General features: G+C 38.7%; 3 protein-coding genes, 1 long non-coding RNA gene and 1 pseudogene across 12 annotated transcripts; all 5 read right to left on the reverse strand.

Annotated features, from left to right (window-relative positions):
• Positions 1-4,542: 4,542 nt before the first annotated feature.
• Positions 4,543-6,523, reverse strand: LOC140802382 (uncharacterized). Its single transcript, XR_012111645.1, has 2 exons — positions 5,352-6,523; positions 4,543-5,161 (listed from the first exon to the last, which is right to left on the reverse strand). It is a non-coding gene; the product is annotated as an uncharacterized lncRNA (long non-coding RNA).
• Positions 6,524-7,136: 613 nt separating this feature from the next.
• On the reverse strand, positions 7,137-8,095 carry LOC140802380 (uncharacterized). Its single transcript, XM_073157889.1, has 3 exons — positions 7,942-8,095; positions 7,562-7,661; positions 7,137-7,445 (listed from the first exon to the last, which is right to left on the reverse strand). The coding sequence occupies exons 1-3, from the start codon at positions 7,946-7,948 to the stop codon at positions 7,346-7,348; spliced, it is 207 nt and encodes a 68-aa protein (XP_073013990.1). The 5' UTR covers positions 7,949-8,095; the 3' UTR covers positions 7,137-7,345.
• Positions 8,096-31,644: 23,549 nt separating this feature from the next.
• On the reverse strand, positions 31,645-33,900 carry LOC140802164 (uncharacterized; annotated as a pseudogene).
• A 3,943-nt stretch (positions 33,901-37,843) lies between these two features.
• On the reverse strand, positions 37,844-42,779 carry LOC140802348 (uncharacterized). Of its 2 annotated transcripts, none has more exons than XM_073157847.1 (3): positions 39,553-42,779; positions 38,565-38,672; positions 37,844-38,326 (listed from the first exon to the last, which is right to left on the reverse strand). In XM_073157847.1, exon 1 carries the CDS (start codon positions 42,748-42,750, stop codon positions 39,643-39,645), a length of 3,108 nt encoding a protein of 1,035 aa, XP_073013948.1. In that variant the 5' UTR covers positions 42,751-42,779; the 3' UTR covers positions 37,844-38,326; positions 38,565-38,672; positions 39,553-39,642. The 2 variants fall into 2 exon arrangements, with proteins under 2 accessions (XP_073013948.1, XP_073013949.1); XM_073157848.1 differs by having other exon boundaries at positions 38,565-38,680.
• Positions 42,780-48,188: 5,409 nt separating this feature from the next.
• On the reverse strand, positions 48,189-82,655 carry LOC140801818 (protein PHR1-LIKE 2). 8 transcript variants are annotated; one of them, XM_073157129.1, is made up of 7 exons: positions 82,499-82,655; positions 82,173-82,375; positions 79,612-79,688; positions 77,802-77,856; positions 76,407-76,467; positions 76,270-76,333; positions 48,189-48,842 (listed from the first exon to the last, which is right to left on the reverse strand). In XM_073157129.1, the coding sequence occupies exons 2-7, from the start codon at positions 82,333-82,335 to the stop codon at positions 48,537-48,539; spliced, it is 726 nt and encodes a 241-aa protein (XP_073013230.1). In that variant the 5' UTR covers positions 82,336-82,375; positions 82,499-82,655; the 3' UTR covers positions 48,189-48,536. The 8 variants fall into 8 exon arrangements, with proteins under 8 accessions (XP_073013230.1, XP_073013227.1, XP_073013228.1 ...); XM_073157126.1 differs by having other exon boundaries at positions 76,407-76,482; XM_073157127.1 differs by having other exon boundaries at positions 76,407-76,482; positions 82,470-82,636.
• Positions 82,656-121,859: the final 39,204 nt, after the last annotated feature.

A 121,859-nucleotide genomic window follows, 5' to 3' on the forward strand; every position in this document is an offset into this window, starting at 1 on the left:
TACCAGCCACTGCTGGACAGCCAGTGACCAACCTCTTACTAGCGGCTCATCCCAAGGGTAGGAAAGAGAGAGAGAGAGAGAGAGAGAGAGAAGAAATAAGAGAAGAGGTGGGGGCTCTCATCAGCAGCGATGGTGGCAGTAGGCCGGTGTTGGCAAGTGGGAGAGAAAAGAGAGCACGAGAGGGAGAAAAGAGAGAGAAAGAAGAAGAGAGAGGAGAAAAGAGAGGAGGAGGGAGGAGACTCACAAGCGCTGCTCGACGGTGGAGGCGATAGGGGTGGTTCGAGGTGGCCAGTGTCGGCATGTCGAGAGGGAGAGAAAGATGGATAGAGAGAGAGAGGCGATAGCAGAAATGGGCGGTGGCGAGGGCTCGCTCCGACCAGCTGGCCCGATTCAGTTGGCCAAGTAGGTGGTGAGGGGCGCATGGCACCCTCACCATGCGCCCAAGACTTGCACGGCACGAGATTGTGACTAAATGTTTTTTTCTAGTCTTTCTTAGTGTCTCTCCTATTTATTTTATTTTATTTATATATTATTATTATTATTATTATTAACTATCAATTACTATTATTATTTATTTATATATTATTATTTTTAGATCAAGGTTATTACATTTTCCTTCCCCCTTATAAAAATTTCAAGTCCGAAATTAAGAGCATACTAAAATTATAAAATCAACATTACTAGTCTCATAACCTTGTCACCGAATCAAGAAATGCCTAATGTATACTCCGATTCCAGATATGTTTAAACTATCATCCCTCAACACTATCACTAATATTGGGTAGAACGGTAAATATATATTATACCATAGAACAATCAGAATACTAAATTTTAATTTCTTTTCCTAAATGCATTTTTCACTAATCCCAATTTTCACTCATAACTACTCTGCTATTATCATATACTTAGAAATTATTCTAATCCTAGACATAAGTAGAAATTCTCTTATCCAAAGATACACTACTCCTTTACTTAAACCATTATGCAATTTACTAAACAAATCAGTATAAGAGATCACACCTATCCATATAAGACTACTAAATCATAGTTTATATTCATAATACATTCTTCAAAATAGCGTACAATTCATCAGATCCAACCTATCAATGTTAATCATATTGCAACATCAAATAAAAATTATACAACCTTCTAATTTCCTATATTATCTTCACTCTTAACCGGGATTATTTGAATGGTTAAATTCAGACTACATCTACCAATATACCTAATAGAATTTCTAATGATTTTCGACCGATAGTTCCTCTCCTTTGTACCCAAACTATTTATCCCCCGATTAACATAATTCTAATCTAATCATGCTCAACTCAATCACTATTTCTACTAGAATATCCACTAAAATCTTTATTTAATGATATTCAAATGCAATGATTATTTAGTAAATTCTGCTAAGTAATCTAACAATCTTTTTAATAACTCGATAATATAATATTCAATCCATAATACCAATCCATAATCAATAACCATTAATATATACTCAATAACATCAACATAGCATTATGTAACTAATAAAGTTAACCATATATACTTAATCCATAACGTTAATCATATATACTCAATTCATTGAGAATTTTATTTTGAACTAGTAAGTTCTACAAAAATAGAAAAAAAAATATTAATTACGCACACTTTTCCCACAATGCAGGCTTATAACTTTGCAATAGACCATAGTGCAAGTTTATAATATCGCATTACACTGCAGTGCAGGCTTATAACCCTGTATTAACACTTGTGGTTACTCCCGATGTCGATGAGGATTCTCACTGTTTGATTATTCATGGTGCCGTCAACCCGAAGCATCCTTGGTGCATTGGCACCGGCGTAGGCAAGCATGAAGATCTCGACGTGGACCTCCTCGCTACTCTCCCAAGGCCTCCTAGTCTTCCATCAAGTCCTCTAATTCATCTTCCACACTTCATCTTTCTCTACATCGTCGATCAGGCACATTTGTGCCCGAGAGGAAATCAATCATCACAATAAAAGCATAGCCCTTTTGCTCTTCTTTCTTCAACTTGGGCTGGGGTAAGTCTTCTCAATGTAGCTCGGGGAGGTCACCTCACCTCTATTTTGGTTGTGAGAGCAATCTTGCACCTGTTGTCCTCGATGGAGCTGCCGGCACATGATGTGTGGCTGTAGTTTGTCGAGACACTCCTCTAAACTCCATGGTGCTCCAGCCCCCTTTTGCTGCCAACCAAAGCTCTCAAAGCTTCTCTTCCATCAATTGAGCTGTGACAAAAGCCTCAAGTAATGTGGTTGATTGAGCATCCTTCACTTCAGCTTGAATGTCCCACCTAACGCAACTGATGAACATGCTTTTGAGTTGGAAATTCAACCAGCCCCGCACTTGATTGCTAACACGCTCGAACTCCTCTTGATATGCTCTCACTGTAGTCCTTTCGGATAGGTTGGTGAGAACAGCTTAGAAATCGTCATAACTGGAGGGTCCAAACTAGAAGCAAATATCATAAACGGACTCCTCCCACGCTCGATAGGGCTAAGCTCGATTTGTGGCTTGGTACCATCGAGTGGCGGTGTCCTTGAGATGGAAAGATGCTAGCAACACTTTTTGTGCATTAGGTGTTTGCATGATAAACCTAATCGAGCGGATCTCCTCCGTTGAAGGGTGAAAAGTTGAGGCGAATAGTCCCTGCATGGATGCCATGTTTTTCTTCTTTATGTTAGTTGGGCCTTCTTTCTCTTGGGTTTAATCTAGCATCCCTAGGATGATATCGAGGGGTCGTTGATTCTTCATAATCCGCCCACTTGTCATTGTCATCGTGATGAGGTGGATCTGATGCTCGGTTACGGTGAAAAGCCGAGTATGTTGTGCCTTTCAGGTGGCGTAGGCAGCAATAGCCCCCTAGCGTGGCCACCCATGAGGTCTTTATGATCTTCCTCTGGTTTGGCACGGAATGGTGGAGGCGGTGTCCCTTGATGAAAAGGTGGTTCCATCGATGGTGTAGTCTGGGCATGAGTGGGATCAGTTGCCACCAAACTCCTTGGCACGTCATCACTTCCACCGACGCTTGCATGCTCGTTGCGTCTCCATCATGTCCGTGAACATTTTGATCAGATTTGAGTTGATTAAAGAAGTCGTTGGAGAAGTCTCGACCAGTGAGTTTGGGGTTACCTTTGATCTGATAATACCCATAGCCTCTCCCTCAATAGAGGTGCCTTCATTGGGTCTCAATGCGACGGATCTAATTGTTGGCATGGTGTTCGAGGAATGGTGGCTCTACTACCACTTGATATGAACCGAGGGTCCGTTACCTAATCAAGCTCGGATGTAGGGAAGTAATCCGCATAGTCGGAGGAGAATATCAAAATATTCTCCCGTAGTCAGAAAATTATGAAACTAGTGGGGCTTATTCCATATCTTCCTGATCTACGTTAACGATATTAGATTCTGACTGCACTTAGGATGAAAAAAAGCAATATTGCGATGGAGGTGGAGATGGCGGGTGATGGTGATGAGGGTGGTAATAATAGTGATGGATTTGGTGGCACGAGGTGCTAAAAGGATAAGGATGATGGGGGAGAAGATGGTTGAGATCCCAAGGAGGAGAGAGAACCTGACAGTCGAGGGGGATTATGGGTAATTGGTGTCGAGATGACACACAGCTAGGGCTTGAGCGAGGAGGGAGAAGAGCCACGATAGAGGTAGAAGGGAAGAAAACTCAATATTTATTAATTATCCCCAAATAGGTTGTCATCTACAAATTAAGAGGCTAACCTAACAAGCCAAACTAATAAATGATAAACCTAAAAATAATGCATTCTCACCGATCGCGTTCGAACCGAGTCGAATGCATTCGAACGCATTCTTCTTTTAAATATTAGTCATCTCACCTACAGTTGAAATTTTATTTTTTTCCAAACTAGTAAATGCTACAAAATAGAAATAAAAAAATATTAAGCCCTCACTATTTTCCCACTATGCGGGCTTATAACCTCGCAATACATCGCAGTGTAGTTTATAACACTATATTACACCGCAGCGTGAGCTTATAACCCTATAGTAACCCACAGTGCTTATTTAATTTTTCTAGTGTATGGTTATTTTACATTAAGTGCAAGCTTATAACTTCGAATTATACCATAATGTGAGCTTATAATCTTGCATTACATCGTAGTGTGAACTTATAACATTGTATTTACTCATAGTGCCTCTTTATCTAGTATATTGTTATTTTAAATAAAAAGTGCAAAGTTATTTTCTCATTATAACCCTACATTATCTTGTAGTGCATACTTATTAGGTATATAGAGTATTTTAAATCTACAGTTTTAATAAAAATAATATTATTTAAAAATAGTACTATTTACTACTATTTTAAATCCACAGTTTCCTTCATTACCTCGTCAGTAGGTGACGCTTCTAACTGAGAGGCCAAATAATCTAACGGAGCAGAAGGGCCAGGAGGCGAACGAAGCTTCATAGCTTAAGGAGGTCTCGTAGGACTACAAAGAGAGATTTTAGCAGGTGCGCCGATGATGAAAGCAGAGTAGAGGAAGATAATCATAGGCAAAGGAAATAAAATATTTATTGTGAGATGGCCCCATTTGAATACCTATTTTTGTAGGTTTGGTAAGATCCAAATTATTGCACACCCAATAATGGCGATCTCTGGCCCACAAGGACGTGGTATCATCCACCCTTAGCGTCTTACCACCGTTTGAATGAGAATGAGCAACTTCTATTATTCCAACAGGAGATTATAAATTTGCACCCAAGTTGGAGCAGTTCTCCTCACCTCCTCCTCTGCGTGAAAGTCGGACCTCCATTTAAAAAGGTTCAAAATTAGTCCCCTATAAAGGGCAAGTCCTTCAGTAAGGCCTCTGAGCACGTCAGCTTCAGTAGCAAATCTAAAGAGGAAGAAGCCATTCGGAAGACAAATAGTACGAAAAGGAGTTGTAACTAGCCAAGATTTTTGCCAACATATACCCAAGTGGCTCAAAAAGGATGACTCTTCCCATGGTCTTGCCAAATAAGGCAAATTTCCAGAGTTGATTTCAAGCCACTCTGAAGTGGGCTCTTAACAAATTTTTCGGAGGAGTTGCTGGACATGTGAGCCTCGCACGGGAGTTGCGGCCATCATACTTCACAACTGGTGAGCCAACCGAAGTCGGCTGCTCTTCACAACTGGAAAGAGCAAAGAAAGTGGTAATCTTAGGAGTCTCCCGATTTTGGTAAAATGGTGGGGAGCGGGGGCGACCAGCCGCACCACATTTCCACCAACAATATTTACTAGGGACAGCTAGATGCCGGAGTTATGCTGTCGATTCTTTAAAAACCAACCTGTTTTAAGATTTAAATAGATATTACATTATACCTGGGACCACCCCAAACCTGCATGCTACCCTTCACGTCGAATCAGAGTGCTCGTGTTGCTGAAGCTTGAACCAAGATGTTAATACATAGAGCAAAAGAAGAGGAACCCGAGATGGTGGAAAAGTAAAAGTGAAAGAGAGCAAGAGAGACGGCGTACATTGCTTGCAAGAGCGAGGAAATCTCAAACTACTTCGATAAACATACTTGCCATGTCAAATAAGCCATCCAAATTTCAATTCCCCAAATAATGGATAATAAATAATTCCTAATCAACTTTGCTATCTGGCTAATTAGCAAAATTTAGTAAAAGTGAACTTGCTCACATACTATCTAGACAACATACATCAGAGTAATCAACTTAAAAAAAGAAAGTTCTGACAGGCATTATATAGGAAGATCGATCCAAAGGGACTGGAAGGTTGTGTGCATATGTAAACGAGAGGTAGAAAACATTGCATCTAGAGATACTTCTTCATACTCATTAACAAAAACACATGCAATATGAAACAATACAATAAAGAATGCAAGATAACATTTTGTGTTAATGAACTGCACAGGTAGGGAAAATACTGAACAATTAATAGCTAAACAAGTCCCAAATCCTTGCTACTTCAGTAGAACTAAGATATGAGTATGGCAGAACAAATTATAAACTTATGAAGTAAATCCAAAAAAGTAGTCTCAAAAACAAACACAACACTTATACCATAAATTCCAATACAAAACAATGAATTTCAGTAAAATCAAAAGATAGTATCTTGAAGGAAGCTAAAGTATCACTAGTCGATTAAAAACACACGTCTGGCCAGATCATAAGAGTATGAAGAACATCAGAGAATCATTATACAAGTATACCACTAACAAAATTAAACATAAGAAAAAATATAAAAACCACACATAAGAGGCAATAGATACTGAAAATCAACATATAAACATAGCTTAGTGGTAACTTGTATCATCCGCATCACAGAGAAGAACAGGTCATAAAATCCAAAGGATTCATATTTGACATAATATAAAGAAGATCCCAGATTCATTATATTAGATAACATGTAATCCATTCAACATAGAATGGAGATGTACTTATGGATCAACAGCAATGTTCCCACCATTAAATGCATAGCACAAACTTTGTACGAACCACCAAATTATATTAAACTTCCTCCAATATCCAAGAAGGAGGAATGAACAAGGATAAGCAAAATAGAAACTGGCATGTCAAAATTAGATTGAATAACAGAAGTGTATATCAAAATGATTGTTTACTGTTTATGTACAACTTTGATTGTTTCAAATTACATAATATTACAAAGTAAACTTTGATAATTCCAAATTACAATATATCACAAGGTGGGCTTAATTTTTCTAGTACTCCTTATTCATTGAAGGATTGTTGGCAAGTGAGAAGCCAATTCTGTTGGAATGACTATTTGAATTGGGATGACCACTTTCAAAATATTTTAGCGTTTCTTAACACTACAATAGGATTCTGGCACCCACCAAAAAACAGCTTTCTTACTCCTTACAATTCTAACACAATCAAGAGGCATCAACACAATAAAATTCAGATCTATCATCTATCAAATCCCTAGAAGCTCATTATACATCAGTTCTTCCCACTTATGACATTCTAACCAAGTTCTTGTAATTTAAATTTCATATTGCCATCACAAAAAATAAAATACCTTAAAATAAACCATCTGGTAGAAGAGTTTCAGGTGCCTCTATGTATCCTATAGTTAGCTACGCTGAATAAAGAATGACAAAAATAAAATGAAGCCAGGGATAATCTACCAAAAGTGGTTACACAAATAAAGTCTCAAACAATGGATACCAATTTGAGAATCCAAAGTCACAGATCAGAGAGACCATCTAAAGCCCACAACTTTGTGAGACATCAGGAGACGAGCACCACAAAAGAAAAAGAAAAGAAGAAAGAAAAGATAGAATACACCATGACACTCAACTAAAGATGTCTCCATTGCACGGCTACGGCTACTTCTTGCTGGTACCTTTATTCTTGGAGTCCGCTGCAGCTCCACTGGAACCCTGCGCTGCCTTCTTCGCCGCCTTCTCTTGGAGCGCTTTCGCATCCCTTACATCATATAAAATATTGAAAAAAACAATCAGTTTTTCCACATAATTCATGACTTGAAGATAAAAATACAAATTTTTACAACAAAAAAAAAGAAAAGATTTTAATAGATTTACCTCTCTCGGCGCTGCTCTGGCGTTAGGCCGTCGTCTTTTACCTTCCCCTGATTTTTACGGGCCTGAGCCCTCTCACGATCGCGATCCCTCTGGTTACCGCGTGAAAAATAGAGTTAAGGAACATCGTATCAGATCGTATAAATCTATGATATCGAAAAATCGAATCTTTGTTACCCTTCACGAATACTCATCAAAACACCAAAGATTTATCTTGAAAAGTGATTATCGTTGTTCTTTCAAAAACAAATCAATAAATCAGAAAACCCAAGAACAGATCCACATTAAATCAGCAAAAGAATTCCACAAAATCTAATTTTTTAAAAAAAATATTTAGAGGAATAGATAGAAAATAGAGAATAAGAAAGATTATAGAAGGATATGAGTCATCTCTAGAGCTTCAGGCAAGAAAATTTTGGCTGTCGAAGGGGATTTGCAAAGAGGAAAACCAATTAATAGTTGAGAAATAAGAAGAGGAAAGGGGGAATATATATAAGGCTTGTTCTGACCAGGATAAAAGAAAGGGAATAAGGTAATATAATATTATAATGGATCTGGAAACTTCTCAAGCCAAAATAATATAATAAAATCCGACATAGAAGCTAACTTAAGTTCGCTCTTCCGAGGGCGAGTTCGACTCCGATTAGGTAGAAGGATAATTCTAATTTAAGGAAGATGCGAGATTGTGAGTTCGGATTAGGTGGAACGAGATACCAATCTAAGGTCGGAGTGGGAAACGAATCGCGTGGAGATAACGCGGTCTTGTGGATCAAAGGTTTTTTTAAATAAAGGAGAGCTGATATATCAGCTATTATTTATCAAGCCTGCGGGCAATTTTTACACCTGCCAAAAAAATACATTCTAACTAAGGGAGGAAGAGTGAGGATGTTCCCCCAAGTCCAAACATTGCATAAACCTACCAAAATGTGGCCACTCTGTTACATTCTCTGTATGAATGAACAAAAATACATAAAGTGAGAGGATAACAAAGTAGAAAAGTTATAATTGATTTTATGAATGCTTTAGGAATGTCGCTTGCTCCGGTGACGGTGGATATAACTTTGGAGGAGTCCCCTTCAATGATGATCATCTTAAATTGAGATGAGGCTGCTAAAGAGAGACTATGCTCGAGGGCTAGGACTTTAGTTTCTAACGAGGTGCAAGAAGTGATAGCTCTGGCATTGACGAAAAGGGAGTTGACTATTAGTTAGACTTGATCAAACTGCGCAGCTTGCTCGTGCCCGGCCCAGTTTGGACTGGGCTAAGCCCGGCCCGAGCCCGGGCTAGCCCTTTGCCCACCCGACCCGGCCCGGAACCCTGCCTGTTTAGCCCGCAACTAGGCCCGCCCGTTTTGCTATAGTAAAAATATTTTGGTACTGTACCGTTTTACATTATTTTAAGAACACCTTTAAAAAATTTTAATTAATTTTAATTCTTTTTTAAATAGAGGAACATAAATATTTTTTAAAAAAATAAGCTAATAGTAAAAAAAATTCTAAAAATAGCTAAAATGTGGGTTGGGCCGAGTGATTGGTGGGTCGGGCCAACCCGGCCCGACTGGCTAGCCCGATCTGAACTATCATGGGCCGACGGCTCTAAATCGGGTGGCCAGACTATTCTAGCTCTCTCTCTCGATCTCTCTCTCTCTCATTGTTACTCTCTCTCCGAGCTCTCTCTCTCTCTCTCCGCTCTCTCTCTCTCTGAAATTCTCTCTCTCTCTCTCTCTCTCTCTCTCTCTCTCTCTCTCTCTCTCTCGGGTTCATCGAAACCAAGCCACCGGCGAGAGGCCAACAACTGGCTGGCCCGGTCCCCTCCTCTCTTTCTATTTTTCTTCTCTTCTTCTTCTTCTTCTTCTTCTTCTTTCTTCTTTCTTCTTCCTTTCTTCTTCTTCTTCCTCAGTTGCTAGTACTAGGCTCAACCCAGCACTAGTGCCAGTACTCCTTATTTTTATTTTATTATTTATTTATTTAGGTATTTCTTTCTTAATTAATAAAAATAGATTTAGACATTAATTATTTTAATAATAATATATATTCATCAATATGATTATTACTAATTATAATTAATTAATGATTAATAAGGTTATAAACTATCACACATAAATCTAGGTAATACTTATATTTAATTATTTATTTACTTATATGTCTATTAGATTAATAGATAGATTTGTAAATTATAATTATTAGATTTATATACTAATATTCGTATGATATACATTTTAAGTAATTCTATTAATTTATTATATATTATTATTCTGCAACAAATAAAATACTAGGCTCATTTAGTTATTTATTTATTATTTTATCGAGTAAAAATTACATAGTCTCTAATTAATCAAGATAGAGTATGAATTATAAAATTAATTATAATTAGACCTTGTCTATACTTATAGTTATTTAGCCTTTTATTACATACCTCTTCTTTATATTATAATTAGCATTTTATAATAATAGTATAATTATAGTATTTAAATCGTATCTATAATATAGATCTAGTTATGTAATCAAAAATAAAAAGAAGTGATTCTAAACCTAATAAACATTTATATTTTACTTAAATTAATTATAATTAGATAAATGACTAACTTTATGCTACTTAAATATTTTCAGATCTGAAACCCCCTTATTTGAGACCCCGTGGACCCTGTCGATGAGTTGACGTTGGATTAACAGATGTGACGGATACGTGGTTTGGGTCTTCTAATCAGATGTGAATAATCTTATCTTCTAGACATCTTTCTCAAATTAGGTTATATTATATACTATATACAAGCATGTTTTGGCCTCCGGCATGATTATATAACTTTATCTAGAGATGATTACAATCAAGTATATTTTAGCATTCATGTAATTAGGCTAATCTTAGATATGAGTATGATGATGATAAATAGAGATGATTAGATATGACTATACTATTATAATTTTATGTCTAGTTGATTTGCAGCATTGGTATGCATATGATATATTAGCATAGATATGCATGTATTAACTACATGGTTGAAGACTATATTGCATCATTTTCTTTTGATTCCTATCCCACCTAATTTCTTGTTATGCATTGACTTATTATCGTACTAGATATATACATATGATCTATCATTTAGAAGGAAAGCATAAAATGTGATTGATATGATAGTTGATAGAAAGCTTAAGGATACCCGAGTGGGCGTGAGAGTTAGGATGCGCTTGGTGGATGATTGATTGCTTGACATAGTCGCGATCCTATGGCCTTACGTCCGAGGTTGTTAGTCTATTTGCAAAGCAGACATTCAAACACATATCGTTCGCTAGGGCATATGTGGTGAGTTATCCTTACGAGAGAGAGTGATCAATATACATTATATATGGTTGCATTTGATATCATAGCATGGTCATAATCGGCATGTATCATGTATCATATTTGAGAGAGAGTTATGATGATAGTATGACATGGAGATTTATTTATACATTATCGAGAATTATATAACTTTAATTAGTTATGGCATGATATTTATTATATATTTATATATTGTTGATGATACATTCATATACTCATTCATAACATAATATTCCTATGTAATTCATATTATTCAGTACATGATTTACTCTCTATTTGGCATCACTAATTCGGGGTAAGGTCTATTCACTGAGCCTTTTGCTCATAACTCTCTTTATTTCTTTTCTAACCCCCTTAGATATGTGGTACGTGATAGTGACTTAAGATATCTTGATAAGATATTTTAGAGCGATGATAGGGTGAGTTATAGATGATAGTTTATACAAAAATTGAGTTGTACTAGTATTTGATATTTATACTCATTTGTATTAGACGATAGTTTATATAATACAGGTCGAATCATAGTGTACTCTTGTATTAGTTATTTTAGTTGTATATTGATGGTTTATCGTGGCCTGTGTGGGCTCTGCCATGTTATGTAGTTATCTAGTATAGTTGTTGTGGACTTAGACATTCATATGTTAATAGGTTTATTTGGTTAGTAGTATGATTTATTTAGTGATGGATTATGTGAGCATTGATATGTTAGCAGGTTTTATTTGATGACATCATAATTATATGTGCATAAGAGTATATTTGTGTGTGACGGGTCTCGCCCAACCTATCGCGTGCGTCGTGCATGCCATGTGGGAGCGTGGGCATACATATGCCTATGTCGAGAGGGGGCACTACAATTCAAGTGGTATCAGAGCTTAGGTTTAATGATGATCTGACAAACCATCAAGTGCACTAGTTGCCGATTTTGTTTAGGGTTGTGCTAGTAGTTGATCTCGATGAGTTTGATATTAATTGATTAAGATAGATGCCTGAGTTATAATGTTCATGTTATTAAGTTTGATACTTGACGATATTGATAGAAATAATTTTAGATATTGGTGTGTTGAGGATTTATCTATGCTACTAATAAAGAGGAAGAAATGTTATAAACCATATATTGATGTTACTAATGCTGAGGTGTTATAGTTTGTGGAGTATAATATCAGAGATATAGATATGTTCATATGATGTAATAAAGTGTAAAATTTTAGTAAACATGTGGAGATATGTATTTTGTGCAGAAGGATTATTATCAGTAGATTTGAGGTTATTTTGAACAGATATTACATATTTTGGATTTTGATTCTTTTATGGATACACTTGGGATTAGGAGATGATGCACAAAGGTATAGGTATACGATATGATATAATTGGGGATTGTAAAATTTTAGGATGATTGATATGATAGATTGTCTTTGCAAGATGCTTGTATTAGTAGTTATAAAAGTTTTGATTGTACTAGCAAATAGATGTTTATGGTCTCTATTACATTATTAACTTGATGATTACAAGGAGGATAACAAAGATAGGAAATATAACATGAACTAAGATTACTGATTAGGAATGTGATAGGTTATAGAATGATTCCTTCAAGATCTGTGGGAAGCAGTCCTCGTAACCAAGGGAAAATATTCACAAAATATTCTCCCGTAGTCCGAAAATTATGAAACCAAGTGATATCGATTCGTAACCCTTTGCAGATTCAAGCTGAAACTGGGACGAAAATACGATATAGTGCAGATGATGGTGATGGTGATGAGTGGAGTGGATGTTAGGGTTATGAATGATAATGGAGATGATGGTGGATGGTTGATACAAAGCCTCAGTATGATTGTTTTGGGAGACCATATATTAGTAAGAGAAAAAAAAGGTCTGTAAGCAAAGGATTAAAGTTGATGTGTTTGATCCTCTAAAGTCATTTCCTTCTACAAATTGTCAAACAAAACCAAAGACCTGTAAAATGTCGAAATATAACGTCTTAAAAAAGGTGATGCTATATGAAAAGATACAAGATATATTGATCAAGTGTCTAAAGATCTCTGAACCAGAAAACTATATGTTCCAAATAATAATGTCAAATGGGAAGACTACTTTTACCATGCTATAAGAGTTTCTGAAGAAGATGATGGTTCTCTCTATTTTCCAAAAGAAGAGCCAACTGAAGTTTACGAGATCATCACTCATTCTAGACGTCGACTTCTTGACTCTCGTCCTCCACCGCTAAAGAAAAATGACCAAGTTCCACAAGCAATGTCAAATGTAAACTCTAATGAGCATGTTAAATATAAGGTAATTGCTATTTTTAAAGAAAATACTAGCACTAGCCAGTGTGTATATGCTTTTTGTTTCTTTTGATCTTTGCTAATCTCTTATTATAGCTTTATCCTTTCCCAATGACAATAGAACGGAAGTATCTCAGATTGAGACTCATATAGCTAAAAATATTTAATAAAGAAATTCACAAATGATGATCTATTACTAAGGTCAAAGTTACATAACAAACATTTACTAGTAACAGGAGAAAGTGAGGATATGCCTATAATCGAGATAAGATTTATTTGTATATAAAACTCTTTGGAGTTGTTGTGTTTGTTTTTCTGACTTGATTTAAGAAGAAGGTAGAAAAAATTTCGTAGTTTGTGAGAGAGATTGGGTAGATCTCTTGGATGAAGTCGGTGAATTTTTTGACTCAAAACAAAGACTATTTTGAGAGAAGAGATTTTGGTGGATAAATCTCTTGTGTAAATGTTGCTAGTACCTTAATAAGCTGTGTATGCTTTTTAGTACATAGTGAATTCTCAAGGAAGAAATCTTAGACGTAAGTATTGGCCGAACCACTATATATCTATGTTATATTCTCTCTCTCTCTCTCTCTCTCTCTCTGCTTATTTTATTTAAGTTTTTATAGCATAGACATATACATAAGCATAAGGTTATTTGTATGAAACTTTGAATTTCTCATTATCATTATAATTTGAGCTTATACTTTCTTACTTGACTTTTATCTCATTATTTAGTTTATAAACTCAATTCACCCCTCAAGATTGCCTAGTCGGGGCAATAGGCGTAGTGCTCGAACATTGGCTTGAATGTCCTCCCGCAAGCCAACGATAAACATTAATTTGAGATGTAGGTTTGACCACGGAGGAGCACATAGCCTGGATACCTGCTCAAGTTCTTCTTGATATGCTCTCGCTATTGTTTTCTGGATCGTCTTCATCAAACTGGGCGCTTATACTTGCTTACTTGGTTTTTATCTTACTATTTAGTTTGTAAATCGAATTCACCCTTCTAGATTGCATAGTTGGGCCAACAAGCCATAGTGCGTGAACAATGGCTTGAATGTCCTCTTGCAAGCCAGCGATAAACATTGATTTTAGATGTAGTCCAACCACGAAGGAGTACATAGGCTGGACACGTGCTTAAATTCTTCTTGATAAGCTCTCACTGTCATCTTCTGGACTGTCTTCATCAAAATGGCATGAAAGTCTTCATAGCTCAATGATCCAAACTGTTTATAGACCAAAAGGTGAAACTCCCCCCATTCTTCGCTTGGTCTATGAGTGATTGCCTATCGAAACCATCGTAACTGAATAGTGTGCCCGCGAATGTTGGTATTGTAGTTGGGTTCAAATCTTGCTCTAGCCCTAATCGGAGGTGGATGCTCCTCTAGCCATACATGATTCCTCCTACATTCTCTTTCAACTCCTTGGCCTTTCTCATCATCCATCTCAGTCTAGGGATCGACATCATCATCATCTTCAAACCAGACTCGTCAATGGCGCCCATCTAGCATCATCTCAAGTGAGCTCTCCCTCTCATGCCTTTGATCGACAATTGAGACCATCATTTGGGGGATCAGGGTACCTCTTGTTTTCTAATCGGCCCGTCTTGGATTGCTCGCAATAACTCGATGTTTTGATGCGCGATCATTTGACTCAAGGTTCTAATAGTTTGGGCAAGGATGGTGGAGAAAGTATGTGCCAAAGCATCAATGGACCTTGATAGCATCTCCATGTTTTGGTCCCTAAGAAAGGATGGAGGAGGCAGCGTTGTGTGTGTGTGGTCCTCTTGCCCTTAGGTGCCAGCGAGTGAAGGTGTAGAGTTTGTCTTCTCCACACACGTGGTCTCCCATTCTTCTTCTCTCTTTTGTGTTGCCATGGATCTAATGGTTGGTGTCATCACGAAGGCGTTCCAAGAAAGGCTGGCTATGGTACCAACTTGTCATAATCACCTTAGAGAAGATAATTTTAATTAGTGATGCAAGTCAGGACAAACATGGAGCTTTTGAAGGCAAGATGGATCAATCTAATAGTTTAAATGACCTAAAATTTGCATATTTTTGTTCCTTTGGAAGTCAAAAATATAACACATCTAGAATCTCATCGATTGGATAGGTAGGTCAAAAAATATGGTGAAAATACTGATCAAATATTGAGAGGCAGCAAGATGAACATGGATGACAGAAAATGACGATATTGTTAGGGATAAGGTTATGGAAGTGGAAAATAATTGCAGTGGATAGGACAGTACCTTAGCAAGTCGAGGGGCGCAAAGGAGGCTTCTAGGTGGAACTGGTCATCAGACTAAAAAGGGAGAAACGGCAAAGGTGTATCCTCGGTCATGGGTTGAATCTTGGAGTGGGTGCCGAGAGGGAGAGAAGAGGAGGGAGAAGGTGGCTCAAGCTTAGATATGAAACAACTACCTAAATATTCAATAATCGCAAAGTGGCTCCCATTGCACACATTTGGAGGCTAGCCAAATGTCCAAAATTAGTTAAATAAACCCTAATATGAAATATCCTAGCCATATAGCATTCAAACAGCCTCTCGAGGTCGTTTGAACAGCCAAAATGAAACATTTAATTAGGGTCTTTTTATTGCATTAGTTATTTATTTTTATTAAAATAAATTTTCTGTATGTCACGTTTGAACGCAGTTGGGGGGGGCATTCGAATGCATTTGTGAATGCCTGCATTAGGTTCGCAAATACAGAGAACGTGAAATGCACGTTCAAATACGATCGGGCACATTCGAACGCGACGTTCGAACGCCTGCATCGCGTTCGCATCGACAGAGAACGCATTTTGTGCATTCGAACACGATTAAGCGCGTTTGAATGCGATTGGCGGGAATCTTCTAGAATTAGGATTAATTATTATTATTAGAATTTATTGGCTAGCCTCTGTAAAAGTGTGGATGGCAGCCAAAATCATTATGCTATAGAAATATTGGTTTCTTGCCTCTCTATTTTCTCTCTAGTCTCTCTACCCTAATCTCCCTCCTTCCTCTTCACCAACCTACCACCTCTACCGTTGGCAAGGTCTCTCCTAACTTCTAATCTCCCTCGTCGGTCGTAAAATGTAACACCCGCAACCCTAAACATGTGCATGGCACGAGCCCACATGGCACCTGATTATTTTGTTAAGTACTAACAATCAAATAAACATGTATAAACATCATAATTTATCCACAAATCTAAACTAAAAAAAACACAAGTCTAACTGCCAACAGTACACAGATAACCCTACTTGGGCCCCACACAAGCCACAACACATCATTAAGAGCTTTTCACCATAACATATACACAATGGTGGTACATATATAATTATACAAATACAAAGTCATATGCTAAAGTATAAGTTAAGGATAAAGACACACTTTGGAGGATGTCTACTAATACATCAAATAAGATAACACATCTAACGCATAACACTAACTACACACTACTCTTCACCTGGGTTTTAGGAAAGGAGAAAACAAAGAGAGTCATGAGCTAAAGGCTCAGTGAATAGACCTTACTTCGAATTAGTGAAGCCAAACAAAGAGTAAATCATGTACTGGATAATATGAATCAGAAAGAGCATCATATTATGAATGAGAGTATGAATGCAACCTCAATAATATATAATTGAAATGTAGATAACATGTCATAACTGATAAAAGCATATAATCATCAACAATAAGTAAATAAATCTCCATGTCATAGTATCATCATGACTTTCTCAAATATGACACATGATGTATGCCATCTATGACCATGTTATGATATCAAATGCAACATATATGATGTAAATTAACCACTTGATAATCATGTATTTAGATGAGAATAAAATTATATGCAGTTCTCAACATCTTAGTCATCAATATCAACTCTATATGTCATCATCATACTAGACCACTGTGCACAACATCCATCCAGACTGGGCACCCTTCTAGCTGATAGAAATCTCGTGAGGATAACTCGCCACATATGCCCTAGCGAATGGCATGTGTCCGAACGTCTGCTGCGCATACAGACTAATGACCTCGGACGTAAGGCCAACAGGATCGCGACTATGTCGAGCGATCAATCATCCACCAAGCGCGTCCTAACCCTCGCGCCCACTCGGGTATCCTCATGCTTTCCATCAACTATCCTATCAATCACATTTAATGCTTTCCATCTAAATGACAAATCATATGCATATATCCAGTATGATAACAAGTTAATGTATAATAGGAATTTAGGTGGAGTAGGAATCAAGAGAAAAATAATGCAATGTAGACTCCAACCATGTATCTAACACATGCATACTCCTGCTAGTCTATCACATGCACACTCATACTAGAAATCACTCTGACACAAAGTCATAACAGTATAATTATCTCTATTTATCATCAATGTACTCATATCTCAGATCAGCCTAATTAGATGCATGATAAAATATGCTAGATTGTAATCATCTCTAGATAAAGTCATATAATCTTGTTGGAGGCCAAAACATGCATGTGCATAATATATAATATAACCTAATTTCAGAAAGGCGTCTAGGGGATAAGACTACTCACCAACACTGCAAATACCAAACAACCACTCGTTCACGTTGCTACAAAAATTATCAAGCCTCGATAGCTAAGTCCACGGGGTCTTGAACAGGGGGGTCGGAATCTGAAATTATTTAAGTAGTATGATGTTAGTCATTTATCTAATTAAAATCCGTTCATGTAATATATGATGATTTAGAAGGTTTTAGAATTTCTACTTTTTAGAACTACCTAGATTTTTAATTATAGATAAAAATATAAATATAAATATAGATGAAAACCTAACTATAATTATATCTTGATTAATTAGAGATTACTTTATAAAATAATAAATAAATACATAAGCCTAGTATTTTATTTGTTACAAAAATAACAATATATAATAAATTAATAGAATTACTTAAAATGTATATCATAAGAATATTAGAATATAAATCTAATAATTATAATTTACAAATCTATCTATTAATCTAATATACATATAAGTAAATAAATAAATAAATAAATAAATATAAGTATTACCTATATTTATGTGTAATAATTTATAACCTAATTAATAATCAATAAATTTTAATTAACAATAATCATAATGATGAATATGTATTATTATTAAAATAAATAATGTCTAAATCTATTTGTATTAATTAAGACAGAAATACCTAAATAAATAAATAATAAAATTAAAAAGGATAATGGATCTCTAGTACTAGTGCTGGGCTTGGCCCAGCACTTGCCTGCTACAGTGTTGGGCTCGAGCCCAGCACTAGCCTGCTATAGTGCTAGGTCAAGCCCAGCACTGTTACAGAAAATAAGAAGAGAAGAACCAACTGAGGAAGAAGAAGAAGAAAGGAAGAAGGAAGAAGAAGGAAGAAGAAGAAGAGAAGAGAAGAAGGGAAGGAAGAGGAGGGAGGTGCAGACCCGGGCCAGCGGGGAGGGCACCGGCCATTGCTGCTCAGCTCAGCTCCGACGAGCCCGAGCTCGGGGCAAGGAAGAGAGAAGGGGAGAGAGAGAGAGAGAGAGAGAGAGAGAGAGAGAGAGAGAGAGAGAGGAAGGAAAGGAGAGAGAGAGGGAGTGAGAGGTCTCACCGACGGCGGCGGCTCTAGGGAAGGTGTCGGCAATGGAGAGAAAGGAGTGCGAGAGAGAATAGAGAGAGAGTAGAGAGAGAGTAGAGAGAGAGAGAGAGAGAACGACGGTGGAGGGGAAAAAGGGTGGCGGTGCCGGGGCCTACCACGGCTAGCTGGCCACGGCCGGTTGGCTGCGGCCGTGGTGGTGGCATGTGGCACCTCACTATGCAAGCTGCTGGGTACGAGGCCACTGCCCTTTATTTTTTTTAAATCCCTACTTGGGTTATTACATGTCGAGTCCTCCCTCTTCTTTGGGATCTCGACCACTTCTTCCCTTTCGTCTTTATCCCTTAACAACATCCACCATGCTCTATCCACCCACATCTCCATTATCATCCATTACCCTAACATCCACTCCACCTATTATCACCACCATCATTCGCACTAAATCGTAATTTTGTCATTGTTGAAGTTCGAATCTACAACGGGCATAAATACAAAAAACGTAGATCAGGAAGTTACAGATCGATTCCAGTTGGTTTCGTAATTTTTTATTACAGAAGAATATTTGGTAAATAATTTTCCTTGGTTGCGCAGACTACTTCTTACAATAAATTCAGATCTTGAAGGAATCGTTGCATGACTTATCATTGGTATCAGAACCAGGCGAACCTTAGACCTCTATTAATAGTTGAAACAAGAAAGATGACATCGACAAGGAAACCAATAGAGAGCAGACCAACAAGGGAAGACTCAACCCACGATAATCCTAACTGTGAGGTCGATTCCTTTGGAGCGACCACGGTAGGACCGAGTCAACCAACGTCTATGGGTGTGAATATGGGCTTGGCGAATGAACTTAGTGGCATGTTCCAAGCATTGCTGCATAGAGTTGACGCGATGCAGATGATCATAATGCTTTAAAGGAATATGTCATGAATCGATCGACTTCGTCATCTCCTCGACGAAGATTGGTGCCTCAAGAAGGACCAGCGGTGGGACCACATTGAACCGATACCCCACAGGTCCAAGTGCGACATATTAATGTCAATAATCCTCTTTTACCTATTCCTACACATCATCCCCCACCTTTGTTACGAAACCCAAGACCGGTGGTGGTGGAAACCGAGAGGCGAGCGACACTAGTGCGCTTCGTTGATGAGGAGGATGGGCACTTTGAGGATGAGGTTGATCCCTTCCGAGATGGTGATAGACGTGCTCAAGAATTTAGAGAAGGAGATCAACATGCACAAAGGTTCAGATCTGAACCAAGGATTTTTTGCGAACCCGACAATGCTATTCGGGGAGAACCGCACGCTTGGACTTTCCAAAATTCCAAGGCGGTGATCCAATGGATTGGGTGTTTTAAGCGGAGCAATACTTTGATTGTCAAGGGATAGCGAAAGACACAAGGGTCCAGATGGCACGCTTTCACCTCCAAGGAGCGGCATTGCATTAGTATCGATCGATTATTCGTGGTGGAGGATTTACCACTTGGGCTGACTTTTGTAGGAGGATTACACGTAGATTTAGAACAGTGACATATGAATATTTGTTGCCACATTAAGCAAGATGGTTCAGAGGATTACTGTATTGGCGTACCAAGCTGAATTTGAAAGAGTTACTAGCCGTTGTGAGCCACCTTGGCCCGAACCGGCATTGATGAGAACATTCATTTTAAGGCTACGGGATGAGATACAGGTGGATGTTCGTGCTCTTTGTCCTACCACTCTTGAGGAGGCCTTTGAGAAGGCCGTGAGGATGGAGCAAAAGCATAAGGCTATTAAGATGGTAGCGAAAACAAGTTGAGGCAACCGAGATGGGTGGTTTGCGCCTAGAACGCCAGCCAGAAATTCTACAAGTTCAAAGACAGCGATTGTTAGTACTAGACCACGACCACCTTTAAGACCTTCTTCCGATGTTAGAGGAGGCACAAGACCCCCTGTTCGAACTCTCATACTGCCTAGGTGGAGGAGCGAAGAGCAAAGGGCCTTTGCTTTCGATGCGATGAACGTTTCACCCTCGATCATCGGTGTTCCAAATCGATCGAGAGTGTGATGGTCATCGATGGTCTCGAGGAGGACGATAAGGTCGTTGGTGATGGAGAGTGTACAGAGGAGATTCATGAGGAGGCCATTGAGGAGGGCGAGGAGGAAGATATCCAAGCTGAAATATCGATGCATGCATATTCAAGTACTTCCGCACCGAGGACGTTATGGGTAGATGGACTCATTAGAAAGCATTGTGTGCACATCCTCATCGATTTTAAGAGTACACACAACTTTCTAAAGAGGTTAGTGAGGAGATTGGACTTGGATGCTGAATCGACCATGGGGTTTGACGTTGCTATTAGAGACGGCACGAAGCTTAAGGCGGAGAGCTTGTGTCATCGGGTCGATATACGGGTGCAAGGACGCGACATCATTATGGACTTTTATCCGTTCGCGCTACGAGGAGCGGACATTGTTCTTGGCACTCAGTGGTTATAAAGCTTGGGACCCGTCACTTTTGATTTTCAGAGCATGTGGATGAAATTTAAGCAAGAAAAAAAGATGTGCGACTTGATGCCATTCGATCTCCGCCGATTCCTGTGATGCAGCCGATGGTGGGGCTGCAATGTATGAGTGATTTGACCTTTCTTCTTCAATTAGGACTAACAGGAGACGAGCCTCAAATGAGTCTAGATACTACTATCGAGTTATCTAATTTATTAGACAAATTTGTTGGACTGTCCGAAGAACCAAAGGAGTTACCACCAAGGAGTACGGCAGACCATCGCATAGAGATTATGCTCAGGATTGCACCAGCGAATGTGAGACTATATTAGTATCCGCATATGCAAAAAGAAGTTATCTCTAAGATGGTAGCTGAGATATTGGAGCAAGACCTCATTCAACTCTATTATGAAGATATATTTTGGTATTCTTTGACAATATTTTGGTGTATAGTAGGACTGAATTGGAGCATTGATGGCATTTGAATGATGTGTTGAATTTATTTATTAAAGCAAAACTAGCTAAAGATTAAGAAGTCCAAGTGCCTATGGAGAGTATCACAAGTGGAGTATTTAGGCCACATCATCTCAGTAGAAAGTGTAGTGGCAGATCCTCAAAAGGTAGCACGCATGATCGCTTGGCTAATTCCTACTACTACAATAGGATTGCGAGGATTCTTGGGGCTGACCGGATATTATTCCCGGTTCATTGCCGGGTATGATAAGATCGCTGCTCCTCTCACTTTTTTGTTGAAGAAAGACTCTTTTAGATGGACGGATGAAGCTACAAAAACCTTTGAAAAATTAAAAACAGCAATGACGACGGCTCCCATTCTAGCGCTACCGGACTTCACCAAAGAGTTCATTGTGGAATGTGATGCGTCGGGAGTTGGCATAGGAGTTAATGCAAGGAGGACATTCCATAGCCTTTCTTAGTAAGGCTTTATCACAAAAATCTCAGCAATTATTGATTTACGAGAGAGAGATGTTGGCAATTCTACATACGGTGACAAAGTGGAGGTCTTATTTGATCGGTAGGTGATTCATTATCCGAACCGATTAAAGGAGTCTTTCATACTTTATGGGATAGCGTATTCACACTCTGACACAGCAGAGATGGGTCACAAAATTTCTGGGGTATGATAGTGAAATTTAATACAAGAAAGGAATGAAAAATAGAGCGGCGGATGCACTATCACGCCAACCCGATACCGCCGAGCTTGCAGCCTATTCTTCTCCCACTTTTCCTTTTGTTGATGAGATGAGGTATGCATGTACATCTAACCCAAATATTTTGAGATTGTTACGGGAGATGATGGATGATTCGGATCGCCATCCAAAATTGAAGAATCGAGGCAGTTTGCTTGCTGACTACGATACATTCGGGTGCCCACAAATGATGGATTACGGCAGAAATTGTTGGAGCACTTCCACCAAACTCTAGAGGCTGGTCATGAGGGTGTCTTGAGGACTTATAGAAGGATATCTCAGAGTTGCATGTGGCCAGGATTGAGGCGGGATGTGAGGAGTTTTGTCCGTGCTTGCGAAGTCTATCAAGGGCTAAGGCACCACATTGAAGACGGCCGAATTAATACAGCCTTTACCTATACCTAATCGTGTTTGCGAAGACATTTCTATGGATTTCATAGATGGTATGATATGATCTCCCCTTTAGGCTAAGGTTTGATCTCTTCCGATTTTTAGATCTGGAGTAGATATGGCACGGAACTTTATAAACCGATCCCGAAATATTCTGTCGTCAGATCGATGTGACATTTTTATATGTTGTAGCCTCGGAAAAGAGCTTTCCAACAAATTAAGTTTCAGGCAAATCAGATGTAGAGGTCTCGAGATATCATCCAATTAGTGGACAAACATCAGGGGGTCTAATCAGGATCCGTGGATGGAGGCACGAGATCCTATATGATGGTGGTTGGTGGTGGACCGGCGTTATTGCGGTGGCACCGATGAAAAGTGGTGGTGGAAGGGTTAGGGTTGATGGAAGGGTTAGGGCAAGTGTTGGATAGATTGGAAGAAGGGGAGAGAGGGCCACCCCTAAGGGACTAGGGTGATTGGCCGGTCGAGGGAGGTTAGAAGCGGCATTGCCGGGGATCGAGAGAATGGGAGCGAAGAAGACGAAGGAGGCAAGGCAAACTCAATTCATCAATAATGACTCCATGGTTGCCATCCACACCTTGGCTAACCAACAATTCAAAATTAACCCTAAACAATGCATTTTCGCAGACCGCATTCGAACGCGCCCGATCGCGTTCGAATGCACTTATTTCTCACTTCTCTGGATTTGCGAACGAGATGCAGGCATTCGCAAGCGCGTTCGAATGCACAATTCGCACACTCTGGATCTGCGAATGTGATGCAAGCGTTCAAAACCGCGTTCGAACGCACTCCACCTGCGTTCAAACGCGACATACAGAAAACTTATTATTTTAAAAATTAAACACTAAAACAAGAGACAAAGATACCCCTAAAGTGTATCCATGCTTGAGACGACATCGGTGAAATCCGAATCGTATTAGGGTCTTTCACTGGTACGTGGTTATTCAGTTATTTTTGTGGCCGTTGATAGGTTGAGCAAGTATGCGCACTTTTCGGCATTGCCACATTCATTTTCAGCCAAGTTAGTGGCTAAAATTTTTGTGAGAGATGTTGCTCGGTTACATGGCATGCTACGCATGATTGTCTTAGATCATGATCGTGTATTTATGAGCAACTTTGGATGGAGTTTTTCAAATTGTAGGGGACTCGATTGAACTTTAGTTCGGCCTACCATCCACTATCGGACATCCAAACCGAGGTGGTCAATCGAGACATTGAGCAGTACTTGAGATGCTTTATTGGAGAGATATCAAAACGATGGTTAGAGTTCTTACCGTGGGCGAGGTGGTCTTACAACACCGCCTACCACAGTGGCATTGGCATGACTCTGTTCGAGGTGGTGTATGGGCGAAGGTATTCGACATTGGATGACCTAGTGGCATCTGCAGATCAGACGAAGGTAGACTTAGCTTTGATGGATAGAGACGCCACATTAAGGAGGTTGCGTGCCCATCTTAAACTTGCTCAAAACCACATGAAGTAAGTTTATGATCGCAGTCATAGGGAGCAGAAATTCGACATTGGCAGTTTGGTGTTTGTGAGGGTGCAATCATATCGATAGGTGATATTGTGTCTGATGCGAAACCAGAAGTTAGAACATTGCTACTTCGGTCATTTTCGGGTGTTAGAGCATATTAGTCCAGTTGCATATCATTTGGAGTTGTTGGAGGGGTCGTGAGTGTATACTGTCTTTTATGTTTCATTGCTGAGGGAGCGGATTGGAGATTATAAGGTCGTTGGATCAGTTCTATCGGAGCCATTGGAGGAGACAGAGATCGTAGAGCCAATTCGTGTACTTGCTAGGCGTCGACGACGACACAGTACTAGATTCTAGTCGAGTATCTTGGCAAGCCATCCGATGAGGCGACATGAGAGTTGGAGACTAATATTTTAAAGTGTTTCCCTGACTTTTCACCTTGAGGACAAGGTGGGGGATGCGTGGTGGGCTAATATATTTAGTTAGAGTCTTTTCTTATTGCATTAGTTATTTGTTTTCATTAAAATAAATTTTCTTGAGGTCACGTTCGAACGCGGTTGGGGCCGCGTTCGAACGCATTTGTGAACGCCTACATCAAGTTTGTAAATACAAAGAACACAAAATACATGTTCAAATGTCTGCATCACGTTCGCATCGACAGATAATGCATTTTGTACGTTCGAACGCGATCGAGCGCGTTCGAATGCGATCAGCGAGAATCTTCTAGAATTAGTGTTAATTATTGTTATTAGGGCTTGTTGATTTGATGATACCCGGCCGTCAAGTCAAGCTTGTTGAATATGGTTGCCCTAGCAAGGTCGTCCAGCACCTCTATGATCGGAATGGGATGTCGGTCCTTAACGGTGATAGCATTTAGTGCCTAGTAATCGACACAAAAATACCATGTCATGTCCTTCTTTCGCACCAATAGCACGAGCGATGAGTAAGAGCTATGACTTGATTGTATGAGGCCTTGCTCCAACATCTCGGCTACCATCTTGGAGATTACTTCCTTTTGCACATGTGGATACACTACTCGACAGACGAGAGAGATTAGAAGTTAGAAGAGACCTTGCCAACAATAGAGGTAGTAGGTTGGTGAAGAGGGAGGAGGGAGATAGGGTAGAGAGACTAGAGAAAGATAGAGAGGCAAGAAACTAATATTCCAATAGTATTATAATTTTAGCTACCAATCACACCTTTATAGAGGCTAGTCAATAAGCCAAAATAACAATTATTAATCCTAATTCTAATGGACTCCCGCCAATCGCGTTCGAACATGCCCAATCGCGTTCGAACACACAAAAGGTGTTCTCTATCGATGCGAACCTGATGCAGACATTCGAACGCGCATTTCGTATTCTCTATTTTTGCGAACCTGATGCAGGTGTTCGCAAAGGCGTTCGAACACACCCTAACCGCGTTCAAACGCAACTTACAGAAAATTTATTTTAATGAAAATAAATAACTAATGTAATAAGAAAATACTCTAACTAAGTGTATCAAATTTATATTATCCAATATATAATTTACTCTCTGTTTGGTATCACTGATTTAGGGTAAAGTCTCTTCACGGAGCCTTTTACTCATGACTCTTTTTATTTCTTTTCTAACCCCTCAGATATGTGGTACGTGATAGCAACTTGAGATATCCTGAAAATATATTTTAGGATAATAATGTGAGCTATAGGTGCGAGACGGTATAGATGATATTTATATAAAAATTGAGTTGTATCGTTGTTTGTTATATTTATACTTTATTGTATCAGATGATGATTTGTATAATACATGTCAGATTATAGTTTACTAATGTATCAGTTGTTTTAGTTATATCTTGATGGTTTGTCGTGGCCTATGTGGATCCTACTAGATTATGTAGTGGTCTAGTGTATATTATTGTGGATTTAGATATTCATATGTTAACAAGTTTATTTAATTAATAGTATGATTTATTTGGTGATGGATTAATGTAAACATGGATATGTTAGAATGTTTTATTTAATTATGTCATGATTATATGTGCATAGGAATGTATCTGTGTGTGACAGATCTTGCCCAACATGTCGTGGGCACCACGCGTGCCCGTGCCGGGCAGGGGCGTTATAAGTCAGGCCTCAATAGACAGGAAGGACTAGCTCCACTGGACAGTCACAGACAATGACATTTTCAACGATAAATCATCATTGCGTATGCTGCTCTTACTAATGAGAACTAGGAAGCGTTGACATCTACCATGAGCATTGTAGGCATTTGGAGGAAAGTGTGGAAAGGCTCTAAGACCATCCCTAGAGTCAAAATGTTCATTTGGCACACTTTAATAGGTGCAATTCTTGTTTGAGAGACTCTTAATAGAAGACGGTAAAATACCCAGAGACGTATTTGCAAAAAGATCATATTATGTTTAGAGAAATTAACCAAATAAAGTGACTATAATCATCAATAAGAACAACATAATAAGAGAATTGCTATGTGACGAATGGGAGCAAGATCCCATACATCGCAATGATTCTCAAGCAATCCAAACTGTTTATCAAAAGACAATAGAAAAGGAAGTCTTGCCAATTTTATAGCTATCACAAAAGATATTGTTTCCAATAATTTTTATTAATCCCATGGACTTCAAAAGTTCAATAGAAGTGGATTGCGGATGTCCAAGTTCAAATACCATACATCAGAGTCAACAACTTGATAGCGATCTGAGAAGAGAGCTTTGTGATGCGTTCAAATTGTATATAATTTACCCTTCTTGTGGCTCTTCAAAAGAACTTTGTTTGTCGCTCAATCCTTGATAGTAAACCCAAAACCAAAGAAGCCACATCTAACTTAAGAATCAGATGTTAATTGACCAATAGATAGTAAATTCTCTTAAAGATTAGGCACAAGTAAGACATTTTTTAAAGGAACAATTAGAGGATCATCGCCAATAAGGCATCACCAATATGAGTAATTGGTATCAAGGCCCCATTGCCTAACCATCACTTGGTCATTACTAGTATGTGGATGAATATTATGTAGAATACCTAGGTTCGATGTCATGTGTGCTGAGGCTCCTGTATCCATTTATTGTCATCACCGGTGTTAAGAGTGAGTGCCACAAAAGCTTCGGGTATATCATTGTCTTGGTAGGACTTGTCAAATCGATGCCAACATTTAAGGGCATCAGTCCATATTTGTGATAGATCTAGCATCTCAGAATATTTGCATCTTTGTTGTTGTTCCTATTTGGAAGAGACGGGAGAGGAGAATTGCGCAGGGACTGTCATGTAGGAGTACAAGCATTTTGATGATAGAAACCCTTACTCTTTCAAGGAAAAAATGTGTTGATTGTTCTTGCCTCCACCTTTGCTATTGTTGGTATAGAGAGCTTTATGTTTATTGCTTAAGCAACATGGTTGTTTAGCTCAACCGTATGAACATTGTGACGAATTTAAAATCCGTGAAAAAAGGAACAACTTCACTATACGATGGCATAGGTGGTTTAAGCATTGTAGTAATAAAACTTTTAATATTGTGCACCAAGTCCATTGAATAAGAAGAAACTTTTTTCTTTAGGGTTAAATGCATTTTACCCTTTCTATACTTATACCTAAAATCATTTTACCTCACTGTACTTTAAAAAGTTTCAAATCAGTCTCGTGCTTATGACTAAAGTGAGAATATTAATTTTTCTATTAAATATAATCAAGTACCATAGCAATTTTGATAATTTTGCTATATTATATTAAAATCTACATGTCTTCTCTAACAAACATAATAGGAGCATTTTGGTCATTTTGACATTATTCAGTTAAGTTTAACAAAAGAAACTAACAGTTTTATTTTAGTAATAAGTATAGGACTGGTTTGAGTCTTTTTTAAGTATAGGAAAGTAAAGTGATTTTAAACATAAGTATAGAAAGTAAAATATATGTAACCCTTTTTTTTATTATCATGGTTTCAAATTCTAGCCAAACTATCACAAGTACCTTTAAATTTCAAGTATTCATCTAGAGACAGTTAAGAAGTCTTATGCATGTAGTCTAATTCTTGGCAAAGTTGGAACTCTCTTTTTTGAGAAGATTGGGTGTAGGATTCTTAAAGCGTTACCAAATCTTTGATGTTGTGTCAACACCACCACAAGGCCAAGTGTACTTCAGTGAGGGTTCCAAGTATCCGTCCAAAAGGCACTATTGTTTTGTCGCCAAGTAGTAAAATCAGGATTTCCATCATGAGAGGCTTTAAGACTAAAACTAATGAACTCATTAGGAGCACTTGTGATCCAGTGAGAATTCCCACAAGGTCATGGCTCTGAGCCAAAAAAGAACTTTCTCTTTCCACAAATGATAGTTATCATGATTCAATCATAGGGTAACAAAATTTCCCACGTTAAATACAGTCAACATTATTGATTGAGGATTATTTTGAACAGAGAAAAAAAATAGAAGAAAAGAAGATGGATAAGAATGATGTTAGCATTTGACTCTATAAATAGATACATGAAGATCACAATTACTGAAATAATAAAGATAAGGAATAAAAAAATAAATAGAAAATGTTTAATCTATTGTAGTATATTTGGAATGGGATTAATAAGTTTCTTTGTAAGAGTAATTTTGTCTTTTTCTATAATTGAGGCAATGGTCATAGAGATTTTCGATGGTTGTGATTGCTTGTGATAAAATCTTTGCTGGAATGGAAGTTGTCGAGCCGCAAAACCTTTGCAGGATGATTGATCCTTGTCGTCAATGACTTCGCCATAATCAATCTTCGTCGTGAAGAATAATATGGTTATTACACTCTCGATGGAGGATTGTAATGAGGGGAACTCTCAATCGAACTACCAGCCTTGTTAATAGTCTCATTTTCATATCCGATAGCCAGAGAAGAATTAACATAAGCCAATAATGCGACCTCAGAAAGTGGTATAGGCATGACGTCTATCAGAAGAACAAGAGGGGTGAAATCTCACCTTGTACAGTTAAGGGAGGAAGAAGTGCCAGAGTTGAAGAACCCCCCATCGCCAAATCGTCTCCTCACCATTCTTTCATAGCTCCTAGACATCCAATTTGTATTGCTTTCTTACACACTTATTTGACTGACAATATTTTACCTCCAAATAGAGACCTATGGATTCTCGATTTTTTGTAAACAAGCTCCAAATTCAATAAGGAAATCTTGAAGATTCACAGAAATGATCTTATTAGAATTGACATCTAGTCTTCAGAATATTCTATTGTGTTACTTTTCATGCGCTGTAGCAAATTACTGGAAAAATGGTGTCATGGACAATATGCTATATTTATCATAAACGAGGTTTTGAATCTTTCTTCAGATTTTCTCACTTCAAACTTTTTTTTTGGGTCAGAACTTAAGGTAGCCAATGAAAACGGTGCACTTCGAATTTCAACCAAAAACAACTATACAACATAAGCCCCTTTTAACCAATGGAGCATTATCCATTAGCCTCTCAATTCATCCTTGTACAAACTGAAAGAATCTAGTTCTACAAGATCATTCTCAACAGTATCCAACAAGTGAATTTTCTCCATCCTCTTCTTCCAGAACTTGCAATTACTGATTAATAGAAAACAAAGAGTGAAAGATTTGGATACATCATTTGTTGTTGCAACACTACCAAGCATTCAATCGAATTGCTAAGCGAATAACTTATTCCCCCACTTGTTGCTACAATAGTGGCATGCATTGCCACATGAGCCCCTCCAGCTTTGCTTATTTTTTCAACCACGGGCATAAAATGTTAGCTCAGGTACCACAACTATTATTTTCCTACAAGAAACTAGAAACTAAGCAAAAAGATGTCATGAAAATTTATAAGACTAGTCACCAAAAAAGATAACACCAGTCCAGTATATTACTTTGCACACTATATATGGATGGACTAGAAGGTATTTTAATGACTCAATTAGAATAACTTTCTTTAAAACGCAGAGATACCCATGACCAACTATGCAAAGAAGTGAACAAAACCACTTGAAGAGCTTCTAATGGTAGATGATAGTGAATTGAACATACCTTAGTTGCCACACAGAAATAATATCATGGTAGCTCAGGATTTCCCAGCTGTAGTGAATGGAGATCCTCTCCAGCAATGCAGATAAGGCTTCATACTACACCTGTACTTCTCCATGAAACCTTTGATGCATGGAAATGTATTTAGTAGAGGATCTCTACAAGCTAAAGAACCACATAGAACAGAGACATTGGATATTAAGTAGTAGATTCTGCCATGGAAGTGTGGAACAAAAATCAGAAATTAGAGAATACATAATCCAGTATCACAAAACAGATATGTCAGCCAAATGCTGCTTTCAGAATGAATACCTGCTCAAACACTTTTTTTCGAGAACAAAAAAAAACCTCCAGGACCATTTGCTCTATTTTACAAGATCATCATCATAATGTTGTTATGATCCGATCACGTGGGTTAGGCTAGTCGAATCAACTTGAGTTAGTTAGTTAGCTTTATCTTCTTGTTTTGAATTTTAAATAAATTAGATAATCCGCATATTAATCCGATTCGCTACGAATTTTTACTCCTATAAATAGGAGTGGACATATGTTGATAATTATCCATCAAAGAATTTGAGTTTAACCAAATCATTATTTTCGTCTTTATCTTTTACCGTAGCTGTTAGATTACTTTTATTTTTCTAGAAGTAAATTATAGCCGTAGAAGAATCCCGATCTTCTAAACCCTAGCTATATTCCTACACTAGCAGCCACCCTACTTCACGACCATCTACCACCACTCTTGATTGTCTGCCACCCTCCGACAACCGCCACAACATTGGTTATTTACCGTTCTGCCCTATTTGACCTTGCTCCGCTATTTTATTAATACTCACGAGACAACCACCACAATCACAATCTTCTTACGACCTATGAAGCACGGATACGGATACGGGATACGGATACGATACGATACGGATACGGGGATATGGCAAATTCTCAAAATACAGGATACGATACGTCTAGGATACGGCAATTAAAAAATTATATAAAAAAATTATATTCTAATGACAACATATACATAATATTGCATTCAATATTTTAATACATCTATTATCTACATAAGCATTTAATAGCAAAAATGAGAGTAATAGATATCAAAGACAATTAGACAAAGAATACATCAACGTTCAACAAATAATGCACCAAAATGAGAATAGTAGTATCATTGCATTCCATATGAGTAACTCATAGACTCATAGGTCATAGCACTAAAGTTTATAAAGTATCCACCAACATTTCACAATTTGTATGACACCAAAATGAGAGTAATAATAAGTCAGTAGTGTAATTGGCAATGACATTAATTATTCATTTCCATTTAAGTCAGTCTCCTCATTGCCTTCATCAGTGAATACAATAGCCTCCAAATCAGGTTCATCAAGTGAGAGGTCAGCAACTTCAAGAATACCCGCTCCATCAAATGAATCAAATGAATCTCCTCCAACATCCCACATTTTGGTCTCCCCTTCCATATACTCAGTCGATCTTCTAGAGAGAAGACGAAGATTGTTATGGATAAAAACTAGATCCTCTGCTCGTTGTGGAGTGATCTTGTTTCTTTTCATTGAGTGAATAAATGAATATGTGCTCCAATTCCTCTCACAACATGAAGATGAACATGGTTGCCCGAGTAATTTAAGTGCTAAATTCTGATGGTTAGGTGCAAAAGCACCATGAATGACCCACCACTTCTTTGGATCAAGAATATCTCTATCTTCAATAGAGTCATAGTTATCAAAACCCTCTGTTGCAGTTGAGAAATTGGCATACTCATTATTTAAAATTCTCCTCTCTTCTCCGTTTGCAAAGAACCTCTTTAAACATTTGTTTCTCATACGAGAAATTTCTAGATCTTTGTGTGAAGGAGTGCGGTTTGGATCCTCACTAATCCAAGTATTGGTATAATACCTAGTAAGAAGAGCACAAAAGTTAAATTAACAAAACTATAAACCAAAAGAAACAACTATGTAATAAATTTTTAAGCATTGACTTTACCTTGGATTCAATGAGTGTGCTAAACAATGAAGAGGAGTATTGCTTCTATCCTATCTATCAACAAGAATTTTATGCACAACTAAGTAAAAAGCTGACTCTTCATCTTCTTTTTTTGCCTCATGTCTGTATATAGCTGTTTTCACTCTTTCAATCATATCATCCCACATTTCATAAATCAAATGGAGGCAAGGTTTGTCAAGATCGGCCAATCTCGAATTGAATAAATAGGCTCAAGAAAAGATAATATATATTCAATTTTGTCCCACCATATATCATCAAGAACCTTCTCTTTCACAAATTGTGCTTTAGCTACATCATCCTCTCTATAAGAATTCCATTTATCACTAATAACCATCGTTTGTAGCCCACATTTGATAGTTTTGAATCTCCTCTGCATCATAATAGTTGAGGCAAAACGTGTATCAGCAACAGCAATCAACTTCAAATTTACAAATTCATTGAAAATGGTAAGTCGCATAGAGTGTTGCATGATAAAATTTTTGATGCACATCACATCCCCTGCCACAATGGATATCCAACTGCATTCATCAAAAACAAGCTCATTCCCCTCAGTGTTTTTTGATGCACATATATTTTTTAATGCAAGGTTGAGGGTATAGACAACACATGGAGTCCAAAAAATATTTGAATATTGAGCCTCTATAAGCATTCCCAGCTGACTTACAAACAGGGGCATTATCAGTAATGACTTGCACCACATTTTGTGCTCCAACCTCTTCAATTACTTTACTGATCAAGCTAGATATAAAGAATTTATCTTTGTATTCCCCTTCACAGTTTACAGCTCTAAAAAATATGGGACCATTCTCAGTCACTGCCAAAAAATTGATAAGAGGTCTTCTTTGTGCATCTGTTCAGCCATCACACATAATGCTAACCCCTTTTTCCTTCCATGTGCCCTTAATGGGTTCCAATAACCTTTCAATGTTTGCCCTTTCTTGTTGCAGAAGTGTGGTTCTCAACATATTATATCCAGGAGGCAAATAACCTGCTATTTGATTGTTAGTTGCAAAAGTATAAGACTTAATATAATATGGGTTCCTAGCAAGATGAAAAGGTAATCCAGCAGAGTAAAACATTCTAGCAATTTGACTGTGTAATTGATTACGAGAAGCCATATTAAATGACTTCTCAAGAGCTGTTTCTCCAGACCTTCTCTTCTTTGATCCATAGGGCATGTTAGAAGAAGAAGTTGCAAGGGGCATACTAGAAGTTCCATGTTGAGTTGACATTGGCAATGGTACTGACTTTGGCATAGAGTTCTTTATTTTTAACTCAGCCTGCTCCATTATCCTTTTCATTTCCACAATATGCTGACTATTTACTTTAGGGCATGGTTTGATTCCACATCCACTAATTCTCATCACATGAGCCTTTACTCTATAATAAGATCCTTTGTATATTTGCTGACAATAATTGCACTGAAATCTCATATTCCCTCCTCCTTCTCCCATCTTTTCTAATTTGGTTACATATTTCCAAAGCGGAGCACTCTCATCTACCGCCACACTATTAGTACTAGAACTAATACTTTCAGTAGTCATTTATCTGTGATAAAAATAAAACAGAGAAATTTTAATTTCTTACACTGTACTAATCTAACTATTAGTATTAGTTCTAACTAGTATACTAATATTTAAGAAGATGAATTCATGATTTCATGTCATTCAAATTAAATATAACCAGCTAATCTAGGAATCTAATAATGGAATAAATCTGAAAATTCAGAATTATAATACTTAAGCAACTAGAGAAGGTTTAAAGCAATAAAAATTCAGACATGCAATACTTAAGTGATCATACAGTTAAACTGTAAATAAGGCAAAGTAGAAAAGGAAAAAAAATCAGAGAAGAAATCTGCACAATCGAAGAAGAAAAAAATTCAAACATGCAATACTTAAGTGATCATACAGAATTAATTAAACTGTAAATAAGGCAAAGTAGAAAAGGAAAAAAAAAATCAGAAAAGAAATTTGCACAATCAAAGAAGAAAAAAAATTCAGACATGCAGTACTTAAGTGATCATACAGAATTAATTAAACTGTAAATAAGGCAAAGTAGAAAAGGAAAAAAAAATCAGAGAAGAAATCTGCACAATCGAAGAAGAAAAAATTCAGAGAAAGGAGAAAAAACTGAGAAAAGAAAAGGAAAAAAAAACTGAGAAAAGTAACTTAAAACAGAATTTAAGAAGGGAAAGGGGAAGAAATCAAATGAAAAATTCAGAGAAGAAATCGAGGAAAAACTGAAAAGAAAATTGAAGAAAAAAAAAGCTAGTTCATCGAGAGAAGAAATAAACATACCTTCGTCGAGAGAGAGGAGGAAGAAGGGAGAGCGGTGGCTTGTCGAGAGAGAAGGGGAGAACAGGGAGCGGCGGCGGCGACGTGGTCGCGAGAGAGAGGGAGCAGCGTCGTCGAGAGATCGAGAGAGAGGGAGAGCTAGGGCACGGTTTGAGATATCAAATTGGGGGTGGAACGACCGGGGGGGTGCTGGGGGTGGGGTGGGGGTGGGTAAGTTAAATTTCTTAACGGGTTTCTTAACGGGTTTATAAAATTAAACTCACCCAATTAAACCCAAAACGTATCTGAAACGTATCCAACACGTATCCAGCCGTATCCACCCCGTATCCGAAAATAAAAATTAATTATTTAAATTTAGGATACTCCAAAAACGTATCGGATACGTATCCGGACCGTATCCGTATACTCCACCCAAATTGGAGTATCCGTGCTTCCCAGCTTACGACCAATCGGTCTAAATCTGGTTCATAACAAATGGCACAAATGGCACAATCTTTTCCTCTTCTTTCTAGAGATCAAAGTATTTCCCAAATACAAACACTCAAAACTATCAGTACAACTTTCTTGTGGGTTCTCATAACTTTCATGTTCTCATTACATTGAAAAGAAAATGAGAAAAAGAGTTCAAGGGACATAGAAGTCATCATATTTTTACAAGTGTCACATTAAAACTAGAAAGCTAAGAAACCAATTATGCCATGTTTGCATACTACAAGACTTATTGAGGCAATATATACTCCAACTAAATAGTAAGCCGTAGGAATCATATTCTCTTTGAATAATTCTCACAAGTCATATTGCACATTTTTCTTCGACATGCAAACAAAGATGCAAAGAAGTAATCTGCTCCACATATAACAGTGCCAAAGTCTTTCCTCTACCCATTTCATTTCAAAATTGCATTAATATTCACGTAATTGCCGCTAGGATCGCCGATTGCTGCCAACTCACCTCTAACGAAACCCTACCTCTTTTCCTCCCTCTTTATAATCGCAATGGCCTCTGTTTTTTCATCCTTCCAACTTCGTCTTCTTCTCTTCTCCCATCACTCTTTCGCTTGTAAGTGTTCGACGGAGACCGTGAACATCTGAGCATTAACGGATCTCACCGAGCACATGTTTCAATCGACTAGTAAGTGCTCTATCTCCTTTCCTATTTAATTTTATTTTTGTTTGGTTTGCTTTGCCATCACCAGCCGATGACCTTCAACCGACCTCGTGCCTACCAAGGGAGCTTCTCATTATTGTCATCATCATGTCGGTACCCTTCACCGGCTTTCTAAACCTCATTAGTCTATGTGAGCTCTCCCGATATATTTGGGTCTCACTTTCAATCATTGTCGTCATCGATCCCACACTTTTGGCCAAGTACACTCCCCAATTTCACACAAAGCTTTGACGTAAACTACATGGCATCTTCCACCTCTTCTTCATTCTTCTTTCTCTTCTCTCACGTAGTTTGGTGTTTGGCCTCCCTACACCTAGATATGAGGTTGAATTGTGGACCCTATTTATTGGTATCTTTGTTTTTTTTTAGTTTTTAAATTATTTCATTATAAATAACTCTTTACTATTAATTGAAGTAATCAATATTAATCGCATTCTTTCTGTTTGTATTCCACTTTTCACAATTATAATAAATTTTATGTTAAATTAAATTACACAAATGTTAGTGTCATTATTATTGTTGCGGTTATTCCATATTAGTTGATGCTTAATTGTAAAATGAGGTAACTAATATTAGATATTAAATTATATTCCACTTATTTATTACATTTGTTAGTGCAAATGTATATATGGCAAGTTTCATGTTCCGAAACACAATCTAATAAAAATATACAATTTTAGATGATAATGTACATGTCCAAAGCACACTCTAAGTATATTATTGAAGTTAAGGTTAAAGTACTCTGAAAGGCAATTCAGCAGGTTTCTTAGAGAATAATCGACTAGAAGGACTCAACGGTTGATCAAAATACTGCAATTTCCCCTCCTTTACCGATTGAGTCTGAGTTTTCTCCCTCGTCTGAGTCTGAGAATACCATATTTCTTTCATCTAAGTCTTCTCCCTCCTCATTCATCTCAGCCCTAATCACCCTTTCCTTTGCACAACTTTCTTCTTTACATAGCCTGACATAATTCAAATTTCAAGTCATGACACATTTTCACTGTGTCAATTTTTGCTTAGAATCTAATTCTCGTTTGGGCTTTCATATCTTCTGATTTTATTTTAAAAATTTGCGGCCATTGTGCTCCCAAATTAGGGCATGACATTGGATGTCAACATTTCGTGACCATGTGTCCCCTCTAGGATATTGATTAAAGTGGATCCATGAAGCACGAATACCTCGTTACCCCTCCGTACCACTATTCGAAATATAAGACCTCAACAGGCCTCGATATGGATACAATTAGAGGAGTATCTGAATTAAAAAATAATATTTTTAATTTTTTAATTTCCCAATATAGTTTTGATACGGCTCCAATATGACTGAATACGGCTTCGAAACGATGGGATATGGCTCCGGTACAACTTTGATACATTTCTTAATCGTCTAATCTTTTTTTTTTGTGCTAACAGGTGATATAAAACATATATACTAATTTTTTTGTACTAATCATGGTACTTTAATATTATTTTTATTTGATTATGAATTAAACATATAATTTGAAAGCTATTTAAGATCCAAATTAGTTGTAGATGAATAGGTAAATTAGGTTTTAATTTTTTGCTAACACTTTGAGTTTCACATCAGTTTTTATTACAATATTATTCTAAAGCTTTAGGAATGTAGATACTAAATATGTAGCTTTCTTTCCTTTTATGTTATCCTTTTTTACCATATGTTATATTAGTTGATAATAGATTGAAAATATATTATTTATTGGCGAATTCATACCGTATCCACATCTTGCTTTTAAGAATTTGAGTATCCCCGTATCCATATTATTGTATTTCCGTAGCCCGTATCCGTACTTTATAGAGATAGATTAAATAAAATACAAGCAGGGAATTTAAGAGAATAATTGGACCAAAATGTCTAACATAATCAAAGCAAGGAGTGAAACAATAGCAGTACAAGTGAATGACAGTATGTTAATCAACTACGTCAGTAGTAATGAAAGGAAAGACTGATAAATATTTTAGTGTTAGAACTTCCCAAAAATTCAGTTCATCTTGGAATGCTGCATACCTTAAAAAGCAATTTTATTTGAATAAAGATCAAGAATTGCTGCTGTTTCCAGTACTAGAATGCTTGCCAGCCTATGGTGGTGGTGGTGCCACATTACATCCCCTGGAATATTGCTTAATAGCAAAGGATGCAGCTAAAACAAAGTATTAAATACCATAAAGACTGTTTCTTGCCTAGTTGTATCACCTCACTGGCTAAGACCCAAGAAAAAAACATATCTTGTCGAGCAAAGGTTTCATTTCATCTCTAGAAAGTATCACAGAACCATGTCGTGAAGCTCATTGAGCATTAGATTGATCAGGAAATATCTTTGGAATCTGACAAGCTTGTCTTCACTGCACTCTTGTGGGATACCAACATTACACCCAGTACATGAATTTCCTGCAACCTCTGATAAAGGAGAGGTTTAACCTCAAGGTTTGCGGTTGGGAGTACATGATGAATTTTTTCGATCTTGATGCATGCAGGAAGGAGACATTCCTGAGAAGCATCATTACTGGCAGGGATTAGGTAAAGCTCATCAAATATGAAATGCAATATTATCATACAAATTAATAGTCTAATAGATAAAGAAACTGTACTGACTCCAAGAATTAGCCTAAATTTACGGGAACCAGCCTCCAGCCATTGTATTGATTAGTTAATTTAGAACAGATATGCATGAGACTACCACAATTGTGTGGCCTTGCAAGGACAGACAAGATATGTGAAATCTTACCTAGTAGTTTAAAACGGTTTCCTACATGACTCAAATCCGCACTGCCAGCAAGCACGTAGCAAGCTAAAATATTACTGCAGCAAGTATGCATTGGTTGTAGCTTCAAGCCTGCAAGACTTCACAGTAAAGCAACTATTGTTTTGAAACTCTGCTAATTACAAAGATTATTAATTACTAGAAAAGTATCAACTGCATGTTCTGATGTTGGAGATGACTTGGTCATCTATATACTAAAACAGAAACAGAAATAACAATATTGAGAACTCAATCTCTTCATACTATATTAGCGAGAATCTCTCTCTCTGCCCCGTAAAGGAGGTAAAAGCAAATTGCTATAGAAACCTCTAGTATATCTATTAAAGGTTCAAAAACTACAACCATACAATGAACTGAAAGAAACTAACAGAAAACTAAATAACAAAGATAACAACAACAAGACTAAGTAAAACTTATTTTCTCTTTTACTGATTCCATCATCATGTTTTATTGCAACTAATGATTCCCTGAAGTGGGAAGCCATGTGCTTAGCATGAGTTTCTAAAATCAACTTTCAAGAATCTATTACAGGATTCTTTATCCACTCTTTGACATCTGGAAACATCCATATCCTGTAAACCAAGCAGCATAAAGCTATGAAGATTCATCCAGCAGAGAGGTCAAAGATTAATGAGGTGGGGCACATCACAATCTTGAACTAAATTAAAAACCTTGTAAAACTCTTTCAGCAATGAGCCCTATTTCTAGTAACCTTAACCTATAGATATCACCATTTATAATATTTCCCCCCAATAATAGTAGCTAAATTTTTGTATTGAAAGGTCTAGCAGCAGGAACTTGTGGGAACCGGTCTCATTTAATTAGAGATTTGTTAATTCTTATTTCTTAAACTGACAGCTGACTCTGTGTTTGATAGTCCAAACCTACTCATGTTAGTAAATATTAGAAGAAGTTATTTTCTGATAATGCAAATGTCACCATTTTACTGTACCTCATACTGTGCTAGCTGTGGTTCTGGAGTAAACCTTTTCTCAACGTGTCTTTGTTGACATAATAAAGGAAGTTCCTTTTTTTCACCATTTCAAACTTTATACAATCTTTTGAGCAGACTGCGAGCTTTCCTCTTCTTCCCTGGTCTTGAAAATGCACTAGAAAGGAAATTTATTGTAGTCTCATCAGGAGCAAATCCTCTTTCTTCCATCTCTTTGAGCAGTCTTTTCACCTCAGCTCCATTTGGAAGTTTTGACCACCCACTTATTAGGATATTATATGTTGCAGAACTAGGTGATACACCTCTCTGCCTCATTTCATTAAATAGCTCTCTAGCTTGGTTCATCATTCCTACCTTTGCAAAATCACTTATAAGAACATTATATGTGCTTACTTTAGGAACATAACCTTTAGTCACCATTTCACAGTACAGTCTTATAGCTTCCTTTTTATTGCTTTGTTTCCCATGGCCGGTTACTAATATATCGTATGTGACATTATTGGGGACCAATTCCTTGTTCTCCATCTCATTGAGTACCTCATTTGCTTCATTGATCCTTCCAGCAAATGAAAGTCCATCTAATAATGTGTTGTAAGTTGTAATGTTTGGCATTAGACCTTCCAAAAGCATCTGAGAATATGTAGCAAAGGCTTTCTCTAGATGCCCACTCTTGCAATGTCCAAGTATAAGAGCATTAAATGTAATAGTATCCGCTGAAATCCCTCTTCCCAACATATCATTCAAAACATAAGTAGCTTTTCTTGTCATCCCATATGTACATAGAATATGAATAAGGGTATTATAAACAGAAATGTCAGGAGAAAGTCCCATCGTGATCATCTTCTTGTGCATTTGTAAAATTAATTCTTGCCTCCCACTTTTATAGCATGCTTTCAACACTTTCCTGTGAGTAGAAGGGTTAGGAGAGAAACCAGAAGCAGACATTTCTTTCAACAAATGGTTCACTTTTTCTACATCTGCGGCCTCACAAAGACTTCTGATTAAGGTATTATATGTGATGAGATTAGGCATTATACCAGAGCTCTTCATTTCATTATAATCCTGAAGAGCCTTATCTACTCTTCCCTCCCTGCAGTGTGCAGCAATCATAGTGTTAAATGTTGCATGATCCGGAGTTAAGCCCATGTTTTTCATTTCTTTGAAGAAAGATGTTGCTTCTCCAGACTTCCCAAGCATGAAAAGGCAATTTATAAAGACATTATAGACAACAACATCAGGCACTATTTTTCTCGCCATCATTTCTTGCCCCACTTTGAAAGCAGCAGACATGCTCCCCATTTTGAAGAGGCCATCCATTAAAGAGGTGTAGTTAACACGATCTGGCAAGAGACCTTTCTTTGTCATATCTTTGAATAGCAATTCTGCTTCTTCCATCCTGTTGTGTTTCCTTAAGCCATTTACTAACACATCCAGTATGAAATTGTTGGCTTCAATACCTTCTTGTAGCATATCGTTGTATATGGCAACAGCAGCTTCTTGTTTCCCCACCTTAAAGAGACCATTAATCAGAGTTCCATAGGTTACAACATTTGGAGGGATGTCTCTTTCTTTCATTTTCCTGATAACATCGATAGCATTAACAACCAGTCCCTTTTTGGTGTAGCCATTGATGATGGAAGAGTAAGTGACAACATTCGGATTAATAGATTTTTCCTGCATTTCCAGCAATAACTGTTCCGCATTATCCATATCTACTGCTTTGCAATATCCATCAATCAATGCTGAATAGAAAACATTATTAGGAATGATCCTATGGGATGAAATCAGGTGTGACATGTCCTTTGCTTCATCCATCTTTCCCTTTCTGAATAGCCCATGCATTAAAGCTGTATATAAAACCAAATCCATAACAATACCTCGAGCAACCATTTCACCTAGAAGAGCAAACGCCTCCCTAGTCTTTCCATTCTTAAGAAAACAATCAATGAGATTACAGTATGTGACATGATTAGGAGCAACACCCATCTTCTCCATCTCCCTAAGAAGGGCATAAGCTTCTGAAAGCTTACTACTATTGCACAGTCCGTTGATAAGAGAGCTATAAGTAACAACATCTGGCAAGATCCCACCCTTAACCATCTCTTCATACAGTAAGAATGCCTCGTCTAGCCCTTTCCTTCTACAATATTCACCTATGAAAGCCGTATGAGTTATAACATTTGACTCCAAATTTAAATTCCCCTCATCCATCAGATTTCTGGCCATACCAAACTCCCCAATTCTACAAAAGCCATCAATAAGAGTGTTACAGCTAATGATATCAGGCAAAATACTCTCCCTCTTCATGCTCTCCACCAATTTAGTGGCTCCATCCATCTTTGCAAGCTTACAATTCCCATCTATCAACGTATTGAACCCAATGACATCTCTACATGTTCCTCCTAGAGCAGACATCTCAATCAAAGACTCAGCTTTATCTACCAATCCTTTTCGGCATAAACCCACAGCTAAAGTATTGAAACTAATGGTATCAAATCCTACCCCCTTCTTTACCATCTCTGACAAAAACCCAACTGCCAATTCAGCCATCTCTTGTTCACAGAACCCCCAAAGCACAGTATTATAGCTCACTGTATCAATTTCAACCGTTCTAAGCAAATTTACAGCAGCGTCTAACATTCCCATTTTGCAGTAGGAATGGATCAAGACATTGTGGGTAAAATGATTGCCTTTATTACGGCATCGAATAAGCTCATCGTAGAGGGCCGGTACCTGGGAGACCAATCCAGACGAGTTGAACTTGAAGAGAAGCCGATTCCAAGAATGAAGAGTTGGATTCAATCCGAGATTTCGCATGCGACGGAAGGCATTGGTGGCGTCGGAGAATTTGGAGCAGGAGAGGTAGGTTTGGATGAGACCGCAGAAGAAGGAGGCGTAGAGGTGGGCTTTTGAAGGTGGGATTGGAGATTTAGTGTGTTGAGGAGCTTGGAATCGGCGAGATTGAGGAGAAGGGTTTTGCATAGAAGAAGACGAAGAGGAGGAGGAGGAGGAGGAGGAGGAGGAGGAGGAGGAGGGAGAGAGGAAGAGAGAAGAGAGGGATTGGAAGGGGCCGGGAGTGGAGTAAGAGAGGTTTTTGAATCGTTTGAAGGGTTTCATGGTGGTGGTGAGGGCCTGAGGGGTGGAGGGGGAAAGAGCGCTGAAAATGGCGAAGTTGTTTTCTGGTTTAGGCCATTTCATGGGGTAGCAATAAAGTGGTGTATAAACCGAACTACTTGTGTTAAGTTGACGGGCCGAAGGCAGCGAAGGTATTTTTGTTCACACACTAAAAAGAGGAGCTGATAGCTCGGCTAATTATTATTTACACATGATCAGCGAGACAGTACTCGGAAATGTCACAATGTATGATAATATATTATGCTTCGGCTAGGGAGAATGAAGTCAGTCCCCTCCATCCCAGCTCAAAGAATGGTTAAGTCTAATGTAGCATGTTGCTCAATCACTGTCTTGTTACACTCCTTGTAAATATTAATAAAATTACAGCAAGCAAAATGAGCAGCAATGAAATCGTTAGAAATTTCACAAAATTTGTTAAAAATTAATAAAAGTTATTATTATATTTACAAAAGTTATTAATATTTTTTCTTCTTTTTTCTTTATTTTATTATTTCTTCTTCTTCTTCTATCCCTTAATGATTCTTTTTTTTTTCTATGCAAGTTTAGCTAATCACTCTTTAATTAATATAGTAAAAGATTAATTAGAGATAGTGGTAAGTTAATTATAATTAGTTAAATAACTAAAAGTATGACTCTGTATAATTCTTATTTATTTTTATGTATATTATAATGATGAAGTATATAAATTCTGTAATGTATAGAAAAAATCAACGAAAGTTGTTAAAAATCAATAAAAGTTGTTATTATATTTACCAAAGTTGTTAATATATTTTTATCTTTTTCATCTACTTTTTTTTTGTTATTGTTTATTCTTCTTCTATTTCTTAATCATTCTTTCTTTTATCTAATTATTTTTTAAGTAATAAAGGCAGAGATTAATTAGTAGTGAGATAATTATAATTAGTTAAATAACTAAAAGTATGACTCTATATGATTATTATTTATTTTTATATAAATTGTAATTGTAAAGTATGTAAATTCTATGATGCGTAGAAAAAACAATAAAAATTATTAAAAATTAATAAAAATTGTTATTATATTTGCGAAAGTTATTAATATATTTTTTTCTTTTTCTTTAATTCGTTTTTTTTCTGTTGTTGTTTCTTCTTCTCCTCTTTCTTCTTCATCTTCTTAATCTTCTTTTTCTTCTTCTTTAATCCCTTAATTATTTTTTCTATATAAGTTTATCTAATTGCTTTTTAATTAAAACAGTAAGAGTATAATCAGAGATAGTGGTGAGATTATTTTGATTAGTTAAATAACCAAAAGCATGACTCTATATAATTATTATTTATTTCTATATATATTATAATGGCGAAGTATGTAAATTTTGTAATGTATAGAAAAAAAAAATAACAAATGTTGTTAAAAATCAATAAAACTTGTTATTATATTTACGAAAACTTCTTGTATTACTTCTTCTTCTTCTTCTTCTTCTTCTTCTTCTTCTTCTTCTTCTTCTATGCCTTAAAAATTGTGCTTTGAGCTGGAGGCTCGTGATGGCAATGATGGCTATCCGTTTGGGTTCGTTTAAAGTGGTTAACAATAGCAAGATTACAGATATTTGGCAAGATCATGGATTGGGCAGTTGCCTTTGAATCGTTGGCCCATCTTTGTAAATCCAAGATTAAATCCAAGATGGGCTAGTCGATTTAACAAGGTTGTGGAGTTGATGAATAACGATCAGTGAGTTGACTCTCAGAATGATCACATTTTTGGTCCCATTCTTGGGCAAAGAATTAGGCAAATTCGACTCCCCATTTATGATAAGGAAGATATTTTTGTGTGTGGCCACTCAACCCTACTAGGATAGCTTCGGCCGAGACAGTTTATAACTATCTAAAAAGTAGTTGTAACCCCCTCCCCTCTTAGTGGGATGGTTGGAATGAAAGAAATTTGGGCCTTAAAATTTTTGGCAAAGATCAAAATCTTTGTGTGGAAGCTCTACTAGGCCAGATTGCCCACTGCTGATATCCTTTATAATATTAGGCTTGGGCCTGAGGCGATGTGCCCAAACTTTGAGCTTGTTCTGGAGACAAGTGAAAATATTTCCCATTAATGCACTTTTACAAAATCTCTATGGAATTATATGGAGTATTTTGGCATTCAAAATGTTAATATGGACTCCTGGCCTCCTAGGCTAATAGGCTCTGGGTCCTGCAAGATGGTAGCCTAATTGGTGAGAAGAAGAAGCTTTTTAAGATCGTGACTGCTATGGTTCACTAGCATATTTGGAAGTGTAGAAATGAATCTGTGTTCAGTGACTTCCAAGAGGTTGTTAATAAGGTTTGGAACTGTTCCGTAGCTTTATTTGCAAAATACTATGATTAGAAGCCAGTAAAACCTACAAAATCTAAGCAACCTAACAGTCTTGACTGGTGGAACTGCTCGCCCCTAGGTTGGGATAAGCTTAATACTGATGCTTAGTTAACTGGGCCAAATGACCTAGGGGGCTTAGGTTTTGTAGTTAGGCAAATTACTATTGCAGGTAGCCAGAATGGCCGTTTCCACTCTACTCTGGTCGCTGAAGCTAGTTGGGTCTTGGAAGGATTAAGAGCTATGAAAGATATTGAAATCCAAAACTTGCTGATTGAGTCCCATTCTCATATCAACATTTTGAATGGTCAGAGCCCCTCCTAGTGGAGGTTGACTCTCTATCATAGATGATATTTATGTCAGCCTAAAAATTTCTCATTTATGTTGCAATGCCAATCAACCCTCCCTTTTGTAGTTGGTGGCCTCAGACCTTAAGGAGACTTTTGTACCGATTGTTTAATAAATAAAATCTTTTGTTGTTTTTTTAAGAAAAAGTCACCTCTCTTTGAGTCTTGAATACATAGATTTGGATAAGTCTTATTACATGAACATATATGGGTTATTTGTATGAAAAATTCACACTAGATTTTCATTTTTGTGAGCGCCCATGTAGTTTCTTATCTCTTTTTTCTAAGTTTAGCCTTCTGTCATTTAGTATTCATTAAATGCTAGATAATATAAGAATAAAGAGAAATGACTCGTATGCTTTTTTTTCTTCTTCTTCTTATGCTGTTAGTTTCCTTTTCTTTTTTGTTGTTTCTTGTTCTTATTTTTCGGTTGCTGCTACTTTCTTCTTCTATCTCTTAATTCCTTTTTTTTATACAAATCTCTCTAATTGCTCTTTAAATAAATAAACACTCTTTAATGAATGTTTCAAAAAGAGAATGTAATCTATGTTGCACAAAAATACAATATCTATTTAAAAAAATTGTAAATTATAGTCAAATTTTAATATTTAAACTATGAATTTTATACTTAAAATAGAAATCTTTGTTCCGCTGAAGATAAATTTTGAATCTGAAGAAAACTCCGAATACAAAAATTTTATATCGTAACGTCACGAATTTTATTCAATTAGTTTCATAATATTTGAACTTCTCAATATTTTTCTAAAACTATGCGAAACTAAAATTTTATAGTTTAACTATGAAATTTGTATTTAAACTATAAATTTCATATTTAAACTATGAAATTCTAATTTTGTGCAGTTTTAAAAAATATTTAAAAGATATTCATCTGACATCCAAATATTATGAAATTAATTAAATAAGTTCGGTGATGTCATGATTTAAAAACTTTTTATTTAGAGTTTTCCAAATTCAATTTCTATTTGCGGCGGAACGAAGAATTCTTAGTTTATATACAATGTGTATAGTTTAAATATGAAATTATGATTGTTTAATTAATCTAATTATCCACCACTATCTCTGATTAATTTCTTAATTTTTTTATGTACAAGTCCCTCTAATCACTATTTAATTAATATAATAAGAAATTAATCTGAGATAGTGGTGAGATAATTATGATTAATTAAATAATCAACAACTCTATAATCAATGTCTCAAAAAGAGATAATTGCTTAATTCAAATTATTTGGTTTCTTTTAAAGAGAACTTAATCTATGTTGCATATAAATCACAATTCTAATTATGATACAATAAGGTATTAGTATAATAAATGTCTCCAAAAGTTTGAATATAATAGGTTCTATATCACTATTTTTCTTCTTTTTCTTCTGCTACTTTCTTTTTCTATCTCTTTTAATTCCTTTTTTTTCTATACAAATCTTTCTAATTACTTTTTAATTAATATAGTAAAAGACTAATTAGAAATAGTTTAAATAAATAAAAACTCTTTAATTAATGTTTCAAAAAGAGAACTTAATCTATGTTACAAATAAATTATAGTATCTACTTAAAAAATGATAAATTATAGTTAAAATTTCATATACAAATTTCGTACTTAAACTAGGAATTTGTCAATCCGTTACAGATAAATTTATTTTTAATATGAAGAAACTCTAAATCTATTTTTCTCTATCCTTACCTAGAAAAAAAAGAGAAAAATTAAGAAATATAAGAAGAAGAAAATATATTAACAATTTTATAGATATAATGACATTTATTTTTTTAACAATTTTTATTATTTTTTATACACTATAAATTTACATAGTTCACCGTTACAATTTATATAGAAACAAATAATAATCATACATAGTCATACTTTTTATTATTTAACTAATCCTAATTATCTTTCCATTATTTTTTATTAATCTATGACTTTATTAATTAAAAAGCGATTAAATAGACTTAGCATAGAGAAAAAAAGATTCAGAGATAAGAAGAGCAATAGAAAAAAAAAGAATAATAAATAATAGTAACATATGAAGAAGATGAAGAAAAATAGTATGGAGCCACTTCTTTCTCTTATAGAGTCCCATCAATAATTAATATGGCCCTACATGATAAAAGGACAAACTTAAAATTTTAAAAAAAAAATCTCATCTACAAAAGAAAATGAAAACGCGTCTAACTCACAAAAACTGAAAACCAAATAGATTTTTAGTACAAACAACCCAACATATATTATACAAAAATAATAGAAGATAAAAGATTTCCATCTAAAAAAGAGTTAAAAGATACAATCAAAGCAATTACCAAAAAGAAATTACTGTCCAACATGGTCATGGTGTTGCTTGAACCAGGCAGGTGAAATTGTAGATGACTCCTGTGACACGTATAATAGTTCGAAGAGAATATGATCTAAAAGGAATGCTTCATAGTTAATGAGTTCTTAAACAGGAGTAATCTATAACCATGTAAATTTAAGTTAAAAAGAGTAAGACATTTTTGAGTTAACGAGTTTTTAAACAGTGAGCTAAACTAGATAAGATGCAACAAAATAGTGCAGCATTACGGAATCATTTTATTCACAAAAATTGTTTCATAGAAAGAAGGCCAAGAAATATAGGAGAAAGTGGCAAGAAAAGACATCACCCCTTTGAAAGCGAGTTGCATAGAGGAAGAGGATCAAGAAAGTCAAGTTCAGAAAGCTGGGAGAAAATGCTATACTTGCACATAAATATATCGATATTAAACATAAATAAATATATGAGTTATGTATGTTTGAGTAACTATATTGATTTGGACACATTTGAATTAGTTGCTCCAAGTATCTCACTGCCATTTATATCAGAAACCTGGACTAAAATTTTGTCCCAATTTATTCATTTCTTCCGTTTTTCAAATCAAAACACCTAATGCTGAAAGAACACACACTTCCTAAACTTTATATTTTATCCCAATTTGTTTATGAAATTCTTTCAGATCACAGAGCTGAGTATCTCAAGCTGTTCCTCTTTCATCCCAGTTCTTTCTTGCTTCACATTTTAGGAAACCTGATAAAGCAACTAATATTTTTGAGAGCAAGTGCTCATAATAAACATCATGGAATGTCAAAAGTCACATGTAATTCAGAACTGAAATGAGCTAAAACTTCACCATGAGGCACATCTCCACACAGTATGCAAATCATCATTTCTGAATGAGAACAGATGTGAGTGACCACAAAGCAGGTGCCCTTCCTGGGCTCTCAATTGAGGTCAAGCAGCTATCTAGTGAACATTCAATCCGAGGTACTCCTCTGTTCGCACAAGCCGCAGCATTCTCTGATGAGCATGGCAATTTCAGGCTTCCAGACTGGAAGCTTAGGCACTCATCATTTTCATGGGTTGGCAACTCAAGCAGTCCATCTCCAATGAGAGCATTGCAGGCTCTTTCTATTATGGAATGCAGGTAGTTCCCTTGTGCCTCAATCCGCATCTGAAGATGGCGCTGAACCTGGCCAGTTGGTTGCAAAGAATTGATTAAATACAAAGTAGGAGACAGAGAGAGCATCATTAAGTTGCATTTCAGCATATAATTATGCTCATCACAACAAATGTAGAAATAGTAACTTGGTGCAGGAGGACTGTTGGGAAAATTTGTGAAGTAGAGTGGACTCAAAACAGAAATTTGGATTTTTCAAGCAAAATGCTAGAAGCTTCCTTTAAAATAGTAGTTTCCTTATCAAAAGTACAGATGGACTCTTTGAAATTTTATCTCCAAGATATAATGTCCTCACAATCAAGTTTCCAAGGACTGAACTTTCAAGAAACTTGGGGACCAATCACCAAATCAAATATTAAAAAGAAAACTAAAAATCAATACTTTTGTATCAAGAAAGGATGATCAAGAGTATGATTATTTTCTTATACTTTAGATGCTGACTTCCCTTATATTTAAAGAGTTTTTAAAGATGGAATAGGCATCTCTTCGTAGTAGGAGAGATCCCATTCGAAATGGCACCTTTTGGACCAAATAGATCCCCTTTTTTTAACCAAGAAAAATTGTTTTCTGAAAGTCGTTCGAACAGCTTTAGAACATTGGATATAATTTACTCTTGGAAAAATCTCGTTCGAACATATTCAAATCTCATTCGGACGAATTTACAACAGTCTTTCCTACAACACTATTTTTTCAATAAAACAGCCCCATTTAAGCATATTTTATTTTATATTATTTACGAAAATACCCTATAATTCCCCACTTATTTTCAAAATTATAGAAAAACAAAAAACATCAAAAATAGAAATAAATAAAACATTTGAATAATGTACAATGTATCGCCATAGGTGGATGACCCTTGAACCTATCGTTTGAACACAATTCAAATACTTTAAATGGATGAGAGGATTAGATCTTGATCTCAAATCATTAAAGTCAAATGAATTAATGCCCACATTGCACACGGTTATTGGTCCTCTTAAGAAAGCGCATTATATGTCTTGTGCTTATCTTGGCTTAGCGGGTACACTTAGATTTTATCGATAACCCATAGAATGCGGCCCTAACCTTCGTACCTGCAAAGGCAGTCTCATTAAGAGTATCCACAACCGCTTTGTATTACTCTAACAATGCTATGAATACTGTTAAGGACTAAATGTCCATCCTTACGTTGTGGATTAAGGTGCATTAGTTTAGATATAGGACTTTGAAATAAATAGTGGCATCCCCACTATTCTAAAGTAATATGCACCTGAAATATGACCTACATGTCAATATTTATTTTGATACTTAATGATTAAGTCCTTCGAACTCTAAAGAGTAGGCCTTTAATCATACTATTCTTAAATCGGTAATAGTTTCATATCTCTCCAAATTTTATTCAATCTCTCACCGCTAAGTGGTTTGGTGAGTGGATCAGTAAGCATTTGATCCGTAGGTAAATACTCCAAAGTGATTTTTCCTTTCTTCACAGGTTATCTCATATAATTATATCTTATTGCTATATGCTTTCTCCTACCAGTAAGTTACTTATTTTTTAGAAATATATGTTGCATCTTGATTATCACAATATAAAGTAATTGAAGAGTTAAGCATTTCATCAAAAAGGAATACCATGTAAAAAATGTCTCAAGCAAATCAATTCTTTACTAGCCTGTGATATAACAATATATTCAGCTTCTATAAAAGATAAAGCAATGCATGATTGTTTCTTAAAAGACCATATAATTAAGCCCCTACCCAAAGTAAATATAACATCACTAACCGATTTAGAACTAGTCTTATCGGAAGCCCAATTAGTATCACTATAACATTCAAGAACAGAATTATTACATCTATAATGTAAACCATAATGCATTGTATGCTTGAGATATCTCATAACTCTAGTAAGTTCTATCCAATATTGATCACTAGGATTACTAGTAAATCTACATAACTTACTAATAGTGTAAGCAATATCTGGCCTACTATAATTCATAACATGTATCAAACTACCAATAATTTTTGCATATTCTTCTTGTCTAATTATCTTAACTTTATTAGGCTTCAGCTTATTATTACTAATTGGTATCACACTTGGTTTACAGTTAAAGAAATAAAATTTTCTTAATATTCTCTTAATATAATGTGATTGTGTCAAAATATAAGCATTATTTTGTTTAATCACTTTTATGCCCAAAATAATATCTACTTGACCAAGATCTTTCATCTCAAATAATCTAGTAAGAAATTCTTTAGTTTCATTTATATTAACCATGTTAGTACCAAAAATAAGTAAATCATCAACATAGAGAGTAATGATAACCTTATATGTATTGGTTATTTTAATAAAACACAACTCTCTACTTTGTTTAAATTTCTTATACCATATATAGGTGTTTGCTTTATATGTATCGGTTATTTTAACAAAAACACAACTTTCTACTTTATTACTTTTGAAACCAAATTTCTTAATTTCTTGTTTAAATTTCTTATACCATTGTCTAGGTGCCTACCTTACACCATAAAGAGATTTGTTTAATTTAAAAATGCTGTTTTAACATCCATTTGATGAACTTCTAAATTATATATAGAAGTAATAGCAAACATAACTCTAATAGAAATAATCTTTGTTACCTATGAAAATATCTCAAAATAATCAAATCCTTCTCTTTGACTATAACCTTTGGCTACTAATCTAGCCTTATATTTTTCAATACTTCTATTTGGTTTAAATTTCTTAGTGAATACCCATTTACATCCTATAGGTTTAGTATTAGGAGATAAATTTGTTAACACCCAAGTCTCATTATTCCTAATAGATTCAGTTTCATCATCCATAGCTTTCTTCCCAAGATATGAATCGGGTAAAGACATAGCCTCACAATAATCTTTTCAAGTAAAAAGGTAAAGAAATAATTATCTTCAATTTCTTTTTCATTTTCAGATTCACCCTTTCTAACAATTTGGGAATCAATTAAATATGTAATCATATCGGGTCCAAAATCTTTTCCAATTCTATGTCTTTTACTTCTTCTTAATTCAGGTTCTATATGAATGCTAATTCTTATCACTAGCATTATCATTTAAACTATTTTCTTCCAATCATCTCAAATCATTAGCCAAGTCCTCTAATTCTAAATAGCTAGCATCTTTAATAGTTAAATGCTCAAAAAAATCTACATGAATAGCTTCAGAAACACTTTTAGAATCAAGATTAAGAAATCTACAAGCTTTCCTATTCTTAGCATACCCTAAGAATATAGATTTTATAGCTTTATTTCCTAACTTAGGTCTCTTTTGTGAAGGATCCAAGATATAAGCTATACAACTCCAAATCTTAAAATAATTTAGATTTGGTTTTCTATTAAACCATAACCCAAAGGTGTCTTCTCATAATTCTTGTGCAAAATTCTATTACCTATATAGCATGCCATAAACAATACTTCACCCCAAAAACTTTTAGGTAAATGAGAATGTAATTACATAGCACTAACCATTTCTAATAAGGTTCTATTTTTTCTTTCCGCAACCCCATCTTAGGGAGGACTATAAGGAGTGGTTAATTATCTAACTATACCATGAGATTCACAAAGAGATATGAAATCATTTGATAAATATTCACCACCTCTATCTGATCTTACTCTTTTACTTTTTAAACCAAGTTGATTTTCAACTTCGGCCTTAAAAACTTACATTTTTCAAAAGCCTCATCTTTAGTTCTAAGCAAATACATATATGCAAATTTTGAAAAATCATCTATAAACGTTATAAAATAATGTTTTCCACCTTTAGTGAGATGATCTTTATTGTCACAAATATCAATATGAATCAATTCTAACAAAGTAGTAGATCTAACAACACTCTTAAAAGATTTCTTACATAATTTAGCTTGCACACAACATTCACATTTAAAAGGAATAGAAGAATTATGTTTAGGAACTAAATTATGATGCATCATCCTATACATAATTTTCTTTCCTACATGTCCTAATATATAATACCAAACATCATAATCATTCAAAGAAAATATATAAGAAGAAATAGAAACTTCATTATTCATAGAAAGCAAATACATATTATCCGTAGTATAGCCTTTTCCCACAAAAGATCTATTTTTGCTAATAATAACTTTATGGAATCAAAGACTATACGGAAGCCATGATCATCTAGTTTCATAACAGAAATAAGATTTTTGATTTTTTTCTAAGTCCGGGAATATAGTAGACATCATAAAGTTTAAGAATTTTGCCCAAAGATAGAGGAAGATGAATAATTCCCTTGCCGGCCACAACAGTTGTAGAAGAGTTACCCATGAACACTGTCTTTTCATCTTCCGTAGTCTCGTAGGTTTTGAAGACACTCCTTGAAGGATTCATATGGCAAGTGGCACTAGAGTCAAACCACCCACCTTCATGTATATTGACCATTATGAGTTCGGTGACCATAACAACCATGTCATCCTCGACTAACATTAGCCTCCTCTGTCTTTTGGTTGTTCGCCCTTGCGGTAGCGGTACTACCTTGCAAAATGCCCAACTTTATCACACACATAGCAAGAACCCTTCTTCTTTCGCTTTTTCTTCTTAAAATCCTTCTTCTTGAACTTAGAAAAACTCTTACCTTTGTTATGATGCTTCCCTTTATTATTTGAATAGCATACTGAATTCTCAATGTTGTGAACATTGTCTTTCTTCCCAATGTTCTTCTCTTGATTTTCACATATGTCTCTAGAGCGAGCTTCACTTTCAATTCGGATGTGTGTTATCAACTCATTAAGAGTTAGAGCCTTCTTCTTATGTTTCAAAATACGTTGGTAATCTTTCCAAGAAGGAGAAAGTTTACTAATGGTATTTGAAACTTAGAAGTTCTCAGTGATAAGCTCCCTACTTTCTCCAATCTCACGAGCAATATTTTGAAGTTCATTTACTTGCTTGAGGACTGATTTAACATCATCCATCTTGAAATCGACATACTTTTGTTAATAAAAAAAGAACGAAATCCGGCATCTTCAATAACATACCTCTATTCAAGTGCTCCATATAAAAGTGTTGCTGTTGTGTACTTGGAAAATTCATCGAACAACGGATTTGTCATTGAGTTGATAATGGTATAGCGGCAAATGTAGTTATCATCGATCCATTTCTTTTGTTTGTTACTGTATTCTCCTTATGATGTTCCTTTCGATAGGAAAGGAGTTGTGATCACATAAGCAACTTTCAATATGGTGAGTTGGTAGAAGATCTTCAATCTTCATCTCTTGTAATTTATTCCATCAAAGCGATCAAGCCTCTTTACTTCTTGTATGGTAGTCTTGAGCATTGAAGACTCCATAATGAGGATGATTACTATCTTAAAATTGTTGTGGAAATTTGTGAAGTAGAATGGAATCAAAACATAAATTTGGGTTAGTACAGTTTTTCCTGAAACACTATTTTTTCAATAAAACAGCCCTATTTAAGCATATTTTGTTTTATATTGTTTACGAAAATACCCTACAAGGAAATGTAGAAAAAAAAGGAAAGATCAATAAGTCCATAAAAGAGAGACATTATGTCGAACATGCATTAAGTTTTCAGAGATGGGGTGTACTTCGAAAAGTCTATTAGTATTTGTGTGAAAGCTTGGGCCTTACAGCAAGAAATAATTGAGAATAGGAAATGTTACAACAAAATACAAGAATTTGGACAACCTAGAGAAATATGAGACTTTCATTAGAAATTTATGAACCTAAGATGGAGAATAATTAGAGAATAATTAGCTTGCTAGCAAAGGGAAAAAGTAGAAGATAAAATGTGTTATTAACCTTACAAAAGAATTTTTCCAACAAATTGCTGTTGGACGTGACTTTAATGTGAAAAGGGGTCTCACTTTGTGTGCGATTAAATTAAATATGATCTTTCCAAAACTCATATATGGGAGTTTCTTAGTTCAGTGAATCTCATCCGTTATACAATATTTCTCATTAATTAGTCCGCATCCCTTAAGTTGCTCACTATGAAGCACGAATATGGATACGCAATACGAGGATATGACAAATTCTTAAAAATAGGATAGGAATACACCATGGATACACTAATGAATAAATAAATAATATATTTTCAATTTGTTGTCAACTAATATATGGTAAAAAATAAAATAAAGAAAGCTTTACAGATTTAGTATCTACATGCCTAAAACTTTAGATTAATATTGTAAAAGAAACTGGTTGAAACTCCAAATATTAGTGAAATATTGAAACCTAACTCAATTACAAATCTATAATCAATTTGGATCTTTAAATAACTTTCAAGTTATGTGTTTAATTCATTATCAAATAAACAAAGTTTTAAAGTATCACAAAAATTGGATAATCGTATACACATATAAAGTATATGTTTTATATCATTTGTTAGCTAAAAAAAAAGATTGAATGATCAAGAAATGTATCGGAGCCATATCCCACCGTATTAGAGTCGTATCCCGCCGTATTGGAGTCGTATCAAAAATATTAAAATTAATATTTTTAATTCTGATACTCCTTCAACTGTATTCGATACGCATCGTGTCGTATCAGACCCAATACATACCGAATACAAGGAGAGGTAACCAAAGTATCCATGTTCTGTGTAACATTCAAAAAAAAATTGAAGGTTGCACGTGAGAGCACTTCTTCATTTTCCCTTTTGTAGATGAAAGGAGTGAAATATTTTTTTCGACGATTTCGTCGTGGAAAGAACCCGTTACCTAATCGAAGTTCCCATCGTCGGATTTGGACATTGAGGAGTCACCGGAGTGAGAGAACACCAAATGCATGGCAATTGAGTCCTCCCCCACCCCAAAGATTTAATTAGAGATTTAATATTTACAGGTTGGATTCTAAAAACCTAATTTTAGTGTTCATGGCTTCGTCGAGCGATCCACTGGCCGACCACATCAATTAGATGCCAAATTTGTCCAAGAGCTTCACATTGGCAACTTCGTGTTGTGGGTGTACTTTTTTCTTGTTCTAGAAGTCCCAATGGGTGCTCCACCATGGACGACGACCATCGTGGTGAGTCTCTTCCATTGACTGCTTGGAGCTTTCTTGCTCTACTTCGTGTGGGCTGTCAGGATCATAGGGCCGATGTTGGCATCGACGGTGTATATGCCAACGATGGGGTCACCGACAAACATCTTTTCTTCCTCTTCATCTTCCTCCTTCGAAAGAGGAAGAAAGAACATGGGTTGGGATCTTTTCAGGAATAATCAGAGTGCAACAATCTGAAGATCAGCCCAAATTCTTCTTAGGGTGGAACTTTCGAGGAGATATGCGGGAGATCTAATGCAACTGAGATCATGTTGATTGGACTTGTCGATCAAAATATGGAGAAAATACTAACCGTGGGTCAAATGGTAGCGTGAGGAACGTGGGTAATGAGATAGGGAAATAATGATTGGGTTTTGTGGAAGATGGTGGCTATGGTAGTAGGGTAGAGCATTAAGCTAGACGAAGGGGGAGAGAGTGGACCAATCCTTGAGAGGCAAGGGGGCACGATTAGATTGAGGGTGGAAGAAGACGACGTCCAAGAGTGGATATCGTTGGAGAAAAGAGAGAGAGAGTTGGGAAAGATAACTGCAATATTTCATCAATGATCCTTAATTAGGTTGCCTTTCACATATTTGGAGGCCAACCTATCAACAAAATAATTAAAATATAACCCTAAGATAAAAGATAATCCTAAGATAATGCAGTTCGCCGATTGCGTTCGAACACAGATTTCGCGTTCTCTGTCGTTGCGAACGTGTGCAGGCGTTCAAACGGTGCATTTAAACACGATCGAATGCATTAAACACGTTCTCTATTTTTGCGAACGCATGCAGGCGTTCGATAGTAGCATTCGAGTGCGACCGCCAGAAATCCTATTCTTCCAAAATAAAAGTTATTTCTAAAATAAATAAAAAATAAACAAAAGTCATAAGTAGCTGAATCGTAACAGCCCACCACACTTCCTCCACCTTGCCCTCAAGGTGTGAAGTCAGGAAATCGATCGACGATCTTGAACTCAAGCTCCCCTGACGCCTCATTGGATGGTTTGCCCAACCATTCAACCAAGATCTCCGTCTCTAGCCTCGAGCCATGTCACCTCCACACAAAGGAATCCTTCCTCAAAAGGGCGGTAAGTGGTGCTGTAATTTTACTATACCCAGCAACAAATCTGCGGTAGTAACCTATTAACCCAAGGAACCCACACAGCTCACGGACATTCCTCGAAAGTGGCCAATGGGTCATACTCTTCACCTTGCTTGGATCAGCTGCTACATCTTCTGTTGAAATAATATGCCCCAAATATTCCACTTTTCTCTCACACCACAAACATTTAGACATCTTGACTTTCAAAAAGTTTTCTTCAAGTAGCTTTAGCACTTCATGTAAATGTTTCAAATGATCTTCTAAACTTCTACTATACACCAAGATATCATCAAAGAACACCAACACATACGGGCACAAGAGTGGTCTGAATATGTCATTCATTAAGCTTTGAAATGTTGCCGAAACATTGGTCAAAGGGCATGACTCGAAACTTATAATGATCGTCATGAGTTCGAAAAGCTGTTTTGTGCACGTCTTCGGAATGAACTCGGATTTGGTGATATCCAACTCTAAGGTCCAATTTGCTAAAATAAGAAGCCCCTGTCAATTCATCAAATAACTCTTCTATCATCGGTATTGTGTATCGATCCTTGACGGTGGCGTTAAATCGGTAGTCGACACAAAAGCACCACGAACCATCCTTGTTCAAGCATCTCAGTAGCCAACTTTGTTATCTCATCTTTTTGTATATGTTACAATTATTGGGGTTTACCCGAGCTTAAGGGAGGCTCCGTTTATGCTGGAGACATCTGAAAGAGATAGGCTAACTCCCTTGGCCATAGTAGCCGCGCCATAGGTTACAATATGGGGTTAGATTGTGTTTTCACCCCATTTAGCCGCACCACTTTGCCATTTCTCCTAAATGTCATCCACATGTCGCGAAAATTGAAACATCACCGACCCTAGGCTTTGTAACCACTGAGTATCCAAGACAAGACCAACACCCCGCAAGGCAAGTGGATACAAATCAACAATCAATTCGTGTCCTTGGATCCGAATTTGTACTCAGCAACACAAACTATTAGCTTTCAATTTTGTTCCATTGCCAATTGCTACCTTAAATGCATTGGTCGGCTCTGCTTCCAACTGAATCCTCCTCAGCAAGCGCTCATCTAAGAAGTTATGCGTGTTTCTCAAATCAATGAGGATGTGCACACAGTGCTTTTTGACCAACCCGTCTACCCGAAGCGTCTTTGGTGTAGCAATTCTGGAGTAGGCATGCATTGAAATTTCAACTTGGATATCCTTCTCTTTATACGCTTTTGGGCCCTCCTCAAGAAGCTCTTCCACAATCTCTTCCTCGACCGATTCCTCCTATGGATTATGTAAGAATTAAAAAAAAAAGGGTTGAGAGAGGAGGGTGCACGTGCTCTGCACGTGCAACCCCCTCCCCTCTCCCTCTCCGGCACGCAACGAGGTAGTCGCAGATATCTCGCCGAATCCAAATCTAATTTAGATTTTGATTTTAATCTATAAATTAAACCCTAATTCTCTCTCTCTCTCTCTCTCTCCTTAACCCCCCTCAGCCACCTTCTCTCTTTTCTCTCCGTTTTCTTCTTTCTCACCGACAGAGTTACGTAGTGGAATCAGCCTACCGGAGTGCCGCCGGAGCCATCGGAGACCACCACATGACTCCTTGGTAAGCCCTCTCCTACCCCTCAATTTTAATTTTAGTTTGATAAGTTAAAATAAAAATACCTAATTTGTGCGATTTCGGCCGGCCGACGGCTTCGGGTCACTGTTTCTCCTCCACTGGAAGCCTTTTGTCGTTGGTCTCGTGCCATGGGTGTTTGCCTTGGAGCCCTCGTGGCTCCAGTCGTCGTCGGCTTTTGAGTTGGCTGTCTACGGTGGGTTCTCCTCCACCTCGTGAGGACGACGAAGTCACGAGAGAAAGTCGAGGGGCTTGAGGTGTGGTCGTTGAACCGTCGCCGGCGGTCACTCTCCTTGAATTCTTCTCTTCCTCACGTCGGTCGCGGGAAGGGAAGGATCTGGTTGGGCTCAGGTTTAACCCGAGCCAACCCTTTTCTTATGGTTTTCGGGTTTGGGTTTGGATTTCGAATCCAAAGACCCGACCCGAACCACTAAAATTGGGTGGGCTGCGGGTTAACCCGTAGTCCAATCCATTGTTTGAGTGGGCTGGGCCAGCTGTAGCCCAGCCTAATCCAATGGGTAATTTAGCCCATTTTAGTTCTTTTTAGTTTATAAATTTTAGAAATATTAATATTATTCAAGTTAAATTTTTTTTTTTTATTTATTATTAAAGGTGGTGATTTTTAGCACGTGAGCGAGAGATTTGAGATTTCAGTTGTCTTGCCTAGACTTTGGTGAGTGGATTCACTCACATATTTATTTTTATTTTATTTCATACCTTGTCGACCATGTAATTTTCTTGTGTGCAAATTTATTTATTTCATCCTTACATGCAAATTTAATTGTTACATTTTCTGTGTGCATTTAATCATTATACTCGGTACATCACCATACTTTGTGCAAATATTAAATTTAGTTAAAAAAAATAAGACTAGTATTGATACGTCTTAGAGAACAGTCCCGATATAAATCGCTTGTGATTTTTCGTGGTGACTCAAGTCTATTTGATAGTTCAGAGGAAAGTTGTCAAAACCAGAAACAAAAAAAAAAAAAAAAAAATTTAGGGGTTGAGAGAGGAGGGTGCACGTGTTCTGCACTTGCAGCCCCTCCCCTCTCCCTCTCCCTCTCCAGCACGCGACGAGGCAGATAAGGGGGGATTTCATCTAATCTGAATCGGATTAGATTTAATCCTCTTCTAATCTATAAATTAAACCCTAATCCTCTCTCTCCTCAACCCCCTCCCCACAGCCTTCTTCTCTTCCACCGTTTTCTTTCTTTTCTCACCGTCGGAGTCGTCGCTGTGGGATCGGATTGCCGGAGGAAATTGGGACCACCACACTCCTCCCCTATGGTGATTTTTAGTACTCACATGTTTATTTTATTGTATTTCGTATTTTTGTCGACCATGTAAATTTTTCTGTGTGCAAATTATTTATTTCACCCTTATGTGTAAAAATTAAATTGCTGCAAATTCTGTGTGCAAATCTATTTATTTCATCCGTACGTGCAAAAATTTAATTGTTTTATTTTCTGTGTGCATTTAATTATTATATTCAGTGCATCACCATACTTCGTGCAAATATTAAAATTTGTGAAAAGAAAAATGAGATTAGTATTGATACGACTTCGAGAACAGTTCCGGTATAAATCGTTTGCGATTTTCCGTGGTAACTCAAGTCTATTTGGAAGTCCACGAGAAAGTCCTAAATTAGATCACTGCGGTGACTTTCTTAGGTGACTCTGGCGGGGTTAGGGAACAGTCATAGGATGAATGAGAAAAATTCCTAGGTGACTCTAACTTCTCTCAATGGTTAGAGAAAAAGACAGAGTGTGTTAATCACAGGATGATACCCTCTGATGACCCTAACCGGATCAGCTATGAAGAAAAATCCCGAGCGTCATCTCGAGGTGACTTCTAGTTGATGTGGATCCACAGGGTTTAGACCTATCGAGACATATGAAAGTATAAATATCAAAAGATGTTAATATGTTGAAAACATGCAAGATTACAAGTTGTCACATCTCTCTATTGTTATCATTGTTATTATTTAGAGAGCATGCCTATTGTATATTGTGATGGATATTATTGCTTTTAGTTTAATTTATTCAGCATTAATATGAATTAAAATTTATTTGATTTTCGAGTGGATTCCACTCACTGAGCTATAATTGTTGGCTCACGGGTTCTATTGTTTTTGTATTATTATTTATTTTAGGTAATAGTCAGCGGGGCGGCTGAACGAGATGTACCCGGACTCCACCTCCACTTAGGATCACTTATTTACCTTTTTGCTCTTTTAGATTTTGTGCTTTAGATTAGAAGTTTTATTTATTTAATTTAGAGACTCAAAAACATTAACATTGTTTTTTTTTTATCTTCATTGCAATTAGTTATAAAATTTAATAAAGCACATTCTCATTTTATTTATTTATTTTGTCATCGTACACGTAGAGAGTAATAATAAGGCTTCGTGCATCTCAAGCATATTGAGATGCATGGCCGGTCATGATTCCTATTTCGGGTCGTGACACACCGTCTACCTTCATCTCCATTGCCATCCATAATCCTAACATCCACTCCACCCGTCACTACCACCACCATCCGCAATAAATCGTAATTTTGTCGCTATTGTAGTGTGAATCTACAAAGGGCATAAATATGAAAAACGTAGATCAGGGAGTTATGAATCGATTCCACTAGGTTTCGTAATTTTTTGACTACAAGAGAATATTTGGTGAATACTTTTCCTCGGTTACGCGTACTGCTTCCTGCAATAAATTTAGATCTTGAAAGAATCGTTACCATCCTTAATCCTAACATCCACTCCACCCGTCACTACCACCATCATCCACACTAAATCCTAATTTTGTCGTTGTTGCAGTGTGAATCTACAAAGGGCATAAATATGAAAAACGTAGATCAATGAGTTCCGGATCGATTCCACTAGGTTTCGTAATTTTTTTACTACAGGAGAATATTTGGTGAATACTTTTCCTCGGTTACGCATACTGCTTCCTGCAATAAATTTAGATCTTGAAGGAATCGTTCCGTAGTCTTATCATTGGTATCAGCGCGACCATGAACAGACAGGCCACATATTATTGCATTCTAAGGAGATATTGAAGAAACCTTCTCTTTTATATCACAAAATACTTGCATGGCACTACGAATGCTCCCACATTTTGCATACATATCAATTAGCCCAACACTCAAGTTATCAGTGAGATGGATAGATTGCTGATAATGTAGACATGTATCCACTTTCCTTGCTCCAATGTTCCAGAACTAGCGACAGAAGAGAGTACGCTAACCAATGTGATCTCATTCGGTTCGACATCAGTACTTTGCATTTTCCAGAAAAGTTCTAGGGCGAGATCAGAATAACCAATCTGAGCATAACCTGCAATCATGGCACTCCATGAGACAACATCTCTATTTGGCATCGCATCAAACAATTGTTTTGCCTCATCTACCAAATTATTCTTAAGGAGTCCAACCATCAAGGCACTCCATGACAAGGAATGATACTTACTCCTTGATTCAAATTGCACACAAGCATCATCAACAAGATTGCAGAAGTATTTTAGAAATATTGATATTATTCAAATTAAAATTTTTATTATTATTTATTATTAAAGGTGGTGATTTTTGGTACGTGAGCTAGAGATTTGAGATTTCAGTTGTCTTACTTAGACTCAGGTGAGTGGGTTCACTCACATATTTATTTTTATTATATTTCGTACATTTGTCGACCATGTAATTTTCTTGTGTGCAAGTTTATTTATTTCATCCTTACGTGCAAAAAATTCAATTGTTAAATTTTCTGTGTGCATTTAATTATTATACTTAGTGCATCATCATACTTTGTACAAATATTAAATTTAGTAAAAAAATGAGACTAGTATTGGTACGACTTAGAGAATAGTCCCGGTATAAATCGCTTGTGATTTTCCGTGGTGACTCAAGTCTATCTGAAAGTCCAGGGGAAAGTCATAAATCAGATCACTGCGGTGACTTTCTTAGGTGACTCTGGCGGGGTTAGGGAACAGCCCTAGGATGAATGAAAAATTTCCTAGGTGACTCTAACTTCTCTCAACGGTTAGAGGAAAAAAGACAGAGTGTGTTGATCACATGGTGATACCATCTGATGACCCTAACCAGATCAGCTATGAAGAAATGTCCCGAACGTTATCTCGAGGTGACTTTTAGATGATTTGGATCCACAAGGTTTAGACCCATTGAGACATATGACAGTAGAAATATTGAAAAGATGTTAATATTTTGAAACTGTGCAAGGTTACAAGTTGTGACTCTCTATTGTTATCATTGAGATCCATGGCCGGTCATGGTTTCTATTTCGGGTTGGGACAATGTTGGTATCAGAGCCTAAAATTTTGTCATCCTAAATCACCCTTAGAGTTGTGTGGAGGTTCGGTAGCATAAGCTTAGGTTCGTTATGAAATTTTTATTATATTCAATAAAATTATTCTTATCTCATTTATAAATCTTAAAGGGGCAATATATATACGCGTCGTCGTCGACGAGTAGCTGCGGCCCAGAGTTTATCTCCTAACAGGAGTAGGGAGCAAGAGTCGGCTCCTGCTCAAGCGCCAGCTCTTGCACCAACTGCTATTCCTGGTTCGGGATCGAAAACTGCTCCTACCCAAGCTCCTACTCCTATCCAGACTCTTACCCCTGCCCAGATCCCCACTCCTGCCCCAGTTCCTGCTACTCATACAGTGGTATCAATGCTACAGACCCTTCTTCAGGCCATTGGAGGACAGTCATCGCAGACTCCGGCTACATCAGAGTCAAGACCCCTTAGTCTAGATATAGTGTTTGAAATTTTTTTGAAGGCATCTCCACCTGCCTTTAGAGGGACTACTAATCCGATTGAAGCAGAGGCATGGCTGCTGCGAATCAAGAAGATATTGCGAGTATTGGATTGTTCAGAGGATCAAAAGGTTGCCTTGATGACCTATATGTTTGAGGATCGAGTAGAGCATTGGTGGCAGATGATTGAGCGCCAGTACATTGGACGAGAGAAGGAGTTGACCTGGGGAAACTATAAGAGGATTTTCTTTGAGAAGTACTATCCTCGGGCCTTAAAGAAAAAGAAACATGATGAGTTCTTTGAGCTGAGACAGGGAGGCATGTCTGTGGTGGACTTTGAGGCGAGGTTCACTGAGCTGTTGCGCTTTGTTCCACATATAGCAGCGAGCGAAGAAGAGAAAGTTAGCTTCTTCAAGGGTAAGTTGTGGCCAGCCATCAGAGATAGGATATCACTATTCCAGTGTCAGACACTTCTAGAAATGGTGTCTAAGGCACTCCTTGCCGAGAGAAACATTGGGGAGCTTCGCCAAGAACGAGAACAGCAGCATCCACAGAAGAAGCTGAGGAGGTACCAGGAGCAAAACAAAAGAGGTGGTTAGTCGTCTGGACAGCCCTTGAGAGCCGGGAGTGGACCAAACTCTTCTGGGGGAGGTCCCAAACAGAGTCGACTTAAAAATTATACGAGGTGTGGACGCTCCCATTCGTCTAGTGTTGGGTGCAATGGAGTACCACGAAGCTGCTACAACTGTGGAAGACCCGGCATGTGGGGGATGGCGTCCAACTTCTCAGTAGGATCAACAGCATAGACCATCCCAGTCCAGCACAGCGAACAATAGGCCTCCAGCAAGTAGCAGAAATCCAGCCAGGAGTGAGACCAGAGAATAAAGGAAGAATTTATACTTTGACGCTGGAAGAGACTGAGCACTCACCATCTGTGGTGCAAAGTACATTATTTATTTCTTCCATACTAGCTGAATCGTAATACGACGACCATTGTGGTGAGTCTCTTCCGTCGACTGCTTGGAGCTTTCTTGCTCTACTTCGTGTGGGCTATCAGGATCATAGGGCCGATGTTGGCATCGGCGGTGTATATGCCAACGATGGGTCACCAACAAACATCTTTCCTTCCTCTTCATCTTTCTCCTTCGAAAGAGGAAAAGACAACCATGGGTTAGGATTTTCTAAACCCAACCCGTATGTAAGCTTAGTTAAGCTTAGTTAGTAGGTTAATAGTTTAATGGGTTGGTGGGTTAGTGACTTAGTAAGTTGGTGAGTTGTGTAACAACTCGGAATTTTAAAACATAAATAAATAAATTAAATAAAATAGAAATAAATATTTAGATAATGAGGAATTTCATTTTATCTCTTATATTTTAGGATTCAGATTAAATTAAATTAAATTTTTAGGTATATCTTTAAAATATTAGAATCCTTATTCTAATAGGACTCTGGTTTAATTTTTTTAACTAAAAAAAGGGCTCGGAAAGAAATTCTAGATGCGATTTTAAGTGAGTAGGTAGTGGCAACACTGTTGCAGTGTTATAGTACCGAAAAAAAGAAAAAGAAAAGACAAAAGAGAAAGAGATAATTTGATTAGAAAAAAAAACAGAAAGAAAAGGAGATCAGTCTTGAGAGATTAGAGGAAAGAAAAAGAAAGAAAAAGAGATCATTCTTGAGAGAGATTAGAGAAAAAAAAGATATTATTCTTCAGAGGTAAGAGAGAAAAAAGAAAAGAAATAGAGATAAAAACGTGTCACGACCCGAGATAGGAATTATGACTGGCCATGCATCTCAATATGCTTGAGATACACGAAGCTTTACTAATACTTCCTAAGCGTACAATGGCAAGAATAAATAAAAAAAATAAATAAACGAAGATCTGCTTTATAAAATTTAAACTAATTGCAATAATTATAAAACAATGTTTTTGTTTTTGAGTCTCTAAACGAAATAAATTTAACTGTTAATCTAAAACATAAAATTCAAAAGAGTGTAAAAGTAAATAGGTGAATCCTAAGTGGAGGTGGAGTCCGGGTATATCTCACTCAGTCGCCACGCTGACTATTACCTGAGATAGATAAATAAATAAAAGAAAACAAATCCATGAGCCAACAACTATAACTCAATGAGTGGAATCCACTCGAAAATCAAATAAATTTTAAATTATATTAATGTTTGAATAAAATTAAACTAAATCAATAATATTCATAACAATTTGCAATAGGCATGCTCCTTAAATAATGACAACGATAACAATAGTGAGTCATAACTTGTAACTTTGCACAGTTTCAACATATTAACATCTTTCCATTATTTGTACTATCATGTCTCAATGGGTCTATACTCTGTGGATCCATATTAACTAGAAGCCACCTCGAAATGACGCTCGGAACTTTTCTTCATAGCTAATCCAGTTAGGGTCATCAGATGGTATCATTATGTGATCAACACACTCTGTCTTCTCTACTAACCGTTGAGAGAAGTTAGAGTCACCTAGAAAATTTTTCATTCATCCTAGGATTGTTCCCTAACCCCGCCATAATTACCTAAGAAAGTCACCGCAGTGATCTGATTTAGAACTTTCTCTTGGACTTTTAGATAGACTTGATTCACTACGGAAAATCACAAGCAATTTATACCGGAACCGTTCTCTAAGTCGTACCAATACTAGTCTCATTTTTTTTTAACTAAATTTAATATTTGCACAAAGTATGATGATGCACTGAGTATAATGATTAAATGTACACAGAAAATGTAATAATTAAATTTTTACACGTAAGGATGAAATAAATAAATTTGCACACAGAAAATTTACATAGTCTGACAAAGGCACGAAATATAATAAAAATAAATATATGAGTGAACGCACTCAACTGAGTCTAGGCAAGACAATCGAAATCTCAAATCTCTAGCTCACGTACTAAAAATCACCACCAAGGACTCATGTGGTGGTCTCCGATGGCTCCAGCGGCACTCCGACAGTGAGAAAGAAGAAAGCGAAGGAGGAGAGGAAGAAGAGAGAAGAAGGCTGAGGGGGATTAATGGGAGAGAGAAAAATTAGGGTTTAATTTATAGGGCAAAGATCCAAATCTAAATTAGATTTTGATTCGGCGAGATTTTCTGTTGCGCCTTGTCGCGTGCCGGAGAGGGAGAGAGGAGGGGGTTGCATCTGCAGAGCACGTGCACCCTCCTCTCTCAATTTTTTTTTTTGGTTCACAACTATTCCCAACAAAAAGAAATTTCGTCCCCGAAATTAAAATTAGTGTAATAAAAGGTTAAGGTAATACCGTAATAGTCGCTATGAAAATTAAGGAAATAGCTCCTGATGCTTTTCCCTCATTTCATCTTCACGCTCCCAAGTTGTTTTTTCCGACTTGTGGTTTTGCTATAATATCTTCATGAAAAAGATTACCGTATTGCGAAGAGTTCTTTGCTGAGTCTCTAGAATTTCCACAAGTTACTCCCCATAAGATAGATTTTCTCGGATCTCCAAAGGCTCGAAGTCAATCACATGGCCTGCACTAGGCACATACTTTCTCAACATGGATACATGGAAGACATTATGTACCTTAGATTACGATTAGAATGCGAAAATTAGATTATTTTTGGATTGAACAATCAAGACAAATTCCCGCTCATATTTTTTAAAATTTTTATTATATTAAAATAGAATTGATGAATTGAAAAATATCAATTTTTATTTATTTTTATCCTGTTTAATTTATGAGATAAGAAATTATAATATGATGATATCAATTATACATGTACAGGAGAATTAAGAAATTCGTTATTTTAAAGATTTTCAATAAAAAATTTGAGATGTTAAGATTATTTGGTAGAAAATTCGGATTTATTATTTCAGAATAAAAAAAGGATTTTGTTGTTTATATTTTCAGATTTCTGAAAATATTTAATATTTATCTTTATTTCAGAAAATAAGATATAAATTAGGAATATTTCAATTTATATGACTTTTGGATTTCTGAAAATAATTAGTATTTATTTTTATTCCGGAAAATAAGATATAAATTAGGAATATTTCAATTTAAATGGATTTCAAATTTCTGAAAATAATTAATATTTATTTTATTTCCATAAAATAAGATATAATGGAATTACTTCAATTTATAGGAATTTCGGATTTGTAAAATTATTTAATATTATATTTTATTTTCAGATTATAACAGAGGAAATCTTTATGCTAATATATTTTATTTTTTGTAAATAAAATATAAGAGATTTTTATTAAAAAGAAAGTTTTTTGAGAAGATAATCACAAATAAAATATTATTTTGAGATGTGAAATAAGATCAAATGTTGAATTATTATTTATTTATGTTTTTTAACTTATTAAAAATGATTTATATATATATTAGAGAAAATAATAGTATTTAGATTTATGAATTATTTATGCATATATTGTATTTAAAAAATTGAGAATTTTGATGATTGAGGAATATAATATATGATATCAGTATAAATCACTATAATTGAATATTGATAAAAGTGAGATCTGAAACCCAATTTGTTTTTAAGAAGATGAGTTCAGAAAAAAGATTCTTAGAATATAACGTTGTGACGTGCTACCAAGTGACTCTGGCAGAATTAGAGAAGAGATTCTTGAATTTCCGTTTTGATGACTAATTTTACTTAACGACTAGTGAAAAAGTCGATAAGACACCGCAGAGTACCTACTGTGACCCTAGATGGATCGACTATTTAGAAAAGTCCCAGACACCATTTCGATGGTGACTAAATAATGCAATGTGGCCACGAGTCAGAATTCCCATTAAAAAGATAACATGACATTTTATAACTTTTGATGGGTTCGCATGATAGTACACTTTTAAATAGAGATCCGTTCCTTTTATAGTGATTTATTCAAATTGAGATATTATGAATGATTTATTATTCGATTTTCATGATAATACACTTTTCGTAGATTGTTTTATATTGATTTATTCAAATTGAGTTAATATGAATGATTTATGATTTTAATTTAGCATATATTGGATTTTGAAATTTAGTACACGAGACAAATTATTTATTTTCCAAGACGACTTATATATATTATTATGATTCTTGTTTTACTACTATATGTATCACATGTTGATATTTGTCATTAGACATATTATTAGTAGAGTGGGTTACTTGCTAGACATCTAGCTCATTAGAACTTATAATTTTGCAAGAATTTAAGAAACTGCTTAGTAAGGATTTTTGAAGACTGAGTATCATTTTCGCTTTGTCAATCTATTTTAGAATTTAATTATTATTTATGCTTTCATGTTTTTTTCGGATTTTATCCTAGATATTCGCAGCCATCATGTTTCTGGATCGAGGCGTCACAAGTTGGGCATTAGTGATTAGGCCATATTAAGGTCCAATTAATGAAAGTAGGTGGGCTATGATCTTCTAACCCAATCTATTTTGATTTCGGGTGGATCTTAGCCCAAGTATTGGGTTTTATTTAGCCCAATTATGGGGATTTAAGTTGTTTTAAATTCTAAAAATATCATTCAAGTGTGGAATTATTTATGGATAAATATGAATATATATACTTGTACTTGAACTTAGAATTTCAACAATCCCACGTGGCGTTCAAGTGAGTGATATTACTCATATAATTATCGTCTCGATTCCTTCGCATTATTATTCGTGTAGTATAATACTCCGTGCATTATCATCTTTTTATGCTATGTTGTATTTCATGTCTTACTCTACTTTGTGCAATATTAGTTCATGAAATGTTGACTTCATGCATTACTACTTTTTGTGCAAATAGTAAAATATTCGCCACGAGTAAGACTTTGAGAACAAAAACAGGCTAAATATTCTTCATGCATCTCCCTACGGTGACTCAATCTACTTCGAAATTTGGGGAACAGACCTATACTTGATCAGCACATGATCCGTTTAGGTGACTCAGCACAGTTAGAGAACAGTCTAGAGAATAGACCTATGCGTGATCAGCATATGATCTGTTTAAGTGATCCTGACGCGATTAAAGAATAGTCCCAAGCTAGACAAGGAGTCTCCCTAAGGCGACCTTAATCTCTATAATTAGTGAAAAAGATTGGTTGCATTTATCACATAGTGACACTTCCTAGTGACCCTTAGGAGGAGAGACAAGATGCATTTATCACATAGTGATACCTCGTGGTGACCTTAATTGAATTAGTTATGAGGAAAAGACTCTAGTAAATCTTGAGGTGACTTTTAGTTGATATAGACCCATAGGATAATAACCTAATTGAGACATATGAGATGCTTATTATTATTGACAAAAATTTAGTTTGTTAATGCTAAGCATGTTATAAGATATAACTTACTCTATTATTATTTGTCATTATTATTGTTATGATAAGCATGCTTGGTGAGATTTTCATTTTATATTTTTGGACTTATATTTATTTAAAGTTTTGTTTATGGATTCAGATTTATTTGGCTTTTGAGTGAATTCCACTCACTATGCCATAGTTATTGACTCATAAGATCTCTCTTCTAATATTTCAGAGTCAACGTAGCAACTGAGAGTGATACACCGAGACCTCACCTCCACTTAGGATAACTCTTTCATCTTTTAGTTATACTAGTCTTTATATTCTAAACATTCTGTTATTTTAATTTGATCCGAGATACATTAGTGGTGATATTGGTCATTTTCCTTATTATTGGATTACATTTATTGGAATCAGATATCTATATTAAATTCTTGTCATAGTGGACTTAGGAAATCGTTTATTAAGGTTTTGCGTATCTCAAGTGCATTAAAGTACATGGCCGGTCATGATTTAGATTTCAAATCATGACAATCCGTGTTTTATATGTCGCTCATTACCACATGTTCCTCTTGGGTTAGAAAGTGTCAATTATGATTTCCTAATCATTTAATTTTTTCCTATTCAGTTAAGAAATTTCGTAACATATCCATGATGGGTTGGATAAAATAAGGAGAAATGATACTTGCGATGATAAAAAATATGGCCCCTTCCTATAATAGATAGATAGTTCATATCCTATCAATACATCACATATAGTGAAAAATGTGAGAGAAAGGAAGCGCAGTATTACCTAGCATGCGGAGATAATAAAGATTCCAAGCAAGTAGAGACACTACTTAAGGAGTTAGAAAATAAGAATTAACTAGAGATTCATGTTGAATAGGAAATAGTTCCCACTTCGTTTTACTTTTCCTCCTCAAAAGGAGCACTAACTTATAAGAGCCTCTTCCATCAAGCTAGATCCTTTTTCTTTCTTTTCTTTTTTCCTTCTGTCGACATGGAGTGCCCTATTTCTCGTCGTTGACCACTCCGGCCGATGATTTAATTGCCTAAGAACACTCTACTCAGTGAGGATTTAGGACGATCATTCAACTGTGTGCTCATATTCCCGCTGTGTGCGATAATTTATTTTTTATTAGATGTGATTGGGCTCGAGTCGAAACCCATGGACAGGTTAGATGTGATGATCGGAGATGGCACGACATTGCGGGCTGATTTTATTTGTGGAGGCGTGGAATTGAAGGTGCAAGGCCAAACTTTCACATTAGATCTTTATCCGTTGGCCTTGGAGGGTGTCGACATCATCTTGGGGACTCAATGGCTTCAAAGCTTAGGGCCCATAACATTTGATTTTACAAACCTCACACTTACATTTCAGAGGAATGGTCGAAGAGTGCTGTTGGATGAAAATCAACCGTGGCAAGGGCCAGCGTTGCAACCGTTGTTGGGACCCCATGTGCAGGGGACCGAGCTCTACTCTTGCAAATGGCTATTGCTAAACCAGAACATCCACCATCAAATGAAATACCCGCAGACATGAAGGAGCTACTGTAGGAATTCAGCAACCTCTTCGAGGAGCCCTGAGGATTGCCGCCGACTCATCAGCATGACCACCGAATTCAGATCATTCCAGGGGCTGAACCAGCAAATATTCGGCCGTATCGATACCCATATATCCAGAAGGAGATCAACAAATTGGTGGTCAAGATGCTAGAGCAAGGGATCATTCAGCCGAGTAGGAGCGTCTACTTATCGTCGATGCTGTTGGCTTGAAAACAGGAGTTGGTGGTTTTGCGTCGACTACCGAGCCTTAAATGCGATCACCGTCAAAAACTGGTACCCAATACCGGTGATCGAGGAGCTGCTGGACGAACTTACAGTGTCAGCTTACTTCAGCAAGCTTGACTTAAGAGCCGGGTACCATCAAATCTGCGTCGATTCGGAAGATGTACATAAAACAACATTCTGGACTCACGATGGTCACTATGAGTTCCGAGTCATGTTGTTTGGGCTCACCAATGCACCGGCGACCTTCCAAGGGCTGATGAATGACCTTTTTCGTCCGCTATTTAGTTGGTATGTGCTCATCTTCTTTGACGATATTCTGGTGTACAGCAGAAATTGGAGCGAACACATGCGGCATGTGCTTGAGGTGTTGAATATCTTGCGACTAACTAAACCAGTTGAAAGTCAAGATGAGCAAGTGCCTTTGGGGTGAGCTACGAGTGGAGTACTTGGATCACATAATCTCAGCAAGAGGAGTGAAAGTTGATCCAAGCTAGATCAAACACATGGTGGACTGGTCAATTCCCACTAATCCGCGAGAATTGAAGAGATTCCTTAGGTTGACGGGGTACTATCGGCAATTCGTTGCCAATTACGACAAGATAGTTGCCTCGCTGACCTCCATACTTAGAAAATGAGGGGTTTCAATAGACGAGCAAGGCGACAATGGCTTTCAAAGCATTGAAGACAGCTATGTCTACCGCACTAGTTTTGGCTTTGCCAGATTTCAGCAAGCCCTTTGTGGTGGAATGCGACGCCTTGGATGTAGGCATTGGAGCTGTTTTGATGCAGGAGAGCAGACTCGTGGCGTATATGAGCAAGGCATTGTCGAACTAGTCACGACAATTATCCACCTATGAGCGTGAAATGCTAGCAATTCTGCATGCCATCACCAAATAGCAACCCTATTTGATTGGCCGACGGTTTACTATCCACACGGACCAACGTAGCTTACCCTACTTCATAGAGCAATGTATGCACACCCCGGCACAATAACGGTGGGTCATGAAACTCCTTGGATATAACTACGAGCTAGTCTACAAAAAGGGGATCGAGAACCGAGCCGCCGATGCAGAGGATCGAGTCACGGAGGAGCTCGAGTCTGATAGAATAGATCGCTTCCCCAATTTCACACCTTGAGGACAAGGTAATAGAGGCATGGTGGATTGATACGATTCGGACTTCACCGATATTGTCTCGAGCATGGATATATACCTTAGAGGTGTCCTTTCTTATTGTTTTAGTGCTTTATTCAGAGAAAAATAAGATTTATGTAGGTTGCGTTCGAACGCGGATGGGTGCGTTCGAACACGCTTGCGAATGCCTACAAGCGTTCACAAATATAAAGAACACATTTGGTGCGTTCGAACGTGTTTGACCCCATTCAAACGTGGTCGACGGAAATCCACTGTTTCTAGGGCTAATAATTGTCATTTTTAAATTGTTTGGTTAGCCTCTTAAGGTGTGGATGACAATCAAAAAGAGGATATTAAATGAATTGAGTTTTTGCCCTAATCTTCTTCTCCTCTCTCGTTCCCTCATCCCCCGGCTCCACCGCTTCTAGCCTCCCTCAACCGACCACTCACCCTAGTTCCTTAGGGGGCGACCCACTCCTCCCCCTTCTTCAAATCTCTCTCTACCCTCGCCCTACCTTTTTCATCATCCATAATCCTTCCACCACCTTGCCACCCCATTACCGCCGGCCAACCACCTCCATAATTCACTTAGGATCCCATGCCTCCATCTACGGATCCAAAGAACGGACTCTCTGACATTCGCCCACTTATCTGAAGATATCTCCGGATCCCGCCATCCGATTCTCCTTAAATTAGATTCATTGGAAAACTCTTTTTTAGGGCTATGACCTATCAAAATTTCACATTGATCCAACGGCTATATCTTCAGGAATCTTCTTCTAAATTCCATGCAAGATCCTGTCCAAATCTAAAAATGGGATAGATCAAACTTTAATTCAAGGGGAAATCGTATCACATAGCGAGCTGATTGATGTTTGTGCTCATTGCCTCATTGCCATGTTTTAGAAATTAATTACTACCTCACTGCCTCACTGCCATGTTTTAGAAATTAGTTACTACCCCTATGCGAAGGAGGTAGTGAGGTAATTACTACCTATATTTTTATTTAGAAATTAGTTACTGCCTATATTTTTATTAATTTTTTATTATCGTATTCGTGTTGTATCAGTAACGTAGTTTATAATTTATCATATCCCTGTATCCATACCCATATCCCCATATCACGTATTAGTATCCATGCTTCATAGCCACCAGAGTCACTCTCCAACTGCCAACGCCATCTTCTCTAAACTCCACTACCTATCGCCACCTGCTTGCAGTCGCCAATTTCCATCCACCACTACCGCATCCCCATCAACTTCTTCTCTCGTCCCCATAATTGGTGCCCAAGTCTTGACATCAGGAATATTTGGGTGTGAAACCCTAGAAGTGGCTTGGAATGGTGAGAGGCCAACAGACTAAAGTAGTACGAGAAAAGTATTAATTCACTGCTCGAAATCATTAAGGACAAGTCTTACGATTAGAAAATTGAGTGTGAAACCCTTGTTTGAGGGTAGAGGTGTGAAATCTATTCCTAATATTTGGCTTGAATAAAGTGACTTAGAGTATTAAAAAACTGTGGGACTTCGAGTTCTCTCCCACTCCGGGAGAATGATGTGAGCATCAATGATAATACACGGGTGCATGTATTAGTGCAGTTATTTTTTTTTAGGAAATTAGTCTTAAGCCAATTATTTTTATTATATATTGGTTATTTATGGTGTTTAGGATTATTTACTTTTTTGCAATTATTTAGACTGTTATTTGCTTATTATCATTTGTAAAATCTGTAAATAGGCTAGCTTTTTACTCAATCATAGTTAATGAAGAAATAAATCTTTTTTGAGATTTATCTCTAATGTGAGTTTTGAGTGTGAAACCCTAAATGAGAATAGACGAGTGAAATCTCATTCCTTTTTCTCTTTATTTTATCATCATCATTTCTGGAATCCTAACGATCCCATTGTTTCACATCACTGTGTGCACTCAATAGCCTCAGTGCACATCGCTACCAATCTAATCCGGGTGCCTTTTTTTGTTTGCCAAAATCTGATTGAATGCACTCATACATCAGGCTACATCAATTGATAATAGTCTTATAGATTGAGTGCACCTCTGTCACGATATGATCCCGATCTGGTTCAAGAGCTCCAACTGCTGCAGACTCATCAAGTATGTATGCATACAAGCCTTCCTTTCAACTTCCCTTGGCCTTGCTCAGCTGATCTCAAATACTTCCTTCACCTAGATCTCATAACCTATACTCCCAGGTTACACCAATACTTGAGGACTCTACCACAACATCCAAGCAACAATGAAGGCAACTAACGCATGTTACTCACGGAAGTCTTCAACATGACCAAGGTGATGAAATAGAATCTATAGAAGCTTAGACCAGCTTAGAAGCCACCATGGACAACTATGGTTGCGAGGGGCATCACTTGACCACTCACTGCCAGGACAGACAAGCGGGATTTGGTTTTGCAGTATGCGGTTACAGCAGTCGCATGTAAGTGAGTTCAACCAACCACAAATAGGTTAGTTCGACGGCCCTGAGTCTCTAGTAAGCTCTCACTTTGAGGACGATGTGGAAAGAAGCATGATGGATTGATATGATGCAAATCAGAATTAAGTCGAAGTCAGAATTAGTCTGAGTCCCTGAATTGTATGAATTTACAATCTATGGAGGTCTAGAAAATAATTATTAGATATTCATGCAACATACAAAAATTATGAAACTAGATCAATTAGATCGGTGAATTCATTCTACAATTTTCGTATTCAGATATTCTTCTGATCCGGATTCTATTTGGGGTGGAACGAAGTTACAATCTGAAGGAGAGTTAAAAGGACATATTAGACAGGTTTACTCATTTGTTTCTTTTTCGATTTAGGATTCTTTTGTTTTAGTATCTATAAATGGGGCATTATGACTTGTGGTTTTAGGCATGCTCATTGAATAAATTTATCTTCTTCAATCTCTCTATCTCTCCTCTGTAGCTTTCTCTCTATCATCTAGAAAGTCTTTCTCTTCCTAGCAACCTTTCACCTTCATTGCGATGGTACTATTTCTCACTGTGCACAACCCTACTAGAGCTATTACCCACATTCACCATCATCTACATCGCTATAATCCATCTACCATCTACCACAAATAAACCTAGATCAACCTATCGCTTAGCTATGCTCTGCCACAACTTTTTCTTCAGTTCGAACACCATTTCACGACACCGGACAATTTCAGGAAGTCCTTTATAAAGTTTTACTAGCAACAGATCACCAATTCCCTACTAACCAGCCTACATTAGTGTTCATCGCTTCCAGAAACCCATCAGCAACATTAGGCCGGTGTGCAACCACTAGCTTCGGTGGACACCACTTCCAGAATGATAGTAAGGGGCTTATTTGTTGTCTAGAGCTGATTTCTTTGCAATCCTTAGTTGGATTGTATCAATTTGGTATTAGATCTTGAGTACCCCCCAAGTCGGTCCGTATCAAGAACCTCGTAGGTTTATCAATGTAAGGAATCTAGTGAATGTGCATCCTCGAGGCATGCAGTGTTCCTTGTCCATGAAATGAAGTTATGACTAATGAATTTCTCAAGCCAACCTAACTATAATATTTCCCTAAATTTTGTTATGCGTACTTGAATGTAGAACATCTTCAGACCAAACAGTCATGCACAAATAAGAAGAAAGAGATGATAATGAATGAATCACTTTTTCAATTTGGCAAAACCAAAAGGATCAAGGCATTCATGAACCAAAGTGGAGAAACAGACCTCCAGTTGTTCGTGCAGCCTTCGCTGAAGTTCCATTTGTATCCTCATTGCCTCATTACATCCACTGTATCAAAGTATAAACCCTGCCGAGTAAGACATGCCAGAGAGTCATAGAACAAGTTGTAAGCCTCACTTACTCATTCAAATCTTGAGCGATTGGTTTTGATGCTGATGATGAAAGTCCACTTCCCTGAATTTCTGCAATACCAGTGGCTGCATTGTGATGAAAATGGAAATATTAACAGTTAAAGATAATTTCGGCATTAGTATCTGAACCATTTATTATCAACTTCGAAAGATTCCCAATTGCCCATGCTAGTGTTGAGAAAAAGATTTCTGTTGATCGCATACAAATACTATAAAAACCAAACTCCGTGTGGGATCTATGTAATCATTTCCATGAAATCTTCCTAAATGGTACTCGTTTCTTCTATATGCTTAACAAACCATCATTACAGCTGATACATAATAAGAATATCATGATTTGATTTAATATGCTACATGGTTCCTTTCAGTTTGTCAATGGTAAAATATAAGGGATTTTTATAAATCACACCCTATATTTTGCCTATTTTGTGATTCGCAGCCCGTTTTTAGAAATTTTATAACGCGACCCCTCATTTTTTCTATAATGTTCATTTAACACTCTAACATTACTTTAGCTAACTGACATTAACCATGTTATATAGTTTATGTGACTCTAGTTCAAAGATTACTAAAATACCCTTAAAAGTTCCTACCAAACCTAAATCCCCACAAAATCCTTCTTCCCCAAGCAAACCCTAACCCCACAAAATCTAAATCCTCTTATTTATAACTAAACTCTACCTCATAAAATTATATCAAAACCCACAACCTAATTGCCTATACATAACCTGACAAAGTATGCAATATGAGTCATGGCTGAATGTTTGAAAGAACATGTCAGCCTGAATGTTCAAGAGAATTATATATCATCATATTGTATATTTTTGGCCATTGGAACATTACTTCCATTACTATGTTAAATACTACCCACGGAAATTGATGGTTGAAACTATTCAATAAAAGTTAAAACAGCAGTAATGCAACCGGAAAGGAAAAAAAATTAAATAGCAATGGATAATGATAACTCCAGATCAAAATAGAGTATTCCTGTTTGAAGGTACTATACATTTCAATGCCAGATATATGGAACAACATATTTCAAAATTTCAAGTATAATCTTTCGGAAAGAAAGAATTATAAGTCCAGTTATATGTAACTACCTAATCCTCTGAATCAACTAATGCAATTCTGCAACCATAATTCTGTTCAAATGTGTCAAATTATCATCAGGACTACCATAGTAGCTCCTCATCCCAATATTAATATAAGGCTTATCCATCCTAGCATATCTAGGCCAGAAAATCAAATACAGTCATGTCAGCTAGGTCACCTGCAGATGGTAACCCAAACACAAGCAGAACATGCAACCTATCAGAGTGTTAAAGAATAGGGCTGAACATATTAAGTAGACATACAATTATCAGGGAAGAGACAGAGATTGGTACCTTCTTTACAGTTCTCTGGAGATTCTTTGCTTGATTGCTTGCCCAATCTGTATTTCTGCAATAAAATTCAAGAAGCATGCTTGGCAAAGTGTAAGATTATCTACAGATAAGTTGACTGATTTCAGTGACCATCTACTCTATGGCCCCTTATCATGTATTAATCTTAAAAGAATATAGACATAGATATGTCTATTTAAAACAAAGGTTTCGAAATTCGGTATTGGGATCAGGATCAGTTGTTAGAAAAAAACGATACGTATCTGGTACGTTCATGTTAAGAACATACTGGGATTCAATTGATCTTAATATTAATTCTGAAAATTATGGGTGGTTGGGCTAGGATAAGGCATAGTATATGATTTCGATAGCAAAATTGGGCGTATGAATAGGCTAAATCGATGAGAAGAAAGAGAGGGATGCATTAGTGGTGGTGATTTGGGCAAAGAATATTGTTTGATAGATGATAACCCTGGGTAAAAGTTACGTAGTAAACTAGGGCAGATTATGAAGATAATTTATAGGTGTTGATAACTTAGTAAAATAGAAGAACAGAGGAGGGAGAAGTTGGATTCGAGGAGGAATGAAGCAATGGCGTCTATAAATCAAAGCTAGATTGGCCAAAACTTAAAGTTAGTCAAACAAGAGAGAAAGAGAGCGAGAGAGATGAAGATAGAGACCAATATTCTCAAATAATTAATACATAAACAAAAGGGGTTGCCTCAACACCTATTTATAGGCTAACCCACGTCCTAAAACTAATAAAGAGTCCTAATACAAGAAAAACATGTAAAAATATCAAGTACGAAAAGGAATCATCGTCGAGCATTTGAACGGGGCCAGGAATGTTTGAACGCCTAAAAGAGTTTTCTACTCTCAGGATGGGGCGTTCGCACGCCTAGAAAACACCTTTCCAAGCATTCGAACACCTGGACCTAAGGGTGGTCTTCTGGGCTGAGTTGGTTCGTATCAGTATTGGTTGCTCGTATCGATTCTGATTATTTTTAATTACGTAATTCTAAATATTGTTTAAACATGCAGAAAATTTTCTAAATTTAGAAAAAATAACAAAAAAATAAGAAAATAAAAATTAGTCACATATGAAACCTAAAAACTAAAGAAAAAGCTCACTCAAAAACTATGATGAATTCTGACTTGAACTTGACAAATTTTTATATTCGTAAATTACTACTGCAGAACAAACAATAGTGATTGTTCGGTAGTAGTAAGAAAAGATAAGTTAAACAATAGGTGAAAGAGAGAGAGAAGAGAAATGTGAAAAAAAATACTTGCCCGAGTTCACTAGAGTGCGGAATGCCGAAGGAGTTCACCAGATGAGCTCAGTGAAGTGCAAAGGGTATGAGGAGAATGTGTGAAAGATACAGAATAAAAACTAAAAACTTAAAAAGAGACAGCTAAGGACATTAATTATATGTTAGATATATTTTAGATTCAAACTAAATCTTAAAAATATTTAGTTTTGGTCAAGTTTCAGTCGGTATGACCGAAACGGATTGGCCAGTCTCAAATCAAAACCAGTCACTAGACACCGATCCCGGTCTGCATCCGCCGACCTGAGTCAGGATCAGCTGATTTGGAATCCATGGTTTAAAATATGCATCTCTTTTTTTCCATTTTTGAAACATCATATATCATACTAGCCGTGTTTTGTATATCCAAGAAAATGACAAGCTATATATATATATAGTTGGCCTCATTCTTTTGGATACAAGAGGCAGCTAACCTAAAACTGAAGTTTGTGAAAGGCACTGTGAACCTCATGCCCTCTTCTCCTGCTGGTTGAGAAACTGACCTGAAGATGACTTTTCAGGTGATACAATGTAAGGCCCTTAATTCCCATAGCTTTCATGATGGTCTTTGGTGTTGCTTCTGCAAACAAAGCCCCTTGTAAATAACTAATTTGGCAGTTAGGATCAGATCAAGAGGCACAGAAGTGTAGAACATTAGAACTACAATCTGTCTTCTTTTATACTAGCAAGATTAGAATTCAATAAGATTTAGAAACCATGAGATGAATGTATGCAAAATAATTAGATCCACAGTTCAGTTCAATTCAGTTATCATGTCAATAAGAAAAAAGGCAGGCAAATAAATCAGAAATGATTCCTCTAGAAAATATAGTATATGCAGCAAAATAAAATTTTGAGTATGACACTTGAACTGAAGCAAATCTTATACATTTGCAGACTTCTAGTTGAACTGATCAATTAAGATCTAAAACTTGAGACTAAAATTTTGACCAACTATTACGTGCACCTGTGTGACTAAACAAAGTTGAGTCCTACATGCCTCAACATTGTAGTCCCACAAACGGGATTGTCATGTCATGACTCAGGCACATGTGAGTAAAAGATAGATTTTAGCGGTTGAAAAAGATGAAGATTATGCTTAGGTTTAATCAATCCATGACAGAAGTTATGGGTTTGATTCTCCTTATAGGCATTGGTGTTGATATTAGCCGACCTTCCATCATAGCGCTATATGCGCATGATTCGGGCATGTTTTGGCTCGTCCAATTGTCCAACATAAATATTGGGAAGGATCAGTCCTTATATCTAGCCTATATAATCTATGCCTCGTGATCGATCAAAAAAGAAGAGATGAAGATTAATTTTCACACCCAAGAGGGAGAAATGAAATTGAATGATGAAATTTTAGAATAGAGTGAGATGACCAAAAAAGGATAAAATGATAGATGATGCATAGTAGTCTGCTAATTTGTTGAACAAGCTTAACTTTAAATTGGAATGCAGCATTCCCATTAGTTGGGTTGGTAGAATGGCCATGAAATGGTTGTGGTAAAGAAGCATAGAAAATTTCAGCTTTCTATAAAGAGGTAATATGAGGCAGAAGTAATTTGCATGTCATTTCAATGTTGGCATAACATATCTTGTTTGTTCAGCAATACATATATTGGCAAAGAAGCACAACATGATGTCAGCCTATATGTACAGTTTCCACTTTTCAGGATAACAGGAAGAAACATTTCTGGAACACGGCCACCGGATAGAAGGGTTTTTGCTTCACATGTTTACCTTTGCATCTTATAAAAGAGTATATCTCCAACTATTTAATATTCCAAAGAAGCTCATAAGCAAGGTTCCAAAAATCGGTATCGGGATCGGGATCGGCCGTCCGAAAAAACGATACGTATCGGCTGTATCGGCCGTATCGGCCGCCTGTATCGGATCGGACTATTTTAATTAAATAAAATTCTAAATATTATTAAAAATATTAGAGAAATTTCTAAAAATTTAGAAAAAATTATAAAAAAATAAGAAATAATAATTACTCACAATGGAAAAAAAAAACTGAAAAAAACTTACCGAAGGTCGCTGGAGATCGAGGTCGTCGGATAACGTCGCCGGAGGTCGAGATCACCGGAGAGATGGAGATCTACTCACTATTCAGTCACCGGTGAGAAAGAGAGTAAGAGATCCGTGAGAAAGAGAGAAAGAAAGAAAAGAGAGAAAGAAAGAAAAGAGAGAAAGAGAGGAAAGAGAGAAAAAGAGAGAAAGAGAGAGAGAAAAGGGAGAGAGGCAGGTGGGGGGGTGGGGACATCAATTATTGATGTCCCCCGGGTCGGATCCGGGTCGGATCCGACCCGTTCCCACTCCTTTCGGTCGGGATCGGCCGAAACGGCCGATCCCGACCGAAACGGATCGGGTTTCGGCCGAAACGGCCGAAACCGCAGCCGAAACCAGTCAACTAGCCGATCCCGATCCGTTTCGGCCGATCCCACTCGGGATCGGCCGAAACTGGGAACCTTGCTCATAAGGCTTTAGCCCAAAGACCTTGATGCCAAAGCCTCTCTTCAATCTTCATAATGAGTATGGATGCATCATAATTTACTTGACACCAACAAAATGTTAATAAAAAAGATGTAAAACCAGTATAAGCAACTTAGTCACTTTTGCATGTCTGACAATACTAAGTACCATTAGGAGCACAGCAGGTTGGGATTAAACTGTGCTTAAAAATTTATGCTGCAATCACTTAACAGTGGAAACAAGCAAAAGCTGAATTGAAGAAACTAGAAGAACAAACAAACATAGAGAATCTAGAAAGCATCTCAAAGTCCACTTTTGAAGAAAATAATAAACCAATCCATTAACCAAATTGCAATACAAACTGCAACCTCTATGACTGTAGAAAAAGTTATTCATTTGACCCCGATTAACTTATCAAGCAAAATGGAACAAACCTAAAAACCTGAAAATAACTCTAAATGCATTGCCAAAATAACTTATAAAGCTGGCATAGTGGCATTGCGAGTAATATATACCAAACGAAAGGAAATTTAAAAAAAAAAAGTGAAGTTAAAGACAAGATGTTAAAAAGGGATTGTCTCACTGTCCGGGCCACCGAGCTGCGCGACGGCGTCGACGAAGCGGTCATGGAGTTCGGCCGTCCATCGGAGGCGGGGCTTGGGGTCACTCGTGAACAGATGGCACGGGTGCCCAGGGAGGCTGGTCCCCTCAAGCAACCTATGGAATTCCCCTCCATTTGAATACATTGTTCTCCTTTCCTTTGAACGTTACATGGGTCCTGCAAAGCTGCAAACCGGAGAAATGTATGAATAAGAAGGGAAGAACATATGAAATTGGTTTAGTTTGGGGGTTTTGGTATTCGGTGAAGAGCAGTGAGGACTTGGGCTGGCATTAGGAAAATAATTGTACTCTGCTTTTGTTGCCTTGTTGCAGCGTAGAAGGTAAGAGTGTAGTTTTATTTTGGGCGTTGAGAGACGGGCTGGAACTATCCGTGAGAGGATTCTTCTGTTCATTTTTGTTGGAGATAGTGAAGCGTGACAGGTGAGAGACGTAAGAGCCAAGGGAAGACGACAAAGAGGAGCAGGATAAAGAAATTTGTCTACACTAGGAGCTTCTTATTCTTCCTAATAAAGAAATAGATAAATTACCGGGCTTCTTGTTTATTCTGTTCGCAAATGGGTGGTGTCCTGTCAAACATTGAGTTCAAATCATCTCATCCTGTCAAATATTGAGGCCTCCGCATATGGAATAAGATTAAAATAAGAATAGTAATTGCTATCTATTTTTACTAAAATAAAAGATTTATTTTATAAATAATTATTAATTTATTTAGAAATAAGAGTATAATAATTATGTTTGATTTGATATAAAATGAATGTGAAGAAAAAAGTTACTAAAATATTATTCGATTTTATGTAATGCATGCATATAAATTTTATTATCTTTGTATATGTACGCAATGTATAGGGGGGCGCTAGTAGGTGTGCGATACTATTCTAATCATCTACATGTGCAATGGTAGCTGTTAGGTAATGTTTTACGCGTAGCCATGTAATGTTGTAGTAGTCACTACTAAGTGTATAATGGCTTAAAAGCAACCAATAGATGTGTAATGCATGTTAGGCAGTAGCAATGCATTGTAGGGTGCTTTCTTTTTTTTGGATAAAAGAGCTTGTATTAGCTATGAATTACTCCATTATTAGCTAAGTTGGCAGTAGACTCTAGCAGACAAAATTATACATAAGTCATGAAGAAAGGCCCATGTGGCCCAATTAGGTAAAAGCCAAACCCACACTTTCCTTCGCGTGCAACCCAGTCTACAGTCATGTTACATTCCCTCACTATATTCCTCACTCTTTAAGGAGTATCTAATTTTTCATTGATGATCTTGAAGGCCTCCTACGAGTCATTGGGACTACTAGCACCCCTACTAGAATAGTATTGCACATGTAGATGATTAGAATAGTATTGCGGCGCATGCGACAGTCAGGCAGGGCCCGTCACTCACAGATATACTCTTATGCCCATATAATCATGACATTATCAAATAAAATCTACTAATATATTCATGCTCATATAATCCATCACCAAATAAATCAGATTATTAACCAAATAAACCTGTTAGCATATGAATATCCAAGTTCATAATAATATACATGATATGGTTCGACCAGTTGATCAGGAGTAGGCGGTTCACATTGGGTTTGATACCCAATGGAGGAGTTATTTAGATATTAATACAATGATGTGATTCGGACTTCACCAAATCGTCTCGAGCATGGTTATGCCTTACGGGAGTCTTTTCTTATTTTGCTAGTTATTTAATTCAGAAAAAATAATGAGTTTGTATGTTGCGTTCAAACACGGGAAGGGGGTGAGTTTGAACACCCTTGCTAATGCCTGCAAGCGTTCACATCGATAGAGAATGTAATTTGTGCGTTCGAACGCGCAGACCATGTTTGAATACCCGCGTGCGAACGCCTGCATATATTCGCATCGATAGAGAACGCAATTTGTGCATTCGAATGCGCTCAACCCCGTTCAAACGCGATCGGCAAGAATTCACTATTTTTAGGGTTAATAATTATCATTTTGGCTTGTTTGGTTAGCCTCTTAAGGTGTGGATGGCAACCAAAAAGGAGATAATCAATGAATTAAGTTTCTTACCCTAATCTTCTTCCTCTCCTTCCCTCTCGTTCCCTCCTCCCACAACAGCAACTAGCACCATGGCATCGCCTCCTCTAGCCTCCCTCGACCGGCCACTCACCTTAGTCCCTTAGGGGTGGCGGCCCACTCCTCCCTCTTATTCAAATCTCTCTCTATCTTCGCCCTAACCCTTTCCACTATCCATAATCTTTCCCTAACCACCTTCCTTACCGATGCCACCCTTTATCGTCAGCCTATAGGTTACAAAATGATCCCTTCAAGATTTGGATTGATTGTTGAAAGCAGTCCCCCTAGTCAAAAAAATTACGAAACTAACGTTGATTGATCCGTAACTTTCTGATCTACATTTTTTGTATTTACACCCTTCGTAGATTCAAACTACAACTGGGACAAAAATATTCTAAAGTGGGGATGATGGTGGTGGTGATGGGTAGAGTGGATGATAGGGTTATGGATGATAAAAGAGATGAGGGTGGATAGTTGATGTAGTTTAAGGGATAAGGACGAAGAGGAAGAAGTGGTTGAGATCCCATGGAGGAGAGAGGACTCGACAAAATGAGGGAGACTAGAAGATAGATGAGACCTTGCCAACGATAGAGGTGGCTGGTTGGTAAAGAGAGAGGAGGGAGATTATGGCAGAGAGACTAGAGAGAGGATAGAAACTAATATTCATTTATCATAATGATTTTAACTATCATCCACACCTTTATAGAGACTAGCCAATGCTAGCCAATAAACTAAAATAATAATTATTAACCGTAATTCTAGTGGATTCCCACCGATCGCGTTCGAACAGGGTCGACCGTGTTCGAACACACAAAAGGCATTATCTGTCTCATCCAATAGCTCTGGTAGAACTAATCCAACGACCTTATGATCTCCAATTCACTCCCTCAGCAATGAAACATGAAAGACAGGATGTACTCTCGATCCCTCAGGTAGCTCCAAGAGATATGCAACCGAATCGATACGCTCTAACACCCAAAACAGACCGATGCAGCGATGTGCTAACTTCTGGTTTCGCATCGGACGCAAGGTCACTTGTTGATACGGTCGCACCCTCATGAACACCTAATTGCCAATGTCAAACTCCTGCTCTCGATGGCTATGATAGGTCACAGTCAGCAGTTCGCACAACCAAGAAAAAATATTCACTAAATATTCTCCTATAGTCAAAAAATTACGAAACTAAGTGGAATCGATTCATAACTCTCTAACTATATTTTTTATATTTATGTCTTTTATAGATTTAAACTGTAATTGGGACGAACACATGATATAGTGCGGATGATGGTGGTGGTGACAGGTGGAGTTGATGTTATGGTTATGGATGATAATAGAGATGAGGGTGGATAGTAGATATTGTTTAAGGGATAAAGATGAAGGGGAAGAAGTGGTCGAGATCCCAAGAAAGAGGGATGACTCAATAAATGAGAGAGATTAGAAGTTAGGAGAGACCTTGCCAATGGTAGAGATGGTAGGTTGGTAAAGGGGGAGGAGGGAGATTAGGGTAGAGAGACTAGAGAGAAGATAGAGAGGCAAGAAACCAATATTCCAATAGCATAATAATTTTGGCTACCATCCATACCTTTATAGAGGCTAGCCAATAAGCCAAAATAACAATTACTAATCTTAATTCTAGTGGAATCCCGCCGATCGCTTTCTAACGTGCCCGATCGCGTTCGAACACACAAAAGATATTCTCTATATGTGCGAATGTAATGCAGGTGTTCGAACATGCCCGACCACATTTGAACGTGCATTTCACATTCTCTGTATTTGTGAACCTGATGCAGGCATTCACAAATGCGTTCAAACGCATCCCTAACCGCGTTTGAACGCACTCCTAACCGTGTTCGAATGCAAGGTCACCTATCGATATGGTTGCACCCTCATAAATACTCAACTATCGATGTCGAACTCCTTCTCCCGATGATTGCGATCATAAACTTGTTTCATACGGTTTTGAGCAAGTTTAAGATGGGCATGCAACCACCTCAATATAGCATTTCTATCCATCAAAGTTAAGTCCATGTAATCTAAAAAACTCCATCTAAAAGTCACTCATAAATACACAATTACGATTCGAGACAATCGTGTGTGACATGCCATATAACCGAGCAACATCTCTAACAAAAATTTTAGCCAATGACTTAGCTAAAAATGGATATGACAATGCAGAAAAGTGTGCATATTTGCTCAATCTGTTAACCACCACAAAAGTAACAGAATAACCATGTACTAGTGGAAGACCCTCTATGATATCTATAGAAATATCTTTCCAAACATAGTCCGGTATCGTTAGAGGCTGTAATAATCCGACCGATTTCAATGTGATTGCCTTAGCCTTTTGATAGACTTCGCAAGCACGGACAAAACTTCTCACATCTCGCCTCAATTCTAGCCATGTGTAACTTTGGGATATCCTCCTATAAGTCTTCAAGATACTCTCATGACTAGCCTCTAAAGTTTGGTAGAAGTGCTCCAATAATTTCTACCGCAATCCATCATTTGCGGGCACCCGAATGCATTCGTAGTCTAGCAGCAAACTACCTCGATTCTCCAACTCTAGATGGTGCTCCGGATTATTCAACACCTCCTATAATAATCTCAAAACATCTAGGTCAGATATACATGCATACCTCAGCTCGTCAAGAAATGGAAAAGTGGGAGAAGAATAGGTTGCAAGCTCAGTAGTATCGAGTTGGCGTGATAGTACATTCGCTGCTCTATTTTTCGTTCCTTTCTTATATTGAATTTCATAATCATACCCCATCAATTTTGTGACCCATCTCTACTGTGTCGGAGTGTGAATAAGTTGTCCCATAAAGTATGGAAGGCTCCTTTGATCGGTTTGGATAATGAAATTGCTTACCGATCAAATAAGGCATCCATTTTGTCATCGCATGTAGAATTGCCAACATCTCTCTCTCGTAGATCAATAATTGTTGGGATTTTTGTGATAAGGCCTTACTAAGAAAGGCTATGGGACGTCCTCCTTGTATTAGTATAGCTCCTATGCCAACTCCCGACGCATCACATTCCATAATGAACTCTTTGGTGAAGTCTGGTAGAGCTAGAACGGGAGCCGTCGTCATTGTTGTTTTCAATTTTTCAAAGGCTGTAGTGGCTTCATTCGCCCATCTAAAAGAGTCCGTCAGCAAAGAAGTGAGAGGAGCAGCGATATTGCCATACTCGGCAATGAAATGACGATAATATTCGGTCAGCCCAAAAACTGCTCGCAATCTTGTGGTGGTAGTAAGGATCGGCCAAAGGGTCATGCATGCTACTTTTTGAGGATCTACCACTACACCTTCCACTAAGATGATGTGGCCTAAATACTCCACTTGTGATACTCCCTATAGGCACTTGGACTTCTTAATCTTAAGTTGGTTTTGCTTCAACAAATTCAGCACATCCTCTAAATGCCACCAATGCTCCATTTCAATCCTGTTATACACCAAAATATCGTCAAAGAATACCAAGACATACCTTCGTAGTAGAGGCCAAAAAATATCATTCATGAGGCCTTGAAAAGTAGCTGGAGCATTGGTGAGACCAAAGGGCATCACCCAGAACTCATAGTGCCCCTCCAAAATCCGAAATGCAGTTTTGTGCACATCCGTCGGGTGAACTCTACTTTGATGATACCCAGCCCTCAAGTCAAGCTTGCTGAATATGGTCGCACCTGCAAGCTCGTCCAACAGCTCCTCTATGACGGGAATAGGATACCAATCATTGATGATGATAGCGTTTAGTGCCTGGTAGTTAACACAAAAATATCATATCCCATCCTTCTTTCGCACCAATAGCACAAGCGATGATTAAGAGCTATGACTTGGTTGTATGAGGCCTTGCTCCAACATCTCAGCTACCATCTTGGAGATAAACTTTCTTTTGTACATATGGATACTGATATGGTCTCACATTCGCTGGTACAACCCCGGGTACAATCTCTATGTGATGATCCGCCGTTCACCTTGGTGGCAACTCCTTTGGTTCCTCAAACAGTCCAATAAATTTATCCAATAAATTAGACAACTCTATGGTAGTATATGGACTCATTTGAGGCTCGTCTCCTGCTGGTCCTAACTGAAGAAGATATACCAAATCACTCGCACTAGGCAGCCCCACCATCGACTACATCGCTGGAATCGGTGGAGATCGAATGCCATCAAGCCGCACATCTGTCTTCTTACTTAAATTTCATCCACATGCTCCGGAAATCAAAAGTGACAGGTCCCAAGCTTTGTAGCCACTGACTGCATAGGATAATGTCTGCTCCTCGCAGTGCTAACGGATACAAGTTCACAATGATGTCGTGTCCTTGCACTCGTATGCTGACCAGGCGACACAAGCTCTTTGCCTGAAACTTCGTGCTGTCTCCAATAACAACGTCAAACCCCACTGTCGGTTCAGCATCCAAGCCCAACTTCCTCACTAACTTCTCGTATAGAAATTTGTGTGTACTCCCGGAATTGATGAGGATGTACACACAATGCTTTCTAACGAGTCCTCCATGCGTAATGTCCTCGGTGCAGGAATACCCGAATATGCATGCATCGATATTTTAGGTTGGATATCTTCCTTCCATCCCTCCTCCACGGCCTCCTCATGGACCTCCTCTGAACACTCTCCATCACCAACAACCTCATTGTCCTCCTTAAGACCGTCGATGAGCATCACACTTCCGATCAGTTTGGAACACCGATGATTGGGGGTGAAATGTTCATCGCATCGAAAATAAAGGCCCTTCGCTCTTCTCTCCTCCACCTGGGTAGGTGTGAGAGTTCGAACAGGGAGACTTGTGCCTCCTCTAACATCGGAAGGTCTCAAAGGTGGTCGTGGTTCAGTACTAGCAGTCGGTGTCTTTGAATTCGTAGAATTTTGATAAGTTCTTGAACCAAAGATAGGCTACGCAACTATTCCTTCAAGATCTGAATGTATTACAAGAATCAGTCCGCACAACCGTGGGAAAATATTCGTCAGATATTCTCCAGTAGTCAAAATTATGAAAATAATTGGGTTAGATCCGTAACTTCTTGATCTACAACTTTCATATTTATGCCCTTCATATATTCGAACTGTAGTAGGGACGAAAACACGGAATAACGTGGGTAATGGTGGTGGTGACAGGTGGAGTAGATGTTAGGGTTATGAATGGATATGGAGATGAAGGTGGATTGTGGAAGTGGTTGAAGAATGTACACGAAGGGAATGAAGTGGTCAAGATCCCAAAGAAGAGGGATGGCTCGATAGTTAAGGGAGATGAAAAGTTAGGAGAAGCCTTGCCAAAGGTAGAGGTGAAAAGTTGGTGAAGAGGGAGGAGGGAGAAGTCTAGAGAGAAGATAAGAGGCAAGACATCAGTAATCCAATTGCATAATGAAGTTGGTTGCCTTCCACATACATATATATAGAGGCTAGCCAATAAGTCCTAAAACAATATGAAATCCTAATTCTATAACTTTCTCATTGATCGTGTTCGAACACGCCCGATCGCGTTCAAACACACCAAAACACGTTCTCTATATGTGCAAACGCGATGCAGGCGTTCGAACGCGGGCGTTAGAACTTGCTCGACCGCGTTCGAACGCACAATATACGTTCTCTATAGTTGCAAATCTGATGTAGGCATTTGCAAGGGTGTTCGCAAGGAATTTTATTTTATTAAAAATAAACACCTAATGCAATAAGAAAAGATCCTAACTAAGTGTAATAGCCCACCACGCTTCCCCTACCTTGCCCTCAAGGTAAAAAGTCGAGGAAACGCTCTAAGATATTAGTCTCCAACTCCCATGTCGCCTCATCAGATGGCTTGCCAAGCCACTCGACTAGATCATAAACTTGCTTCATGCAGTTTTGAGCAAGTTTAAGATGAGCACGCAACCTTCTCTATGTGGCGTCTCTATCCATCAATGCTAAGTCCACCTCCGTCTCTATCCATCAGAGTTGTGCGTCCATACACTACCTTAAATGGAGTCATGCCAATGCTAATATGGTAGGCGGTGTTGTAGAACCACTCCGCCCATGGTAAGAACTCCAACCATCATCTCAGCATCTCTCCAATAAAGTATCTCAAGTACTGCTCAATGCCTCGATTAACCACCTCGGTTTGGCCGTCCATCTACGGATGGTAGGCCGAACTAAGTTCAATCGAGTCCCCCTGTAATCTGAAGAACTCATTCCAAAAGTCACTCATAAATACACGATCATGATCTGAGACAATCGTGTGTGGCATGCCTGAAAACGGATGTGACAATGCCGAAAAGTGCATATACATACTCAATCTGTCAATCACTACAAAGATAATAGAATAACTACATACCAGCGAAAGACCCTCTATGAAATCAATAGAAATGTCTTCCCAAACACGGTCCGGTATAGGTAAAGGCTGTAGTAATTTGGTCGGTTTCAATGTGGTTGCCTTAGCCCTTTGATAGACTTCGCAAGAACGGACAAAACTCCTCACATCCCGATCAAGTAAGGCCTCCACTTTGTTACCGCATGTAGAATTGCCAACGTCTCTCTCTCTCATAAGTCAATAATTGCTGAGATTTTTGCGACAAAGCTTTACTAAGAAAGGCTATGGGACATTCTCCTTGCATAAGTATAGCTCCTATGCCAACACCCGACGCATCACATTCCACAATAAACTCTTTGGTGAAGTTCGGTAGCGCTAGAATGGGTGCCGTCGTCATTGCTGTTTTTAGTTTTTCAAAGGCTGAAGTGGCTTCATCCATCCATCTAAAAGAGTCCTTCTTCAACAAAGAAGCGAGAGGAGCAGCGATCTTGCCATATCCGGTGATGAAGGGTTGATAATATCCGGTCAGCCCTAAAAATCCTCTCAATCCGGTGGTAGTAGTAGGAATAGGCCAAGTTGTCATACATGCAGCCTTTTGAGGATCTGCCACTACACCATCTACTGAAATGATGTGTCCTAAATACTCCACTCTTGGTACTCCCCATAGGCACTTGGACTTTTTGATCTTTAATTAGTTTTGCTTCAATAAATTCAGCACATCCTCCAAATGCTGCCAATGCTCCAATTCAGTCCTGCTATACACCAAAATATCGTCAAAAAATATCAAGACATCACTTTGCAAGAGAGGCTGAAATATATCATTCATGAGGCCTTGAAAGGTAGCTGGAGAACTGGTGAGAACAAAAGGCATCACTTGGAACTTGTAATGCTCGTCCGGAGTCTGAAATGCAATTTTGTGCATTTCCGCTGGGTGAACTCTAATTTGATGATACCTAGCCCTCAAGTCAAGCTTACTAAATATAGTCGCCCCTGCAAGCTTGTCCAGCAACTTCTCGATAATCGGAATAGGATACCGGTCCTTGGGGATAATAGCATTTAGTGCCCGATAGTCGACATAACAACGCCATGTCCCATCATTTTTTGCACCAATAGCACGGGGGATGAGTATGAGCTATGACTTGGTTGAATGAGACCGTACTCCAACATCTCAGCTACCATCTTTGAGATAACTTCTTTTTGCACATGTGGATACCGATATGGCCTCACGTTCACCAGTGCAGCCCCGAGTACAATTTCTATGCGCTGGTCCACCGCTCTCCTCGGTGGCAACTCCTGTGGCTCCTCAAACAGTCCAGAAAAGTTATCTAATAAATTAGATAATTCAATGGTAGTACCTAAACTCGTTTGAGGCTCATCTACTACTGGTCCTAATTGAAGAAGATAGGCCAAATCATACGCACAAGGCAGCCCCATCATAGGCTGCATCAAAAGAATCGGCGAAGACCGAACGCTGTCAAGCCGCACATCTTTATTTTCTTATTTATATTTCATTCACATGCTCCGGAAATAAAATGTGACAGGTCCCAAACTTTGTAACCACTAAGTACAAAGGATAATGTCCGCTTCTCGCAGCGCCAACGGATATAAGTCCACAATGATGTCGTGTCCTTGCACCCGTATACCAACCTGACAACATAAACTCTCCACCCTAAGCTTCGTGCCATCTCCTATAGCAACGTCATATCCCGTGATCGGTTCGGCATCCAAACCCAATCTCTTCACTAACCTCTCATCTAAAAAGTTGTGTGTTTTCCCTGAATCAATGAGGATGTGCACACAATACTTTCTAACGATTCCGTCTACTCGTAACATCCTCGGCACGAAAGTACCCGAATATGCATGCATCGATATTTCAGCTTGGATATCTTCCTCCACGCCCTCCTCAATAGTCTCCTCATGGATCTCCTCTAGACACTCTCCATCATCAATAATCTCATCATCCTCCTCAATATCATCGATAAGCATCACACTCCTAATCGGTTTGGAACACCGATGACCAGAGGTGAAACGCTTATCACATCAAAAGCAAAGGCCCTTCGCTCTTCGCTCCTCCACTTGGGCAGGTGTGAGAGTTCAAACCGGTGGGGGGTCTTGTGGCTCCTCTAACATTAGAAGAAGGTCTCAAAGGTGGTCGTCGTCTAGTACTCGCAACCGTTGTTTTTGAAATCGCAGAATTTCCAACCGGTGTTCTAGGTGCAAACCGCCCATCTCAGTTGCCCCAATTTGTTTTCGTTGCCATTTTTAGAGCCCTATGCTTTTGTTCCATCATCACGACCTTCTCAAAGGCCTCCTCAAGAGTAGTAGGACATAGAGCATGAACATCCGATTGTATCTCATCCCGCAGCCCTGAAATAAATGCACTTATCAATGTTTGTTCGGGCCACGGTGGCTCACAACGACTACTAACTCTTTCAAATTTTGCTTAGTACTCCAATACAGTCATCCTCTGAACTATCTTGCTTAATGTGGCAGCAAAATCTTCATATGCTACTGTACCAAATCTGCGTATAATCCTCCTACAAAAATTAGCCCAACCGATAAATCCTCCACCGCGAATAACCAATCTATACCAATGCAATGCCGTTCCTTGAAGGTGAAATCTTGCCATCTGGACTTTTGTGTCCTTCGCTGTCCCTTGACAATCAAAGTATTGCTCAACTTGAAACACCCAATCCGTTGGATCACCGCCTTGGAATTTTGGAAAGTCCAAGGGTGTGGTTCTCCTCTCGAATAGCATTGTTGGGTTCGCAAAAGATTCTTGGTTCAGGTCTGAACCTTTGTGCATGTTGATTAAGTTCTCTAAATCCTAGAGCACGTCCATCACCATCTCCGAAGGAATTAACATCATCCTCTAAGTGCCAATTCTCATCATCGACAAAGCGCACCGGTGCTGCACGCCTCTCGGGTTCCATCACCACCGATCTTGGGTTGTGTATCGGAGGTGGGGGATGATGTGTAGGAATAGGTAAAAGAGGATCATTGGCATTAATGTGTCGCACATGGACCTATGGGGGTATCGGTTTGGTGTGGTCCCACCGTTGGTCCTTCTTCTCGAGGAGATGATGAAGCCAGTCGGTTCATGACATATTCCTTTAAAGTATTATGACCATACTATATTGCATCAACCATATGAAACAATGTTTGGAACATGCCCCTAAGTCCATCCGCCAAGCCTATGTTTACACCCATGGATGTTGGTTGACTTGGTCCTGTCATAGTCACCCCAAAGGAATCGGTCTCACGGTTAGGGTTATCATAGATCGAGTGTTCTCTTGTTAGTGTGTTCTCTATTGATCTCCTTGTTGATGCCATCTTTCTTGTTTCCACCATTAATAGAGGTCTGAGGTTCGCCTGGCTCTAATACCAATGATAGCTTACTGAACAATTTCTTCAAGATCTAGATTTATTGTAGGAAGCAGTCCATGCAACTGAGGAAAAATATTCACTAAATATTCTTTTGTAGTCAAAAAAATTACAAAACAAAGTGGAATTGATCCGTATCTCCCTAATCTACGTTTTTCATATTTACGTCTTTCATAGATTCGAACTACAACTAAGACGAAAACACAATATAGTGTGAGTGATGGTGGTGGTGACGGGTGGAGTTGATGTTAGGGTTATGGATGATAATAGAGATGAGAGTGGATGGTTGATGTTATTTAAGGGATAGAGACGAAGGGGAAGAAGTGGTCGAGATCCCAAGGAAGAGAGAGGACATGACAGACGAGTGAGATTAGAAGTTAGGAGAGACCTTGTCAATGATAGAGATTGTAGGTTGGTGAAGAGGGAGGAGGGAGATTAGGGTAGAGAGACTAGAGAGAAGATAGAGAGGCAAGAAACCAATATTCCAATAGCATAATGATTTGGGCTGCCATCCATATCTTTATAGAGGCTAGCCAACAAGCCAAAATAACAATTATTAACCCTAATTCTAGTGGACTCCCGCCTATCGCGTTCGTATACACAAAAAGCGTTCTCTGTCGATGTGATACCTCAGCTCATCAAGAAAAGGAAAAGTGGGAGAAGAATAGGTTGCGAGCTCACCGATATCAGGTTAACGCGATAGTGCATCTGTCGCTCTATTTTTTATTTTCTTTCTTGTATTGAATTTCATAATCATAACCCAATAATTTTGTGACCCATCTTTGCTGTGCCAGAGTGTGAATATGCTATCCTATAAAGTATGGAATGCTCCTTTGATTAGTTCAAATAATGAATCGCCTACCGATGAAATAAGGCCTCCGCTTTGTCACCGCATGTAGGATTTCCAACATCTCCCCTCGTAAGTCGATAATTGCTGGGATTTTTATGATAAAGCTTTGCTAAGAAATGCTATGGGATGTCCTCCTTACATTAGTACAGTTCCTATGCCAACGTACTCTTTGGTGAAGTCCGGTAGAGCTAAAACGGGCGCCGTTGTCATTACTATTTTTAGCTTTTCAAAGGTTGTCGTGACTTCATCCGTCTACCTAAAAGAGTCCTTCCTTAGCAAAGAAGTGAGAGGAGCAACGATCTTGTCATACCTGGTGATGAAGCGATGATAATATGATAGGTTACTGAACAATTCCTTCAAGATCTGTATTTATTGTAGGAAACAGTCCGCACAACCGAGAGAAATTATTCACCAATTATTCTCCTATAGTTAGAAAATTACAAAACCAAGTAAAATCAATCCATAGCCTATCATTGGTATCATAGCCAGGCGAACCTTAGATCTCCATTAATGGTGGAAATAAGGAAGATGGCATCAACAAGGAGATCAATGGAGAACACACCGACAAGGAAAAACTCAATCCACGATAACCCTAATCGTAAGGCCGATTCCTTTGGAGCGACCATGGCAGGACCAAGTCAACCAACGTCCATGGGTGTGAATATGGGCTTAGCAGATGAACTTAGAGGCATGTTCCAAACATTGCTGCATAGGGTTGACGCAATGTAGTATGATCATAATATTTTAAAGGAAAATGTCATGAACCGATCGGCTTCGTCATCTCCTCGACGAAGATCAGTGCCTCATGAAGGACCAGCGGTAGGACCACACCGAACCGATACCCGACAGGTCCAGGTCTGACATGTTAATGTCAATGAACCTCTTTTATCTATTCTTACACATCATCCCCCACCTCCAACACACAACTCAAGACTGGCGATGGTGGAACCCAAGAGGCGTGCAGCATCGCTGCGCTTTATCAATGAAGAGGATTGGCACTTAGATGATGATGTTGATCCCTTCGGAGATGGTGATGGATGTGCTCGAGAGTTTAGAGAAGGAGATCAATAAGAACAAAGGTGCAGACCTGAACCAAGGATCTTTCGCGAACCCGATAATAGCATAATAATTTTGACTAGAGAGAAGATAGAGAGGCAAGAAACCAATATTCCAATAGCATAATAATTTTAACCGGCATCCATACCTTTATAGAGGGTAGCCAACAAGCCAAAATAACAATTATTAACCCTAATTCTAGTGGACTCCCGCCGAACGCGCTCGATCGCATTCGACCACATAAAAAATATTCTCTATCAATGCAAACCTAATGTAGACGTTTGAACGCGGTGTTAGAACGCGCTCGACCGTGTTTGAACGTGCATTTCACGTTCTCAGTTTTTGCAAATCTGATGAAGGCATTCGCAAAGGCATTCGAATGTGCCCCCAACCGTTTTCGAACACGATCTATAGAAAATATATTTTATTGAAAACAAATAACTAGTGCAGTAAAAAAATACTCTAACTAGGTGTATCATACTAGCAACTTGTTAGGACCATTTTGTTTGCAATGTCGGAACTATTGTATTTACCGCTTTTTGAGTCTGTAAATGGGATGCCAATTCCATGTCTTTTGCATGCTTTTGAATGTCTTTTGGTTTCCTTCAAGAGCTCCTTGCGAAGCAATCTTGGAATTGCAATATTAGTGTCACAATACTAGTTTGGGATTTTTCCCGCACATGCCTAAAAAACTCATGGGCCAAAACCCAAATGGGGATTACTTTCAAAACGTAACGCCCCACAAGACCTTTGAACCCCCGGGTTGCAGAATTGGGGATGCTCATACTTAGTAGTATAGGAGAACTATTGAGAAGCATTAAGTGAGCCAGCTTCACAATCGAAGTGCCACTAGTTCAATGGTGTTCATTTTGCCCTTGATGGCCAACCTGCCTCTTTAAAATTCTTATCGTTGGCATGTCTTGTAACTTCTTTTCCAATCAATAGAGAATCACAATCTTTTTACCAAATTATGTATTTTGCTTGTCTTTGCTTTGTCACAATCCAAAACAGGTGCATTGCTTGTGAAGTGAACGACTAACTTAATTTTGCAACTTGAAAGTTGAGTGCCGCGTGGTCTTTGTCCATCCCAAAGACAGTCTATGACAAGCCACTGCCTTTGAACTTGTAGAATTTATAATTGGCGTTCTAGGCACAAACCGCCTATCTCGGTTGCCCCAACTTGCTTTCACTGCCATCTTGAGAGCCTTGTTCTTTTGCTCCATCCTCACGGTCTTCTCAAAGGCTTCCTCAAGAGTGGTAGGATAGAGAGAATGAACATCTACCTGGATCTCCTCCCGCAGTCCTAAAATGAATGTGCTCATCAATGTCGGTTCGAGCCAAGTTGGCTCGCAACGACTGCTAACTCTTTCAAATTCTTCTTGGTACTCCAATATGGTTGTCCTCTGAACCATCTTGCTTAATGTGGCAGCAAAATCTTCATACGTCGCTATCCTAAATTAGCTTGTAATCCTCCTACAAAAGTTTGCCCAACTAGTAAATCCTCCACTACGAATAGCCGATCGATACCAATGCAATGCCGTTCCTTGGAGGTGAAAACTTGCCATTCGTACCTTTGCATTCTCCGTTGTCCCTTGACAGTCAAAGTATTGCTCCACTTGAAACACCCACTCCGTTGGATCACTACCTTAGAATTTTAGAAAGTCGAAGCATGCGGTTCTCCACCGGATATCATTGTCGGGCTCGCGAAAGATCCTTGGTTCAGGTTTGAATTGTTGTGCTTGTTGCTCTTCTCTGAATCCTTGAGCATACCCATCACCAACTTTGATGGGATCAATATCATCATCTAACTGCCAATCTTCTTTATCGATGAAGCGCACCGGTGCCACTCGCCTCTCGGGTTCCACCACCGCCAGCTTTGGGTTGTGTATCGGAGCTGGGGGATGATGTGTAAGAATAGGTAAAAGGGGATTATTAACATTAACATGTCATATCTAGATCTATGGGTTATCGGTTTGGTGTGGTCCCACCACTGGTCCTTCTTGAGGCACCAATCTTCGTCGAGGAGATGAAGCCGATCGATTTATGACATATTCCTTCAAAGTATTATGATCATTATGCATTATGTCTTTCCGATGCAACAATATTTGGAACATGCCCCTAAGTTCATCCGCCAAGCCCATGTTCACACCCATGGACGTTGGTTGACTCGGTCCTACCGTGGCCGCCCCAAAGAAATTAGCCTCTCAGTTAGGGCTTTTGTGGGTCAAGTCTTCTATTGTCGCTGTGCTCTCCATTGATCTCCTTGTTAATGCCATCTTTTTTGTATCCACCATTAATGGAGGTCTGAGGTTCGCCGGGCTTTGATACCAATGATAGGTTACGGAACGATCCCTTCAAGATCTGGATTGATTGTAGAAAGTAGTCTGCATAACCAAGGGAAAATATTCACCAAATATTCTTCGGTAGTCATAAAATTACAAAACTAAGATTGATCAATTTTTAACTTCCTAATCTACAATTTTCATATTTATGCCCTTTACAGATTCAAAATGAAACTAGGACAAAAATATGCTAGAGTGAGGATGATGGTGGTGGTGATGGGTGGAGTGGATGATAGGGTTATGGATGATATTGGAGATGAGGGTGGATGGTTGATGTAGTTTAAGGGATAAGGACGAAGGGAAAGAAGTGTTCGAGATCCCAAGGAGGAAGGAGAACTCGACAAACGAGAAAGATTAGAAGATAGATGAGACCTTGCCAACGGTAGATGTGGCTGGTTGGTAAAGAGGGAGGAGAGAGATTAGGGTAGAGAGACTCGAGAGAGGATAGAGGAAGATAGAAACTAATATTCATTCATCATAATGATTTTGGCTACCACCTTTATAGAGCCTAGCTAACAAGCCAAAATAACAATTATTAACCCTAATTCTAGTGGACTCCCATCGATTGCATTTGAACGGGGTCGATCATGTTCGAACGCACAAACGACATTCTCTGTGGATGCGAATTGATGTTGGCGTTCGCATGCGGGCGTTCGAATGCCCTTGACCACATTTGAACGCACACTTCATATTCTTTGTTTTTGCGAACTGATGCAGGTGTTCGCAAAGGCGTTCGAACGCGCCCCCTTTTTCATTCGAACGCGACCTATAGAAAATTTATTTTAATAAAAATAAATAACTAATACAATAAGAAAAGACTCTAGAAAGGTGTATCACCTACCACCTCCATATCCCACCTAGGATCACGTGCCCCCATCCATGGATCGAAAATTATGTTCGGATCTGAATCTAGCAGATCGGACTCCCCGATGTTCGCCCACTTATCCAAAGATATCTTTAGATCCTCCCGTCCGAATCACCTAAAATTAGATTCGTTGGAAAGCTCTTTTCTAAGTCTACGACCATCAAAATTTCACGTTGATTTGACAGTTATATCTTTAGGAATCTAAGTTCAATGCAAGGTCATGCACAAATTTGATAACAAAATAGATCAAACCCAATCCAGGGAAGATCCTATCAGTAGTTGATACGATCTCCCCTTGGGCTAAGGTTAGATCTATCCTGTTTTATCATATCTAGATAAGATCTGGTACGGAACTTTGAAAAAGTATCTCGAAAGATGTACCCATCGAATCAATGTAAAATTTTAATATGTTGTAGCCCTGAAAAAGAACTTTCCAACAAATTTAGTTTTAGGACAATCAGATGATGGGATCTCGTAATATCATTAGAGAAGTAGATGAACGTCAGGGAGTCCGTCTATGGATCCGTGGATGGAGGCACGAGATCCTAGGTGATGATGGATGGTGGTGGACCGGCGATAATGGGGTGGCACCGGTGAGTAAGTGGAGATGGGATTACGAATGATGGAAGGGGTTAGTGCAAGGTGATAGTTAGATTGAAAGAAGGGGGAGAAGTGGGCCGCCCCCTAAGGGACTAGGGTGGGTGGCTGGTCGAGGGAGGTTAGAAGCGGCGACGCTTGGGAACGAGAGAATGAGAGAGAAGAAGATAAAGAAGACTAGGGCAAAACTCAATTCATTCAATAATGACTCCTTGGTTGCCATCCACACCTTTAGAGGCTAACCAAATAATTCAAAATTAACAATTATTAACCCTAGAAATAGTGGATTTTTGCCGTTCGCACATTTTGTGTTATCTGTATTTGCGAACCTAATGTAAGCGTTCACAAATGCGTTCGAACGCACTCCACCCATGTTTGAATGCGACATACAGAAATTTTTTTTTAGAAATAAACACTAAAACAAGAATAATAGACACCCCTAAAGTGTATCCATGCTTAAGATGACATCGGTGAAGTCCAAATCGTATTAGTGGTATCAGAGCCCGGCGGACCTCGGACCTCCATTAATGATGGAGACAAGGTTTATGGCATCAAGGAGATCAATGGAGGGTGCATCAATAGCGGAAGACTCGACCCACGAAAACCCTAATCGAGAGGCCGAGCCCCTTGGTGCTACCACAGTAGGGCCGAGTCAACTGACACTTGTGGGCATGAGCATGGGCTTAGCGGATGAACTTATGGGCATGTTCCAAATGTTGTTGTAGCAGGTGGATGCAATGTAGAATGATTATAATGCCTTGAAGGAGTACGTCAGGAACCGGTCGGCTTCGTCATCTCCTCGTCGAAGATTAGTATCGCAAGAAGGACCAGCGGTGGAACCACACTAAACGGACGTTCCAGAGGCCCAGGTATGACATGCTAATGTCAATGAGTTGCTTTTACCTATTCCTACACAACATCCTCCACCTCTAATACACAACCCGAGGCCGGCGGTGGTGGAACCTGATAAGCACGCAGTGCTGGTGCACTTCGTTAGTGAAGAAGATTGGAAGTTTGACGATTATGTCGATCCCTTTGGAGATGGTGTTGGACATGTTCGAGAATTCCGAGAAGGAGAGCAGCAACTACAGCGATTCAGACCTGAACCAATGACCTTTCACGAGCCCCACAATGCTATTTAGGGGAGAACCGCATGCTTGGACGTTCTAAAATTCCAAGACGACGATCAGACGAATTGGTTGTTTCAAGTGGAACAGTATTTTGATTGTCAAGGGACAGCGGAGGATGCAAAGGTGAAGATGGCAAGCTTTCACCTCTAGGAGATGGCATTGCATTGGTACCGATCGGCCGTTCGAGGTGGAGAACTTACCGGTTGGGCAAAATTTTATAGGAGGATGACACACAGATTTGGGACAGGGTGTATGAAGATTTGATACGATCCTTCCTCGACTATAGGCTCTGATACCAGCTTGATACGAACCCTTCTTTTGGTGCTATGGCTCTGATACCAGATTGTTACGATCTTGCACGGAACTTTAAGATAAGATCCCGAAATATCCCGCCGTTGGATCACTGTGAAATTCTGATATGTTGTAGGCCCGGAAAAGAGCTTTCCAACGGATCTAGTTTCAAGCGAATCGGAGTTGGGGATCTCGAGATATCGTTCGTTTAGTAGACGAACGTCAGGATACTCTGTTTTTGGATTCCGTGGATGAAGGCACGAAATTCTGGGTAATGGTGGATTGTGGAGGGCCGGTGTTGATGGGGTGGCACCGGTGTAAAAGTGATGGTGGAAGGGTTATGGATGATGGAAAGGTTAGGGATAGCGATGGATAAATTGGAAGAAGGGGGAGAAGAGGGCCACTCCTAAGGGACTAGGGTGATTGGCCTGTCGAGGGAGATTAGAAGCGGCGTCGCCGGGAGATTGAGGGAACGGGAGCGAAGAAGATGAAGGAGGCAAGGCAAACTCAATTCTCAATATTCAATCCCTAATTTTGGTTGCCCTACACATACTTTTATAGGCTAACCAACAACTCAATCTTATCCTAAAACTCAATCTTATCCTAAAACTCAATCTTATCCTAAAACACAATCTTATCCTAAAACTCAATCTTATCCTAAAACTCAATCTTATCCTAAGGTAAATCCAAGCTCGAGACGACGTCGGTGAAGTCCGAATCGTATCAATCCACCACGCTTCCGCAACCTTGTCCTCAAGGTTTGAAATTTGGGAAGCGATCCATGATGTCTGTCTCTAGCTCCCATGTAGACTCGTCAGTAGGTTTGCCCAGCCACTCAATCAGCACTTCAGTCTCTAATCTGGATCCTTGGCGTCTTCTCCTACGACTTAGGACTCGAACCGGCTCATTGGAGCCATCTTCCTCCATTGGTTCGGGTAGGTCGAACCCACTACATGGTTAGGCCCGATCTGGGCCTTCAATGCCGAGACATGGAAGACGGGATGTATCCTGGTTCCTTCGAGTAGGTCCAATCGGTAAGCTACCGGACCGATTCGTTGTAGCACTCGGTACGGACCATAGTACTTGTATCCCAACTTTTGGTTCAAAATTGGCCTCAATGTGGATCGATATACGTTGAGCTCGAACGAACACCAATTGATCCACCTCAAATTCTCGCTCACGTCTGCCTTTGTCATGCGTTTGCTTCATGCGGTTTTGTGCTTTGTGGCTAGGTGAGTCTTGAGCCGTCTCAATGTTTCATCTCGATCAGCAAGCTCCAAGTCAAGCTCAGTCCTATCCGTCGCCGCGAGTCTATCGTAGGCACGCAAGACAGGGGAGTGCGCCCATAAACCGCCTCAAATGGGGTCATGCCAATGCTTGAGTGATGAGCGGTATTGTATGACCACTCAGCCCAGGGAAGAAATTTGACCCAATTCTTTGGTCGATCCGCCACAAAGCATCGCAAGTATTGCTCTAGTCCACGATTCACCACCTCGGTTTGGCCATCCGTCTCGGGGTGATAAGCTGAACTAAGATTGATTTGAGTCCCTTGCAATCTGAAGAACTCGGACCAAAACTCACTTATGAAGATGCGATCCCGGTCTGACACGATCGTCCTAGGCATCCCATGCAAGCGTGCCACTTCCCGAACAAAAATTTCAGCAACCCTTTTTGCTGAAAACGGGTGAGACAATGTTATGAAATGTGCATACTTGCTCAGTCTATCCACCACAACAAACACACCAATTGTCCTCGAACTTCCGGCAGCCCCTCGATGAAGTCCATGGAGATATCCTCCCAAATACGCTCTGGTATCGGTAGTGGTTGCAGTAGCCCGCTAGGCTTGAGTGCCTCCGATTTGGCTCGTTGGCAGATTTGACATTCACGCCCATACTTCTTCACGTCCGTCTTCATCCCAGTCCAAGTACAGTTTTGGGCCAGCCGCTTGTAAGTACGTAATACCCCTTCATGACCTGCTATAGGAGTATCATGGAAGTGTGCCATCAATAGCCTCCGTAGCTCTTCGTTTCGGGGTACCTTGATTCGCCCGTGCTCTAGTACTAACCCATTGCGCTCCTCGTGCTCGGGGTTGCTTGAGGGGTTCGCTCTCAACTCCTCCATGAGTCGGACCAGATCACTATCCTCTGCACTGGCTCTTCGTAGATCTGAAAAGAAAGGAAAAGTGGGTGCCGAGAAAGAAGCGAGCTCCCTTTTTTTTGAAAGTTCAAGCGGCGGTTTACTTCCATCCAACAACACTCTCGACTATCTCTCCAAAAGGTCAATGTGAGGCTTATAAAATCAAAGGTCACGGGCCCCAAGCTCCGGCCATTGGGTCCCTAAAATAATATCGGCACCTTGCAAGGCCAATGGATAAAGATCCAATGTGAAAGTTTGGCCTTGCACCTTCAATTCTGCACCTCCACAAATAGAATCTGCTCGCAAGGTGGTGCCATCTCCAATCGTCACATCGAACCCTTCCGTGGGTTCCGACTCGAGCCCAATCTTCCTAAGGAGCCTCATGTCAATGAAGTTGTGGGTGGACCCGGTGTCAATCAAGATTCTCACTGTGGTCTTCTTGACTACTCCGTTCACCCGCAATGTCTTTGACGCCGCCGTCCCCGAATAGGCGTGGAGGGAGATTTCAGCTATAACGTCCTCCACGTTTTGCTCCTCAACTTCTTCTCCTCGATGTCCAGCCACATCTGCGCTTTCAGCTGCAAGCTCATCCTCCGCTTCCTCCAATCCATCGATGAGCATCACCGATCCCATCGGTTTAGCACAACGATGCCCTAGTACAAACTTCTCATCACAACGGAAGCATAAGCCCTTGGCTCTTCTTTCTTCTACTTGGGCAGGTGTGAGTGCTCGCCCCGGACCTCTAGGTGCGTACTTCACATCTTGGGATGGCTTCAAGGGTGCTCGAGGAGGTATCAATGCGAAGAGCAGCTCTTGGTACTCCGCTAGTGTTTCCCGCCGCTATGTTTGGTAGAGCTTGATTGCGGCTTCCTTGGCTTGTCCAACTCGCTTTCCAGTGTATCTTCATGGCTCTATGCTTGTCTTCCATAAGCACCGCATCTTGGAAGGCCTCCTTTAAGGTTCTAGGCCTTAAAGCCCTCACATCGGCTTGTATGTCACCCCGCAGCCCGGAGATGAAGGTGCTGCGAAGTTGCTGATCCGTCCATGGATCTTGATCTCCAATGTGGTCTCCATGGTGATTCGCTCGTCGGATGGGTTCACCTGCAACTGGTCCTGGTGTAACCATCCTTGCTTGCCTCTGCCCATAGGGTGGTGGTAGCAGCGGCTCTTGTGGTTGCAAAGGCTGAACCGGTGAGGATTGATTCAAGGGGGTGGACTCACGTCGTGGGGTCGATGGTGCCTTCCCGTTAGACATTGCTTCCCTTGGCGCCCATAGTTCCCGCATCATCTCCATCATCATCTGGTGGTTGATGGCCATCTGCTCTGAAATAGACCCCAACATGGATAGAACGCTAGGCTCTTCCGTATTCCGATTAGATCGGATGGTTCCGCGGGTGGAAGTCCCCGCAATCGTCTCTTCCTCCTCTATTGGGAGAATCTCTTCTTCATCATCACGCCGTGCAGCCATGGATCTGGTGGTCGTCATTGGAAGCGCTTGTCTGAGGAACGGTGGCTCTGATACCAGCTTGATACGATCCTTCCTCGTCTATAGGCTCTGATACCAGCTTGATACGAACCCTTCTTTTGGTGCTATGGCTCTGATACCAGATTGTTACGATCTTGCACGGAACTTTAAGATAAGATCCCGAAATATCCCGCCGTTGGATCACTGTGAAATTTTGATATGTTGTAGGCCCGGAAAAGAGCTTTCCAACGGATCTAGTTTCAGGCGAATCGGAGTTGGGGATCTCGAGATATCGTTCGTTTAGTAGACGAACGTCAGGATACTCTGTTTTTGGATTCCGTGGATGAAGGCACGAAATTCTGGGTAATGGTGGATTGTGGAGGGCCGGTGTTGATGGGGTGGCACCGGTGTAAAAGTGATGGTGGAAGGGTTATGGATGATGGAAAGGTTAGGGATAGCGATGGATAAATTGGAAGAAGGGGGAGAAGAGGGCCACTCCTAAGGGACTAGGGTGATTGGCCTGTCGAGGGAGATTAGAAGCGGCGTCGCCGGGGAGATTGAGGGAACGGGAGCGAAGAAGATGAAGGAGGCAAGGCAAACTCAATTCTCAATATTCAATCCCTAATTTTGGTTGCCCTACACATACTTTTATAGGCTAACCAACAACTCAATCTTATCCTAAAACACAATCTTATCCTAAAACACAATCTTATCCTAAAACACAATCTTATCCTAAAACTCAATCTTATCCTAAAACTCAATCTTATCCTAAGGTAAATCCAAGCTCGAGACGACGTCGGTGAAGTCCGAATCGTATCAAGATTTTGCTGCCACATTAAGAAAAATGGTTTAGAGGATAACTATGTCAGAGTAGCAAGAAGAATTCAAAAGAGTTAATAGTCGGTGTGAGCCACCTTGGCCCGAACCGACATTGATGAACACTTTTATTTCAAGGCTACGGGAGGAGATCCAATCAAACATTCGTGCTCTCTGTCCTAACACTCTTAAAGAGGCCTTTGAGAAGGCTGTGAGGAAGATGGGCTTGCACGCTAAACTGATTGTAGGGTTTAAGGTTGTGATACACCTAGTTAGGATCTTTTCTTATTGCATTAGTTGTTTATATTTATTAAAATAAAATTCCTATAGGTCGCGTTCGAACGTAGGAGGGGTCGCATTCGAACATCCTTGCAAACTCCTACATCATGTTCGTAAATATAGAGAACGCATATTGTGCGTTCGAACGCGGTTGGGCGAGTTCGAATACCCATGTTCGAATGCCTGCATCGCGTTCGCACATACAGAGAACGTTTTTTGTGCGTTTGAACGCGATCGGGTGCGTTCAAAACACGATCGGCGGGAATCCTCTAGAATTAGGGTTACTTATTATTTTAGGACTTGTTGGCTAGCCTCTATAAATATGTGGATGATAGCCAACTTCATTATGCTATTGGAATATTGATTTCTTGCTCTCTATCATCTATCTACCCTAGTCTCCCTCCTCCCTCTTCACCATCCTTCCACATCTATCGTTGGCAAAGTTTCTTCTAACTTTTAATCTCCCTCGACTATCGAGCCACCCCTCTTCTTTGAGATCTCGACTACTTCATTCCTTTCGTCTATATCCCTTAATCACATTCACCATCCACCTTCATCTCCATACCCATCAATAATCCTAACATCCACTTTACCCGTCACCACCACCATCACCCACTTTATTCCATGTTTACATCACAGTTGCAATTTGAATCTATGAAGGGAGTAAATACAAAAGTTGTAGATCAGGAAGTTACAAATCTCATCCACTTAGTTTCATAATTTTCTGACTAACAAATAAATATTTGACGAATATTTTCCCACAGTTGCACGGACTAATTTATGTAATAAATCTAGATCTTGAATGAATCGTTCCATAGCCGATCTTTTGGTACAAGAACCCATCAGTTTGGTATCAGAGCTTAACATTTGGTATTAGAGCTTATCATTAGTATTAGAGCTTATCAAGTGGTATTAGAGCTTATCATCTAGTATTAGAGCTTATCAAAGTGGTATTAGAGTTTATCAAATTAGTATCATAGCTTATCAAGGTCCTAGTCGAGTCGCTGATACGATTCGTACTTCACCGATGTCGTCTCGAGGATAGGTACACTTTAGAGGTGTCTTTGTTTCTTTTTTAGTGTTTAATTCTTAAAAAAATAAGTTTTCTAAACGCCTACATCAGGTTCGCACATCCAGAGAGTACAAATTGTGCATTTGAACGTCATGTTCGAACACGCCTGCGAATGTCTGCATCGCATTCGCAAATCTAGAGAAGTGCAAGAAATGTGCGTTCGAACTCGATTGGGCACGTTCGAATGTGGTCAATGAAAATGTACTATTTAGGGATTTTTGAATTGTTTGGTTAGCCTCTAAAGGTGTGGATGGCAAGCATTGAGTTATTATTGATGAATTGAGATTTTGCCCTCCCTTCTTCGTCTTCTTCTCTCCCATTCTCTCGTTCCCCAGCGACGCCGCTTCTAACCTCCCTCGACTGACCAATCACCTAGACCCTTAGGGGTGGCCCTCTCCTCCCCCTTCTTCCAATCTATCCATCACTTGCCCTAATCCTTCCATCACCCATAACCCTTCCACTACCACTTACTTACCAGTGCCACCCCATTAACACTGGTCCTCCACCATCTACCATCATCTAGGATCTCGTGCCTCCATCCACGGATCCTAAGATAGACTACCTGACGTTCGTCCACTAATCGGACAATATCTCGAGATCCCGACATCCGATTCACCTGAAACTTGATTTTTTGGAAATCTCTTTTTTGGATCTACAACATATCAAAATATCACATCAATCCAAAGATGAAATATTTTGGGATCTATTTCCAAAGTTCTGTGCCAAATCCTGTCCAGATCTAAAAATTGGGATAGATCGAACATTGGTCAAAAAGGGAAGATCGTATCAAGCTAGTATTAGAGCCACCATTCCTCGGACATGCGCTTTCTATGATGATAACCAGAGCCATTGTTGCACGGCGAGATGATGAAGAAGAGATTCTCCCATTATGGGAGGGGAAACAGTTGCGAGGAATTCCACCTGCGGAACCTCCTGATCAAATCGGAATACGGAAGAACCTAGTGTTCAAGCTGTGTTGGGGTCTCTTTCCGAACAAATAGCTGTCAACAACTAGAAGATGATGGAGATGATGCGGGAACTACAGGTGACAAAGGAAGCCATGGCGAACGGGAATGCACTATGTACCCCCACGACGTGAGTCCACCCCTATGAACCCACGGCCATCGGTTCAGAATTTGCAACCACAAGAGCCGCTGTTGCCACCACCCTATGGGCAGAGACAATCAAGGATGGTTCCACCAGGCCTAGTTGCAGGTGGGTCCATCCGACGAGTGAACCACTATGGAGATCACCTTGGAGATCAAGATCCATGGGCGTGGCAATACGAACCGGAACCACGGCGAGTTAATCAAAATTGAAGGAGGGATCATCAACCATTCATGGTGCATCCTCCTCCGGCATCTATAGGCAAATCGTGCATCTCGAATTCCCCAAGTTCAAAGGTGGTGATCCGATTGATTGGTTGTATAAAGCAGAGCAATTCTTCGCATACTAGGGTACGGTGGAAGAATACAAGGTGACGCTTGCAAGCTTTCACCTTGAAGATGCGGTGCTTAATTGGTTTCAAGCAGCCAATGCCAATGAAGCTATCAAAACTTGGGCTGAATTTTGCGCTGATATCACGCAGTGATTTTGTAACAACCCAAACCTAAAATAATAATAATAATAATACTAATAATAATTTCGTGCCCATGCAAGCTACTCATGCCGCTTGCATGGTGGGGGCGCCACGCGCCCGCTGCCGCGGCGGCCAGCTGGCCGCGGCGGGACCCGGCACCGTCGCAACCCTCCTCCACCGCCTCGTCTCTCTCTCTCTCTCTTTAAATCTCTCTCTCTATCTATCTCTCTCTCTCTCGATCTCTCTCTCTCTCTCACTCTACTCTCTCTCCACTCTCTTTCGCGTTCCTCATTGCCTGACATCGGCCGCCGCCACCTTTCCAAAGCCGCCACCGCTGGTGAGAAGCTCTCTCTCTCTCTCTCTCTCTCTCTCTCTCTCTCTCTCTCTCTCTCTCTCTCTCTCTCTCTCTCTCTCTCTCTCTCTCTTGCCCGAGCTCGGGCTCGTCGAAGCCAAGCCGCTAGCTGCCTAGCAGCGGTCGGTGACCTCCCCCTTGGCCTGGGTCCGCAACCCCCTCCCCCACCTTCTCTCTTTCTTCTCTTCCTCTTCTCTTCTTCTTCTTCTTCTTCTTCTTCTTCTTCTTCTTCTTCTTCTTCTTTCTTCTTTCTTCTTATTTCTTATTTCTTCTTCCTTTCTCCTTTCTTTTTCCCTCAGCTCCCCTCCTCTCTTCTTCTTCTCCTTCTCCTCCCTTCTTCCTCTTCTTCTTCTTCTTCTCCTCCTCCTCCTCCTCCTCCTTCTTCTTCTTCTTCTTCTTCTTCTTCTTCTTCTTCTTCTTCTTCTTCTTTTGCTTTCTTTCTTTTTCTTCTTCCTCCTCAGCTTCTACTCCTTTTTTTTTCTGCACAGTGCTGGCTGAGCCTAGCACTGATGGTAGTGTTTTAATTAATTAATTAATTATTTATTTATTTTATTGATGTTATTTATTTAGGTTTTTCCTTCTTAATTAATGTAAAGAGATTATTTAGACATTAATTATTTTAATAATAATATATATTCTTCAATATGATTAGTATTAATTATAATTTGTATAATCAATGATTAATTAGGTATAAATATAAGTAATACTCATATTTATTTATATCTCTATTAGATTAATATATAGATTTGTAAATTATAATTATCAAATTTATATACTAATATCTTTATGGGATACATTTTAAATAATTCTAATAATTTATTATACATTATTATTTTGTAGCAAATAAAATAATTGGCTTATGTATTTATTTATTATTTTATAAAGTAATGACTACGTAGTCCCTAATTAATCAAGATATAATTTAATTATAATTAAGTTTTTATCTATATTTTTATTTATAATTAAAAATCTAGCCAGTTATAAAGATAAGTAGAAATTCTAAAATCTAATAAATCATCATATTTTACATGAACGGATTTTAATTAGATAAACGACTAACTTCTTGCTACTTAAACATTTTCAGATCCCGAACCCCTTATTTGAGACCCCGTGGACCTTACCAACGATGAGTGTCACTCAGTTAACTAACGGACGTGAGAGATGCGTGGTTTGTGTTTTCTGATCACACTGTGAGTAGTTTTATCCCCTAGACGCCTTTCTCAAATTAGATTATATGACTTTATCTAGAGATGATTATAGTCGAGCATATTTTTATCATGCATAGAATTAGGCTAATCTTGGATATGAGTATGGTGATGATAAATAGAGATGATTAGAGATGATTATAGTGTTATGACTGTGTCGGAGTGATTTCTAGTATGAGTGTGCATGTGATAGACTACCAGGAGTATGCATGTGTTAGATACATGGTTGGAGTCTACATTGCATCATTTTTCTCTTGATTTTTATTCCACCTAAATTCCTATTATGCATTGATTCATTATCATACTGGATATATGCATGTGATCTGGTATTTAGAAGGAAAGCATGAAATGTGATTGATAGGATAGTTGATAGAAAGCATGAGGATACCCGAGTAGGCGTCAGGGTTAGGGGTGCCTGGAGTGATGATTATGGTTGCTGATATGCGATATCTCGTAGCCCATGTCCGAGGTCAGTTGAGTCTATGTGCACAGACAATTGAACACATGCCGTTCGCTAGGGCATATGTGGCGAGTTATCCTCATGAGGTTTCTATCAACTATATGGGTGCCCAGTCTAGATGGATATTGATACCCTTAGCGGATGGCAGAGTATTATTATATTTGAGATACTCCTTGCGGATGACAAAATATGCTCGGAGCCTTCGGGCATGATGTTGAAACCGGGTGCTAGGTGTGGACTGTGCACAGTGGTCTAGTATGATGATATTATACCGAGATGTCGGTGATGATTGTGATGTTGAGAAATGCATATGATTTCATTATCAATTGGTTACCTGATTATCGAGTGATCAATATGCATCATATATGGTTGTATTTGATATCATAGCATAGTCATGGTCGGCATGCATCATGTGTCATATTTGAGAGAGAGAGTTATGATGATAATATGACATGGAGATTTATTTATACATTATCGAGGATTATATATTTTATCAGTTATGACATGACATGTTATCTATTTTTCATTTATGTATTATTGAGGAACATTCATATACTCATTCATGGCATGATGCTCTTTTTGATTCATATTATTCAGTACATAATTTACTATCTATTTGACATCATTGATTCGGGGTAAGGTTTATTCACTAAGCCTTTTGCTCATGACTCTCTTTATTTCTTTTCTAACCCTCTCAGATATGTGGTACGTGATAGTGATTTGAGATATCTTGAGAAGATATTTTAGAATGATGATGAGGTGAGCTATAGATGCGAGACGGTATAGATGATAGTTTAACCAGATATTGAGTTGTACTAGTATTTGATATTTGTACTCTTTTGTATTAGACGATGATTTGGATATTATAGGTCAAATCATAGTGTACTCTTGTATTAGTTATTTTAGTTGTATCTTGATGGTTTGTTGTGGCCTGTGTGGGTCCTGCCAGATTATGTAGTGGTCTAATGTATATTATTGTGGACTAGAATATTCATATGTTAACAGGTTTATTTGGCCAATAATATGATTTATTTGGTGATGAATTATGTGATCATGGATAGGTTAGCAGGTTTTATTTGATGATGTCATGATTATATGTGCATAGGAGACTATCTGTGCGTGACGGGCCCCATCCGATCTATCATATGCGCCGCCTGTCCCGTGTGGGCACGTGTGCGTGCACGTGCACGTACCCGTGCCGGGCGGGGGCGTTACAGATTTGGAGCATCGGGGTATGAAAACTTCGATGCTCTCCTCTCAAAGACGATGAAAAAGACTACGATTGGGGCATATCAAGAAGAATTTGAGAGGATAAGTAGCTAATGCCAACCCCCATGGACGGATCAGCAACTTTGCAGCACCTTCATCTCCGGGCTACGGAGAGACATACAAGCCTTCATGAGAGTTTTAAGGCCTAGAACTTTAAAGGAGGCCTTCAAAGATGCGGTGCTCATGGTCGAGCCATGAAGTTATATCTGAAAGAGAACTAGACGAGCCAAGGAAGCCTCAATCAAGCTCAACCAACCATAGTGGTAGGAAATGTTACAAGCGTACCAAGAACCGTTGCGGCAATGGTGCCTCCTTGAGCACCCCTGAAGCCATCCCAAGATGTGAAGTACACACCTAGAGGTCCAGGACGGAGGTCCGGAATGAGCACTCACACCTACTCAAGTGGAGGAACGAAGAGCCAAACGCCTATGCTTTCATTGTGATGAGAAGTTTGTACCCGAACATTGCTATGCTAAACTAATAGGATCGATGATGCTAATAGATGGGTTGGAGGATGTGAAGGATGAGTTTGCAGCTGAAGATGAAGGTGTGGCTGAACATCAAGGAGAAGTAGCTGAGGAGCAACCCATGGAGGACATGATAGCCAAAATCTCCGTCCATGTTTATTTAGGGACAGTTGCGCAAAAGACTTTGCGGGTGAAAAGTGGTGGCGGAAGGGTTAGGGCAAGTGTTAGATAGATTGGAAGAAGGGGGAGGAGAGGGCCACTCCTAAGGGACTAGGGTGATTGGCCGGTCGAGGGAATTATAAGCGGCATCGCGGGGGATCGAGAGAACGGGAGAGAAGAATATGAAGGAGGCAAGGTAAAAACTCAATTCATCAATAATGATTCCATGGTTACCATCCACACCTTTAGAGGCTAACCAATAATTCAAAAATAACTCTAAATAGTGCATTTTCACCGACCGCGTTCGAACACACCCGATCGCATTTGAACGCACACATTTCTCATTTCTCTAAATTTGCGAGCACGATGCAGCCGTTCACAGGCCCGTTTGAACGCACAATTCACACTCTCTGGATGTGCGAACCTGATGTAGACGTTCGAACGCACAATTCATACTCTCTGGATGTGCGAACCTAATGCAGGCGTTCAAACGCACTCCACCCACATTCGAACTTGACATACAGAAAAGTTATTTTTCTAGAATTAAACACTAAAATAAAAGACAAAGACATCCCTAAGGTGTATTCATGCTCGAGACGACATTGATGAAGTTGCAAGGCCAAACTTTCGCATTGGATCTTTATTCGTTCGCCTTGTGAGGTGCCGACATTGTCTTGGGGACCCAATGGCTTCAAAGCTTGGAGCCCGTAACATTTGATTTTTCAAACCTCACACTTAAGTTTCAGAGGAATGGTCGAAGAGTGCTGCTGGATGGGAACCAACCATGACAAGGGTCGACATTGGAACCACTATTGGGACTTCCATGTGTAGGGGACCGAGCTCTACTTTTACAAATGGTTGCTGCTAAATCAGAACATCCACCATCGAGGGAAGTACCTGCTGACATGCAAGAACTGCTGTAGGAATTCAAGGATCTCTTCAAGGAGCCTCGAGGACTACGTCGATCCGTCGGCATGACCATCGCATTCAGATCATTCCAGGGGTTGAACCAACAAATGTTTGGCCATATCGATATCTGCATGTCCAGAAGGAGGAGATCAGTAAATTGGTGGTGGAAATTCTTGAGCAAGAGATTATTCAGCCGAGTAGAAGTGTCTACTCGTCAATTTTGCGTCAGCTACCGAGCCTTGAATGCGATCACCGTCAAAGACTGATACCCAATGTCGGTGATCGAGGAGTTGCTGGATGAACTTACAGGGTCGGCTTACTTCAGTAAACTTGACTTAAGAGCGGGCTACCATCAAATCCACATCGACCTGGAAGATGTCCACAAAATGGCGTTTCGAACTCACGATGGCCACTATGAGTTCCGAGTCATGCCGTTTGGGCTCACCAATTCATCGGCCCCTTCCAAGGGCTGATGGATGACCTTTTTCGCCCGCTATTGCGTCGGTACGTGCTCGTGTTCTTTGACGATATTCTAGTATATAGCAGGAATTGGAGCGAGCACTCGCGGCATGTGCGTGAGGTGTTGAATATCTTGCGACAAAACCAGTTAAAAGTCAAGATGAGCAAGTGCCTTTGGGGAGAGCCATAAGTGGACTACTTGGGACATATAATCTCAGCAAGAGGAGTGGAAGCCGATCCAAGCAAGATCAAGAATATGGTGGACTTGCCGATTCCCAATAATCAGCGGGAATTGAGGGGATTCCTTAGGTTGACAGGGTACTACCAGCGATTCGTTGCCAACTACAGCAAGATTGCTGCCCCACTGACCTCCTTACTCAAAAAAGGAGGGTTTCAATGGACGGGCAAAGCGATAGAGGCCTTCAAAGCATTGAAGACAACCATGTCTACCGTCGGTTCTGGCACTACCGGATTTTAGCAAGCTCATTGTGGTGGAATGCGACGCTTCGGGTGAGGGCATTGGAGCTGTTTTGATGCAAGAAGGCAAGCCCATCGCATATATGAGCAAGGCATTGTCAAACCGGTCATGACAGCTATCCACCTACGAGCACAAAATGCTAGCAATTCTACACGCTATCACCAAATGGCAACCCTACTTGATTGGCCAACGGTTTACTATTCGCACGGACCAGCATAGCTTACCCTACTTCATGGAGCAATGTGTGCATACCCCAGCATAACAACGGTGGGTCACGAAACTCCTTAGGTATGACTACAAACTAGTCTACAAAAAGGAGATCAAGAACCGAGCGGTCGATGCCCTTTCGCGCCAACCGGACACAAGTGAGCTTGCCTCCTTTTCAACACCAAACCTTCCTCTATTTTTAGATATGTGGAGAACCAATGCAGAGGATCAAATCATGGAGGAGCTTGAGTCAGAGTACAAATATCGCTTCCCTAATTTCAAACCTTGAGGATAAGGTTGCGGAAGCGTGGTGGATTGATACGATTCGGACTTCACCGATGTCATCTCGAGCATGGATACACTTTAGGGGTGTCTTTATTTCTTATTTTAGTGTTTAATTCTTTAAAAAAATAAGTTTTCTGTATGTCGCATTCGAAGGTGGGTGGAGTGCATTCGAACGCGCTTGTGAACTCTTACATCAAGTTCGCACATTCAGAGAATGTGAAATGTGTGTTTGAACGCACCTGCGAATGCCTGCATCGCATTTGCACTTATAGAGAGTGCGAACAATATGCGTTCAAACGCGATCGGGTGTGTTCGAATGCGGTCGGCAAAAATCTACTATTTTAGAGTTAATAATTGCCATTTTTGAATTGTTTGGTTAGCCTCTAAAGGTGTGGATGGCAACCATGGAATCAATTATTGAATGAATTGAGTTTTGCCTTGTCTCCTTCGTCTTCTTCTCTCCCATTCTCTCATTCCCTGGCTTTCGTCGCTTCTAGCCTCCCTCGATCGGCCAATCACCCTAGTCCCTTAGGGCAGCAGCCCACTCCTCCCCCCTTCTTCTAATCTATCCATCACTTTGCCATAACCCTTCCATCATCATAACCCTTCCACCACCACTTATCCACCGGTGCCACGCCATTAACGCCGGTCCACCAACCTTCAAGAACACCAAGGATTTCGTGCCTTCATCCACAGATCCTAAGACAGATTCCTCGATGTTTGTCCACTAATCATACGATATCTCAAGATCCCACCATTCGATTCGCCCAAAAGTTAATTTTTTGGAAATCTCTTTTCTGGGGCTACAACATATCAAAATCTCATATCTATTCGACAGCATCATATTTCGAGATCTATTTTCAAACTTCTATATCAAATATTGTCCATATCTGTTAGATCGAGCCTTGGCCAAAAGGGGAGATCGTATCAGTTCCACCACCATCGCTCTTGGGTTGTGTATCAGAGGTGGGGATGATGCGTAGGAATATGTAAAAAAGGATCATTGATATTAGCATGTCATACCTGGACCTGTGGGGTATCAGTTTGGTGTGGTCTCACCTTTGGTCCTTCTTGAGCCACTAATCTTCGTCGAGGAGATGACGTAGCCGATCGGTTCATGACATATTCTTTTAAAACATTATGATCATTCTACATTGCGTCAACTCTATGCAACAATATTATGAACATGCCTTTAAGTTCATCCGCTAAGCCCATGTTCATATTGGAGATGAGGGTGGATGGTTGATGTCATTTAAGGGATAAAGACGAAGGAAAAGAAGTGGTCGAGATCCCAAGGAAGAGGGAGGACTCAACATATGAGGGAGATTAGAAGTTAGGAGAGACCTTGCTAGCGGTAAAGGTGGTAGGTTGGTGAAGAGGGAGAAGGGAGATTAATGTAGAGAGACTAGAGAGAGGATAGAGGAGGCAAGAAACCAATATTGCATAAGCATAATGATTTTGGGTGCTATCCACACCTTTATAGAAGCTAGCCAACAAGTCAAAATAATAATTATTAACCCTAATTCTAGTGGACTCCTGATGATCACGTTCAAACGTGCCCGACCGGTCATACTCTTCACCTTGCTTGGATCGGCCGCTACACGTTCTACTAAAATGATATGCCCTAAATATTCCACCTTTCTCTCAGACCACAAACATTTAGACATCGTGACTTTCAAAGAATTTTCTTCAAGCAGCTTTAGCACTTCATGTAAATGTTTCAAATGATCTTCAAAACTTCTACTATACACCAAGATATCATCGAAGAACACCAACATATACCAGCGCAAGAGTGCCCTAAATATGTCATTAAGTAAGGTTTGAAATTTTATCGGAGCATTGGTCAATTTGAAGGGCATGACTCAAAACTCATAATGGCCGTCATGAGTTTGAAAAGTGGTCTTGTGCACGTCTTTGGGGTAAACTCGGATTTAGTGATATCTAGCTCTAAGGTCCAGTTTGCTGAAATAAAAAGCCCCTGTCAATTCATCAAGTAACTCTTCTATCACTGGTATTGGGTACCACTCCTTGACAATTATGGCGTTAAGTGCTCGGTAGTTGACACAAAAATGCCACGAACCATCCTTCTTATGCACAAGCAAAACTGACGAGGAATAAGCACTATTGCTTAGTTAAATGATTCCTTGTCCAAGCATCTCGGCTACCAGATTTGTTATCTCTTATTTTTGGATATGAGGATACTGATAGGGACGCATATTAGCCAGCTCAGCTCTCGGTACAATGGCTATCTTGTGGTCTAAATTTCTACACGATGTCAGTCCTTGTGGTTTTCCTGAGCTTAAGGGAGGCTCCGTTTCTACTGGAGATATTTGAAAAAGATAGGTCAACACCCTTGGTCGTGGTAGCCCCGCCATAGGTTGCAAGGTGGGGGTTCGATTGTGATTTCACCTCATTTAGCCGCACCACCTTGCCATTTCGCTGAAATGTCATCCACATATTGTGAAAGTCGAACATCACTAGTCCTAGGCTTTCTAACCACTGAGTACTCAAGACAAGATCAACACCCCATAAGGCAAGTGGATACAAATCAATAATCAATTCGTGTCCTTGGACCCGAATTTCCACTCGACGACACAAACTGTCAGCTTTCAACTTTGTTCCATCGCCAATTGCTACATCGAATGCATTGGTCGGTTCAGCTTCTAACCCAATCCTCCTCAGCAAGCACTCGTCTAAGAAGTTATGCGTGCTCCCCAAATCAATGAGGATGTGCACGCAATACTTCTTGACCAATCCGTCTACCCGAAGCACCTTCGGTGCAACGGTTCCAGAGTAGGCGTGCATTGAAATTTTGGCTTGCATATCCTTCTCTTTAGACGCCTCCAGGGCCTCCTCAAGAAGCTCTTCCTCGGCCAATTCCTCTTCTGGATCATCTTGTCCATCAATCAACATGTCACTCCCCGTTGCTTTAGCACACCGATGATCGGGTGTGAAACGTTCATCGTATCTGAATTAAAGGCATTTTGCCCTTTGCTCCTCTACCTAGGCAAGTATGAGAGTTTGGACGGGGGCTCTATGGTCCCCTTTCACATTAGCAGAGGGCCGTAGTTGTAATAGCCCAGATAAAAAAATAAATAAAATAAAGTAATAATATTAATAACAATAATAATAATAATATAAATTAAATTAAAAAAGAGACAAAAAGAAAGAAAAAATTTGGCGTTGCAATGGCACGAGCTCGTGCCATGCAAATTGTGGGCGCACGTTGAGGGCGCCACGTGCGCCCACAACCGCCGGCTCGGCCAATCGGGTCGGGCCAGCCGGCTATAGCGGGCCCCACCGCCGCCGCAGCTGCCGCCCTTCCCCTCCTTCATCGCCTCTCTCTCCCTCTCTTTCGGTCTCTTGCTCTCACTTATTCTCTCTCTCTCTCTCTCTCTCTCTCTCTCTCTCTCGTCAATGCCAGCGTACTGCCACAGTCGCTGCCACCACTGTCGCACCCCCCTCTCATCACCTCTCTCTCTCTCTCTCTCCCTCTTTATAGGTCTCTCTCCAACTCTCTCTAACTCTCTCTCTCACTCTCTCTTTTACCCTCCTCTCTCTCTCTTAATCACCTCTCTCTCTTGAGCTCTCTCTTTCTCTCCTCTTGCCGTCGTCGGCCTACCGCCGTTACTACCATCACCGCCGCAACACCCCCCCTTACCGTCTCTCTCTATAGCTCTCACTCTCTCTAAGAATCGTTCTCTCTCTCTCTCTCTCTCTCTCTCTCTCTCTCTTACCCTCCTCTCTCTCCCAATCACCTCTCTCTCTCGAGCTCTCTCTTTCTCTCCTTTTCTTATCGACGCCGGCCTGCTGCTGTCGCCGCCGCCGCCACTACCGCTGAGGTGAGCCTCCCTCCCTTCCCTTCTCTTCTTCTTCTTCTTCTTCTACTTCTTCTTCTTCCTCTATTCGTTTTACCTCTCGCAATAAAACACGTGTAAATTACTTATGTTATTTAGTTAATCTAAATTAGATTTTTAGTTTAATTTTTTCAAGAATAGATATATTTAGTAACATGGTTATTAGATAAGTATAATTAGTATAATTTTAGTTAATTATAATTATAAATATTTGTACATAAATATATTTTTAAATTCATATATTTTCATTAGATTAACACATGTCTTTATAATTAGGTATATATATATATGTACAACTTATTATACATTATTATGCATGTAATATAATAGTAGGCTTACTTAATGTTTATATTACATGATTAAGTAAAGATTATTTTATATGCAACTCTTAATTTGTTTAGTAAGGGTAGTAGTGACAAAATAATTAAAGTGGTAGTAGTGACAAAATAATTAAAGTATAATTATATAATATTATATAATATAGGTGCTTGTATTTTAAATTATATTATTGTACATGTAGCTCCTTTACGTTTTTTTTATCAAAAGAGATTGACTAGTATATACTTAATATATAATTAGCAAACTATGGTTTTATAAATAAATCTACAATTAGAAAATTAACATATTAATATTATTATAATTAAATATATAAATATAGATCAAATTATTTAATAAAAAATAAAAGAAGAAATTTAAAACCTAATAAATCATCATATGTTACACAAACGGATCCCAATTTGATAAATAACTAATTTTATATTATTTTTTCTTCTCCTTCCTGAGCTTCTGTTCCTTTTTTTGCACACTCGGCCCAGCACTAATGGCTGGTTTTTAATTAATTAATTAATTATTTATTTATTTATTTTATTGATGTTATTTATTTAGGTTTTTCCTTCTTAACTAATGCAAATAGATTATTTAGACATTAATATGTAGCATGAGTATGCATGTATTGACTACATGATCGGATACTATATTGCATTATTTTTCTCTTGATTCCTATTCTACCTAAATTTCTGTTATGCATTGACTTGTTATCGTACTAGATATATGCATATGATTTGTCATTTAGAAGGAAAGCATGAAATATGATTTATAGGATAGTTGATAGAAAGCGTTAGGATACCCGAGTGGGCGCGAGGGTTAGGACGTGCTTAGTGGATGATTGATCGCTTGACATAGTCGCGATCCTGTTGGCCTTATGTCCGAGGTCGTTAGTCTGTGTGCGCAGCAGATATTCGGACACATGCCATTCGCCAGGGCATATGTGGCAAGTTATCTTCACGAGGTTTCTATTAGCTAGAAGGGTGTCTAGTCTAGATGGTTGTTGATACCCTTAGCGGATGGCAAGATATGATTATATTTGAGATACTCATTGTGGATGGCAGAGTATGCTATGAGCTTCCGGGCATGATGTTGAGACCGGGTATCGGGTGTTGACTGTGCATAGTGGTCTAGTATGATGATATTATACCGAGATGTCGGTGATGATTGTGATGTTGAGAAATGCATATGATTTCATTATCATTTGGTTATCTGATTATCGAGTGATCAAGAAGTCCAATCTCAGTCTTGCTCGCTAGAACCCACGATTCACCACTTCTCGTGATTGAAGTCCAATCTCAGTAACCCTCGAGATTGATCTTTCGTCTAGATAGCCCTTAAGACGAAAGATTAACTTTTGTAGATGAGTGAAACCTTGTTAGTTGAAGAACCGATGTAGCCTCAAGAAGTCTCCTTCAATAATGCTTCTTCAACCACACTAGAGATAGGGTTTCACAATCCTTATATATGATCTCCAAGATAGAGCCAAATCCCAATCTTATCCGTACTCACGAAAGTACAAGATATAGCCAAATCTAAATCTTATCCGTACTCACGATCTTCAAGATATAGCCAAATCCAAATCTTATCCATACTCACGATCTTCAAGATAGAGCCAAATACAAATCTTATCCGTACTTACGAAAGTCCAATATTCTTAAACTTTGTTGGTGCGTTCGAACGGGCTCGAGTGCGTTCGAAAGCGACAGCTTGAATTCTTCAGGTTGCGTTCGAACGCGTTTGTGAACGCAGCTCTCGGTCTGTGTGAACGCAGTACCCGCGTTCGAACACATTTGTGAACGCGGCTCTCTGTCTGTGTGAACGTAGATTTCGCGTTCGAACTCGTTTGTGAACGCATCGCGTTCGAACGCGTTTGTGAACGCGGCTCTCTGTCTGTGTGAACGCAGATTTCGCGTTCGAACTCGTTTGTGAACGCACCGCGTTCGAACGCGTTTGTGAACGCGACTCTTTGTTTGTGTGAACGCAGTATCCGCATTCGAACGCGTTTGTGAACGCGGTGTGAACTCGACGGCTTTTCTCCAATAATCTTGCAATTCTTCAAACCAGAGATATTCTAGACTTGTGTAAAGCTCATATACATGAAAAAATATACTTAGAATATTTTGTACACAATTGCCAACAAATAAAACCTAACAATCTCTCCCTTTGGCAATTTGTGACAAAACACCTAGGTTACAAGATATTACACAGACTTCAAATGAGCAATCAACAAGACTAGAATATTTTGCACATCAATCCCTGCAAATAAACATATACCAATCCAAGATCAAGTGAAAATAACTTGAAATGAATAAACAATCCAACCACAAGTTATCAATAGAGCATAAGTTCAAAAGTACTTAAACAGACAAAGTTCACAATTTCTCCAGGCAAAGTTATAAGCAAGATTAGAAAGACAGAAAGACTCTAATAAACTCCCCCTATTGCCATGCTCTCCCCCTACACACGTAAACTCTAAAACTTTAAACTCGCACCACACACGACACACTAGACACTCTCCCCCTTTTTGACACAAATGCCAAAGACTAGGAACTCGGAGGGAACTGACGATGAAGAAACCATGAAGACCCTAATTGAAACCCATCTTTCACTTGAAAACGCTAAGATATCACATTCAATCGCACAAGAAACATCAAGATATTAACTTTAACATGATCAAAACTCGAAACCGCACGAAATCAATCAAGATCAAGAGACTTAATTGAATAAAAAATAAGAAAATTGATGAATGATCATACCTCGCAAAAAGTGAAGAAAATCTTGAAGTTTCGGCCAAAAGACTTTAAAAGGGTTTGAAGTGAAAATTTTGATGAAAAAAATGAAGATCTTGAGGATTTGGATTTTTTTTTAAAATTTAAACTAAAAAAAATCAAAAATCTTTTTGGAGATGCACTTCTAGAAAATTCAAAATAGATTCAAGACATAGAATATGACAATCAAATGAAATAAGTCATACACAAATCAATCAAATCATCAAGAGCATATTAT

The sequence above is a fragment of the Typha latifolia genome, chromosome 15 (genome assembly GCF_019914945.1).
Source record: "Typha latifolia isolate L0001 chromosome 15, TyphaL0001v2, whole genome shotgun sequence".
NCBI lineage: Eukaryota > Viridiplantae > Streptophyta > Magnoliopsida > Poales > Typhaceae > Typha > Typha latifolia.

Coding starts and splice junctions, on each gene's coding strand:
- LOC140801818 (XM_073157126.1), bottom strand. CDS start 82,335: ATGTATTCAAATGGAGGGGAATTCCATAGGTTGCTTGAGGGGACCAGC. Junction 76,483..77,801: donor TCCAGAGAACTGTAAAGAAG/GTACCAATCTCT, acceptor ATCACAATGCAG/CCACTGGTATTGCAGAAATT. Junction 48,843..76,269: donor GGCTGCACGAACAACTGGAG/GTCTGTTTCTCC, acceptor CCAACTGGCCAG/GTTCAGCGCCATCTTCAGAT.
- LOC140802380 (XM_073157889.1), bottom strand. Junction 7,446..7,561: donor CCAGAGCAGCGCCGAGAGAG/GTAAATCTATTA, acceptor ATATGATGTAAG/GGATGCGAAAGCGCTCCAAG.
- LOC140802348 (XM_073157847.1), bottom strand. CDS start 42,750: ATGAAATGGCCTAAACCAGAAAACAACTTCGCCATTTTCAGCGCTCTT.